This window comes from Sinohyriopsis cumingii, chromosome 4 (assembly GCF_028554795.1).
Source record: "Sinohyriopsis cumingii isolate HCF-2022 chromosome 4, ASM2855479v2, whole genome shotgun sequence".
NCBI classification, from domain to species: Eukaryota; Metazoa; Mollusca; class Bivalvia; order Unionida; family Unionidae; genus Sinohyriopsis; species Sinohyriopsis cumingii.
In genome coordinates, this window is record NC_142964.1 from 103,727,007 (window position 1) to 103,871,185 (window position 144,179).

General features: G+C 35.3%; 2 protein-coding genes across 2 annotated transcripts; both read left to right on the forward strand.

Annotated features, from left to right (window-relative positions):
* The first annotated feature begins 25,635 nt into the window (after positions 1–25,635).
* Positions 25,636–101,316, forward strand: LOC149801816 (limbic system-associated membrane protein-like). The gene is made up of 8 exons (XM_089954353.1): positions 25,636–25,961; positions 51,054–51,160; positions 81,620–81,824; positions 83,804–83,962; positions 95,462–95,590; positions 96,122–96,418; positions 98,266–98,439; positions 100,110–101,316. The coding sequence occupies exons 1-8, from the start codon at positions 25,892–25,894 to the stop codon at positions 100,226–100,228; spliced, it is 1,260 nt and encodes a 419-aa protein (XP_089810479.1). The 5' UTR covers positions 25,636–25,891; the 3' UTR covers positions 100,229–101,316.
* A 27,784-nt stretch (positions 101,317–129,100) lies between these two features.
* Positions 129,101–136,242, forward strand: LOC149801817 (uncharacterized). The gene is made up of 4 exons (XM_089956173.1): positions 129,101–129,254; positions 129,920–130,120; positions 132,351–132,608; positions 135,542–136,242. Exons 1-4 carry the CDS (start codon positions 129,144–129,146, stop codon positions 135,725–135,727), a joined length of 756 nt encoding a protein of 251 aa, XP_089812299.1. The 5' UTR covers positions 129,101–129,143; the 3' UTR covers positions 135,728–136,242.
* The last annotated feature ends 7,937 nt before the right edge of the window (positions 136,243–144,179 follow it).

Sequence of the window (144,179 nt, forward strand, 5' to 3'; positions counted from 1 at the left end):
GTAGCTTGTGTGATGATATCATACGATGAAAAGGTCCTTAAAATGCATTCATATAAGTGTCATTTAATTCCGGGAGAATTCAGGGATTTCACCTCTCGTGAACTTCTTAAGTATGACCATATGGGACGAGGCAATTTTTTAAATGCGTTTTTATTGATGTTGCCAAACTCCATTTACTGAGAGGGTTATTGGTTTCTTGGAAAACATTTAATGGTACAACTATTTATCAACGTTGAAGACGCTTATTTAGTTCTATATTCTTAGATACCTAGTGCTGACTTCAAATTTTCTCATGAATTGACATATACAACCCAATCGTTTCTATAACACCAAAGGTCTAAACTGTATACTTCCTGGAGAAATTAAAGTTTCTTTGTCAATCTTCTAGCATGCGTGCATCTGTTTTAAGTACAACGTTTGAAAAGTGTCCGGTGATGTATTCTGAGGAGACCTAACGATTCGGGTACGGAATTGTATATGTGTACTTTGAGGAGATCTAAAGATACAGTTACAGAAAAGTTATATAGCTTTATTTCAAGTCGTTACTTGAAACATTACACAATAGTTCTCAGCTAAAGCTATAGGACATTTGTCGCAAATTATTTTAACATTCCTCTTAACTATTTTAGGCGAAAAATAGTAGGGTATATACAGTAAAATGAAACATACCAATATTGATTGAAATTTCAAATTTCAAATTTCAAACAGTTTCTCTTAAAGCTCATAATTTTTCCTTGCATCATTGATGTATTTTGCATGTAGAATAAAAGATCTAACATGTTAAGGACCAAAAGTAATCAACCTAATATGTTTAGATGTAAATAAAAAGTAATTCACAGCAGATCTAATTACCTGTAAAAGGACGTGATCCCATTTCGTTTCAAATCTTCTCTGCACAGTCAATACCGTATTATATAAAATTAAGTTACATTGAATAAAGTTAAATCTCATAAAAATGTCAAAGATTGTTACTGATATCATTACTTTACAAAACAATCATGTCAAAGATTGTTACTGATATCATTATGACCATGCACTCATTAACTTCATCTTAAAATTGGTCTGAGGCATATTTGTTCTACTCCGTTTTTCTAAGGTAGCATGGTCCCTGTGATTCTGTACTTAATACTTTCTTTATGTTAATGTCTGCATGTTTTAAGGTCTTTAAACGAGATATTTATTTATCTTTACCTTCAAGTCCTGACTCTTTTCTTTAAGCAGTCGATGGGAGTTGGAAAAGAGGAGCTTGGAGAAACGAACGAGTGTCAATAGCCATACGATTTGCAGCATCGTGTTTTATTTCTATTAGACAATTACAAATGCATTCAACATATTAAAAAATATTCCAGTTATTGGCAGTAGTAAACATCTGATTATTCAAAACTTCCAGCGAAATTCGCGAAATACATACAAAGTAGCGACAGAATTTAATTCATTACATCTGAAATTCATGTTCATTTACGCACAAAGCAGTTTGGTTCAATAATTTTCCAAAGCATGTGTTGACTCACTGATCGAATACAAGTTTATAAGGCCATAAAACCAGAGATCTTTCACATTTCCTTGACAGTCTATATAATTCCTTGACAGTCTATAGAATTCCTTGACATTCTATAGAATTCCTTGACAGTCTATAGAATACAAGTGAATCTAAGAAGGTTATTCCTACAAGATGGGTATATCAGTATTTGTATATACAATCGGTAAAATACATTTCTTTCAATATTCCTAAAAAATCAACGCCGTAAAAATGTATGTGCCGGAAAATACCCCCCTTATTTCTTCGAAAGCTTAATATCTGATAGCCATGAACTATCTTTTGTCAGCAAAAGACACACGGTAATCACTGAAAACTAATTAACCCCAATCTGCCTTTTAACTGTAGCTTTTGTAGTAGTGTAGCGGTCCATTTTTGCATTGTCTAACAATATCAATAACGAGTTAATAGCCACTACTACGCTATATTAGAGACATGCTTTGTATCACTTTCATTCTTCTTCGTTCTTAATTCATCAATTCTTTCAAACAAACAAACAGTTTTGTTTAAACAAGATAGTATTTCTCCTTAAATAAGGTCATATAATATTTCAGTTTAACAAGATATTAGTTTGTTTATGCGAAATAACATTCTGTTGAAAAACAATATTTGTACCTTTTGTAGTCGTGTAGCGGTCCATTTTTACATGGCTTAACCAAATATATCACTGCTACTGACACAGAAATATGAAGAGCAGTCCTGTGTCTATAAATTTTCTTACAGTGGAAAATACATGATAAATTAAAAAAGTTTAAAAACCACACTTATATTTAACTTCCACAGTAAAGAGACAATTAAATGCATATCTTCTAGTTATATTTCTGGATTCAGTTAAATACAGGAATTGAAAAACAAAAGATCAGTCCCCATGCATATTTATCAGCAGAGATCAGATCAGAACAAGGTTTTCATAACAGTTCAACACGGAATGTACTGTAATTGAGAGAAAAATTACGATATTTATATCCAATTTTATATCTTAAACACTTTTTAGTCGGACGATGACAACAATTTTGCAAAGCCAGCTTTTGGGAAGGGATTGTAATAAAGCTAATACAGAAAATCGTAATTAGTAACTTCTGCATAATTTCATAATGCATTGTAACCGGTAGCAATTAGTGAGACTAAAACCTTACATTTTAGCGTTTTCAATATTCCTCCTTTCAGTCATGTGTACATTGCCTACGCGGTTTTGTGTGTAAGCATTACTAATCCATGAACTGAAAGAAACATTATTATTTTTCTTTGTAATTAAGTTCCTTTTTATAACACACAATATATGGGTTAGAAAAGAATAAGAATGTATAATTCTTAGTTCAAAATTGAATTTCTGGCTTTTTGACTGCAAGTTCTCTCTAAGGCCTAACCCATCGTACAAATCCCTTTGGGCCGTGACTTCTTAGACGATGTGTGATTCTATATCGCCTTCTTAGAACTGACACTAATCATGATTTCTGTATGTTATTCGGGGTATTCAGCTTAGAAATATAAAAGACTACTAATGTAATGCTGAATGGATCCTTCTCTGTTTGCCACGATATTACTTTTGGACAGCATGTACCTGCTGTAGCTTTAGTTCAGTTTGTTATTTCAGTGTTTATTCTTTATTCTATTTCAACATTGCTTGATCTTATTCCTATTGCACAAAAATACTTTATCACAGAATCCTGCTAACATTTCTGAGACAAAATATACGCATTCATCAAGATTTTAACAATACCAAATGTTGTTATCCTGACATTCCATTATGCTTGTTTTACCTTCTTTTAATATCGAATTGGGCAATCTGAACATAAAACATTGATGTCATTTGTGGAAATGTCCTCTGCCAAGAGTATACAAAGTACCTCTCTTCCTTGTCATTTTATTTGATATCTGGTTGTTTATCAGCTTGTATTCGCTAAGGAAACGTTTGGGTGGCGGATAATACAATATGGTGATCTTTATTTCTTTATGAATTCTACAATGTTCATTAAACTCTAATAGTTTAAATACAGATCATTAATGTGGAAGTGTAAAGCTTGCTAACGATAATCATTAAGGTTTCACTGGGGCCTGCATAGAGAAAACAATACCCTTGACGTTATTTATCTTATATGGTATAACCGATATCCTGAATAAAAAATGTATAAGCGTCGCTCACGACAAACTTCCAAATAACAGAAAATCAAGCATGGCAAATATTGGTAAAGTCGGGCCTATATTGACAAAGCAATTAAAAACCAACATCATTGTTTCGTCTTCATTTAACAGTATCTATACACTTTATTGGCTCTGATCAGCCTGAAAAGGAGGGTTAAGATTGCGTGATTCAAAGGAAATTTAATACTTTTCTAATTCACAGTTGTTAAGCATTTTGGCATAGTCTGATCCTTTGTCAGGAAAATCGACACAGTTTTATAGAAAGTAATTTGCATCCCATATATTGGGGCAATTTAAGATTCTTAGATCGAGCTAATTGTTTTATCGTTTTCGTATCACCCTCCATGAGCTTCTTGTCATTAATCCGACCACATCTTAATGAATGGGTGCATCACATGTATCTACTGTATGCATAAGTCATTAATGTATAATTGTACAAGTTCACATTAAACATTTGTCTTTACTTGCATACATTTACTTAAAATTTCCAAATTAATTTTTATAAAAAGTAAATCTTTGGTACTTAATAGTTGCAACACAACCCAACCCCAACTTCCAAAGCCACACATTAGTCTCCTTATTGATCTAGTCCAGCCTCATTATGTACAGACGAATAATTGACCCTTTATGGTATAAATAAATATGTTTTAACAATGTTCCACTAATCTAGCTCATAGGCTGGCCATAGCATATGTTTCGAATGGTTATCTGTCGCCCACTCTTCTGTTTAGAATGTAATGTAAAGGTCTGATGACGGGATTGTATAATTAGACATATCATCTCTTTCTTCATTCTCATCAAAGTTTCATTCGTTAATTTCAATGCATTTCCAAGGTACACATGTTTGTTAGAATATTTCTTTGTAGGCACAATATGTTTCAGCGTATGTATTTTGACATAGTATCACAAGTTATGTTGGTTTATGATATTAACGTTGATTTTATTTCTGATATTCTTTCATTTTCCTTCACGTCTTGAACCGCTCCGGTGGCCTAATGGTTACAGAGTCCACCCCGGATGAGGCAGGTCGTGGGTTCGAACCCCGGCCGCGTCATACCAAAGACTTATAAAAATGGTACTAACATCTACCTCACTATGAGCTCAGCATTAAGAAGTTAGTGTTAGGACTGGTCGGCCTGGTGTCTGGATAATGTGACTGGGTGGGACATCATGATACATGCCTGCGGCATGATGGCCCAGTGCTAGACATCACATTAAACTACCAAACTGCAGACATCGTAGTGATATGACTGGAAAATTGTTAAAGCTAAGTTAAAAATCCAAATCACACACACACACACACGCACTGTCCTTCACGTCTTCTTCGCTCTTCTGAGGTTTAGAGTCGGTTGTTAAAGGTAAACAAAGGGTATTATTTGTTTTAAAGTTCTTCCTGTAGTAAAATTTTATATTTACACACAAACTCATGTCCTCCTTTATACAAACCAAAAATAATATTCTAGCTCATTAGTTACGTACAAATCTAATAGCAATTTTTATATGAATATTGCAGTAAGGAAACCGATGCTAACTTTGGATAACATCCTATTTGACACACTTTTAATGGCAAGACATTTATGTAGTAACAACCAGAAAAGACCTGATTAAACTGAATTTTTGTCGATGGCTGATTCAAACATTTGAAATGGCATTTTTTCGTAAGAGAAGTCGAAAAGTTACATAAGAATCTCACTAATGACAATTGTGGGTACTGTTGAGATCTCGGACGGTCTCTCACGATCCTTAACAATAGTCTAGATACAAATATAAAAAGGCACGATGTTTCCCAAGAGTCGTCATCATTTCATGTTATCGCTGTTTGCAGTGTTAGAAATATAATTTTATCATGGCAAGGTTAGACAGCTTATTCCTTCTTATATGTGATACTGACCGACAGCACGAAATTCAATACATTCTTTGTAAGGAGGCATTTCTTTTTAATCCGAGCTATACTTCTTCTAAAAGTGATTAATATGGTATCCTTTGTCCTGCGAAGCATGAAAGTATGTGCCTGTACGATTTTCCGGAAGAATAGCTGCTTTCTTTGATTGGATCTTTGAGGGAAACGAAAATATAAAGGAGCTAAATAATCATTTTATTTTGCAGTCTTGAACTAATTCACTATCTTTGTGCGGATCCTAGTTATTTTCTGTGGAAAGCACTACAGTATTTGAGTAACTAATTCATTTTCATTTCAAATTTATGACAGTGTATTGTTATGTTAAACTTACACTGAAACCTGTGTACTTATATTTTTTTAAAATAATTGACGAAAGAGTGTCGACTCCTTTGGTCACATACGATCAACAAATAAGTACTGAAGCACTACTAGAGTGTTTTTGCGTTTACACTTCCTTAATAGGTTTGTTAACCTTTAGTTAGTATTTTCTTTCAATGTGATGTATAAGTGCTGGAAACATATTTTTAAAACTGAGTAATTAACCTAATATTAAGTACAGGCGTCTTTCATCCGTAACCGTGTTTGCGGGACTTTATGGTAGCTTGGATAAGTTTCGTAAAATGGCCCTGCCAAGTTCTTTAATGGTATAACGGTACCAATTGCGCAAGTCCATGTGGGCAGAGCTTAAGATGTAGGAATATTGCATTCAGAAATAAAGAACAACACTATCTATGATTGGTGCATTATGTAAAAGTTGTACTTTCTGTTAGGCTTAAAACAAAGTAGTGCCTCTTGGCAACATGTGAGATTATGTTAATTCATATCTAGATCATATTTTGTATTTTTTTATGATCTTTTTAAAATGTGGTACACATGGCTGAAACTGTGTCTGTAGTGACTAGATAACTCTTACCCCTGTCTAGTTCCAGCAGAGTTTTCTCTCTTAAATGCAATGGAGTACCTGGTTTTGTCCTTGTCAAACTGACAATCTAGCATTGTTCTCTGTGACAGTGCGTGACATGAATGCTGATTTGAAAAGTATATGTCAGATATGCTTTGAAATCTTCCGTGGTTTTCGCCGAAATAGAACTGAGCATGACTATATTGTAAGAAGCTGAGACAAGATGACGATATCAATTTATAATAAATTTGATAAATAAAGAGGCGATTCAGATAATTTTTGGGATCTGTAGAATATCACTAATATTCCAGAGAAACATCGTTCCCTGCAAATTTAAACACCACTGCGCGGTGTCTGCTGTTCATGAGATTGCAAAACGTTTGCTGTTCTTGGGATTGAATGACGCCTGCTCTTCATTGAACTAAAATTTGTACGCCCAGCAGTATCTTTCATTGGACACTATATGATCGCAGACGATTGCAATATATGTTCGTTACAGCACTAACTGGGTATGGGTTTTTTTTGTCCATATATTACCATTTAGTAAAATATCATAACAAGAAATTCGTACATTGATAGTGCGAAAGATCTAAAACATAACTCTATATTCTATTGCTGTTAATATTAAAATCTTAAAATACTGCGCTTTTTTTATTCCTGAGTTATTCTCCTGATGAGACATATATAAACATCAGAATGTTTGTGTAATCTCAGAACCGTTTGATACAATCTTTCAGACTCTAAATCAATTTTAAATTATTTACTTTGGTAGAAACGCAGTTTAAAAACTGACAGGGATATAAAAATAGCTATCTTGTCCATTTTCACAGTTTATAAATCCATTTGATTGAACTGGTGCCAGTGAGTTGGGTTTTTTTTTGTTTGTTGTTTTTTCATTTACACAGATTCATTCGTATCATAAGCAACGAGCCTAAATGTATATTTGCGGTTAATTTTGAGACCTAGAAAATCGCACAGCATATAAAACTGCCTAATACCACCGTTGATAAAGATCAGATATTAATAAACGTTCTCTCCTCACGCATCTCCTGTACATATTTGAATGTAGTAAATATACTGAAGGTCCCATTAACTCATATTACTGAGTCAGTTTAATGCCGATATTATTTTGCTATCATTACAACACTTGAAAATGTCTATATGTCCATTTCACTAGTATTCGGAAAAGCTGTTCGAATTTGGCCATTTCAGCGCTAATCTCGGAGTTCGTCATCACGTCACGCCTTCACTAGATGATTCGGTCAATCATTTTTGAGATATAGCGCACGTTGACGTGGACAGAACATTCAATTACCAGCAACATTTATACCCAGTGGGGCCAATTTCACCTCTTGCATGAATTCAGTCCAGCAACAATATTGTCTCGCAATTTTGGAATATAAAATAATGGCGAAACACGAGGTGATTTTTTTCTACATCACTTGAGAGTTTCAGTCTCGATTGCAATAATCCAGATTTGAATATCAGAATTCAAGATTACACCAGGGATATTAGGAGCGAAAAGCGATCATCTATTGGCCGGTAATTGAATAGAATACATTCGGGTATAAAGGAAAAAATCAATAGACAACTATCTAAAATAAACAATGACTTTTGAAACTGGAGAAATGATATACGAAAAGAATATAACGACCAAGTTTATCATATTGATATAATATTAAAGAATTTTTGATGCTCTTTAAAAATGTATTTTAGAAGATGGCAAAAAATATTTTAAACGTTTAGCTATTAGATGGTAATGCTAATTGCTGAAAAATGTATAACAAAAAATAGTAATAATGTTCTAAATTAATTAGTCCTGTCTCCGTGGTATGAAATCAATTAACAAAAGTTTGAAATCTGGAAATAAAATATTCTAAATTTTGTTTTTACCGATGGCCTATAAAATATGATTTACATAACCAGAAAAATATCTTTGTGAATAAAATTTTCAAATTTCCATCCTTTACAAAATCAAATATCATGTAATGGAATTGGAAAGAAACACATTTTCTTGGCAAATGAACTCAGTATGTAATATCCAGTCAAATATGCAAATTAATTTTTGCACTTTAGGAAAAGAATGGTTTGATATTTTAAAGTATGGATCGATTTAATCATTCTGAGCTAAATGTAATAGTCCTATGTAATTAGCTTCCTAACAAGATGGCTAACGACTCATTATTACTGGATCAAAATCAGGCTGTAATCGTATGTTCCTTCGGTACTTCATCGAAGCATTCTGGTCCTTACAGCCTCAATAAAGAGCCCCAAACCAGTGTTCTTCAATACAATACAATACAATACAATACAATACGATACGATACGATACGATACGATACGATGCAATGCAATGCAATGCAATGCAATACAATACAATGCAATGCAATGCAATACAATACAATACAATACAATACAATACAACAAAACGGGTTATACAATCTGTTCTGACTTTGGTGGCAATAGAACTGTAGTCAGTAACACAAAGCATAACGCCGCATGTGGAACTTTATCTAATCACTTTACAGTTTAGCCGAGCATGATGTTGCATCAGTTGCAAATGTGGGGTCAATATTCAAATTATGAGCCTCTAGTAAAACATTTTTTCTAAGCTGGAATCTAATTAATTGAGCTGTGTAACTTTAACATGTGTACTTGTATGAGTTCATTCTTATTTTACGCCGGCTGTCTTTCCGTTCCAATTGCAAAAGATTGTTGTTTTTTTTTCCGTTCGATACGTACAGGTGTGCCTTTAGCATGTATACACGTTAGAAGCCGTAGTCTCAATCAGCCACGTGCCTAAGACGACGTATCCTTTGGTCGGAAAACTGATGTATATATTACTACGTCCTGGTAGGATTTAAACTGGGTTAAATATGATATTTAGTGTGACACATGAAATGTATCTCTAGTATTTGATCCAGAAATATTGCTTAGGGAGGACGATATTACGCTGGCATGGGGTTATGACTGTCTGTGGGATCAAACCCCTGGTAGGTCCCTGCATTTTAAGCCTGTTCATGACATAATTTTAACCATGTAGCAGTAACAAAGACTTGCTCCATGGGAGCTAAAATATACTTAAAGCATTAGCCCACTGCTTAACTTTTTGGATCTCTATGTATAATGCAAGGAATTACCTAACATACATACATTCATGCATACATACATACATACATACATACAGTCATACATACATTACATACATACTCTCGGTGGTTCTTCCCTGGGTTTTCCAGGGTTCTTCCTCCACCAGTTATACTGGCCGCCATGTATAACCTATCTTGTGCTGAAAAATGGCGTTAAACCCTAGAACAACAACAACAACATACATACTCGTAAAACATTATTTTAAAGTCAAATAGAATTAAATGTTCCGTACTAATTTCAGATCCTCGATTATACTGGTCCGCCAACATTCCTAACGTGTCACAATGGCATTGTCCAGAACTCCTTTAAACTGGTCACAATAGTCTAATAATAATTAGCACTTTCTATTTGCCACTGAATAATCTAAACAAATGTATATATCAAGTAATATCGAAATACAATATAAAATACGTCTGCAGACTTGATATTACAACAAGAGCACAAGAAAAAAGAATGAGTCAATTGTCCAGCCTTAGTTATTTATACACAGGCATAAGAGATAAACAAGCACTTTTCACCTACTCTCACGTGACAATTTGCAAATCTCCAACATCGTAAGAATTCTATTCAATTTCTCTAAGAACACACCTCACCGACCTGTCTAACGGGGAAACAATCCCAAACTTGTCAACAGGTTTACTATTAATATTATTGTTAGTGACCACAAACATGTACGTACGAATCTATATATAGATCCTACACTCTTAATATCTTATATTAAATCCTTTGCATGTACACAAAATTTAGCTATAGACAATCAGTATAGTTTTCAGTCATTAATATAAATTACAAAAATTATACATACAACATACATACATATGTACATACATACATAGATACATTCATACATACATACATACATACATACGTACATACATACATACATGCATACATAACTACATACATACACATTCACACACATGCATGCATGCATGCACTCGCTCACACACATACACATACATATGTGTGTACTCTTGTCATATTATACAGCCCAGGCTAGAGCATTTAAGTTCTAATTGTAGTTTCTCTACTCACGATAGTTGAAATACCCGTTATTTGGTCAATATGAAGATATTCTCATAAGAAGTGTACATTTTTAGCAACACAATAACATGTCCTAGCATGTACATTCTTATCATCGCAATAACATGTCCTAGGATGTTCATTCTTCGCAACACAATAACATGTCCTAGCATGTACATTCTTAGCAACACAATAACATGTCCTAGCATATACATTCTTAGTAACACAATAACCTGTCCATGCATGTACATTTTTAGAAACACGATAACATGTCCTAGCATGTACATTTCTGGCATCACAATAACATGTCATATCATGTACATTCTTATCAACACAATAACATGTCCTAGCATGTACATTCTTAGTAACACAATAACATGTCCTAGCATATACATTCTTAGCAACAGAAATAACATATCCATGCATGTACATTTTTAGCAAGACAATAACATGTCCTAGCATGTACATTTCTGGCAACACAATAACATGTTCTAGCATGTACATTCTTAGCAACATATTAACATGCCCATGCATGCACATGTTTAGCAACACAATGACATGTCCTAGCATGTACATTTTTAGCAACACAATAACATGTCATAGCATGTACATTCTTAGCAACACAATAACATGTCCATGCATGTATATTTTAGCAACACAATAACATGTCCTAGCATGTACATTAATGGCAACACAGTAACATGTCATAGCATGTATTTTCTTACCAACACAACTGCATGTCCTAGCATGTACATTTTTAGCAACACAATAACATGTCCTAGCATGTTCATTCTTAGCAACACAATAACATGTCCATGCATGTATATTTTAGCAACACAATAACATGTCCTAGCATGTACATTAATGGCAACACAGTAACATGTCCTAACATGTATTTTCTTACCAACACAACTGCATGCCCTAGCATGTACATTCTTAACAACACAATAACATGTCCTAGCATATACATTTCTGGCAACACAATAACATGTCCTAACATGTACATTCTTAGCAACACAATACCATGTCCATTCCTGTACATTCTTAACAACACAATAACATGTCCATGCATGTACATTCTTAGCAACACAATAATATATCCATGCATGTACATTCTTAGCAGCACAATAACATATCCTAGCATGTACATTTCTGGCAACACAATAACATGTTCATGCATGTACATTCTTAGCAACACAATAACATGTCTTAGCATGTACATTTCTGGCAACACAATAACATGTCCATGCATGTACATTTCTGGCAACACAATAACATGTCCATGCATGTACATTCTTAACAACACAATAACATGTACTAGCATGTACATTCTTAGCAACACAATAACATGTCCATGCATGTACATTCTTAACAACACAATAACACGTCCATGCATGTACATTCTTAGCAACACAATAACATGTCTATGCATGCACATTCTTAGCAACACAATAACATGTCCTAGCATGTACATTTCTGGCAACACATTAACATGTCCATGCATGTTGTTCACAGTAATTAGATCGTCATATTGTGTATCGACAAAATGTAATCGACAGCTATTAGAACTTAATTTTCGTTACGCAAGTCACATTTAAGAAGTTAATATTTGAGACTGAATTTCGATATTTAGCAAATGGTGAAGAGCAAAAGCAAAAATGAACCATATACATCTAAAAGACAGTATGTCCCAAGCTCTACTTTTTAGTGTGGCGCTTATAATAAACCATAGACATATATAGGACAAAATGTCCCAAGATCTACTCTTTAGTGTCACTTTTATAATACACCATAGACATATATAGAATAGAATGTTTCAAGTTCTACTCTCCAGAGTGACTGTTATAGTATACCATAGACATGTATAAGACAAAATGTCCTAAGTTCTCTTCTTTAGTGTGATTCTAATAATAAACATTGGAATGCATAAGACAAAATGTTATAAATTCTACCCTTCAGTGTGACTCTTATAATAACAATTTACATGTATAAGACAAATGATCTAAGCAGTACTTTTAGTGTCTCTTAATAAATCGTTAAAACTTAATCCTCTATGTCGTTATTCTTTATTAATTTTCAGTCAAGAGAAAAATATTTTAAGATTAGTGACAGCAACAAAAAAGTTAGAAATACTTTGTTATGCATTATGTCAACCATCTTGATATATCAGTAAGTTTAACAGAAAGCTTTACAAACCACACATATTTACACTATTTGCAAACACAATAGTCGATAAAACCGTGATCATAACTAACGAAATAGGCATAACTAACTAAATAACCAAATCTACGAATTATTCTTAGCAGAGCTAGACATTATAAATGGTAACTTATTTTAGGATTATTTTGTTTCTCAAATAAATTTGCTTATTCTATTGCCCCCGATTACCACCATGGTTACAGGAGATGACGCAGAGACACGTGATTGTTCAATGGGTGAATCCATGTGAATATGTTATAAGTCATGAGCTTTTGTTGGATCTTATAATGATTTTTCTCCATTGACCAATCGTGTTCTTTGAAAATCACAATATCTTTGAATTGCACATGTTTTGCACGTAATTTTCGTACCAGTTTTATGGTTGGATGACTTAAGGTCATCCACTATGAGCCATGATAAGTTCACCTTCTGGAGCAATACAAATTCTGCAAATAGTCCAAATGACACTGCCAAAAAGGAAAACTGAGAAGCCCAAATTTAGGATGCACAAATCTGTGGTGAATAAATATATTGCATTGCCAAATTCCACAAGGTAGTGGACTTAACGAACGTGTTTCCACCTGAAAATTAGAACTGGGTCACTGTTGCCATTGCCCATCTCGTATGTACATGAGTATATGACGTCTGGTTTCTCGAGACGCGTCAACAGCAACATGACAGCCTCCAGTGTTTTCGTCGTCAACTGCCACTTCTTCACGTGAAGGACATTTTAATGATGGTTTCCAGTAGCAATGGAAGCAATATCATACATTTATGCAGCAACAGGCCGAGACAATGCACAAGTCAGAGGCGTCTATTGTAGAGTTAAAGAAAAAACTCTCCGATAAAGAGACTGTTGAGAGTAACTGTGGGCCAAAGGTTTCAACCCCAGTGTGACATTATTTTTATATCTGTGACGAAGAATTCGATCCAAACAATATATGTTGTGAATCGTAGCATCAAATTTAATCAGATTCTGGTGCTGACATTTCTGACACATTTTCCAGTGCGTCAGAGGTAGGCAGTTTGCGTTCTTGTTTGTGCTATCGCAGACGCATCGAGATCTTCAACAAGTACCTCTGGGTTGACAGCAACGAAATCCTCTTCTTCAAACAAGCTAGGAATTTCCTCTTTACTATACCTGCACCGAGTCCGCCTCAAGATCTTGATGAAATGGCGACTACTTTGGGATCGGACGTGAAAGATTGCCCACCCGTTTTAGCTTCGCTGGCTGACATTGTAAATGCTGGCATTCGATCTCATTTATATGCTGATACGGTCAAAGTGCTGTCGGATAAGTAAATTGGACCAATTAACTGTACCAGTATCGTTGTGCCAAGATGTAACCCGGAAATTTGGAACACATTTCAGTACATTCAAAACCATGTTATGTCTGCAATGGCACCTGTTGTTAGTACAGTGAACTCTTTGTTGACAGGACCTTCGGATGACACGACTCGTACCAAGTGTTCAGGATGTATTACAGATGCAATTTGTCTCCTGACCATCATTCAAAACGATTTTATTCATAGACGTTGTTTCTTCATTAGACCAGATTTGAACACTCCAAAATCGAATATTCACGTCAAGAGGTTCTGAAGATGGGTGGCAGGAAACGACTATTGAATAATCTCAGGTGTGATATCTGGTTGTGTTGTGTACAAAGAAGCACTTTCCTTAGTGTTTTCCATGTGCCAGCAAGCTTAATATAGAAGCAGATAAGCTATATACAGAACATAAATATTGACATGGAATGGATGTTACATGGGCATATTTTTCAGAATATTGTCCAATTCATGGGTCCAGTTGACATTGATTTGTTTCTAGATCAAATCATCAAACTGAACGGTATGTTTCATTCGTTCCAGATTCAAATGCTGACGCAGTTGATGCCTTTTCGTTGCTATGGATCAGTTTTAATTGCAGTTATCTTTCCCCCTTTCATGATATTGGGGAGAGTTCTACAGATGATAGAAGAAGAGCAAGGTACAGTCATTCTAGATGCCGCCATCTGCCCAACCCATCCTTAGTTTCCCTAACTGTTGAGTCAGGGTTACACTGTCAATAAAGGGATGCATTTACCGCGGGGCCCAGACAAGAAACACCCATCGACCAAAATGCATCTGGCTGTTTTTCCTTTGTGTGGAATTGTTTCACCAGTAAAGGCATTTGAAAGGAAGCAACCCGCCTCATATTTGCATTCTGGAGGGATTCAACGAGAAAAATAGTTGACATATAGAAAAAAATTAATGTTTTTTGTCACGAATGGCATTATGATCCAGTTGCAACATCTGCCAACATATTTCTGGATTTCCTGGCGGTACTTTATCAGTCTAGACTTCGATCTAGCGCCCTCAACATCGCTAGGTCTTCGCTTTCATCGGTGGTCACGTGTGATAATGTGACTCTTGTTGGTACTCACCCATTAATTCATAGATTCTTAAAGGTGCTTTTCATTCCCGTCCTTCACTGCCAAGATATGCCACGACATCGGATCTTACTGTAGTTTTGAAGTATTTTATACGTTTTTGTACGTCATTGTCTTTGAAACAACTTTCTTGTAAGTTGGTGGTGCTTTTAGCTCTTCTGACTGGTACTAGACGGCAAACTTCTCACATTATAGATATTAGAAATTTTGAAATTTGTGAATTGTATGTAAAGATTCTCATTCGCGATTTACTTGAACAATACAGACCCAGGTGTTCATCTTTCAGAATTATATATCAGTTCATACCTCATAGATCAAAGTTTACATTACAAGGATATTTGCACGGAACTTATGATATAAGTGGGAATTAAACATCACTGTTTAATCGTGTCCTTGCACCACACAAGCGAGTCACAGCATGATTACTAGATGGAAAATAAATCAGGCAGGCAGGCAGGCAGCATGAATTGGCATTTCTTGTTTTTCGCCACATAGTGCCAGGTCGGCATCTTGCTCTGCTGCTGATGCCTGTTATGTGCCGAATAATATAATTTTAAAAACTTCAGGTAAGGAAATATTATCCGAAACAAATGAATATTAACACTATCTACACTGACTCCTTTCTCACTAGTGATTTCACTGAACCTGAACTTGATCATTATTTTCCACGACTGTCTTCACATCTTTTCTTTTTCTATAGTTGCATCCTTAGTTTCATAAATATCATTTGCGATTTCCTTTTGGTTTTTGGTATTGGTAATTAAACGAGACTTACCTGTACGTTGAAGTATTATGATAATTTCACTGCACCTGGGTACCAGAAGGATTACAGGCCTGCTCTGGTAACTCCCCAACCTAGAGTTTCTTTTTCTACATTCTCCGCTGCATTCTGTTGTATGGAGAGTATTTTTTTCTTCTGACGTGAATTCGATGTATCCGTATCTCAGGCTCTGAAGACTGACCAATAACGTGACTCTACATGACTCTACGTCATCTCCATAATCCATCAGGTACTCAGGTGCAGTGGAATCATCATTAAACTTCAAATTACAGGTAGTTCTCTTTTAATTGCCAGTTTAAGTGAAACATGTAAACCCATTGGCATGGCAGTATTTTTATCTGATTTGATCGAAGTACCTTAACCTGTCATATTTTAATTTATTGTATTTCATATACATCTAGTTTTTGTATTGCTTCCTGTTATTGCATATCTGGGTTATGTCCTCTGGCATTTTAGCAAAATTCATTCTGTACAGAAACGACACCAATTTCAATAACTTTTAATCCCGCGTTTACATTTGGTTCATTCTTCACTGAATATCGCAGTTAAATTGATTTGCTGATTGAACTCGAAATCATAGGTTGATATACAAGTGTAGAATGAATATCATTATAGGAATTAAGGTATAATTCCAGTCTGATAGTGGAATGAAGAAAAATAACTTTTAACATATATATATATATATATATATATATATATATATATATATATATATATATATATATATATATATATATATATATATATATATATATGGGACTCTTGTTAAGTTTTTGACAGATTTGTATAATTTATGTGACAGCTGCTCTGCATAATTAAATAAGAGAGTAATCTAATTTTCTTTGCTGGATCTATCAGCGACTTAGCTCCACTAACGAAAAACTTAGCTAAACAGATAAAACATTTACATTGCTAATCTGGTGAGACAAACGGACTGGTAAAGAAGAATAAACTTAAGTTTTAGAAATGATGACAACTGTCTTGTTTAGGTAATTATTTTTTCTTTGTTTTACTAAGAGTAATACTTCAGAGACTGAGTGGTAAGATAACGATACATAGGAGACATTCAGGGAACTGAAATCAAGAGCATGGCAAAAGTAAGCTCAGTCACATTCTGTGATGTTATTAATATCCATCATAGCCGTACGCCACTCTTTAATGACAAATACTTTATTACACTCAGGTTGCAATACGCAACCTATGAGGTGAAATAGTAGTATCTCACTCTGCATGGACACTCTAATGTCTGCGTTCGTGTCCATCAGGCATGGACACTCTAATGTCTGCATTCGTGTCCATCAGGCATGGACACTCTAATGTCTGCATTCGTGTCCATCAGGCATGGACACTCTAATGTCTGCATTCATGTCCATCAGGCATGGACACTCTAATGTCTGCATTCGTGTCCATCAGGCATGGACACTCTAATGTTTTCGCACCAATTGCAATTTTTGCTCTGGTTGACGGCATACATCACAATTAATACTCCAATGGAAACTTACTACACCGATGTTGGTATAATTAGAAAGAAAGCATATAAATTACGATACATTGAGCATACATTAATCTGTAGCAACCTTATTCTTCACAATGATGAACCCATGGTGCTTGAATGGCTTGACTAGTGTTGACAATATTGATCGGCGGCACACACAACAAACAAGATTTAAGTCAAATGGGGTTTTCGACTTGGATACAAAACTGTGATTAAATTACGACTCCAGTTTCGCTTAGAATTATTCGAAACGGTCAGTAAAATGTGACTCAGGTTTGGCTTAGAAATATGTCAAACTTTGATTAAAGTATGACCACCATTTGATTTAGAAAATGTCAAACTTTGATTAAAATATGACTCCCGTTTGATTTCGAAATATGTCAAACTTTGACTGAAATATGGTCTAAAGCGCTCTCCGTTACGGATCACTGCCATCTCACCTCTGTCTGCGTAGGTTCGAGTCTCGGATTCGGCCAATGTGGGTATGTGAGAAAGCTTGCCAGTAGCTTCTCGAGGGTCGGTGGTTCTTTCCGGGGATTTCCCGGGTTCTTCCTCTACCATTAATACTTGCCGCCATGTATAGCCTATCGTGTGCTGAAAAATGGCGTTAAACCCTACAACAACGACTAAAATATGACTCCCGTTTGATTTAGAAATATGTCGAACTTTGATTAAAATATGATTCCCATTTGACTTAGAATTATCCAAAGCATTGACTACATTATGATTTTCGTTTGATTTAGAATTTTGTCGAACTTTGATTAAATTATTACGCATGCTTGACTTACAAGGATGCCATTATATCATAACGTTTGTTTCCGCCTTCTACAGTTAGAACACACGTTGGTATTTGACTTGATTTTACAAATATGTCAGTTAGGTTTTATTTTAATAGTTAACATTGAAAGTAGAAAGATCTATGACCTCTGTTTGACTTTAAAAGTTGTTTTGTATCATGCACTTTGTTATTTCTCAAATACTTTAGAAGCATTTTTTAAGTTTCTCTTATTCTATGAAATCATATATGTCTTCTGTCCCTTGTGAATCTGAGCAGTTTGCAATTGCACCATTAGTTTGCTTGCATTCAATAACTTTAAAAGAACTGCAAGAAGTGAAATGAAATTTACGCCTTTAAGTTAATAAATGAAGGTAGAGGGTTTATTGTTTTCAACCAAAGTTTGACTAAACAGTGAACCCTCGCATATTAAACCAAGGTTGTTTTCATACAGTGTATTTGTGTATAATCTGGTTTCTTTGGAACACGTTCCTAAATCATTTTGTTCCTAACGCTTGAAGTAAAATGCACCATACTCAAAGCGAAATTATATAATATTCTTTTTGCTTCTAGTTGTTCAAATTAATTTTGGGATAGATATATTTCATGTAACAAACTTAGTTTTCATAAGATATGATTCCAGGAAAAAACAAATAAAACAAAATGAATTTGCATTTGAAAAATATAAACCTAAATATATCAACTACAATGTTAAGGAAATTGATTGTGTTTATGTATATCAGAGAACAGTGGTTTGGGTGTGAACAGTGAAGGAACTGATTGGTTAGCGCAGTTTTAACGGCACTTTCAGCATTGTATTTGACTTCATCAAACAGAGGAATAGGATTTCAAGTACAATTTAAGAGACGTTTGACATTCTTATAATAATAATAATAATGCTGTATTTCACTTCTTTAGCGACAAGAGGTACAACTAAATCATTAGGAGCATTTAGTTATAAAGTTGAAGGTTGGATAAGAAAGTGTTAAATGCTGTTTTAATATATAAGTTTCTAATTTCTATAAAGACGTCCCGAGTACAAACAATTACTCCACTGAAATGTGAGATTTTACTAGTTGCTAAACCAAGAAGCATTTCTGGAGAGGAAAAAAAAAAACAACAACACGCAAAACAACATCGTGTTCATCATTTATATAACGAATCGCCGAATGTCACTAAAACTCAAACAAGTCTCGATACCTATAAAGCTGGCAAAGGTATGAACTTCACTTGGTTTGCATGCACATTCACATCTTCAATCGTTTTCGGATTAATAACCGTCATCTATCCGATTGATACTGTATATCATATACAAATTCAAATCGTTATTGCTTACACATTTTCCAACCATTTTTCATCAAAATTTTAGTATGCTCTGAAAATATAACACTATTTCACATGCGGTACGTTTCAATATAACACAGTTTGACTTTATATGATGATCTATTTTAATGAGAAGTGAGTGGTTATCTCTACTCGGGCGAAATGTCAAATTCTCTATGGGCACGTTGACTATCGTATAGCATAATGAAGGTAATGTCTTAACCATTTTCATACCACCAAAATAATCTTTCCTGCAGAAATATAAAGGAAACGCTAGTTGGCATGACGTGATAATCAGTTTTTCTAAGCGCGTCAAAGAGATGCAACAGAATATATTATTTTATCTATCTTGCTCTCATTTGTGTAAATAATTAAATAATGATTCATGAAATAAACAGGATTTAGGCAAACAAATCTAGACATGCAAGTACAGGCATGCCTATGGGGAATACGTGGCAGAAAGTAGATAATGGCATCAGTTCACGGCCAATTGCAGATAATTCAGACATTGGGCTGATATGTCAGATCTGCAGAATGTCATTGATATTCGATTGTGGCATCCGTCCCCTACTGGATGAAGTATACTTCATTGTTATTACAATACAATATATATTATACGATATGTTGCTGGTTCAAACGGGTTTATCTTTTTTCAAAGATAAGTTGTCCTCCTTAAGGTCTTTTCAAAAGATGATCAGTAGTCTAGAGTGTGTCATTTTCTCATAAGCATTTCCATAGAATGGTTTGAAACCACTGACAACCTTGCTTAATTATTGTAAAATTACTCATCAACATCCTGTATCACCAATAGCATTTCAAATTACCTAGAAAGATTTTACAGTAAATTCTCGATAGTTCCATAAATATCAGCAAATTTATATTCCTTTAAAAATGTATTCATCAACATAAAAATATATGTGAAAAAGTTTGTTCCACAACTTAAAGAACAAAGTGTTCATACACTGAAAGCATCGAGGAACCTGGCCAGTGGTCAAATATGCCCATTGGCAAATCGGCGTTTCATTTTAGCAGTGTGTGACAAAATCTTGTTTTTGAGAGACCAGGAATGTTAGAATGGTATCCTCCTTAAAACAGCACATTACGGTTTCAAATTTATCAACAGGCAATGAAAGTTTCGGATCTCCCATTTCTTGGTGTGAAAACACACCCGAACCAAGGGGCAAGGCGAATTAGGCAACCGCCTTGGGCCCCGGGCCTGTGTGAAATGATAATAGATTTAAATATAACCGTCTGCGGATATCATTACATGTAGGTGTCGGATTCAATTACCACGTCTGATCATACTTTTCAGCAATAATATCGATTTCAGCCCATCATGCATTTGATAAGATGATTGGAGGTCGTTTTTCTGTGTATGTTTCTACTAGTTCTCGCAGACGTATGTATACATAGGCCGCGTCAGCTTTTTTTCATAGAATTCGTCTTCATTTAAAGCAATCTCATTACGGTTTCAAATTTGTTAACAGGCAAGGAAATTTTCGGATTTCCCATTTATGTGAACGACATGGTGTGAAATCAGGCTCGGCCGTAAGGCAAGGCGAACGAGGCAACCGCCTTGGGCCCCGCGCTTTCAGGAAATCAGCTCCTCAATGCAAGATTTTGCTTGGGGCCCCGCTCATCGCTTTTAGTGTCTTGGGCCCCGCATGCTGCCTTGGGTCCCTCACATCCTAGGGCCGGGCTTGTGTGAAATGAGAAGAGATTTAAAAACAACGGTCTGTGGATATCATTACATGTCGAATTGAATTACCACCTCTGATCACATGTTTCAGCAATCATATCCATTTCAACTCATCATACATTTGATAAGACGAGAACAGGAGGTCGTGTTTTGCGTCCTTTTCGACAAGTTCTCGCAGACGTATATATATATTGGCCGCGTCAGATTTTTTCATGGAATTCGTCCTTAAGTAAAGCAATCACTAGACAATTTTGCACATCATTCGCGATACAAGGTGCGTGGTGAAGAGGAAATAGCTTTCAATTACCAACGAGATTTGCATCAAACATGGGGCCAATAAGACCCATTGCGTGAGAATGACCCGTAATTGATATCTTTTAACTGTGATGAATTTTAAATAACGGTAGAAAAAATCCAAAGGCAGGGTCCTTTATATGTAACATGAGAGCCCCAGTCGAGACCGTGATAATTATCATTTGAATATCAGAGTGCAAGATTGCACAAGGGATATTAGGAGCGTAAGGTGATCAACTGTTAGGGTTGGATCTTCAAGCATTTCGAGTTAGAGACTCTCGACAGCAAAAAATGATACCTTGCTTTTTATCATGGGGATTTTGGACTTCGAAAACAAAATCAATCACAAGCCACTTTTAAACATATTGAAATCCCAATAGAAGTATTTAGTCAAACAGTTTATTATTCTATATACAAATTCGTTGTTTGGGTCATCTCGACTAACCTTAATCTCACTCCAAAGTTGTCTCTCGAATAACATTATTGCAGCACTAAATATTAAAATATTGCGATAATTTAAAAAATTTTCATTTTGTTACATTAGTATCACAGACGGACAGAAAGAGGTTTACTTGTATTATTGTTTTAAGTGTTCATCCTGTTCTTGTTACCGATTCTCATTTCAGAAACGTTATGTACCCATATAAGTTGTTGGGCTGTTATATATAAATATAGAAATATACTCCATGTCAAAATATAAATGAAAGGGGTGTATTCTAAATTACACAAGTAGTGTATGCGAAAAAAATTAGAGTTTATATCGATTAATTAATCTTTATTCTGCTGATAAAAGAAATTGTGTCACATTTCTAACACTACTGACAATCCTTGTTTTAATTACAACCGAATGAATGTTATGTTCTTGTGGTGTTGAATTTTTACTGATCGGATGCACGTATTAAGAACCTAAACGACCCAAGCATTAATCGACGAAAACAACATATTCAGTCACAATCTTTCCTGCCTAATTAATTTGTTTTTTGGCATAGCGTCTGTAATCTCAGTCTTTATATTGGTATCTGGCCCTGGTAATTACAATGTAATCATTATGACAACGGATTCAATTTTATCTTCGTTTTTCTAGTTTTACTAAATCTGTAATATTAGGTGTTTAATTGTACCTCACAGATGTATCTATCAGGTGGAAGACTATATATATATATATATATATATATATATATATATATATATATATATATATATATATATATATATATATATATATATATATATATATATATATATATATATATATATATATATATATATATATATATATATATATATGTGTGTGTGTGTATGTGTGTGTGTGTGTGTGTGTGTATGTATATAATAGATCTAAAATGTCATTTATTCCACACATCAATTGAAAATTTCTCCAATGTCAGACGGATCCATGGACACTGGATACTGTGGGGTCATAGGCTAGAGCCAACACCTACCTCCCCTTTTTAAGCGTTTCCTAGAGTAACTTTTTTTTTACAATTAAATGGTTAAAACTATGTACTGTACTGGAACCGCTTAAAATTCCAGAGCTTCTGGGAGCTTTGACCCCTAGAGCCCCACTGAGCGTTTCCGTCCCAAAGATCCCTCGTCTACCTGTTTAGCCCCTCCCCCATCTTTGATGTAAATTGGGATAGAAATGCATTATACACAGTGGAGAGTTAACCAAAATTATTTAAGTACAAAACTCTGCATGTTTTCTTCATTTAAATGTCCAAATTTCTTCTGAACGGAGATTGTTCTACCCCAAATGACCTCTGACTTTTTGAATTCTTCATAAGATGCAGTGAGATGAGTCGAGATGAGATGAGATTTATTTAACGTCGGCGTGATTTAAAAACAAAAATTAAACACAAGCTCTAATGATCATTTTACAGACATTGATACATTGTTTGCAATAAAGGCAACGTGCCCATTCATACATTGTTTATAATAGTGGGCAAAGTGTACATTCGTGCATTGATTGTAATAGAGGTCAAAGTGTATATTCATACTATTCATACTTTGCTTGTAATAGAGAATAAGTGTCCATTCGTACATTGCTTGCAATAGACGGCAAAGTGTATATTCATATATTCTTTGTTATAGAGGATAAGTGTCCATTCATACATTGTTTGCAATAGAGGTCAAGGTGTGTATTCATACATTCTTTGTAATAGAGGTCAAAGTGTCCATTCATACATTGCTTGCAACAGAGGGCAAAGTGTGCATGCATACATTCTTTGTAACAGAGCTCAAAGTGTCCGTTCATACATTACTTGCCATAGAGGGCTAAGCGTATATTCATACATTCTTTGTAACAGAGAATAAGTTTCCATTCATACATTGCTTATAATAGAGGGCAAAGTGTATATTCATACATTCTTTGTAATAGAGTGTAAAGTGAATATTCAAACATTCTTTGTAATAGAGGGCAAAGTGTATATTCATACATTCTTTGTAATTGAGTGTAAAGTGTATATTCATACATTCTTTGTAATAGAGCATAAGTGTCCATTCATACATTGCTGGCAATAGAGGGCAAAGTGTATATTCATACATTCTTTGTAATAGAGTGTAAAGTGAATATTCAAACATTCTTTGTAATTCAATGTAAAGTGTATATTCATACATTCTTTGTAATAAAGGGAAAAGTGAATATTCATACATTTTTGTAACAGAGGATACAGGGTACTAATATTCTTTGCTTTACAGAAACTCGTGATGTTGATGTCTTTTACATTGTATATAGTTACTGTCTGTACTCATTTATAAGTCGAGTCCAACTGTAAACTGCGCAGACCTAGATATGCAGTCGAATAATGCACCGGCAGATCGGGATATATGTTGTTTATTCCACTGATTACTCCTAAGAGACTATATAGACTTAGGTATGTTGGCATCATGATGCGATGGCATGTCTTTGTGCAGTTTGACTTGACATGTACTCAAATACATACGGTACTAATGGATGTAAAATTCCGTCGAGGTTTGTGGGAAAATAAAGCGTAGAATGCGCATTTATAGTATAACACTACAAATGAGTATGTATAAATAACAGAGTTTGTCACTAAGACTAGTCCCTCTAAATCATTATCTTTTAAAAGGAGAATGATGCAATTTTGGTAACTCTGGTATTAAAATTAGATGTAAAAGTAAATGAGATCCTGTTCAGATTAGAAGTTTATCCGGTATATGAACCTATCTGCTTATCGTTCTTGTAAAGTATTTATCTTTTGTGAACTGAAAACAACAAGTATAGTATAGTATAGTATAGTATAGTATAGTATAGTATAGCAAAGCGTAACATAGTATAGCATAGCATAGCATAGCACAGCACAGTACAGTGCAGTGCAGTTCAGTAAAGCTTAGCGCGGCATAGTGTAGTATATATATATATATATATATATATATATATATATATATATATATATATATATATATATATATATATATATATATATATATATATGATTGTCTGTATGTCTCTCTGTTTAGATTGTATATTAATCAATGGTAATCTTTGTTTACAAAAAATGAAAAAGAGAAACAAAACAGCTAAACGTTCAAGTGCCAATTAAACACAGTACATTGCAAATCAACACAATACAATACGACGGAGCAATAAACTACACAACAGGTGTGTTGTAGAAAGGGTTTCATAGGGTCAGCAATAAAACGGCCAACATGTTTTCCGTTGAATCACGTAATCGTTGTTCCGTTTCCTTAAGCATACTTGGGCGTCAGCCGTATTATGGGTGTCAGAAGTTAAATTGAGAACTCCTTCCTGAATACTTGTTCTCTGCTGGGATCTAATTAATTGATCTATCGAACTGCACTATGTCCTTCGACAATTCGTATTAATTTTCGCTTGTATTCTTCTCGTTCCAATGGCAATAGATTGTTTTCCGTTCGATCCGCGAGGGGTACTCTTAAAGCTCCTCTGCGAGAGGGAAACTGCATTTTCAATCTGCCACGTGCCGAGTCAGACTGAGAGAGGAAGCAGACGACTATTTCGTAGCAGTAATTATTTACTTATTTTCATGTCCATCATAGATTAACACGCCATGAATCCAGGATACATGTGATCATTAACATCTTTGAAAGGAATCGATTTGTTTTAGGTATATACGGTATATGAGCTGTAGGAAAACTGTTTTTCAAAGGAATTAGAAACTGAAATGAGGTGATATTAAAGACGGTATGAAGAATCTGATAAAGTCAGGATCAGGAATCAATGCCGTGATCGGACAGAGTAAGCGATGAGTACCCGAAATAATGTGAAACTGATAATTCCTTTCTTTGTTGTCGGTGTGTCTTTGCAAATCGCTGGTAAGTTTACTTTCGCACATCTAAATGTATTTTCATACACACATACATACACATGCATCTGCGTCCAGTTACATGAATTTGCATGCTGATGGACATGTTCAAATTTTCACATGGAGGTATAGACACAAGTTTTAAATAGTATATTGTATTGTTAATAAAACGGACAACTTCATTTTCATTGACGGACTGACACATTCGACTTTCAGTCTCATCATAAATATTTTTCTAAATGTTGAATATAATATTATGTGATGGCTGGGTGTGTTCAGATTAAGTTTATGTTCTGCCTAAAGAGGTAAATGTATAGAAAGATAGTGAAACCAAAAAATAGTTGTTTTATTAATTCCTTCACCGAAATGAGATTTCCTACAAGTAAACAGTTGTATATAATGATAGAGGAACTTTTCCTCAAAAGATAATATTGGTATGAGCTACTCAGGTTTAAACGGCAGTCTGTTAAGTAAAACTTGAGATAAATCCATTTTTCCTATAAAACCAGTCTGTTGAGTAAAATCCATGTTTCCTATTAAACCAGTCTGTTGAGTAAAATCCATGTTTCCTATTAAACCAGTCTGTTGAGTAAAATCCATGTTTCCTATAAAACATGTTTTGACTCAATACTTCTTATTACTCATCATTCACATCATTACCAAGCTGACATACTATTAGGAGGCCTACCGAATATGAATGGAATATTTTCATTGACATATAACTCGACTTGAAACCACATGTACGCAGTTGATACAACCGAGCGGCAATGAGCTCTCTTGGATAATTGTAAATTATCTGACAATTATTTGGCTGTGTTGCATTATGGTAACCAATGTAAGATGACCCCTATTATATTATAAAACATTACTTCTGACTGTATTCACCGCCCCAGTGGTCTAGTAGTTAGAGCGTCCGCCTCATATACGGGAGGTCGTGTGTTTGAACCCCGTCAGAGTCATATCAAAGACTTACAAAATTTGTACTAGCACCTGCCTCGCTAGACGCTCAGCATTACGAGGTTAGTGTTAGGACTGGTCGACCTGGTGTCAGGATAATGTGACTAGGTGGGACATCGTGCTACCTGTCTGCGGCATGATGCCCCACTGCTAGACGAAACTAAAAACTGCCACACTGCAGACATCGTAGCTATATGATTTAAAACTGTTAAAGCTACGTTAAAAATCCAAATTTTTTTTTTCTCTCTCTCTCTCTCTCACACACACACACACACACACACACACACTTTACTTAAATACCAGTTGAAGCTAAAGTGCCATGATAATATTATTTCAGCTCAGTACTTGAGCTTATTGTCTGCTGAATGTAATCTATATTGTCTCATAGAAACTAGTATTTGTTTGATCGGTTCTCAAGAATGATAACATTTTCAAATCTAACGTAGGTCAGAGTTCTTTCAAATATATCTTTTTTTTGCAAAGTTTCTTATAGAACTGGCTCTGTAATATGATTGCTTAACAGTTATAAAGCATGCGTGATCCGCATGAAATCGTTTGCAATATTGAATACGACAAACTTATATGGCTTTAAAACTGTGCAGGCTGGTGCATTAAAAAACCGGATGTAAATATTAGCCTCGCGTGGAGATGCATTGCAGCGCGTTTCCTAGTTGTTTTTAATGTCATGCCCTTTGACGATCGTGTAATGATCTTATCGTGATTCGTTATAATTAATCTTTTTGCACTGTTTTCTGTTGTTCCACCACAAAAATGTGAACCTTCCTAAAAGAAAGGCATCACAGATGAGGATTAGGACGAGGACGAAATGTCTGATTTTCAGGCTATTTGTGTAATAAAGCTGTCTCCTCATCTTGATAATATAAATCGATACATAAATAATTAGCTTTAGTCACCAGCTAGATGTGTGACGTCTGTCCAATCATTTGTTGCAGTTAATGGCTTCTCCTATCATCATATTCATGCATATATGATTATGTCATCCACTTTACATGTGATTGCGGAACATTTACTCCATTCACCCATCAGCAACAACATCTTCAAAACCGTTCTCTTTAATATATACCTTTATAGTGGGACTATTATTTTGCAAACTCTTTAGAGCAGCATCAGTGAAATTGAAAAGGTAATCCAAGTAAGGAAAAGTCTTTTTTTAGGAGAGCTTGAATGAAGCAGTTTTTGCTTTTGATAATTCCTCATCATGTGATGACTGTTCAGTCTGTTTTAATCTCAATGTCTGGAGAGGAATCGTTTAATTTTCCTGAAAAGGAGTAAACGTGGTATACAAGTTCGAACTAATGACTTCAATATGGGAAGATATAATTACTGCAGAGACACTGTCTGAAAAATCAGAAATCTTTAAGCGTATTGTGGGAATTCCTTAATAATATCAGCACTTACGTATTCCAACCATCTTCCGGTTTTGATTAGAACTGAAAATAGTAAATGGCGGCTCTTCTTCATTGAATTTAGTACCGTTTTGGAGACATCTGATGAATTCAAAGATGGTAGGTGGAGCCAAACGAAGCCTATTATAGTACCAGAAATTTTTAAAATCATCAACTTTATATTACCCAAATCATACAGAGTTTTGACCTATTTTAGAAAAAATCCGTATTGGATTTAATTCTTTTGTTACCTTCATTTTATTTCACCAACAGCATAACTATACTATAATTATGCTAACTCGTGTTATATTTTAAATCATATTGGCATTGTTTGAATGTCTTGGATTAATACTTGCACTACTTTTCTAAATACTTCATTACTGATTTCCGTGATCCTAATTCCATTACCAGCTCATGTTACTATAAACGCCTTCTTGCTTGCGACAGCTTTAGCAACTCTGTGCCGTAAATTTCGCTTCTGACAAATTTAGCAACTCTATGCTGTAAATCTCGCTCACTTATTGTGTGCATTGCAAAACAGGTGTGTGAACATATGTTTTGTGATCAATGTGAACAGTGTTTCCTTTAACTGTATGTTTACATGGTATGTTAAATTATCAAACAATTGTTTGTGCCTCGCTCTTTATCAATCTGAGGCTCGTGATTCTGCCCTGTGTACATATTGGTGTACGTGTGTAATGTCTCTGTACATCCAAAATTGTATTGATTTGTATGAATTTATTTTCTTTGACATATTTCACGATCTTCTTCTCAAGGTAAAAACTACAGAACTGTTTTTTATTAACGACTTTTGTTCGACTGCAGATTGTTCTTGGGAAGTTATTTCCTAAATCAAAATATGCACCACTTTTGTACTCAGCCAAACTATGAAGGGTTCCTTCCATATAAGTTATTCTCTAAAATATCTTTCTCGAGATAGATTTTCCGAATTCGCATTTACTTGGAATCAATCTGCCTGTACACGCAATATCTAATAAAAATGCTATGGAAACTTATAAACAGTGTGTTTGGCAACGGGCTTCCAGATGTCATAACGCCAAAAATCCGGTTTTTAACAATGCTATCACACTATTAATCTCATTAGATGTTAAACTATTCTACAAGTTTTAAAACGTATGGCTAATCAGATAATCAGAATAAAGGTCAAAATTTAATTATCGTGGCTCTTTCAAGATATATTGGGGTGAAATAAATCATTTCTGGCAACGTCTTACCGGCACATGTCCCTGGTGATTATGGTATATATATATATATATATATATATATATATATATATATATATATATATATATATATATATATATATATATATATATATATATATATATATATATATATATATATATATATATATATATATATATATATATATATATATATATATATATATGTATATATATATATATATATATATATATATATATATATATATATATATATATATATATATATATATATATATATATATATATATATATATATATATATATATATATATATATATATATATACTATTGTTTTATACGGATCTATAGTCGTCATACTGATTCCGTAGTGTTGTATTTGCTAAATGTAAGCACATTATTGTTATTAAGACAGACAGTAAATAGGACAAAGATGTATGCATAAGAAGTCTGCATTTGTATAAGCGACAATCATTTCCTCTTCACATATAGTTTATAAAAATATCCAAATAATATCCGTTGTTCTGAACCTCAATCGCCCGAATATCATCGAATGTTTAAAGAAAACAATATTTCATAAATAGATAAGTTTATTTGTCTATAAAAAAATAAAAAAAATAGAAATGCTATTTTTATGTTCTTTGCTTGATTCATTAGTGGGGTAGATTTGTGGTCTAAAATGTTGGGTCTTTTATACCCAGTAAACAGGAAAGAATATATCATTTTAACTATGTTAAAATTGCTCTCGAAATTTCTACCTCCACAATCACTTGAAATTTATTTTTCGGGTTATATACTACCACTGATAGATTACGGCTGTACCATATGGGAAAACACATCAAATTATAATCTGTCCAGAATTGATAGACTCCAGAAAAGGGCTGCCCGAATAATACTGAAACTTCCTCTTATGACTCCCTCAAATGTTTTGTTTTCACGTCTGCAATGGCTACCTATACAAAAACGTATTCTTTATTTTAAAGGAATCATGACATACAAGTCTTTAAACGGTCTTTCTCCAGATTATATCTCTAACCTAACAGAATTAAGATACATCAGATACTGAGCGTAATCTCCGATTGACGACTAACAACGATCTCCAGATTCCTTGGTCGAAAACCAATCATTACAAAAGCTCATTTACTGTATCAGCACCTACTCTATGGAATTCCTTACCACTGACGATACGTAATTCAACCTCCCATGCTTGTTTTAAAATATCATGAAAGAGATTCCTTCTAGACCAGCTGGAATGACATATTAAAAGTTCTGAATAGAAAACTTTATAATCACATCCATAATTGATATATCCAGATCTTATATATATATATATATATATATATATATATATATATATATATATATATATATATATATATATATATATATATATATATATATATATATATATATATATATATATATATATATATATATATATATATATATATATAGTAAGACTTATGCTGAAATGTATGTACCTGTGTATGTGTATTGAATATTGTTCATATTTGTCTGTTTCCCAGTATAGTCACACATGGTCATTCATGTTAAATATGTGCGAATGAGTGTGCGACGATACCTGGTTATGTGCATGGTCTTCTATTATCATTTTGTGTATTTGTTAAAAAAAATTTCTTTCTTATTTTGTTTTTAAAAAAAATTATTTTTAACATAGCCGATTACATAAACTGAGGACCACATGGCAGATGGGTCAGCCATGACCAAATGTGTTATCCTCGTTAAAGATAGTTTATTATTATTATTATTATTATTATTATTATTATTTGACATGGTTAACTGGGCCTGTCATAAGTCATCCACAGCAAGTCATAGACTCATATTTTAATAATCGTTGGCATAGTGAAATAAATGAAACTGTGAATAACAGATGCTAGTTCTTTATCTCATTTTTGTTCTTTAATAAAACGATATATCCGATAAGTTTGCAACTGAATATGTTGCGAAATCACTTGGTCGTATTGTTAGTCTAGTATACACATGCGTTATTCATTCTCTCTCTCTCTCTCTCTCTCTCTCTCTCTCTCTCTCTCACGCACACACACACACACACAGAGGCACACACACACACACGCAAAAACACAAAAGTACGCTCGCGACGACGATCGGGTCGAGTTCAATGTACCGGACAGGTCTAACACGGCAATAAATGAAAGTACCAGTTGCACATCACATATGCAGCGAACTGTATTATAAAATGGCGAATATTTTGTTTTGAAAGAAGTTATAAATGAAAGACTGATTTGTCTTACACAAAGGGGCTTAATTTGCTCACATTTTTACATATGTAATGAATTCAATAACCTACATGGATTAAGTATATAATACGCCTTATCACGAATTTTCCCATTAAGCCCAAAACCGACATTAATCGGTAACACTTCGAACAAGAATGACTGAGTTAAATAAAATGCAGTTATTCAAACTCAACATTGCAATTAAACATATTGACATGCAAAGGGTGTTTACTGCACATACTATTAAGCAAAACTATTTAACTATTTATTTAACGCATGGTCTTTTATCAAATTAAATGAGGTGCCTAATTATTATTTTTTAAATTTATATTTCAGTAGCTTAATTTCTATGGTTTCTAAAATAATAATAATAATAATAATAATAATAATAATAATAATAATAATAATATGTTATTAGATCGTTATAAAATTTGTTATCGGTATCATCATCCATTGTAATGCAATGACGTCTCGTTTTTTATCGAATGTGTTTAAACATGTAGTCTTCTATGAATATGTTTCCACCTACAAAACATGTACGCAGTCACTTTAGATAATTAACTATTTCTCGGATTTGGTTTCTAGTTTTATGATCTGTTTATTTTCAAGATTCTAGGTATCACCTGCTCAGTTCTCTTGCAGACATATTTATGGCGGAGTATGGAGATTGTATTGTTACAACGGTTTAATAGCATACAACAACTTTGTGTTCAATAGGGAAGTAATTCGTCTATATTCTTTGTTCGTGTCTGGCATACTATTATATTTTCCCACAATCCTTATTATTTTTAGGAGTGTGTATTCTTGTTTTTCATATTGAACGTCGTCGTTATATCCAAAGAACATGCAGTATGACACACAAAATGATAAAAATGTATTATATCATGTATGTAAGTCACTTTAGCGTTTTGTCTGCGTTTTTGTTTTTTTGTTGTTTTTTTTGGGAGGGGTTTGCGTGGGAGGGTCTTGTTTGTTTGTTTTCTCGGTGGTCATGGGGTTGGGTTTGTTGTGGTTAAAAAACAACACTGTTTTAACACAAAGTACGTACTTTGGCAGTATTTGTATGGGTGCATTTTTATTTAATGCTGATTGCAGGTTTATTTGATAAGTATGTCTCGTGACACGAGAATAACGTTTCAGCACGAGCAGTAAGCTTCAATTTGATGAGCAAATCAGAATGCAAAAACCAAAAACTCAGGATTAAAGTTGTATGTTTTCTTCCCCAATATGTAGCCATTTGCGTGATCTGAGTAAGTTTAGTTACGCATTCGTACACCAAAGGTATTGTTCATTCACGCTGAATCAGCACATATTTGCGATTTAATTCTTAAACAGATATAGATAGTCAAAATGATTAGAGGAAAGCTAAGTAACTTTTCCAACAGTAATCTTTCTGGAACACTCTTACACTCGTGTTTGTAAGGACTATACATTCTACACTCGAGGTAGTAAGGACTATACACTCTACACTCGTGTTTGTAAGGACTATACATTCTACACTCGTGGTAGTAAGGACTATACACTCTACAATCGTGTTATTAAGGACTATACATTCTACGCTCGTGTCGAATTCTTAGCGTTGGTTTTCCGTGTTCGATATTTGCGACATGCGTGTAGCGTATAACGTTGATTACTTATTCAAACTCATGCAAAGTTTCGTACGCTGTAACAGTTGACTTCTTACAGTTTACTATGGTAGTCGTTGAGCAATGCCATTTTACAGGACTCGTATTAAATGAAACAATAACAAAATTAAGTTTTAGAATGATTTTAGGTTTTAAATCTGGACAAGGCTTCTAAGAAACTAAAACTATTTAAAGACCAACTGATGCCTCAGATTTCTAGCATATGTGTATTTCATCCAATGGCATGGAATAAAGCATGAGCAAAAAATTGCAAAGGTATTTATGCGGAAGCTTTCCTCAGAACTGTCAGCTACAGTTACATAACTAATGTAAATTTTGGAGAAGGCAACAATAACACCATCATGATAATAACAACAACATCAATAATAATAATAATAATAATAATAATAATAATAATAATAATAATAATAATAATAATTATTATTATTATTATTATTATTATTATTATTATTATTATTATTATTATTATTATTATTATAATTACATAACTAGTGTAAATTTTGGAGAAGGAAACAGTAACCTGATGATGATGATGATGATGATGATGATGATAATAATAATAATAATAATAATAATAATAATAATAATAATAATAAATAAATAAATAAATAAATAAATAAATAATAGATAAATAAATAAATAAGTAAAGAAATAAATAAAGAAAGAAATAATGAAATACCCATATGCTATGTTGTCTTCAATTTTTGTAACAGGTTGTGTTATTTATTTTTTAAAAGTCACTTACACACACTCAGGTATAAACGAACACATACCTCGAACACATACTCACATTTGAAACGGATTAATACAGATAGTTATCGTAATACAAACTTATATATATGAACAATATACTATACACAGGTATACACATTTCAGCGTGTCAGAACTGTTACGGATCACTGTCGTGGGTCGGTGGTTCTTTCTGAGGGTTTTCCGGGTTCTTCCTCCACCATTGATACTGGACGACATGTATAGCCTATCTTATGCTGAAAATGGCGTTAAACCCTTCAACAACAAAATATATATAATAAAATATGCACAGATTATATGTTGATGCGATAAAATTCATAAATTTTAATACTGCGAGGTTTTAATATATCTAGCTAGTCAAGAAAGATTTTGTTTAATAAGGTTTTAGACTAAGCAGGGGAATTTGAATTATAGATCCACAGGGGTAAGGAATTTAAAAGGATATGTGCCGATACAGTACAAGAGATTTTTAAATATTTTATATTTGACCACTGAATTTGAGTTCGTTGTTGTTGATATGAGATTGCTCTCAGTATTTGATGATCTAAATTCAGTTATGTTAGAGACACAAACTGGAGAAAGATCGTATAGAAAATCATATGCCTTGATTCCTGTAAAATAAAAATTACTTTTTTGGTTAGGTAGCCATTGTAGACTTGAAAACAAAGACATTTGAGAGAGTCGTAATAGACAATTCAGGTTTTATTAGTGCGGCCTTTTTCTGGAACTTCTACATTCTGGATAGATTATAATTGGAGGTTTCTCGACATATGGCACAACCGTGTCCTATCGTTAGGAGCATATATCTCGAAAAATAAGGTTCAAGCTACCTGGACTGAAAATTCGACAGTAATTTTAAGAGTTCTTTTGATGACCATTGCACATTATACGTGCGTATGTCAGTGTGTGTGTGTGTGTGTGTGTATCTGAGATTTTGATTTTTAATCTAGTTTTAACAGGTTTTCAGTCATATCGCTACGATGTCTGCATTGTGAGTTTATATGGATGTTTAACACTGGGGCATCATGCCACAGACATGTAGCATGATGTCCCACCAAGTCACGTTGTTCTAATACCAGGCCGACCAGCCCTAACACAAACCTCTTAATGCTGAGCGCCCAGCGAGGCAGCTGCTAGTAGCATTTTTACAAATCTTTGGTATGACTCAGCCAGGATTCGAACCCGCGACCTCCCACATCCGAGCCAGACTCTCTGACCACTAGGCCACTTGAGTGGTTTCAGAGATCTATCATTGCAAGTCCGCGTGCATTTTTGAAGGAAAATGTTGGAATAGGTCAATTTTTACATTGCCATCTACATTCAAGGTGATTAAGCTACAGTAACGGTAATTTGGTTATTATCGATGTCTTCTTTATTGCTCGCATAGAATTAACCGATGTTTTCACAGTTATGTGGTCGCGTGACTAAAATTAGATAAATTAAAAATTTCAATATTTAATGACATTTTATAAAATTTTGTAGTAAAATACCTTTGAAAAAATAAATTTAATATATTTAAGATTGTAGTATGACCAGTAGAAACTAGAGCATTCACTCGTTATAGAGCCATTTATTATAACACGTTTATTTTACAAGGCATGTATGATAATGGTTCCCATTTTATATCACTTTATGCATAATTTGATTCGTTTTAACGCGGTCAAACTATAAGGCTTAATGATGTGTGGATCCAATATAACAGCGTTATCATGAGTTACTGTATCAAGAATCTTGGTGCATAAATCTGGGGTTTCAAGGTTACTACTCACATTTTAATATGTATCTTAGCTAACATTATATTTTCTACATATTTAAACTTTCGTTCGTTGTAGGCTTGCTCTTTTGTTTCTGTAATTGAAGGACGTTCGCAAACAGAACAAGATTTGCTGATAAACGCGTGCAGATACGGTAATTTATCATGGCTCATATCCTTTTTGTGTCTCATACAGTTCTCCAAGAAAGGACTCTTATTTTCTCTGCTAATACTTTACGCGTTGTGCCATGGACACAGCATTCTTGAAATTACACTTCTTTATGGTTGTTTGATTTATCTCTGCAAACGAAATGTGTTTTGAACTATATTTAGTCGAGACCTGTCGTGGCAAATTGACCATTATAATAGAAAATGAACAAGTCGCTCTCCGTATCAATTTAACTCACGGCCAATGTGTTATGTGGTTCTTTTTCTAGTACTTATTATTTAATGTAGTTTGGTATAATATTAATTGTCTCTTTTAAAAGTGTCTTATTAACATTTATTATTTACGACAATCTGTTCTTTAGCAGTCAGCTCATCATGAAGATGTTGAATATTCTTTGGATGGGAATACCTATAAAAAAATCCAAAACAAGGACAAAAATCTCATTTTAGTCGAAATACTTTATAAGATTAAAAGATACAATACAAACTGCATATACGAAACTTCTTATAAGATTATCTAAGCTGCATATACGGAACTTATTATAAGATTATTCTCTCTTTATGTTTCCTTTTATTGCGTCTTACTTTGTGAAAGAGAATCAAAGATTAAAACAAGCAATGGGGACGTTTTTTCAGTAAATATCTGGAAATAATTTACGAGTAACATCACGAAGTGTTTACACCAGTGACAGTACGAAACATTTCCACCTCATCCGTAAAATATTCCCTAATAGCTACCAATATTTTTTTAATGGGATATATTTGAAGGCGGTAAACGTCGCTTTGCATTTTTTTTTTGTTTCCTTGCTCATTCAGTGCCTATGCGTTTAACACTTTATATAAGTAGGTCAGATTACTACGTCAATAAAAAGAAATTGTGAAACATTTTTAGACATGAGCGTTAACAATTTTTAAAACATTTTTCGGTTTGCAATCACCAATCATAATTGCTCGATTTTTACAGCGATTACAAGCATAGTTTTGATTACGATGAGGGTTCCAACCGAGAAGTATCCATCCCCTACTATTATATTCAGTAGATAGTTTCGCCTGAAAACTTTGTATCCTGTATTTTAGGGCTTATGACGTATTTTGGCAATAAGGTTTTCTTATTTTAAACGTATCCGATTGCCATATATATTTACAAATGGGGTCGGGCTCACAACAATTATAAGAAAATATACATGATTCAGGCAAGAGATGTGTCTGTGTGTTTGTGTGTGTGTGTGTGTGAGAGAGAGAGAGAGAGAGAGAGAGATATTAATCAATTATCAATTAATGATCATGGCAAAAGCTGAACGTTAGTACAAATGTCTAGATGAAATCAGTCACTAAAAAGTAAGAAAATCATGTCTTTCTTGATTAAAATTGAATTAGTTATAATAAATTGAGTAGAGAAATTAAATCGTGAATGCTCTGTGATTATGTAAAGCGTTTCGTGTATTTAACAAATGATTAGGAAAAAAAAATCAAATAAGGTGTTATTAATGTTCGCTGTAATGATCCCGATAATAAAATATTTGTAATCGCTGGTACATGGAGATGATTTGGATTCTGAATCAATTTCCTACGCCGTTCAATATAGTATTTGCAAATTAAATATATAATGGTATGCATTGTCTATATCATCACCTCCAACACATACTGGACAATCTCTCAAATGATTAGAATATAAATAATTATGTAAATCACATGTATGCATATGGATACGTTCATGTTTCCAATGAAAAAGAATGGGAAGACACTTGTATCGTTTTAGTCTCTTTTTTACTTGTGAAGACTAAATAGTTACTTCATGCGACAAAAATTATTTTTATTCTTAAGGTAATACCCTTTTGTCTCACCAATCAGTGGTGTTAATATGTCAGTAAAATAAGACGGGAAACTCCGTATACCGGTTTGATATTTAAAGATAATATAGTTTAAGTGTAGATGGTTACAGCTGTGCTTAAAATAGTTCTTTCCATAGTTTTCCCGACACAACTTAATAATGAAATAGGCCTGTAATTTGAAGGATCAGTGGTACATCCCTTTTTATACACTGGTATTACTTTCACGGTTTTCCATAAAGGTGGGAATACCTTTGTAACAATGGACATACCGTATCGGACATGGGGTGGTTTAACTATTGATGCGATGGTTCCGTTGAACAGATGGTGACTTAATTTATCCACGTGTTTTGTGTAAGATGTTGATTACATCATAAATATCTTGTTATGTTACTAATATATTTGTTGGATTGTTATTAGTTTTCGAGGGTTATTAGTTTTCAAGGGTAGCTCCGGATGATTGACATTGGTGTCACAAACTTTCGCTGTAGCAGCAAAACTAAAATCAAGACATTCCACTTTTGGGATATCTGACAACGCTACATCTAGCTAACCATTCACATTAATGCTCCATATTGGATATATTGATATTGAAAACCTTTCTTTGACAAAATGACGCAAAAGTTTCTAATAGTCTACACCAAACTAGTTTACACCAAAAGAATTAATATTCTTCAAGTTAGGAATAAATGTTTCATTTTCTCTTTTTATCTGGTTACTGGCTTTGTTAGGTCACTTTTATATAACCCCAATTATATTGATTATTACTATTTATAGCAATTTTTTCATGCGGTCGCGCCTCCTGCTTGTTCTGCAAATTGTGCTGTCATACCAGCATTTGTCCTTCCGCCTAACGGTTACTCTGCGAAATGGTATACATTCTTTAGCAAACTGAATATCCGACGATGTAAATGCCGCAACGGCATCATTTACATCCCCACATGCTCCTAACTTAGTTGTCCAGTCTACACCTGACATACGGTTATTAAATGTTTGGAAATCCGCTTTATCATCAAGCCCTATTTCATTCTCACTACTGGTGGTATGTTCATAATGCAGTCGAGTGATTTCCATTTACATCGACAAATGTACTTCTAGAATAAAGAACATATATGGCTGGAGATATAATAATGGGATCTAACAGAATTGCAGAGTTTCAGAGGCATCTGTTACTCCAGAAGTGTGACGACGCAGATTTGGGTGTTGGGGGTGGGAGGGGGCAGGGCAGTAGATTGAAAGTAATAGGTATTTCACATCTTTTAGAAACATTTATATCCCTAACCCTTCCTGGTTACTCATCTTAGATCCGATACATGGTTTGAAAATCAGATGTTCTTGAATATTAACCATACACCTCCCCCACGATTTGTCATTTCACACCTAATTGGTTTAAGATAACCATCCAACGTTTCCACCTCTTCAGTAATGATGTTGTACAGATGGCAATAGGTGATAGCTGAATATCAAAGAAAAACAGTTTAGTCCTTGCCAGGTCGCATGATAAGACAATTCGTGTGGAAAATTGTTTTCGATAAGCAAAAATGGACTTGTTGTTCGAAGTTTGTTGTAGACGGGGTGGGGGTGGGGGGCTGGCACCTCCTAATTGCTTCGCAACGCACTAACAGAAATTGAAAGCATATTTTTGATGACCTGGTCAAGCCTTGGATTTGAGAGAAAGAGAGAGAGAGAGAGAGGAAGAAGAAGAAGAAGCACAAAAGTAACTAAAGCTGTGATAACGCTACCTGGCGATATCAATTCTTGCTGCACGGTTAATTTCAATAACCTATGATCAAAACATTCAATAAAGTTTTGTATCTGTAGATGCCATGATTTTAAGAGAGCAGAAAACAATTGTTGTTCAACTGAGTTCTATTGATTCATCGATGAGTCATAATTAATTACGTGTTTTCATTTTCACATTAATCCAAAGAAATTTATCGTTTGTTCTATTTGCATCTTATTTCATAATTTTGGAAAAATACAGTTGTTTTAATGTTTCCAGAGAAACTTTTATCTTTGATGTAAATTGAATGTTTTCTGAAACACTGGGTGCAAAATAATGGCTTCTAAAGATCGGCAGAGTCTATAATGATAGAGCAAATACGATAGCATTAATTTACATAAATTTAGATTTTACAAAAGTATTGTCAATAGCAGTTTAATGACATGAAAATTCTTGCCAGTAATACTATTTTGGTAAAGTATCGCTTTGAGCAACATTTGCTTTTCAATAGAATATCGAATTACTTAGTTAGAATTCGCCAGAAAAATCTCCTTTACAATTCGAAATGTTTTTAAAATGCAAATGAGGCTACACTGTTATATTTTCTGCATATAATAAAACGGACTTTAAAAGCTGTATGAAATTCAAGTCAGTGAGCCAGTTTTTAACCGAGAAGGTACGTTTTACCATTAAAAGCTTCACTGGTTTTAGCCCGATTAAGTCCAACTTCAACCGATCAACATTTCTCTATTGATTCGTTTGCAATGTCGTAACATATCATGTTAGTGCCGAGTTAAATTCTAATTAAAACGTGATAATAAAATGAGGAAAGTGGGGATATGAGTTTTCAGTGATTAAAGAGGTCAACAGTATCCATACTTTGTACTATCATCGGCATTTAACCAATGAGATACCGCTGTTTGGATTAGCTTGCTCATTTGAAGAGGTGATTGACTCTGTTTTTATCCCTTAAGTATAACTGACTTTGATGAATAAAATCCAAACAACCAGGAATTTTATTAAAGTACATCAAAAGTACTGCTAAGAGCATGTTAATATATATACAGAATAAAATTTGGGAAATTCTACGATTTAAAAATAATTCACCACGAGACCTAAGTAAACAGAAGATTCTCATATCCGGCCAATATGATTGAATTATGCATGTAGAAGGAATATGGGGCTAAAATAGAGTCATCAGAAAAGCATATCAATGTGATCATAGCAACAACATGGATGGAGGACACTTTCAGTGTAAAATAGGACCGAATATTTTACGTAGCTGTTCGACAAAGACAGCCATTGATGTGATTTTCCAATGAGGTCTGAAAATCAGATCCCTGATCTGAATTTTCTTTTTTTTATCGGAATCTTTGCAGTAATATAAATATTTATTGCAGTCTTCTGATTGTGTCTGGTGCTATCTAGTTTACTTCCTTTAGTATTTCAAGTCAAAATGAAAAGTACATCGGTGAACTTAACAAGAAGTGTACGTTACTTATCCTCCCATATGTTTAAAAATTTCTTTAAATTTCTTTAAACAATCAGAACACGGAGTTGTTTTTGACCGCAACATGATCTTAACCTTTCGGCGCAATCGATAACAATAGAAGCCCTCCTTCATTGACGACAAATGTTTCTGCAGTTGCTGCATCCTTATTAAACAATACTAAAACTTCAATCAGAAACACGGTGTGCCGAAGGAATTAATCATTGTAGCTTTGTAATAGTTTGTGCTCTGTTGCCATATTAGCAGAATGGTTTGATGGGAAATTACTTTGCCTTGAAGAAAAACTTTTTATTTCTATCTTTTATAAATAGCAAAATGCGTAGTTGCAGGTTAGGGACAACAGCCTGAGTTGAAGTAACAAGTCAATCATTGCAGGAAATCATGCACTAGTACTTTGGGGGAAAAAATGTTTTTCGGCTGACGCATTAAGTAATATTCCTTGTACTGTCAAAACAAACGGAATTAGAAATGAATTAGAATTAATTACTATTAATAGGCGCCTGTTCTACGCAACTAAGCCAATGGTCGCCATTAGAAAAATAGAATCATCATTGCAGAGCAGAAGTGCAAATATTTCCGGTCTATCGACAACGCATTGATTTCTCTTCTGCATCCTGCTAAGGCTGATGTGACAAGGAATCAGGGCTCATACAAAATGTGAATCAGAAAGGATTCGGACAGTGGTTCTGTGACTTGTTGAACGACGTCAAGACCCATATATATTTGACCTACACCATTGGCTCATATCAAATAGTCCCAAAAAGAAACATTTCTGCTAACCAGTGGTGGACAGAACCTTTCCACCGAAAATGTCCACTATTTTGAAAGGCTATATGGGAAATAAACATTCTTCTCCAAGTAGTACAGACAGACGATCATCACTCCTTTAAAATGCCCCATCTAAAACTCGATAACTTATTCCTTTGCTTTATCGAGGATAAGTTAGACCATAACACGATTAGGGACAGATGATTGAATAGCGTGGTGCCAGTCTACGATTCATTCGTCGGTCCGATACCCAACAGCGTTGGAAGGTCAACAAAATTTGGAGCCAGATGTTCTGCCAATCTGTGACAATACAGGAGATGGAAGTGGCGTGTCCAGGTGCTGGATGTCTTTTACTTCAAATATCCGGGACCGGGTCTTTCGGAAACGGGGATCACCGTACCCATAGTCGGTTAGATTGGGTATAAGTATTTATAATGACTAAGCTAGACTGGATGATATAAGGATCCCGCTAATATTAGGTCAAATGGTCCGGTATGTCTAAGGACATGACATCAAAACCGGTATCATGCTTTAAGAGTACACATTATAAAATTAGAATGTAAAATTGCACTTGCTGTTGACAAATACATTTTTCCCAATTACGAAAATCTGTGCAGACGGAGGAATGTATGGTTTGAGAATTGCATGGCGTGAAGAGGGATTAAAAAGATCCTGAGCTTGATTATTGTTTTTCCAGGTAACTGTTTCCTAGATTCAAAATGGAGTACGATTTAGACTGGGTCTGGAGCTGATTATAATATATTTGAGGAACAAATCATATTCTGGAACGTAATATCGATAGTCGTTCATATTCCAATGAATTTCATCCAAGGTGTTATTTTGCATACCTAGAAACTTTATCTCTATATATGAGACGATTCAACGCATCGATTTCATGTAACCAGTTGTGGTTTCATTATATTTACCTTAAATGATGTAGCTTTTGCTACGACTTGAAGACCTGTACTTGTTTCTTCAGCTTGTATCAGACTGACAGAGAACTTCGTTATGACACGCCTCATATGGACTATCTAGCTAGGATATATTGATCAAATGTGAATGTATATATTAGAGAAACGCTTTACAAAATTGTGTTGAGTATGTACTCGTACTTGTGACTGTTTAGAAAACCCTGGTCTGCTGTTGCTTTCCACGTATAATGAAACCTTTTCATTGATACTGCAGTTTCGTTACGTTGCACGTCGAGAAACCTTACCCCGAACGATACATTTCGTGTACTAAAAACAAACTAGACGTTCTGTAACTTTAATTATAATCAAGTTTTAATCCTGGACCGTTGAAGATCATCTTAACGTTTGCTAATCTCTTTAACTACTTCGTTTCCTTTACATACATGTATTCAAAGAAACATGTCTTTCTTATGGGTACATTTAATGATTTAGAGAATACTAGGCCAGACGTGACACCTGACTATTTCCCGTGACAACTTAACCATGCACGTATACTTTGTAACATGCTCTTCATTCTTAGTCGCAAAATGTTTCAGAAAATTTGATTTTGTTCAAATCTACAAAGAATTAAAGTTTTTCTAAAGGTGTGCTAGAAAAGACTTATGAGTAATGTTGATTTGAAGCAAGTGAATAAGGGGAAGACACAGAAGACAATGATAACTATCCCTACAACGGCGAAGATGTCAACTATGAAAACTCAATCGCACTTTTCATTATAATGCCAACAAGATGAACAATTATGACATGAAAACAGCTTTGTATAAGGATTATATATATATATTGCGACTCTAAAACGATGCATTTGGTTTATCTAGAACTTATTGCTGTATCTTTCAAAATTTAGTACTTAATAAATACATTCAGAACTGGAAAACGTGTTATGCTTAGATAAATCCCTCAGCTGCAAACTTATGATATACTGAAGTCAATAAATAAGCTCGAACCGTTGTCAAATTTTCTGAGTCATGATATAAGTAGTATTGACAAACATCGATCAGAAAGACCATTTGTTGCAAGAATCAACTCAGAAAAAGTCTCGAAATAGATTAGTTTTTCCTCGATTTACTTTCATTTGTTTCAGCTCGTTTTTTTCTGGCCGTCGGAATGAGATAGCTGAGAATGCTTGAACTCAAAGTGATTAATCATTGTTCTGCAGACATGTTAATTTAACATTCTGGCAGGAGCTGAGTCGGTACGGGTATAAAATAATCATGACAACTGGCACATTTTTAAAGAAAGTAATTTGGTGCTCATATTATAACTGATTTCGTCAAAACCATGGCATTGATTTTTTAGGCATGTTCTCTACATTCTTTGACCTTTAAAGTTTCCATCTTGGCGTGTCATACGACAAATGTTTACTAAGTTATCTATAAAGCTGTAAATATATTCGTCTACCAATTCATTCATATTTTTGTCTTACATCAAAGGGTATGTATATTACTCGACGTCTACATTTTCTTACTGTATGACCGCTCCGGTGGCCTAAGTGGTTAGAGCGTCCGTCTCGGATTGGAACACCGGCCAAGTCACACCAAAGACTTATGTTACGAGCAGCTGACTCGCTTGGCGCTAAGCATTAAGAGGTTAGTGTTAGGACTGGTCGTCTTGGTGTCAGGATAATGTGACTGGGTGGGACATGATGCTACATGTCTGCGGCATGATGCTCATTGCAAGACATCACTATAAATTGTCATACTGCAGACATCGTAGTGATATGACCTAAAACATTTTAAAGCTACGCCAAAAATCCAAGTCATACACACACTGTATGTATGTATGTATGTATGTATGTATGTATGTATGTATGTATGAATGTATGTGTGTGTGTGTGTGTGGGTGGGTGTGGGTGTGGGTGTGTGTGTGGGTGTGTATGTATGTATGTATGTATGTATGTATGTATGTATGTTTGCATATATGTATGCGTGTATTCGGGCATGCATGTATGGAACAAGCTAGCCAATTAGTTGGTTATATCTGTGATTTAACTAGTTATTCCAGCATAAACAATATAACCGGTTTCAGTGAGAACGCGTTCAGTTGAGGTACCGTATAACCATCGGAATCATGAAGGTAATATAAAGATTGATTAAAAGTTGGTTTGCAGCATAAAATTTATTTATATCCCACTCAGTGTCACATGTAAAATACCCAGGTATTATACAACTAAAGAAAAAAATATTTACTCACTTGTCTATCTTTAAAAAAGGGAGTATTCCTGCTTTGCTTTAGATTAAACATACGAATTAAATTTACATTTAAATGCAGTTTTCTTGTTATTTTTGTTGTTATTTCTTTTCACGGCTGGTTATTAAAGTAAGCAACTATATTAATATATCTGTATATGTTATATGCAGAACAGTTCCTACATAAATATATATCCTAAGAAGGACTTATTATAAAAATTAGGAATTTCTTGATCAAGAGCTATTCACTCAACTCTTCACGACGGAAACAGATAAAATTATCCAGGAGATATTGAGATATGCATTTGACTATACAAAATTGGAGCCATGTTGAACACATATTTGTGGTGAGACAGTTGTGCAATCTTTATTTGATTATACAACTCTAGAGCCATGCTGGGCAAATATTTTGGTCAAAGCGTTGTTCTGTTGACGATATTATATTTGAACATACTTGTATTCAACATAACGATTTACATGTACTCCGTTTTGTAAACTATACCAGTGTTTGATGTACCTATTACATTGAATCGTTGCGTTTCTTGATAATATTAATATTACCTTAGCCTCCGCACTTTTTTTGGAATACATCTTTCTTTTATATTCGTTCATGAATCCACATATTCTGACCAAAACTAAACATTGTTTTGGACGATTCATTTATTTTACCGAAAATAATGTGTTATAAACACTTCCTGCCGGTATTGCCCTTGTATCTCTTAATATCCGAAGAAAAATATATAACAGAAAGACTTGTGAATTATTATAAATATTTTATTCCATTATTTTGATTTTATTTTAGCGCGAAGTTTCAATATGGTTTAGACTTTGGAAGAATGTTGTCTTTATTCTTTTGAGTCAATATACAAAGGAAACTCGTATTGATTTTGGGTTTTCTGGGTTTTAAGGTCGCTTTTTGGCCATTTCATGCCTAGGAAATAGAGAGCCTTTCGCAAGAACACACCATTACTCAACCTGCACTGACCTAAGCAGGTATCGGTCCCGCGGCCATTGGATGAGTTCCAAGCTCGGCCAATTGAGCTCTCTGGTTCATGCAAGGAGGGTCATTCAATAACTTGATGAACTCTGTCTGCCAGAGAATCCCAAAAGAAACGACAACCTGATTTAACTTGTCATGGCACGATGACTACAGTTAAATATGAGAAAATGCTAACTTTGACATAAAAGTACGTGATTTGTGACAGATAAACCTCGAAATACCAATCCCCTTATTCTTTAGAGGGATTCCGCAATCTGTCTCGTTCCTATCATTCTAACGCATGGGTTGGATCCAAAACGCCTCATTTACGATACCACTGAATACACAGTGTCAAAATGTATATGATTAAAAACATTGTAACATGATCCTGAAAAACTTTAAATTAGAATTCCAAATTGTTAATGTATTAAAACGTTGCCCTAGCACGAGGATGATGAAAATTTCTGTCTCCTGAATGAACAGATATAACACCCACCCAACCATACCACCCACCCCATTATGGTAAATCTTTAAAAAAAAAAAAAGAAGACTAAATCCATAAATAATACATTATTAATATTCGTCTAATAATCTAAATTTGAATCAGGTGGAAATACCTCAGATCGAGAGTAAATCACTGCACAATAGAACAATGGGCTCGCTCTACCTGGTTCTCCAAGAAAAGTCCAAGAAAAGTCACCTTACTCCAAGTGGGATGGTGGAAGAAAGGATAGTAAATAAGTCAATCTGAAAATTAGCTATTAAAAGGTCGACTTTTTAACAAACGATTATAGTATAGGTATTAAGTTGTGCGAATGAGCAATGGCGATATAATGAAGAGATCAAGATATAAAGGCCGCGATCGAGCTGCATGTGTTTGAAACATGTGCTTTCAATTCCGCACCAAAGAGTCAGGTGCTAATTTTAGAAATGAGTGTTCCAAACTCAAGATTGTTACATGACTGAAATTCCGTCAAGAGAAGTAATGTCTCTAATTTTTTCACTTACAACTAGAATAAGCTCTCAAAAGATTCTTTTTTTTTCTAAAATATGACCTGCATTATTAACCAATCCTGGCCAGCCAAACCCATATATACTCTATTTTATGTTCACCTATTTCCAGGCTGGTTCCCATTTTTCTTTACAATTAGTATTGTGTGTCATATACTGAGGTTGGCCGTCGTCGAGTAAATTTCCTCTTTATCGTGGTCCGATTGGCAGTTAGACATTTGCAACAACCAGAAACATGGATTGACATAAAAATGCATACACCTAACTGACCACCTGCCAGTGTTAATTGGCTACAGAGATAAGTTAAATGGCTTGCTATTCAGTGCACTACGAGAGTGACCAATGGGTGTTTTCTTACAACTGCTTGTTTGATACGTTTAGGTAATTAAGTTCAATTTACTCAGTCGGTCATACTGCAGCTGTATAATACATTTTAAAAAGGTAAAACAAAAAACATTTTTGGACTAGGCACCTGGAAAAAAAACTATATATAACCTCGTAAAATTTCATTCTATATCTCCGTGACATTGCCGTCCGCCATCATCATCTATTAAGACACGAATGAGAGAAGCCGATTCGATGAATAATATAGCATCATCCAGAAGGCGACATATTGTGAAATAATAATTAATAATTATACCAGTATAGCCAAATATACGAATGAGGCATTTTCCTGTGGTCCGATCTTGTAATTCGTGACGTTATTTCCACCAATAATAATACTCTAAGTGGCTGTCCCGAAGGACGGAGCTCATGTTTTCCAGAGCAAGTCAATCTGGATGATACTATCTACATCTACGATGAAACCAAGAGATCATTTTTCCATTTGGACGATTAAACCAAATTGTCCACACAATAAACGTCAGGATAATCGCTATATTCCCGTAATGGCAAATAATGTCAATTTTGTTTACCTTTGTTTGCTCGTGGGCAGCAATTCCCCTATGGAAATAATCGCAAATAAATAACTAATAATAAAGTAAATGTCACAAGGAAATGCCCTAACTGTTAGAATTTTCAGTTATTGTTATTGTTATTTTCTTTGATACCTCTATATTTTGGTACTAATAATGCCCGTGTAACATTTGGCCTCGCACAAAACCCGAACATTTAATTCAACTTTTAAGACAGAAAGAGAATGGATTCCAAACTGTATTACCCGTCATACTCAGTGGTTATTTATGTTATGTCAGCATGAAATATTCAACTACAGCTAAGTTTTTACTTAAGTCCACGTTCTTTTGCCAAAGAAGAACTAACGCTTATTTCAAAAGAATTTGTGTCAAATTTAGAAAGTCGTGTGATACATTACTATTAGTAAAGCTGAGGCAGAGACTGACGTGGATGTTGCAGTCCGTATTTGTACAAGCTTGATTGGGAATACCAAAGATAATTTTGTTCATGTTGAGATTCGAACCTCAATGAAATACTTATAAGCAGATTTCAGCATACTCTGAAACTTTCCCATCATGGTACACACACACACACACACACACACACACACACACACACACACACATCACATTATTATGTAATTTCTGGAGTTTGAAAATCTTTACTAAAGTGTACATTAAACAATGCTTTGGCAACTGTCTTCGTCTCTGTTGTATTTGTATAATTGTGTCCGTCCGACCCTTCGTCTTTATGTCCATTAAACAATCTTGTGAGCGTAACACATCAGGCAATCTTTGATGGATTGCTGTGAAACGTATAGCTACTACTAAGAGCTACTGCATTTAAATACAATGTATAACACAATGTTGTGAATGCAACTAATCTCAGTTTTTAATGGTATCGCCATGAAACATAGGTCTTCACTTCACGATACGTATATATGCTAAATGTTTTCCTGCAGTTATGTTTAGATTTAGTGCCGTTTTGTCTGGTATACGAATACAGCATATGGCAGAATCTTATAAACTCAAACAGTCCCACAATGATTTACTATCGAAGTTGACACATATACTGTCCATCATCCAAAGATGCACTGTGATCCTCCGATTTGTTTTAGAGTTATTGTTCATTTTACTTTGACTTGTTGTTTTCGTTGCATTTCTGTGAAATATTATGCTCATAATCAGAAGGTCAACATGGTGACCAATCAGAATCAGAAGGTCAACATGGTGACCAATCAGAATCAAACGATTTACTGGTGACCAACCAGAATCAGAAGGTTTACTAGTGACCAACCATCGTACTCGTTTTTCATTTTGCTAATCTAACCATTCATCGTCGGGTCATTTGAGCGCATCAGAGATGTACCGCCTATACCTTGGTATTTGCAATGTTGATTCCGCTTTGGCATGTTGCCTAAATAGCGCAATACCCTGGTTAGGTTGTGCAGAGCCTACTTGGAATATGCATGCTGCAAATTCATGCCTAGGTGCTGAATAATACATGAAGGCAACGAGTGATGCTATCGGGTAAATGTGACATTTTAACTTAATCATGTTTGGATTGAGAATATATTTGGGCAGATGCATTTAAGAGGACCCTCTTGCTGGTGAGCGTAAGGATGAAATAAAATTGTATTTTCTTTACAAACATGATTATAACAATGATCGTATTGATATCTGGGTTCCTACTTAGGAATCACAAGGGTTGAATACATTTCACTGTTTTCTAGATGAAGGAGTTGATAAAGATGAAATCATTTCGCATAATCTGCATTACAGTGAGAGGTTTTTTGATGAACGAAGTGATATATCTAGAACAGACAAGGAAAACAAATGTTTAAGAGTTATCGGTACATATATTCTATCTGAAACTATTTGATTTCCATGCAATGAGATTTATCAACTTAATCAGAACCAATTGTAATCATCAAATGTTTTACTAAGAGATAGAGATCGCTAAAACTTATTAAACGACATATTTTAATGTTTCTGATTTAGAATTTAATGGTATTACCATTTCTACATGATCGCTACCAGCATTAATTCGTATTAACATATTAACTGAAATTGTATCAAACGTTTTAGGAATGTTGCATTACTTAGAATGTAACGCATTGAAACTCCTAGAAAATATACAATTAAAATCACACCTGAAATGGACACGGTCACACGGAGAAGAAACGCTATATAATGGTGTTTTTTGTGGGGTAAAATAGAAGACTACACAATACTATCTAAAAATGGAACATACATGCATTCATTCGGTTCCGTTAAGATTTTGACAGCACAAAGATTAATAATTTACTTCTGTAAATAGTGAGTAGCAAAGAAACATAAACAAAATGTTAATTGTTAGACGCCTTTTTTCGAACTGTCTCAAAAAATGTCTGACTAATGGTTTTGACAAGACAAAGATCAACGAGTAACATGTCTGTGATTGATTGTCACAGAGTCATCCTAAGAATACAATAGAAAAGGAACTATGATATGTAACACCATTATCGATATTAATTATCTGCCAATTAGAAACAAACAGTACTGAAAAGTTTTTCTATTTTTTAAACTTTATTTTCGGCATATTATTCCCCATCTTTGGTGCAACTGCCTTGCCATAACATGAAGGAAATTAATTTTAACAGTTTCACGGTAGGTCTGAGTTAGTTCCTCGTGTACTATCAATATTGGCTTATGAATTAATATGTGCGTGTTTGTGTTTGGCCTACATGTCGTCTGGTTTTGCCAATGAGAACCTTTCTCCGTTGTTGCACAGCCATTTCTTTATTCGAACAACAGTTAAATACTTTTTTTTTAAAAACAGCTTTAGTTCCAATTACATCAATGAGTTCAATGAACACGTTTAACTGTATATTTTAACTATATTAGATGGGGTAATCATAATTCGTTAAATATTTATCCAATTAGTTACCTACAACCCTCTCCACTTCGGTTGTTTTCATTTTTATACATATACAACACACATACATACACACACACACAAACAAAACACAAATATATCAACCAATCAAGCCTGTGTATACAAAATAAATTTGTATCCAGTTAAAACGTGTTTGTAAATCTCATTACAGTTGTTGCAGTTGAACCAAGCTTTCGGGTCCCAGAAATTAACGTTACAGTGGTAGAGGGAGAAACAGCCGTCCTACCCTGCTCAGTTCTCTCTCTCAGCAACTATAAGGTATCCACTTCGTTATGTCATCACATTACGTTCTGCTCCACTCCACTCCAATCCACTTCATTCCACTCCATACTACTCAACTCCATTCCAGTCTGTCAGTATTTTACAAGTAAAAGCAGCTCTCGTCATGTGTGCGTATCCCGAAAATAAGAGCACATGTAAAGATCTATATATTTATGAATCTAATATCAAAACATTATACTGCTATACGTATTGGTGAGGTCCAAAGTCGCATGTAGGAGTCTGTTGTTGACATGTATACAAATGTATGCATGACGTAGTTCCCGGACTACCTATTGCGTACAGCGAATCTGTACCTAGAAAAATGTGCATGAACAATTATTTACCTTTATCTTTTATCTCCAGACTGTTAACGTTATTTTTCGGCTGAATTGTATTTGGCGTATACTAGCTACGATCAGGTGTTAAAAAAGCATGCAGATAAATGATTTTCATTAATCTAAATGTATATGTAATAATTGAATACTTGCTCTCAGTAAAATGTTGCTGGTAAAAGATTTAGATGAAGATCCGTTTCGTCACATGGCTGCGAAGCTACCAAATTTAGATGCAAATTGTAACGGTTGTTTATACGTGTTGGCTTCCTGCTCTCGTGCACAGCCGCGTACACAATGTGCAACTGTTTTTGAAAACGTACACAATGGGCAAGTGTTTATGAAAACTGAATTACCGTCCAGATAACAGCTATCAAACTGTATATATAATGAGACTTCCATAATACCTACATGCAAGAGACAGAGAGATGGATGGATGGATGGATGGATGGATGGATGGATTGATTGATTGATTGATTGATCGATTGATTGATTGATTTTGTTTTTTGGGAAGAGTATAATCAGCAATATAAAAATACAGGCAAGTAACAGTATGGAAGCAACAATGTTTAATAGAGAAAAATACCATACATAAAGAAAATGGTCATTCAGAAATAAATTTATATACAATGAAAATTTACCATGAGGACTGAGTAAATATAACTTGATATATCGTCGGGGCGTATTTCGTTTTCATTTTGTTTTCTACACATTTATTACAGTGTGATTACCATTTGAGTGATTACAACTGGCAAGGACTGTTAAGTGACTGTTAATATTTTCTCGTATAATTTCAAAACTTTATGAAATTATTCGACTGGCATTACTAAACCCCTTAAAGTTAGCACACAAGTTAGTAATAGCAAACATCAATAGAATTCGAGTTAAAATACAACATACTTATTTCAAACTTCTTTACCAAAAGCAGCCATTGCTTCTTTCATATAAAAATATTGCGGCATTTATCCATGAGATAGATAATACAAGTAATGAACCACACCGTACATATGATGGTAATAAACTAAAGTAGAGGGTTACATGCAAATATTGTATTAAGATCACATTTATTCATCAGCAATGATACAAACGAAAATTTCTTTTGTATATTCTACACATAGAAGGAACAGTCATATTGCATATAAAATCGAAATACTTACAAGAAATAACAAAAGAGTATTTACAAAAACCAATATTGGACATTGAATCTAAGTACGCGTAAACATGCACCCGAAATTTATCAATTCTATGATACCGAAACGTTTCATGGTCTTGTGTAAAAAAACTAGATAAAAAATTACCAATGACTGTGTGAAAAGACATACGCAAAGCGTGTTCCAGAGATGACAGACTTTTAGTCACAATACTGGCAACGAGCCGACATGACCAAAAGATCCTGGAATTTGTTTTCCTACTTTCAATATTACAGAGGAAATCAAACTGCCATCAAGCAATAACTTCCGGAATCAACTAAGAGAAATATCTTCATAAATTCTACATTTCATAACAGTTTCTTATAACAAACGAAATTAGGATGTAAGAATACTTTTGAGGTCAGATATTTTAACCAGGAATTGAACTTGTCGAGTGAACGATTCAAAAATGTTATTAAGATCAAATATATCGGTTGGTTTATACATTTCTGGAATAAAGCGTTTATTTTTAGTTGTAATTGTGAGATCTGATAACTGTAAAAGTGGATTAAAATACTTGTTTGCAAGATAAACTGCAGAAAGCTTCAAAAATTGTTTAGATATTTTTTTATATAATAAAAATCAATGTGAGCTACAACTGCTACAATGTCTGATAAGCTTAACACAACGTCAGCTCGTGTGTATCTAGAGATACCTTGTATATACTTAGAGCAAAAATTATGATTTCTCTCTAGTAAAAGTGAGTGCTGAGAGTTTTTGTTAAATCAGGTTTCACCACTACACAGTCTAATTCATTTCAGTCGCTCATTATCATAAGCATTTACAAGCTTGTAGAGTAGTTAATACAAACTTTGTGTCATTATCATATGCTTTATTCATAGCTGTAAAACAGAAACTGCAAACGGTAATCATCAAGAACTGACATTATACACAATCTTTATAGCAAATTATTCTAGAAATAATGATATGTCTTATTTTAAACGCTTGTATTCAATCAACGTATTGTTGTCTTAGTACTAGAAGTTAACAATTCACTTTCCTGGTACATGGATGATTTGTTCAAAAAAGAAAACTTTTGAATTAGATTTACACGCAAGCTAGTATACACAGGGCATACTAAAAGAAAATGGCATTAATCTGAAATATCATGGTTGTCACAGAGCATGCAATATATTTCACTTCTGTAAATTCTATTCCTTCCATATCTCAAAGATTTAATTTTGTCAAAACTAATTGATGTTTATGGTTAAACAAGAATTTGAAATAACCTTCAGGGCTAAGTCCATGTACATAAAACTCTTTGCTTAAAAACTGGAATAAACTGGAAGCATTTTAGAGAAACAGGAAACTGCCACATTTCACCAAACCAAAATATCGTTAAAGTATCATGTAGAAGTGTATATCATTTTATACTATTATTTGATTGATTTACAATACATAACTGTCTATTTCCAGAATTCAGTACAATATTCCAATTATGACAGTGGTCGTGCAAATTATCTATGAACATTTGTAGACCGACAATGTTTCCTGAAAATAAAACTAAATCGTCAGCCAAAAGCGTAAAAAATAAAGACAACAACTCAAAAACTATACAGATATCTCCCATAGATTGTAATGATATTTCCAGATCTTCAAAATGTGACGAAAATGGAATTACTGATGACAATTCACCTTGTATCAAATGCGTAACAAGATCTAGCTATATAACTGAGAACATATAACATTTTGTCATGTACTGTGGGGGTAGAAGGTGCTGGTTGGGTTGATTGGCGCTATGTGCTTTCTTACAAGGTGACCGTTTTATTTTCTCATCGTTATCTAGAGGGTGATCGTCCTCGGTGTTGTTGCCTGCATCGAGTAAATATTAATATAAAGTGTGAAACTTATAGCTGCAATAGTGATCTGAGCAGATATATAGAACAGAAGGACAAGAGCCCCCGTACATGAAATAAAACAATTTAGTCAATTACATAAACAACCTTGATAATACGTTACATTAGGAAGATACACTTCCCTTTTGAAGTAAATCATTCACCGAATTCCAAACACAAATATATTTATATCAATATCCGTTCTGTTTTAAAATGTAGAATTAGTTCATCATAAAATCGATTGAACAATCGAAGTCATTGCATTTTACCACTTCATAACCTGCTTAGTTCCGGCTCACTTCAACTTCACTGTGCCCGTTCTTGGTCCTTTCGCTTTATTCTTCTCCATACTCTGTCTTGTCTCGCCTCTATTGGCCCTCAAACTTTGTGTGGATAGGTGGATACGAAACTAAGTAGATACGTATATATTTGGATAAGTAGGTACGTGGATACGTCAGCTGAGTTATTTCCCCTTTCAAAATAAACACAGAAGCAACCTAAATCATCTGTCAGATATCCTACTGGGAATAGATCATTACTCCCCTCTCGTTATGTCAGATATATCGGAATTCAAACATATACCAAAGGTTAAACTGGTCAAGCGAAACATTCCAGACCATGTACTTCCTAAGGCTATTTCATCACAGACACACATTAACATCACACGAGACATAACAGTTCCGTTCTCGTCTCAATTACACAAATGAATGCATGAAATTCATTAAATCGTTTAACTACGTTATTTTCAGCGAAGACATACATTCAAGTTTTTAGCATACATGAAATCTCATTTCTTTGCTTACAATGTCAGTTTCAGTCAATACGCAATCAAGTCTTTATCATACGCGAAATCATCTAAGATCGGAGAATTCACACGGATTCTCGTAGCTCATATCAACTAAAGAGATGCATGAAATTCTTCCTATAACAATCAAGACGACAAATTCAAACAATTCGTCAAACTTATATAAAGAAGTTCATTGTTCGAATTCAGACACATGAACTCAAACACATTTATACTCATATCTAGAAAATTGATCTACGGATTTAAACAAATAAATTCATGCAAATATAAGCAAATGAATTCAAACAAATCATTATATTGGTATCAACGATTTACATGAGATTGACGCAAATACCTTGTGCTTTCAAGCATTGCTCGCTTCTACCGCCAGAATTGTGTTCGTCGACTTTCCAGACTTCAGGACTCTAGGATAAATGTTTTACGAGAGAATTTTTTCTAAATTAAATCTCGTAGTCTCCTATATTTTTTTCCTCTTGCAGGAAAACGTAGACTGACTACATTTTTGCAATGGGGCATATAAAACCCAAGAAGTTTCATCTGGGGAAACACGCTCCTTATTTAGCGTAACCAATCAGGATTAAATATATCTACCACCTTTTATGTATAGGCGCCAAATACGGTCAGCCTGACTTGTAGATTTCCAAAGAACTAATCTTGGACAATTTCAACTCTGACATATTCGATACAAAGATCGAAGTTAACCCTTTCATTCGAGTCTGTCTGACGGTTAAATAAACAGAGGCTTAATTAAAAATCACTTCCTCTCACGACACATACATTAGAAATCTAATTAATTAATATCTTGCACAAATTAATGTGCTCTTTATAGATCGACTGAAATTTGCACCCTTACATATGCCCCTACCCACTTGAAGAGTAAAATCAGGGACTTTTACTGTCAAATTTTGGAGATATAATCTGATTCATTTACATGACATCAGGCGAAACCTTCACTTCAGACGTCCCTAGTCTACTTAAGCAGTCAACCCCTACATTCTCGTCGCCCTTAATATACCGTTCCTGGACTTGGTACTGCTGTAGAAATAATGACCATCTCATTAATTGTCCATTTGTCAGTTTAGCTTGAGCTAAATAGACGAGTGGTTGGTGGTCAGTTTCTAAAATACATTTTCGCCCATACAGGTAACGTTGGAATTTAGATATCCCAAAGATAATTGCCAAGCATTCTTTCTCAGAGACGGAATAATTGCTTTCTGCAGTTGACAATTTCCTGCTACTGTATACAACTGGGAATAAGTTTCCGTCATGCTCTTGTAATAGCACTGCCCCTAAACCTCTATCACAAGCGTCAATACGTAAGACAAAATATGGTGTCACATCAGGCAATTTCAGTACTGTATCTGACGTCAGTCTGTCTTTCAGTGTCTGAAATGCTCGTTCACATGCGTCTGTCCATATAACTTTCGTCGGACACTTTACCGAGTCAAATCAATGGGCTAGCAATGGCACTGAAGTTAGCAACATATCGACCATAATACCCGGCCAGTCCAAAGAAAGATCGAACTTCCGTTTGGTGGTCGGTCGTAATGCGTCCCAAAGTTGGTCGACCTTTGACATATCTGGGGTTAACGTGCCTTCGCTGAGGGTATGATCTAGGTAGGTTAGTTTCCTAAACCCTACATGGCACTTAGATGGTCCTGTGGTCAGTCCTGGTTGTCGAAGGACAACAAGGAAGTACTTCCGCCTCTCCTCCGTTGTCGTCGAGTTCTTCAGTCACAAGTGTAGCAACCACGAACTATGTGGGTATCTCTCTTTCACGGTAACGTTTCAGGAGGTTTATGTGGTACAGCTTCTCCTTGTCTCCTACCCGGATACGCTAGTTCTGCCCACCCTTTTTCTAGGTTACCAAGAATGGTCCCCTCTATGAGACTTGAAGTTTGTGGTGCTCTAACGGCAGCAAAAATAACACCTTGTCACCCACCTCAAAGTGACGTTCCTTCGTCCTTTTATTCTAATATTTGACTTAACGCCCCCTTGCGTCGCGGAGATTCTCCTGTACCAATTTAGAAACCTCTTCCAGCTTGTTACGGAGATCAACAACATATTGGTATGTCGTTAGCACTTCCTCGGATGCTTGTTCATCCGTCCATAACTGCTTTAATACAGCCATGGGTCCACTGACTGTCCTTCCAAATACTAATTCAAAAGGCGAAAAAACCAAACTAGCCTGTAGTACTTCTCGATACGCAAAACGTATCGCATGAAGGTATCGATCCCAAAACCAGGGGCAACCTTCGCACAGCTTCTTCAGAGCCTTTTTCAATATTCCATTGAAACGCTCCACCAAACAATTTCACTGCGGGTGATACGGGGTAGCTGTCAAGTGTTTAATGGACAGTAATCTGTTTACCTCTTCCATCACCTGGTTCACAAACTGCGTGCCCTGGTCAGTTAGTATTTCCTCAGGGACACCAACTCTCGACCAAACTCCTAAGAAAGCTTCGGTCACCGTGACTGAGTCAATGTTTAACAATCCACGGCCTGCGGGTACCGGGTGGCGTAATCGACTATCGTTAGTATATAACTGATTACAGCTTTCTGACGCCGGCTTTATCGGACCTACTAGGTCCATCTCCACCCTCGAGAAAGGATTTTCAATCAGTGGGGTGGTTCCTTATGGCACTGGACGATGGGAGGTCTCAGGTGCAACTCGCTGACACTTGCCACACAACAAACAATACCTCAGAACGTCCCCATACACACCTTGCCAGTAGAATTTCCTCACTAACCAAACTCTGGTCTTCGCCACGCACATGTGGCTTCCAAGTAGACACTTATGTGCCAACCTAATCATTTCTATTCGCTTCGCTATCGGCACAAAAACTTGTTGAAACGTATCCGTTCCTTTACTGGCTTACCGGTACAAAATGCCGTGTTTCGTCTCGAACATACTTCGCTGTCTGGCTATGGAATTGCGGGTGCGTTTCGGAAGCTCGCTTCGACGATTCGCTGAAGAGTTTTCGAAACTTTTCCGCCGACAGTTCATAGTGCCGTAGTAGCGCTTCCTTCAGATCATCGTAGTCGTCTACCTCGTTCATTGTCATATTATAGTACACGTCTTTCGTTGCTCCCGGTAAAAATGCCAAAACAATGATAGCCCACTGGTATTTGGATAGCTGATAAACCAGTGGGAACTTTTCGAACTGCGTCAAAAAGTTGTCAATGATTTTGTCCTTGTCGCTGAACATGGACATGGTGATCTGTATTGTGGGTACTGAACGTTCATTCAGGTCTTCACCCCTTCTGGACTCTGCTTCGATCCTCAGCTTTTCCGTGGCTAACATATGTTCGCGTTCTCTAGATATTTCTTCGGCCTGCCATCTGGCTAGTTATAGCTCTCGTTCGCGCTCAGTACCTATCTTTCTCTCGTTCCGTGGCTAGTTGCTCCTTGTGTTCTCTAACTCTCCGCTCAGCAAATTAAGGTAAGTTGGCCCCTCGTCAACCTATTTGTCCTTGCCAATCGACTTCAGTTTCCTAACTAATTGTCTGTCTGTCGCCAGCTAGTCTACTTTTACGGTAACACAAGAAATAAGTTCTTTACCTACACCCAAGTTTTACTGCCCTTCTTGAACATAGCTCCACACGTATTTATCCTACTTCTAGTATGGTCCTACTCAGATAACCAGACTTTTCCTTGCACCAACAATCAATAAAGGGGCAGTGCACAGCTGGAATGTCTCCCCTAATTCAGCGTAACGCGTACAATCTAAGAAGGCGTAATTATTACGGCCAGTTTGACCTAAATATCTCCTCCCCCAAGAGAATACAAAGGTAATTCTTCACTTTCACTTCACAAATTTAGAATACGACCAGAACAGCAGGGAATGTGCCTCAGTCTCTTACAATATTTGCATTACAATACGAACAGAAATGGCAAGAAAACTGCATGCACAGCATATTAAAAATTAGACAATGATTCGATTCACTCTGATCGCTATTTCTCGACAGGTACGTTAGAAATTATAAATTTTTGGATACTTATTCTATTCTATATTTGCTCAGACTCTATACTCGAATAAAATTTTCTGATCCATAGACGAGCGCCCACTTTGTGGGAGCTGAAAGATGTTGGTGGGGTTGATTGGCGTATTATACATTTTTACAAGGTGTCCGCTTTATTTGGTCATCGTTATCAAGAGGATGATCGCCCTCGGTGTTGTTGCCCAGATCGAGTAAATATTAATATAAAATGTTAAACTTACAGATAGATAAATTGAACAGATCTGAGCAGATATAAAGAACAGAATGACACGAGCTCCCGTACATGAAATAGAACCATTCAGTCAATTACATAAACAACTGTCATAATTTGTTACATTAGAAAGATACACTTCTCTTTTAAAATAAATAATTCACCGAATTTTGGACATAATATATATATATCTGTTTTGAAAGATAGAAGTCATTGCATATTACAACTTCATAACCTGCTTAGTTCCGGTTCACTCCAACTTCACTGTTCATGTTCTTCTTGGTCCTTTCGCTTTTTTCTTCTTCAAACTCTCTATTGTCTCCCCTCTTTCGGCTCTCAACCTTTGTGTGGGAAGGTGGATACGTAAGTGCATAGTTACTAGGATAAGTAGGTACACGAAAACGTCAGTGGAGCTATTTCCCTTTCAAACTAAATAGAGAAACAACCTATATCTACTGCCAGTTGTCCGACTGGGAATATATCGTTACTCCACTCTCGCTATGTCAGACATCGTTCTATCGGAATTGAAACAGATACCAAAGACTATCTGGTCAAGCCAAATATGGCAGACCATGAACAAACCTAGTTTCATAAGGTCAATGTACTTCCTAACGGCTATTTCATCACTAACACACATTAACATGACACGATACATAACAGTTCCGTTCTCGTCTCAATTGCACAAATGAATGAGTGGACTTTATTACATAGTTTGATTACGTTATTTTCAGCGAATACACACATTCAAGTCTTTAGGATACATGAAATCTCACTACGTGGCTTATAACGTTAATTTCAATCAATACGCACTCAAGTCTTTATCATACGTGACATCATCTAAGATCGGAGAATTTACACGGATTCTCGTAACTTATATCAACTAAAATAATGCATGAAATTCTTCCTATAACAATCAAGACGACAAAATTCAAACAATTCGTCAAACTTGTATAAAGAAAATCATTGGATGAATTCAGAGAGATGAACTCAAACACAGTTATACTCATATCAAGAATATTGATCTACGGATTCAAACAAATAAATTCATTCAAATATAAGCAAATAAATTCAAGCAAATCATTATATTGGTATCAACGAATTACATGCGATTGTGCTTTCAAGCTTTGCTTGCTTCTACCGCCAGAATTGTGTCCGTCGACTTTCCAGACATCCGGTCACTCGACATTAAAAATCATTGTAGTATAGCGATTTAACACGATCCTGTCCCCATACTTCTAATTAATTGTTCTCTTGCCCAAATTATCGTGCTCTTTATAGATATACAGAAATTTGCACTCTTACATGTAGACCTTGTCTGAAATCCTTCAACCGAAAACCGTTTTCTGTAAACACTATCAAATGCATTTTTAAAATCAATAAAAGCTCCATGAAACCGTTTACCTTGACTTAAATACTTATTCATCAAACGATGTAAAACAAACATACCGTCAGTAGTTCTCAATCATTTCTTGAAACTAAATTGTGCATCCGATAGTCTGTCCTTTTCCTCCGCCGAATTCAAGTCTTTCATATAATATACTGGTAAGTGATGTGAAAAGCAGCTAGGTAAAGTAATACCTCTTCAATTTCCTGTATTAAGAGTGTCACTAGACTTGAAAATAGGTACAATTTCTCCCTCACTCCATTACTTAGGAATATCATCATTATCCAATATTGCATTCAATATGTAATTCATATATGGCTTAACCATCTCCGCTTCGTTTCTGAAATACTAATTGAATAGGCAATCATTGCCGTTTTGTTTCGAAGTTGTTTTGAGATTTTGTATCGCTTTTGTAATTTCATTCCCTTTTATTTTTTTGTCCAGTTCTTCAAAGATTGTTCATTGATCCAAAAAATCATTTTTATATGTCTCTCGCAAAACGCTCGTGGTATTGCAGTAGTTTCATACTAAACTCTCAGCTATGAGCGGATTAAATCAATTCTTAATTATCCTAATATCAATAAAACCGAATAATGTACTTACAAGTTTATCTTTAGCCTCTTTGAACCTGGTATCTATACTGCTATGTCTAGACTTGTTTACACATTAATCTTCAATAATAATAAAATAAAACAAAACCATGCGAACATAGTAAGAAAGCCTTAGAAACATAATGTAAGTCCAAGGAGTTAGTATCCCGCCTTGAAGTGTTCCTCTTAAAACAGGAAATATTCGAGAAGTTATTTTAGAAAGTCAGTTATACATATATAAGTATACTTTGACAATCACTTTTCATATTCTGGAATTGTTACCAGTATTGTCATTTGTTAAATAAGCCGCCATGCCATACATTATCAAAAGTTGTGTGTCAAGAGAAGCTGCATAAACTTGCGTTGTATTTCTAAAGCCCCAAAGCCCCTCCCACCCCACCCCACCCCACCCCCGGCATTCAGGTCATTAATCGTCATATTTTAATGAAATCTTTACAAAAACTTAAAACATAACTGGAATAAGAGTTATTACGAGACAATTATTCCTCTCAAGGAGAATTACTATCACACCTTTTTAATTCACTTGATCAGGATTATGCACAAATGTCAACAGACAATAAAAAAAGTAACCAAAGCTAACCTAAGTTTAACTCCACCATTCTTAAGATATTCATCATTTATGTTTTCAACTCCATTTGAGTTTCATTTCAAAAGATATTTAACATTTTTTCGTAAATGTATAGGTCTCCAAAACTGGTTTTGATCTACTTCTGCAGACTTAATCTGCTAATTAAAATAATATGATGCATGTTTCCTTTGGAGTTTTTGAATGACATTTTTTACATTTTCATATCTCCTTTCTGAACCCACACTTTTCTTTTCTAATCATGGCATCAGACAATGTCATCAAAATGTTATTCAATCTGAACCAACTATTTTCTTTCTAATCATGGCATAAGACAATGTCATCAAAATGTTATTTAAGCAGGACCTTAAGCAGGGTCTGAATTTTAAAGTGGGGAGGGTGTTTCTGTTCGCAAGAGCTATATCATAAACTATTTTACTATGCAATAAATCAATTTGCTTCTTGTGGATTGGAAACAATGTCTTACAGCGCTCTAATTATTGCACTTTTTCCTATATTTTTCTCTAGCCAGCATTTTTTTTATTATCCAAGTATACTTCAAACAATAGATGTTTGATCGCACGTCTTTTAAGAAAGAAATTCAAAAGAGTCATGCATAGTTCTGAGATTTGAAAACTTTAAACTATTATGACCAATCGTCATTGACTCTTTGACTATATCGATCTTAGAGGTGTAAACAATTATGTGATCAGTTAGAGATCATATCAATCTTAGGCCTGTCAAAAATGATGTGATCAGTTAGAGACCATATTGATCGTAGATTTGTTAAAAATTGATGTAATCAGTTAGACACCATTACGATCTTAGACGTGTCGATAATGATGTGATGAGTTAGAGAACATATCGATCTTAAGCTTGACACCACAATTTCAACTGACTCGTCGTCGCCATACAGTTGGGATACAGAATTTGAGCGGCAACCATTAGCAGCATTTGAACCTGTCTCTATGGATTTCGTACGTACAATCCTGATGAAGAGTTCACCAAAGTCATGTGAACTTGATCCAATTCCAACATCACTGATGCTTGAGTGCTTAGATCCAGTATTGCCTTCAGTAACTGAAGTTATTAATACCTCTCTCATCAGGAGAATTCCCATCATTTTTCAAAACTGCCTTTGTAAAGCCTCTGCTGAAGAAACCAACACTAGACCATAACGATTTAAAGAACTACCTCCCAGTTTCTAATCTCCAATTCATATAAAAAATCTTAGAAAAGGTTGTTCTATCCCAGCTTGTATCTCATCTGAATTCAAACAGTCTTTTTAGCAATGTACAATCTGCATGTCGCCCTTGCCACAGTACTGAAACTACTCTTCTAAAAGTAGTTAATGACATTCTCTCTGCGTTGGATAGCGGAAAGATTACAGTCCTCACCCTCTTTGATTTGTCTGCAGCATTTGACACAATAGACCATGATATATTACTTCACCGTCTTCAGCATGTATTTGGCATTCATGATACAGCCTTACTGTGGTTCAAGTCCTACTCGGTCAACAGGACACAAATTGTATCTGCAAATGGAATACACTCCAGCCCAGTTGATCTATGTTTTGGTGTCCCACAGGAGTCTGTTCTTGAACCTGTTCTCTTCATTCTATACACTTACCAGCTCTCAAGTGTCATAGATCATCATCCAGTGTCTCACCAACTGTATGCTGATGACACCCAAATATACAAATCTAGCCACCCAACTGAAGTTGATGCTACCATCCAGGGTGTAGAGAGGTGCATTTCTGATGTGAAATCATGGATGACATGAAACAAGCTGCAGATGAATGATGATAAAACTGAGGCCATTCTGATCACAACACAAAGACTTTCTCATTCACATCCTTTACCTCTCTAACAATAAATGTCAGCAACACCAACATTAAGTTCACACCATCAGTACGAAACCTAGGTGTTACTCTGGACAGTACTCTCACATTGCACCAACATGTCATGAACATATGCAAGGTTGCATATCTTGAGCTGAGACACATCAGCTCAATTCGCAAATATCTTTCAGTTGATGCCACTAAAACACTTGTGTGTTCATTAGTACTTTCAAGACTGGACTATTGTAACTCAATTCTGTCTGGTTCATCTCAATATCTACTCCAAAAACTTCATTAAGTTCAAAACACAGCTGCTCGGATCATACTCAGAGTGCCACGATCAGAGCACACCTCTCCGCTGCTCTGTACCCTACACTGGCTATCCCTTCGATCCAGAATCAAACACAGACTTTGTTCTCTGTGCTACGTTTCACTGACGGACTCTAGTTCAACATACCTATCCGACCTCACCCATGTGTATACATCAGCAAGATACTTACGCTCCTCTTTTGACAATCGTATACTCATTATTTCCACTATGAAAACAAAGTCATATGAACAGCGTTCTTTTGCATACCAGGGCCCAGCAACGTGGAATGAAACGCCCACTGAACTTAGACACAAAGACACAGTGTTCACATTCAAGAGTGCTCTCAAAACTCACTTATTTCGACTGCAAGAACAAACTTAAAGACCTAATAATGTTTCCTACCTTAAATATTCACAGCATATTTTTTTTCTTCTATGTTTTCTAATTTCATTGTGTTTGTGTTTGTAATTATATCATTATATATTTTTTTTATCTTATAGGTGTTATCTAATGTTGTAAAGCCCTCAGAGCTTCCAACGATTAGGCGCTATACAAAGTCCTCATTATTATTATTATTATTATTATTATTATCTTAGACGTGTCAAAATAATATGATCAGTTAGAGACTATATTGATCTTAGACGTGTCGATAATGGTGTGATCAGTTAGAGACCATATCGATCTTAGACGTGTTAAAATGATATGATCAGTTAGAGACTATATTAATCTTAGACGTGTCGATAATGATGTGATCAGTTAGAAACCATATCGATCTTAGACGTGTCATAAAGATGTGATCAGTTAAAGACCATATTGATCTTAGACGTGTCGAAATGGTATGATCAGTAATAGACCTAATTCATATTAGAGGTGTTAAAAATGGAGTGACTAGTTCGAGACTCTCTAGTACCAGATTAAGTAATGTTAGAGTAGCAGGGAACTTTTCAAAAATCAACAGGACCCAAAGAAAATAAACTGTTGTGAGCCAAAAACGGAATACAGCATTTTTACTTCTCGTGTCCATTGTCTACAAACATGGATTTATATTCAAAATCTCCCATAATAATACCATACTGTGAATAAATAATGTAATGACCGTTCAGTTTAGTTATATAATCTGACTAGACCTAAATGAAAATTACAGACGTACTACAAGCTAATCGTAGTCTAAGGTCATATTATATATTTAATATATTTTATTATATTAGATGGTAACACCGCCCCTTCCATGGATTCAGCAAATTCGGAGCAATGTCGGCCGGGTCTATAAATCTAACATGGAGAGAGAGAGAGAGAGACAGAGAGAGAGACAGAGAGAGAGACAGAGAGAAGGAGGGAGGGAGGGTGCAAAAGAATAGCTAAAATCTAACTGGCGTGACCGTTGAAAACTAATCCAAGCAACAGCTTAGAAACTTAACATGTAAAGTAGTTTAAAGAAGAAATGATATATTTTCACACGTGAAAGAATGATTAAAACTCAGAGAGCAAACTAAAGACAAGTGTGATTATTGAAGGATAATCTGTTACAAAGGTTAGATAGTAGTAAAACAGCAAGGTTTGAATGAAGGGAAGATGGTTAGTCTGAGAATCACCATTTTGGGACGATGAAGATCATAGTTGATTTAAAATAAAAGAACAATGCAGCAGTTTTGGGAACGTTCTCTGGTTCAAGCGAAGATTGACAGTTCTAATCTAATTGATGTATAGCTTTTTAAATCAGGTAATCGAATTCATACGAACATAAATGATGAAAATATTGAAGGTAGCAATTAACACCTCTCATTTCATAAAATGAAGTTTTTTTCTGGTACGATTTAAATTATTTGAAATGTGTCATGTTATCTCATAGTAATCTTTACAGCATCAATAATTATGTATATATATATATATATATATATATATATATATATATATATATATATATATATATATATATATATATATATATATATATATATATATATATATATATATAAGTTTAAATAATTGAAATTCATTCTGCATATTGCCTTCTTTTGTGTAGTATGGCTCTCACCCATACATGTAAATAATAAACTAGTATGCAAGTTACATACTGGAAGAATGCATCAAATTCATCAAGTCATTTAGTTTAACTAGTATTGTGCATTCTGTAAGGAGTAATCAGTAGAACAAAAACATGTACTCTGATCTGTAGGCGCATTATCTTATGGCAGATCTGGATCTTTGTCGTTTGCAGTTTGACTCGTATGTAGATCTGCAAGAACGCTCGCTGCATACAGATGTTAGTACAGATATGCCTAAAACGTTTTGTTAACGTTGTCAGAAGGTGGGAGATAATGTTCCCACTCTATATGGTTTTTTTGGTTACTGTTATCTAGGAGATGATTGGCCACGGTGTCATTGCCCAGATCCAGCAATCAATAACATAAAATATTAAATTAATGGGTGGAATAACAGAGATCTGAGCACAGATTAGAATAACACGAGCCCCCGTATGTATGGTGTTGTTGTTATGGAGTTAAAAGCCATTTTTCAACACAAGATAGGCTATACATGGCATCCAGTATAAATGGTGGAGGAAAAATCTGGAAATATCCCAGAAAGAACCACCAACCCACGAGAAGCTACTGGCAAGCTTTCTCACGTACCCACATTGGCCGAGCCCGAGACCCGAACCAACGCAGACAGGTGAAATGGAGTGATCCATAACGGTGAGCGCTTAAGACCATTAAGTCACCCTCCCCCCCCCCCCAAAAAAAAAAAAAAAAAGTTTAAAAAAAATAAAACAGTTTAATTACATAAACAAAATGAAATTGAATTATTCATTTGAATGATTCACTTTCTCTTAGAAATAGAGTTACAAAATATATGCGAAATTCCATTAAGCATATTGTTATACTGAAAGAACAAATTTCATCATATAATCTCAGTTCCCCCCTCCACCACCACCCTCTTTCTCTCTCTCTCTCTCTCTCTCTCTCTCTCTCTCTCTCTCTCTCTCTTTGTTTGTTTGTTTTTTCCTGGGATCAACAATATTCCCACTCGTTACGTCAGATATGTCTTATCGCAAATCAGCAGAACTAAGCTAGTATGGTCGGTACGCCACCTAATACACATTCACGGCCCTATTATCATACATTAATGTATTTTTAGCTTTCCGAACCGAGAACCAGGACATAACTAAACCTCTCAGATAACTATCACTCCGCCGCTGTGGGCTGTAAATCACTAGCTGAACTCTGTCTACACACGTCCCTACTGCTAAAATCCTCGATTCTCGGTAGAAAGAATTCACACCTAAATTATACAAATGAATTAATGTACTTCAGTTCTCGTCATAACTACGTTACTTTGCTAATTAGTGAATAATTGAAACACGTTTCCAGACATAGAAAATCGACAACTCATTCAAGACAGACAGTTTACTTCTCAAAATTAGTATCAGAATAAACGCATTGAATCTTTATGACACATGAATTTTATTACATACAAGAAAACTAAATCCGAACTCATTCGTATAATACATGCGTTATATAACATTTGAGACAAAATGCATGCAAACAATTACTTATTATCTCAGGAAAAATTTATGTATTAATTTAAAATGAATAAATGGAACAAATAATTACAAACTTACATCAATGAACATTTCCAGACATGCAACTGAGACTACCCTTTTGCTTTATTAGAGTCTATTAGCATTCTATTAAATCTCTCTCTCTCTCTCTCTCTCTCTCTCTCTTTAGTGTCTCTCACACCCGAAAATCATCCCTTTAAAAGTACTTTGTACTAAATCTTGAGCTAAATTATTGCTTGTATCAGAAACTATGACTGTCTATTTTCGCGAGGAGATTACATTACTACCTTGAATTTGGACTGGGAAATAAACCCCTCGTTAAGCTTAGCCAGTCAGAAGTACTTCCTCTAACGCATATTAATAACTATTCTGGAAAATATCATTTTATGACACCTGTTTCAAATGGCCTAATTTTTCCCAAAAATTTCTCTGGTTTGTCTCAGCTCTTGTTATTTTACGCTATTGACCTTACGTTAACACTGGTCTCTTCCATATGCCTGGCCATTATCGAACAGACTTTAATTTGAATTCAAATCAAGCCCGAAATAGGGCAGATACCATCAACTTATTGCGAGCCCAGCCCAGATGTCAAACTTTATGGTTACGTGGAAGTTAGTCGGTTGGAAAATGTCTGTATTGTCCTGAAATTTAAGCAGCAATAACTTAAAAACTATTCAGCACACGAATAAGAGGTGGTCATAAATGAGACATTATCTACAGTTCCAGATTAAATTCGACGATGTATCGTCGATTCAATGCTTGTGTGGAGAGTTTTATGGCGATATTTGTAACTGTAGATGTACAGTTTAGTGATATTGGAGAAGGGAACAAAATGTATATTTCTTAACTTTGCCACTACGTTGAAGAAATATAATGTCATATATTTGCTCAAAAGAATGCATGTCCAGAATCGAAAATTATTTGTTAGCTTACAAATGTGTCACATCCTTCCTTTCACTACCTGCTTAGCTATTGATTAGGCCATTCAATCAATAAATAAATTAATCATTTAGCAATTAAATTTGTCAATAATAAACCTTTGAGTGGATAGCACTTGAGATTTTAATTTTTAGTTCAAGTTCTTTTTCCCCTAGATATTGTCGAAAGCAGTTTTTTGGTTCACATCTCACCCAGTATTCTAGGAGTAATGTAGCATGAAATAGCAAGCAAAGCATACTGTTTCACCCATCACACACCGTGTCATATATGTGAGGCCACCCACCAATCACTACATTACAGATAGGAGGCTACCAACCAGTCACTGTATTCCAGATAGATGGCTACCCACCAATCACTACGTTCCAGATAGGAGGCTACCTATCAGTCACAACATTCCAGATAGGAGGCTACCCACTAATCACTACATTCCAGATATGAGGATACCCACCAGTCACTACATTACAGATAGGTGGCTACCCACCTGTCACTACAATCCATATAGGAGCCTACCTTCCAGTCACTACAGTCCAGATAGGAGGCTACCTACCATTCACTACATTCCAGATAGGAGGCTACCTACCAGTCACTACAGACCTACCATTCACTACATTCCAGATAGGAGGCTACCTACCAGTCACTGCATTACAGATAGGTGGCTACCCACCTGTCACTACATTCCCGATAGGAGGCTACCTACCAGTCACTACATTCCAGATAGGAGGCTACCTACCAGTCACTACAGTCCAGATATTAGGCTCCTTACCAATCACTACAGTCCAGATAGGAGGCTACCCACCAGTCACTACAGTCCAGATACGAGGCTACCTACCAGTCACTACAGTTCAGATAGGAGGCAGATTCCACATATAATGCAGACTGGCCATTATTTGAAAGAAATCATTTTTATGACAATGGGGTCACTAAGTGACCACACGGGATAATTAACAAACGATGTGACGCCATTGGGTGGTGTACCAAGTAAACATTATTGCTCATATGTTTCCAAAAGCCCAGTTTCATCGTCAGAAAAAAAAAGCTATGTTACTTTTTTAAAAAAAAACATAGGGCAACGAGTAATAATAGCATTGCAAATTATATTAAGTTAATTTGTCAATTACCGCCTGATATAAAAGCAATAAATAGACCTCTTAAAGACGAATGTTTTTCCTCGTGCTTATAGTACTTTATTTTCCCGTTGTTTTCGTAATTTAAGTTATATCTTCTTTCTAGAGTGCCTTTTTGTGTTTCAAAGCTCTCACCCGTGCCTGGCTATATCCAATGACAACTGTAATTCTCTTGGGCTTGGGATCGCTTGCGATCGTTTGGTTCAATTTCGTTTCGATAATTATTCTCGATAGCTTATGTTTTTCATCGATCAATAAAGAAATCCCGTTCAAACTGCCAAAGCTTTTTATCACTCCCCCACTGAGAAATGTACGGGAACACGCTATTGAAATGCCAGAATAAATGCATTTTCTCCACACTGACTCGTACAAAATAAATCATAGGCTAAAACTGTCTTTTCCCAAGACACCACCTGTTTACAACGCTTCACATCTCATCCATATACATTTAGATGACTCTAAACCTGATTTGTCGACACATTCGTCGTGTGACTAATTTGGTAGCTGACTGTCATTTGAACAGGCAAAGGACACGGTACATTTTTAACAGAAATGCAAAAAAGTTTTGATTTTGCACCATTTGTTGTTGACAACTGGTAGGTCACAAATGGCGCCTATAGGTTACTCTGAACTTCTAGAACGCAGGCTGAATCATCTACAGATGTCAAACAAAAAACGTAGAAAGCACGCTCAGCAAATGCCATAATTTGTGGAGCTCTTTAAATGTCAAAAGTCTCAAATGCGATAATGGTCCGGATCATGTTAAAATTCTATGCCCAGGGAAAAGCGATAGGTTCTTGTCAAAACTGCCTATTAATATGTCAGCCCTACGTCTGCATAGTCCACTTTTTGGTGTCCCTCGATGGACTATAAATATTATCGTTTTTTTCATGTTATATTGCGAGTCATCTCTGTTGTTAAGTTATCCTTAGATGAACTCTTGAAAAATGTTTTAGATTTTGTAAAAGTATGAGTTACACTTTTGATAATACTATAATTAGGAACTTTAGGCGTTAAGGCTTATGCACCCTTCTTGGTCGTGACACCGTATAATTTATCCATATGATTTAAAAAAAAAAAAAAACAAAGCAGAAACTCTGCATTGTAATTAATGTTAACTCATATGAGCATCTAGCTTATATTATTGTAATTACAAATAAGAATTAAAAAAAAGATTTAATCAACTGCCATTTAAACAAGCAATTTACCTGTTGTGTGTATTTTGACAGTTCTATAAATTCATCAGCAAATGACATTGTCGTAAAAACGTGTAAAAATTAGTTTAAAAACATCCCCTATATAGTTTACACTTGCACTGATGTCTTCAACCCATGGTATTAATCTTATACTCCCCACAGTGGTCAATGACCCAACTGATTAGTAACCTTCACTTTACAACTACATGTTTAGGGGTTAACTCACAATTGTAAATGTCAATCTTTTGGACTTCGTCAATTTTTATAAAGTTTTGAAAACTAAAACAAATGATTTTATTCTAGTGGCAGCTGATTAAATATTTATACCTATAGGTACATTCACAAATGCAAGTTATGCAATTTGTATCTATTGGTACATAAAGCATGTCATATTATTTATACCTGTCGGTACATGCAATAATATATGTCATACCAATTATACCTATTGGTACCAATAATAATGCATGTCATACTATTTATATCTATTGGTACATAATGCATGTCATACTATTTATATCTATTGGTACATAACGCATGTCATACTATTTATACCTACTGATACATACCGTAAAGCAAATCATACTATTTATACATGTTGGTGCATACAATAATGAATGTCATACTATTTATGCATGTTGGTACCTACAATAATGAATGTCATACTATTTATACTTGTTGGTGCATACAATGATATATTTCATACTAGTTATACCCATTGGTACCTACAGTAATGCATGTCATGCTATGTATACCTATTGGTTCATACAATGATGCTTATCATACTATTTATACTTATTGGTACATTCAATAACGTATATCATATAAGTATTCAAATCAGTCAGAATTAATTGCAATATATAGTTTCTGCTTTGGTTATTTGAAATCCTACGGCCATCATTATGTGCTTTTTTGATGTCCTGTGGCCTGAAGTTAATGTATAATAACCGGGAAGGGCACATAAACCTTAATGAATTACCACACGAGTGCTAAAAGTTTAGCAGTATAAGGTCATAATATGAGATGTTATTACCTTGGGTACACCTATTATGATGAGTATGAAATTATTGCACTGATGCTAATCATGGTACTGATTTACCTACTCTCATCACGTGGTTTTTATTAAAGGACACAGTAACCGTTGTTTTAGGCTGTTCTTCGTGAATGGGCACCCCGTTTTACTGATGCACGTAAGAACAAATAATAACAACAACAAAAAACCCACAAAATAAATCCAACCCAAAACACATATTCTAATCTTGCTATTTAAAAATTGCAAGACACCTATGTCAGATGTTGTTATTATGTATATTTAGATGTATATACCCTTCTTGGTCAGTGCACGAAGTTTTTATTTATTTTTTTGGGGGGAGGGGGTTGCGATATGACTTCATATGAGTACAGCAGAAAACATTAAATTGTCCAAGTGACAAGAGTACTTAAATTACATTATTTTAATTACAAATAGCTATAAATAGTTAATCAACTGCCACTAGAACAAAGAATTTATTTATTTTTCGTTTTCAAAACTTCACCTAGTATTTACGAGAGAAAAAAGAAACACATTTTGTTCAGAATTACTTCTTAAACGTCTAGCTGTAAAGTTGAAGCTGAACACATTCGGACTACATCGGACAAAAACATGTCTCTGATATATTCCCCATAAAATCTCCGCATTTGTTGTTAATGTGGAACTTTCCATCGAGTCCACATCTTAATAAATCATGTGTTACTTTAAAGCATCTTCAAAGAAGAACTTACAATTAAGTTATTTTCATAGTTAACTGCTATTTTTGTTGAAGATGAAAGGAAAACAAAAGCAATGTGCCTAGGGTAAGTGATTTCATATCTGGTCAAGTGTCAGTGCCAAATTACTCACTGGACACTGTCACCAAATTATATACAATCAAACCATAATGTTCTTATTCCAAAGAATACATAAATTTCCTTTAAAACATCACCAAGAATGTTTCAATCTTTGCCCAGGATCACCACTAAAGTAAAAGGAAAAAATGCTATGATAATAGCTCAGTCTTGGGTACAGACCCGGAAGTAATAATTGTTACCTTAGAAGGCACACTAATTTAAAGAGAAATCATTTAGTTCCACAGAAATATCTTCGTAAAAAAAAGAAACCGCAATCTGCTTGGACTACTTAGAGGCTTACACTCTTCCTAGGATTGGACTGACCGCAGAATTGACGAGAAGTTGCGATTAAAAAAATAGCTCGATGCATTCGCAACATTTTGGCCAATCGATGTTTCATAAATAACAGAGGTGATCCGAACGGTTGGTAATGGCAGCTAGCGGCATACATTCGATGTGTGATCCGTAACATTGGCCTCAAGGATGTGAGCGAAATGTATGGAAGGGGATTACCGCCATAATTCTATGCGTGTATTTTCTAATCTTCCTTCATGCGTTATTGTAAATGGATGCTTGCAAGTCCTACTTTCATGAATCTGTCCATGTATATTGTATTCTTCATTGATGCAAATTGTATGTGGCAGTTTGCAAGGGCTACTTTCCTTCTACATTTTTGTCAATTGCTGCTTGCAACTGCTACATTCATAATTCTAGTCATGAGTTTTCTATTTTTCATTGATACAAGCTGTAAATGGGTGCTTGCAAGTGTTTAATCTACTTTCCATCTGCATCATTGTATCTTACAGTTTGCCAACTACTGAACTGATTAAGTAGTTAGTCGTATGGCAACCGCTATGTCAGTTATTACAAGTTTTGTATATTGTGCTTAAAAACACGCCATATTACAATTACAAGTTTTGGATATTCTGTTTATAAACACGCCTTATTACAATTGTATCATTCCAACTGCTGCTTTCATACAGATTTGTCTTTGCAACAATGTAAATACTAAGTTTTATCATTATCGTCTTTGTTGTCCAACTCGTGTCGCCATCTGTTGTCAGAATGGCATACTAGAGATTAGCATGACATTATGACAACAGACGGCGCTCAAGTTTAAAAGTTCTAACGTTTTTCCTTTACCAGAAATAATTAATGCTCCCCACGGAACTTTATGGGATTCAGTTTTTATCGTTTTCTAAAACCGTGTGCTTTCTCGAAGATCAAACACCTTACGAAACAAAAATGCATACACTACAGCAGGATAGTCCATCTTCTTCAACCCCAGTTTTGACGCATTTAAGTATTTAGTTTCACCGTTTAAAAAATCTAATTTTAGTGATATCTCTATTACTTTGGAAACCTTATTTTAACACAGTGGGGAACAGAAACCACAATGGTATATTCCATCGTACTCTTCTTAACGAGCTTTATCAGACGACCCTGGTTGTAAGGATCGTATTGTACGTCACCCATTTTGACGCACCTCACAGACGTCTATCTTTTCCTGTGATACTGTTGCACAGAAGCTCCGACGAAAACATTATTTTTCAAAGCAGCATTAATAGCACATTTTAAAAAAAGTTTATAGGTAAAATGACATTTAAAAAATATTAAGTATTCCTAAAAGTTTTCTTATTCTTATCACAATCTTCTTTTTGGAAGCCGAAATAATCAAAGTGTGGAAAATCATGTTTGTATCAAGATAAAAATGTTTACTTGCGATTATAAGTATTATATTTAGTGTACGATTGTTTTCCAATACTTAATTTGCATTGTTAATGTACAGAACCTCAACCTTTCAATGTATTTATAAAACAAAATAATAAATAAATAAAAACAACCAGCTTTAAAACTGGTTTGCAATCAGAGACAAAAGACAAAATGTTACAGGAGATTTTACTTGTATTTATTGTAATTCTTACCATTATCAAACCAATTTAAAAAAATAAGTTCGTTCAAGAATTTTAAAATTATAAATATAGCACCTCTAATTATTCAGCTGCCGTCTGTCACATTAAAGATTTTTTATATAAAAATAACCTTTAAAATAATTTTTGAAATATGAATGTATGACACATGATTCATACTTATTAAGTATAAAAGTAGTTTTGTGACTTACCCTGTGATCAAAGAGAGAGAGAGAGAGAGAGAGAGAGAGAGAGAGAGAATGCACCATAACTGCATATTTTATTAAGTTATTGTAATTGTATACATGGATCCTGGGTCGATGAGGGTGTTGTGGGTCAGTCTTAGGGTGTTTCCTTCAACAAGAGAAAAGACTCCACTTATCTTACTGAATAATTATACAGGGTAGAATTTTACTGATCACTGTGTTTTTATTAGGTTTGATTTTATTTAATTAACTATAGATATCACGATTAGTTGAGGCTGTTTTGGGACAGCCTTTTAGTGTTTTAGGGTAGTTATCGGGTCTTTCTTTGGTGGTAATTACCAGCATGGGGAAACAATTCTCCTGATCTTACTCGATAGTTATACAATGCAGGATTTTACTGATCAATGTCTTTATTAAGGTTTGATTCAATATATATAGAATCTATGTTGGGGTTTGGACCCAGACAAGGAAATCCCAGTCAAGGGTTTATATTATTTTCTCCCCACGAGGCTTGCCCGAGTGGGGAGATATATAATATAAACCCACGACTGGGATTTCCTTGTCTCGGTCCAAACTCCAACGTAGATTACTTTTCTCACCCAATATTTTCCTTTAAAGTAAAAAGAATTATTGACTAGTGTTCACGTCCAATGTTTACATGCGGCGCATGAATATAAATTTGTTAATGAGGGATATGGACTTGTGGTGTGACCGTTGCGTCCGAAGTACACAGTTTATACGCGTGAGCAAAGAAAAATAACAACAAAAAACGGCGCATAATAATGAGGTATTATCATATTTAATATATGGATGTTATATGAAATTGACAATAAATGATTAATATTTATTACAAGAAACGGTTTTATTTTCATCAGTTCCAATTTTGAAAAGTTATATTGTAAATAATAAAACGATATTGGCTACACAGCTCTACTGTAGTTATACTTAGTACAAGCTCTAACGAAGAGTAACATCTTTCTTTAGATTATTCATGGGTAATTAGAGATCTGTGTCACTATCGTATATAACTATTCCTTTCTGTGGAGGAGGTGAAACTGTGTGTGACATAATTGTGTTGTCCTTAATAGTAATTGTAAAATTACCCCCGTGTATAATAGACCCTCCAAAAACAAACTCTAACGGATAACCATGTACTAAACTTTCAAGTTCACGGATTCTTTGAACATTTATTTTTCTGTCCTGGAAATATGGCAAGTGCTACAGTGAAATTTGCTTATGGATTAATGTGCTGACGGATAAATGATTCCTTTTGGCTTGTAAGTGTATTATTTGTCATTAAATATTGTAGGTATATTTTTGATTCAACCGGGGCACAATGGAGATGCTTAACAAAATTAGAAAAAAGCATGTTTTATATAACACGTTTATGGCTGTTCCTAAGTTTTCCGTAGTTGTTAAGAGAGTTAGGAGGCTATGAAGTGTATAGGTCTATAGTCTATATGCATGGATCGGTGTTTTCTGTTATACTGGTCATTTCACACAGCATTGAGAATTTTATCCTATCTGTAGCACAGTCATTTTCAGGTCAGCGTCATTAAATGTAGCTAACAGTATATAATTTGTTTCACACGAAGTATTTAAAACTAGTTATGAAGCTTTAGCTACATCTAATGACGCTGATTTAAAAATGTACTGAGCTAGGGCTGCATATAGGATACAACTGACCATGCTGTGTGGAACGAACAAGCATAATACCAAAAAGCTCGACATCATATGTGTTTGTCTTTGTCTCTCTCGAAATGTTTTTGTATGGTGTGTTCTCAAAGATGGATTTAACTTAAGTTATATATTTGTTGCTGTTGTTGTTGTTGTTTGATTTTAGTACAACTACGTCAGGCACAGCAGAAGACAACAAGGGTTTCTTTTTTTTAAAAAATAGTTCTGAGCGCGTGGACACCTTGACTGAGACGGTTGGTCTGCGATGACTAGACTAAGACAAGAAAAGTAAGGTTAGCAAAACAAGTAGATATCTCTGTCGCATGGGTGAGAAAACAGTATACATGTATCCTGGGTAGGTGAGAGTGCTTTCTGACAGTCGTGTGCTGTCCCTATGATTTTCAGGGTGATGTTGAATTAAACATGTTGGATGTTTAATTCATGCATTAGGTGTTGATAAAATCCGACATAAAATTGCTGGACAGATTTTTGGGGAGGCAAACAATTGTTAAAAAAACATTGCTAAACTTTTAGAACAGTTTTTGCTTTAATATTCTTCAAAGGAATAGGCTATGGAGATATTGAAGACGCACACATTATGGTCAACAAATATTCGTTGAGTAACCTGATATTAGGTAAGGACCGACAGTCTACCATTTATCTGCTACATGGCTTGTCAAATGGTCAAATGAAGGAATAGGTTCCAGATGTGCCTTAGATATATTCTGATTGGGATTTCCTACCATTTGACAAGTGTGACACGATCTTTGGTACCTATAAACATCACATTTAATTTTAGGCCAGTAAAAATGATTCAGGATCTTGTGATAAGTCTTATTGACACCAAAATGACCAGCTTAAAGAATTGTACGATCTAAACTATGCATTTCCTGTCTATACGACTCAGGAACAACAATTTTATTGCTCACTGACCACTCATCATCAGCAGGTGATCAGGTGTTTTTTATTTTCTCATAATGACATCATTTTTCACTAAGTAACAAACTCGTACTTGTGTGGCTTCGATTTCTGAAATGCAGTCTTGTGTCTTCGATTCCCCATAATACTTGGAGGCCTATAACCCACATTAAAATGTCTTGCATGCTTATAAGGTAGCTTTTACTTTCTGCGCAAACAACTTACAACCGCAGTCAGAAATCGGCTACTGGTTTCTATTATTCCGTGAAGACACTAACTTATGAGTCTCTCTCTCTCTCTCTCTCTCTCTCTCTCTCTCTCTCTCTGTTGAGTGATTAAGTCATTTAAATTATGGAATTTACCTTATTCAATGTTCCGAGGAACATATATTACGAATAACGGGCCAAATTTAAATTTTCATTTCAAGTTCATAAATTTAATAGTTTTTTGAAGATCAAAGCAGAAGAAATAACAAATTTGCAAATAAAATATAATCCTTCTCATGGCTTTTTTTTTTTTGCTCATAGCAAGTGCAAACAACTTATTTTATTGCCAGCAACAACAAAAAAATCTCCCAAAAATGATAATTTTTGTACAGTCTACATATTGAATAAAAATCCAATGTATGAGGTACACAAAAGGAAATGAGTTTCGGCCAATCCAGAATTTACCGTTTGAATTCCTCAGAACTTGTAATTATGAGTGTATGTCCAATCCAGACGCAAACTGTGTGAAAAGTTTTTCTTTAGTCATGTTTTATTCATGTGAAAGTGAAAAACAAAACGGATTGCCAAATACATCTATAAAAACAATTTAACAAGACAATCCAGTATTTGTTCCTTATAATTTCTACCTGCATGATAAGTTTTGTTTTAGACTAATTTATCTAACAATATTGTTTTTATGAATGTCTGTTTACATTAAATATTTATTTTTCTCTAATATTACCTGTGAAAGTTAAACACAGGACTATATATAGTTTTAATTTATTTATTTTGCTTTATTGCATTGTTGTATTGTACTGATAGTTTTTGTATCATGACAGTATTAATTTATATTATAAAGAGGATAAAATAATGATAAAATCACTGATGATTGAAGTTATTATGCGTGGCGGGGGAGGATGGATGCTACAACAGCTTGAGCCATGAATAGCCTTAAAAACTTGTAAAGTTTTTTTTTAATTGTGTGTGTGTGTGTGTGGAGGGAGTTTCTTGCTCATCTAACAGAAAACAATCACATCTGTGGAAGATACATGTAAAAGTTTGTATTAATCTTTTTAAAACTGCTCCATTAATTTCATATCCAAATGTATCAAGTACTTTTAGTACTGTACTGTAACAGTAATAATGCAAACAAATTGAGCTGGTTACTGGTTGCGGTAGCAACGTTATTTATGTCCAGTATATTATATTTTTATAATTGCTACCAAAGGAGTCTGATGTTTTATCAGTGAGGTACCTTATAATCAATCATCTTTTATATACTATAAATATCGCTTCATAAATGGATGAATACGATTTTAAATAATAAAAAACGTAGATTTCAGTTTGATATATGTGAAAACAAAGCAGCTCATAATTGTAAGGAAATGTTCTTTATGTTTAAATATAAAAATATATTTCATACTGTTAGAATTTATTTTCTTACATAAGAAAATAAGTTCATATTTTTGTAGCATATAGCTATGCTACAGTATACGCTTAGTGTGTGATATCCTTGTTGCAAGTCATTAGCCTCTTGCTACTGTATTGGGATTGGAGACTTAAAATGAAATTGGGGATACGACATACTTGTCACTGACAACTAGTGACAATACTTCCTGGCTATTGCATAATACTTTATGTCATACAAATATAAGAATTCTATTTCATTTGAATATCTCTCTCTCTCTCTCTCTCTCTCTCACACACACACACACACACACACACACACACACACCTCTCTCTCTCTCTCTCTCTCTCTCTCGTGAATAAACAAGCAAGAGAAAGTATGGCCTTGAGGTGCAGTTATCAGCAATTTGCTCAAACCATATGAGGTCTTTACTGATACAAAAAGCAGAATTTGCATTGCACTCTAAAAAAAATAAATATGCTCTAAATTGATAACATTGTGAATGAGAATACATAAACAAATAAGGTCCTTAACCCTTTCTTGGAAGCGGCTACCCTATTCTGCCACCGTGCGGTTAAAGTACAGTATTACATGCTACACCCACAAAATGTCCAAATAAAAATCGGGTGGGAAGGGTCAGCTGAATATTAACATTGTGTAAATACATCTAATTATGTACAATTTGATACATTTAATTTATTTTGTACTTCCTGCAGGCCACCTCTCTTCTGAATGGTAATACTCTTAGAACAGCTGACTGACATGCGGTAACCTAATTCGAATGATATTTGAAATAAGACGCCCAAACAAACTTAAAGTGTTATAACCTCTTGTTGCTAGGATCAGGGGAGTGGTCAGATTGAAAGACTACTGACGTGCCACAGCGCCATCTGTTGTCATAATAGTCATTATTTTATGTTACTTTCATGATGCTAACTTGCAACGTGCTTGATACTACATTATAATCATGATTTTAGAAGTTGCAATCTGTGTAACTTGTGATATAGCAAGTTTATAAATAGAACATTAAAACTTGTAATAACTGACAGCATTTGCAATACGACAAACTACAGAATCAATTCAGTAACTGGCAATTTGCAAGATACAATGACGCAGAACGAAAGTAGATCTAAGTACTTGCAGGCAGCCATTAACAGCTTGCATCAATGAAGAATAGAAAATTGACGACTAGAATTATGAAAGTAGCACCTGAAAGCAGCCATTTTCAATAACGCAGAACGAAAGTAGCACTTGCGAACTGCCACATACAATTTGCATCAATGGAGAATACAATATACCATGATAGATTTATGACAGTAGGACTTGCATGCAGCCATTTACAATAATGCATCAAGGAAGATTAGAAAATACACGCATATAATCATGGCAGTAACCCCCTCCATAGAAATGAACACTGATGTGTAAAGGCACCTGTTTATGTGCTCTCAAAAAAAATGTATCGGGATGTTTGAAAATAGTTTTGATACGTTGTCAACTGTCATTTTTAGCGAAGATTTAGAAACTAAAACAGTTTATTTGCTTATTTGCTTGTTTAAGTGGCAGTTTATTAAATGTTTATACTTATTTATAATTATTGCAATAATATCATCTAGGTATTCTAACAGTTAAAATGAATTACAATGTATAGTTTCTGCTGTGTTCACTTGAAGTCATATGTCCCAAATACATGGCGCAATGACCTACATGGGCATACAAGCCATTAAACTCAAATCTGCGTAAAACGTTGCTGATCTGTCTTGTAATGTTCATGCTAATTCACTTTGATGGCCAATCAAGGTGTATTAAACAGGCTATGTATGTTGTCACGCAAATCGTTATCGATTTCATTGCTTAAATCTAATCGACACTTGATGAACAATGCTCTCTCTCTCTCTCTCTCTCTCTCTCTCATACACACACACACACACACACACACACTATATCGACATGTGAGATGCATAAACAAGTCGCATTTCTCCTGGAGAGTCAAGAACGAAAAAGACAAACACAGTTTTACTTTGAGATAAATGTTTAATATAAACAGTCTAAGTGGCACCGGGTAGGCATACAACCATAGTATAGACGATAATCACGGAGATGAGTCCTCTCCCTCGACGTTCTTGTATTCTAGCATTGGGGAAGATGTATGACAAAATAGATGCCAAACGTAGCATTTTAAAAATATTTTATAAGTTCGTAATGTTTGTGATGATGTAAAATGAGGATTACAATGAGGAGAAGGAAAAGAAAGATGACGATGGCTGCGATAATTATTGTTAATAATAATTACAGTGACGATGATGTAAATTATGATGATGACGACGATGATGATGTAATATAACTTCTGCGTCCACTTTTGATGTAGGTCTTGTGGACAACAGCCGACACCTTCATTCTGACACTGGAGGACAGACGAATTATAGACGATGATCGCTTCAGTGTTGAGAGGCCCTTCATCAAGGACTGGAACCTACATATCAGGAAGGTCACCTACAATGATACCGGAAAATACATTTGTCAAATCAACACAACACCAGTCAAGACGAAAGTCGTCTCTTTAACTGTACATGGTAAATAAAATTCATCTTTCTCAATATTTCACTTTCTACATAAAAAGAAGAGTTCATATGGCTTTATATATTATTTATATCTCTGGACACAAAATGTGGAATTCAGTAATAAGCCGGTTCTTCTCCCTTTGGCACATACATTCTAATTTCTAAATAAAACTGAATGAATATTTCACGCTTTGATAAAGTGTTGATAGCTGCATATAAATAAGTGTTAAATTCGGCTTGCCTTGCAAGTGGCTTCTCGTGTACCCTTGATCCCTTCTATTATTGGGGATGAGCTTATGACCTAGTGGATTAGGGCTTTGGTGCATTAAGGCTAGGCGATAGGTCCCGTTATTCCCAACTCTTACCGAATTATAGCTGCCTAACTCGCTTGATGATGATTATTTATATATATATATATATATATATATATATATATATATATATATATATATATATATATATATATATATATATATATATATATATATATATATATATATATATATATATAATAACAGGAAATACTATAACTATAAATATATTGAAATGAAAATAACTTTAATAAAATATTCTGATAAACAGTAATTCATTTTTTAAATGCATATTACCTGTTGGGTCCTTCCATGTAGATGACAAATGTGTGACATCAGCCTTTTCGGTTTAAATGCCCACACCTCCAAATATTTGTTATCCTCAAACCAGGAAAGAAAAGGAATCTTACTGGATACGCCACCTTAGAACATTGAAACCAAGCGGTTTAAACCAAGAAGACTAGAAAAAGACGGCGATGCGCAAATAAAATTATCTTTTGCAGCCGATACATTTTTAAAAGAATTAATTTTCTAAATTTGCTTAATAGCCTATAATGACTACTATAACAATGACATATCCGGCACATAATTTGCGCTTGCATCAATTTACATAAAATAACAGATGTTGTTATGGCTTATCGATTTCTAGGTCAATAAAAATATTTTTCAGTATCAGCAACAAGTTGAAATAAACTAGTTGAAACATAATAAATTTAAAGGTTTATTTCCTGTAGAAACAGCCATGTAAAGTTTTGCAAACATAACCGTTTTTCTGTTCTATTTGTTTGTCTTGTCTAAGTTTTGTATTTCCCTTTGAATAAAACCCATTAAAGAGTCGAAAGCGCTCAGGCTAGTTAGATACTTGTTTCGCACTGTTCGTTGTCCGTTTATTGCATTTATCTGAATCAATTATTATATGTATAAGTCGCTGCTTCATCATTTTACATCATCCAATCTCTCTCATGATTCATAAGGATAAGCTATCATACATTTTATCAACCGCAGTGGCACATCTGTGAAAGAAAATTATTAAGTCAACGAAATGTATATGAAACCGAAGGAAATCCTTAGCGATTGCGACCTGACGTAAATCGGCTTCCTTTCCTTCCTTTTACGGAAAACCGATGTGATCTCAGTAATTATGTGGTGCTGATGCAACTGTTCAGACTAACATACCTTTGTTGTGCATTTGATAGGAGATCGCATCTGACCAACATACCTCTGTTGTGCATTTGATAAGAGAAGTCTGTGACCTTCAATATTTGAAAACTTGATGACTTTGTAAATAGTCATTCAGCTGTTGTTATTACAGTTAGTGTCAGCATGCTTGTTCCCCAATCTCTTTGTTGAAAGATTTACCAGGAATAGCGAAATATAATGCAAACCAACCAGATATATGTTTGAGAATATCTGGATCACCTGAACCCTCAACTATACTATCATTTCTTTTAAAGTTAAGTACTCCGTAATTTCATATTTAAAGACAATCGTTTTTGACGCCCTTTTCCAGTAAGTATCATCAGTGTGCCTTCCCAGATTGTTTTGTGTTTGCTTCCATTTTGGTACCCATCAGTTCAATGACTCCAGTCTCCTTTACAACATCTTACTTAGGTGCAAAGACCTTGCGATCCTTTTACATTTTTTATTTCTACATCGGTTTTTATATCTTCACTTTCACAGTGCCACCAAGAATAATAGAGGAATGTTCTAGTGGGGATGTCAGTGTTCGAGAGAACGAGAAGGTGACATTGACCTGCAATGCAACTGGAGTACCGCCCCCTGAAATCACGTGGTACAAGATTTTAAACAACTTGTCAAATCAAAATAGGGCAAGACAGCGTAAGTATATATGCATATATGTATGGATGAGGGATGTTGAGGAAGTCGTCATTTATATGTTGTTTTTTTTATTTGACGTAACACGTGCTATATTTGATGGTGGATCATCATCATTTACAGAAACGTAGAGGATTGTGATGCTGGATTGAGTTTAAATTGGCGAAATGGCCCAGAACAAGAAGTCGTTTAAATGGCTTTCTTTTATAGTACAAGTCACACTCGTCATGTAGGCACTCAACACCGACTCTTTTAATAATGGGTGTCATTTTTTAGAATTTGATTATATATACCTTTAAGTGGCAAGTATTCACTTCATTTGGATTCGTATACATTCATATTTCTTTGCAAGGTCATTATTTGGACGCCCCGATACAGCAAAATCGATGTTAAAGTACGTACATAGTTTGGGACGAAATGAACCTAAAGGTGTGATCAAGTACAATCCGAATATCGGGGTCGTGATGTCACAATGAAAGCTACGGATATTGATAAACAAATTCGTACTAAACTCGATTGTGACGATTCTACTCGACGCGCTCGTATTTTGACCCAAGTTTAGTACATGGCCACCATAGCGATAGATAATTTTGTCCGGAAGTTTCTTAGTGACAGTTCAGGTGAAGAGCATTCAATAATTAAGACTGAACAGACTTTCGTTAAGGAAATTTAGTGTTAGAGTTTAAAATAACAATTTATATTTGATTTAAAATAAGTAAATGCACATACATGACCTATGTGGCTTGTACTGTAATCCGCGGTGGACATATATCACTTAAGATCCACATGATCTGAAACAAATTGAAAGGTTTTGACTTTAGAAAGCTTCGCGTTAAAATAAGGTTCAATATGGTATCATGCGTTAGGAAAAGACTTCATTTCAAATACTGTTTTTACTTTTCCAAAGTCTTGCAAGACCGGTCATATTTGAGAGCGATCGGCATTAATTGCAGTTTCAAACGTCAGGATGCTGTATCATAAATGTTATGTTACTGATCGCGCAGTTCTAAGAAAGAAGTTATGTTAAAGGTTGATTTTTTTAATAAAAAAATATATAGTAAAAGCTGTAGTTTTATTTTATGGCAGCGGGGTATCATTTGAACAAAGTTAAAAGCAGTGATGCCAAAATGCTACCTGCATAATTTAGATTAACTTTGAAAAGTCAGTTTTAAGAAAATTCTGATAATAGCAAATTTTGGCAGACGGAACGTAATATGAATGATGATCGATACCATTAGATAGCTTGTCTTTGCAATCGGGTAAACTAAGCATTGTGGTAGGCTGCCATTTTTTGTATACCCATCTCTGAACAAAGTTGGTTCATATATACATACATACATGTATACATACATACATACATACATACATACATACATACATACATACATACATACATTTTTTTACAGTAAGTTTCCCAATGCTTACATTTTTTGTATATATCACCAATCTGGAAGTTTTCAAAGCAAAATAAGACAATAGGTAGAAAAGTAAAGCTGACCTTTTCTCACATTCCGATTATGTGTATACTTGTGTTTTCAGGGCAGGATAGCTCTAAATTACCTCCAGTGGACTATTTTTAACCTTCTGCTCAGAGCATAGTGAACACAAATTAGCAAAAGCTACCCGAATTCCATCCTCACTTATCATTCATTCACAATAATTAAGATAAACATTAAATATAACACATTTACGCTCTAAAACTAGAAGTGATTGAAATCTCCGATTCGCATACATCAGCCTAGCTAAAGACCGTTACCACTTTAGTCCATTTTCGAGTTTTGAAAGAGAAACGCCGTTGTTGTAATTGTTGTTTTGTTAAATTATTACTAACCGTTTATGCTACATCTTAAGGTAAGGAAATTTTCAGTGGATATTTTCTGTTGAAACTTTAATCAGTATTCACGAAATGCCATTTTGACTTCGACCATCATTTTTTTTTTTTTCAGAAATGAGAGAAAAGGGATCATTCATTATGCTTCAGTATCGGACAGGAACATTTCACATCAAGAATCCAAATTCTACTCTCTGGCGGAATGTTCCTATCCCACACTGATACATAAGATGGATTATATTCACCCCACCCCCACCCACAGCTCATAATACATGTAGCTAGAAAAACCTGATATCAAAGCATCTGTCAGACCTTGTGGTCAACATTACCCAGACGATACATAGGAGACACATAACACATCTATAGTTTTCCATTTCATAATATAGTTTATATTGGCATTTATACAACTCTGATTCTCAGAGGACATTGCTCTCGACATCTTAATTGGATCAACAAACACGTATCATGTCAAGATCTTTTCCATATGAAGACAAGTGCAGCGTTTCGACTCGTGTTGTCTGAAATGATGTATTATGAAACGCATTTTTCGCCTAGTAGAACATATTATTTCTTTACATGGAACGATACTTTTCCGCCAAGAGATTAGAAATCATTATAGCAGTTAGAGCGAGCGAGCGAGCAAGCGAGCGAGCGAGCGAGCGAGAGAGAGAGAGAGAGAGAGAGAGAGAGAGTTGGTTGGTTTTCAAATTTTAACCAAACTCGTGAATGGCCATCATCATAATAGTATGGTAGATCGTTTTGTGTGCCACTGTATGATTACATCAAATGACTAAGGGTTTGTATTTACCACTCAAATATTATCCGCAATGAAGACGTACACTAAATTCACAGAACAGTACATTTGTATAACTTATTTTTTTTAATTGCTTGCATTTTTCAAATAGGTTTGCTTTTTTTAAGTCCAGAGAAAACATCAACAGAATCTCACGTAAGAATAGGAACAACGGATTTTCCTCCATTCATATGTAAGGACAAAGAGGTGCCTCTAGTTAGAAGAAATTAAAAAACATTTCACAGCATAGATGTCAATAGTCTTTGGAATTTATGCGTACATATATATATATATATATATATATATATATATATATATATATATATATATATATATATATATATATATATATATATATATATATATATATCGCAATGAAATGCACTATCAGTATTACATCTATTTTGTGATTTTGCTGCTTGATTTCGCCGTGGACATTACTTGTAATAATAATGATGAAATGGCAGGATATGTTTGTTCTTGAGATGGTAATTTAGATTTTTTCTTTTTGAAAATTTTTAGAATGCGCCTTTATTCCCTGTTACCGATTCATATTATTTACATTTCTTGTGTCTTATTTTCACGCAGCAGAAATGTCTGCACATACCCGGTAATTATTTATGTGGATAATTTGGGATTTGATTATTTTTCTAAACACATCTATTGAAAGCACTGTTCAGCTTTAAGTTTTCACACGCGTTAGTGTGTGTGTGTGTGTGTGTGTGTGTGTGTGTGTGTGTGTGTGTCAATTACCGCTGATAGTCTAGTCTGCGGTGAGATCATTCTTTCTTTTTGTCTTTTGCAAAAAACGTCACAGTGTAGCTATATAAATAATGTTCGAAAATATATCGAATAAAATTGAAGACCATATACACCAGATTCAAATTTTGTACAATTTAATTTATAGCATTTAAAGCTTCGTTTCCTCATAAGACGTTGTTGTTGTTTTTTTCGTGAGTGGGGGCTTTTTTTGCTAAAGATTAAGACCTCACAGTCGATAGCAATTTCAATTTCATATAATGTATTACTTAGCAATTTACCAGTTTTGGGAATACACCAGATCTCATTGAATGATATAAAATACGTGTTTCTCTGCTCCAAAAAGGGCCAGAAATATCTCGGATGCGTTCCACTTGTCGCCATATTTCTATATAAGTAGAGCTACTATGATAACGGGAATAAATATATCTCTTTTCCATAGATAGTATATGTTCTGGAAAATATTCGCTAAACGGAATTGTGTTGTTTAATTGGAACACGCTTGAAGTTTTTTTCTGTTTAAAGACCGGAATGAATTAAACTGATCATGAGCTCTACTCGTTAACAAAGCAACATTTTATAATGTGTTCAAAACCAGTCAAAGTATGGAATAAGCAGAAAATTATTATGTTAGGTAGAAAAAAAAATGGGTAAGAACTGGAAAACAAGAAAACTGCAACAAGAATATACCTAAAAGAGCGTGTACTATTTCATATCCGTTTAAATAAAACTTTAGTTTAAATTTGTAATAACAGTTGAGAATTAGTTTAAATTTGGCGGGGCCTGTATCTAATAGTCTATACAAGCTAGACGCTTACTTATGCTTACGTCTGCAGCAAAGTTGAAAGTTACACTGAAATGTATGTAATAAGAGAACATTGACTTCTCAAACTCATAATGTTCGTCTCAAACTGTTATGACTGGGACAAAGTGAGGAAAATCAATGGTAGAGTTGTTACAGTGCATACTGTATATTCTCACATTATCTCCTAGACATAGATAATTCAAAACATAAATGGATTTAAACCTTGATGATAAAAACTGCTGGATAAATGACGTTCAATAGAATTTGAAATTTTCTTCACTTAATGGCAGATAACCTCGGAACAAACCATGTTGTTGACATGATGAACAATTTCATCTTTCTTGTTGGCCAATTTATTGATATCACAAATATCAATAAGTAGTTATGCAGAGCACCTGACTAGTAGGATTTTGACTAAGCTGTCAAAAAGCATAACTTCATATTGCAAGGATTTTAATTTTCTCGCTACTTTTCTGGCAGTGCAATGTACTGTAACAGTTATCTCCCTTGGACTAACACCTATCGTATCAAGCGAGTTTCTCCTCAATATGTTAAACCTTTTCTCAAGAGTTACCCGTTTTAACCATACACAATTTTTTCAGTCCATTTGGTGGCGCTTTAGAAAGGTTACATTGTAGTGTACTGCCTCATTAACTACACTGCAGTACCGCAACTGTGTTTTTCCCTTCACGCTGATTTTTTTTTTAATTGCGGAGCTTATACAGGAATAATTCAACAAAAAATTTGGATTCTGCAAAATATACATAGATTAGAACATAAAAGGAAGCATATTTTACCTGAAAAACATTGCTAAACAAAGTCCCCGAATATTCAACCAACCAAATCCCACTGTGGGAAGTTGTATCTCCTCATGACCCTATTGGTATCGCTTTGAAGGCTCAACCCTTTGATTTGAACTTCGCCCATCCCCCGTCCCCGAAAAGTTTCTGTCAACGTCAACGTCCACTGTGTGCATTCACGTGTGCATAACACGCAGTTGTTAGACGTTACCAAAATAGAAACGGGGATTATAACATCGTAATTACAGGGGAAAGAAAGGTCACCAAGAAACAAATGAGAACGAAAAAAATTTGGTAAAGCTGTGTAAATTTTACTGTGGTATATTTTTTTCTATACAGAACTGACTATCACTAGGCGTGATGCTATCACGGAATTTTAGAAATGTTAAAGCCAACTTTTCAAATATAAATTTAATTAATAGTAATTAATTTAATTCTTTTTAGGTTCAGCTCTGTACAAGCATTTAGTACAAAAACGTGTCATTAACGAACAATGAAGATCGAGAATATGGCCCATTTTATGGATCTCAATGGAAGTGTGCCGAGCACCACGGATCAAAAACGCTTTGGAAGATAAAATATCATAATTGTTTCAAATCGGTACCAGTGGGCAGATGAGATCTGCGATGTGAGCCTTTGAAACAGTGAAGCGATTAGGAGCTATTAAAGAACAAAGTTGGATAAGGTCCGATTCTATCCACCAAATTAGCTATAAATTAATGTGTAAGAGTATTTTTAGACCGTAATCAATACATGCCTACTGCAACATAAGTACATATGATAGATAATGAAACACTGAGGTATGAATAGTTAATTTTGTTCCTAATAATAATAATAATAATAATAATAACAATAATGAGGACTTTGTATAGCGCCTAATCTTTAGAAGCTCTAAGCGCTTTACTACATTAGACAACACCAATAAGATAAAAAATATATAATGATATGATTACAAAAACAAACACCATGAAATTAGAAAACATAAAAAACATGCTGAGAATATTTAAGGTAGGAATCATTATTAGGTCTTTAAGTTTGTTCTTGCAGTCGAAATAAGTGAGTTTTGAGAGCACTCTTGAATGGGATCACTGTGTCTTTGTGTCTAAGTTCAGTGGGCAATTCATTCCACGTTGCTGGGCCCTAGTATGCAAAAGAACGCTGTTCATATGACTTTGTTTTCATAGTGGGAATAATAAGGATACGATTGTCAGAAGAGGAGCGTAAGTATCTTGCTGGTGTGTACACATGGGTGAGGTCGGATAGGTATGTTGGACTCGAGTCCGACAGTGAAACGTAGCACAGAGAACAAATTTTGTGTTTGATTCTGGATCGAAGGGATAGCCAGTGTAGGGTACAGAGCAGCGGGGAGGTGTGCTCTGATCGTGGTACTCTAAATATGATCCGAGCAGCTGTGAATTTTTTGAAGTTCCTGGAGCAGATACTGAGATGAACCAGACAGAATTGAGTTACAATAGTCCAGTCTTGAAAGTACTAATGAACACACAAGTGTTTTAGTGGCATCAGCTGAAAGATATTTGCGAATTGAGCTGATGTGTCTCAGCTCAAGATATGCAGCCTTACATATGTTCATGACATGTTGGTGCAATGTGAGAGTACTGTACAGAGTAACATCTAGGTTTCGTACTGATTGTGTGAATTTAATGTTGGTGTTGCTGATATTTATTGTGTGAGGTAAAGGATGTGAATGAGAAAGTCTTTGTGTTGTGATCAGAATGGCCTCAGTTTTATCATCATTCATCTGCAGCTTGTTTCACGTCATCCATGATTTCAGATCAGAAATGCACCTCTCTACACCTTGGATGGTAGCATCAACTTCAGTTGGGTGGCTAGATTTGTATATTTGGGTGTCATCAGCGTAAAATTGGTGAGACACTGGATGATGATCTGTGACAATTGAGAGCGACTGAGTGTACAGAATGAAGAGAACAGGTCCAAGAACAGCCCCTGTGGAACACCAAAACATAGATCAACTGGGCTGGAGTGTATTCCATTTGCAGATACAATTTGTGTCCTGTCGACCAAGTAGGACTTGAACCACAGTAAGGCTGTACCATGAACGCCAAATACATGCTGGAGACGGTGAAGTAATACATCATGGTCTATTGTGTCAAATGCTGCAGACAAATCAAGGAGGGTGAGGACTGTAATCTTTCCGCTATCCAACGCAGAAAGAATGTCATTAATTACTTTTAGAAGAGTAGTTTCAGTACTGTGGCAAGGGCGATATGCAGATTGTACATTGCTAAAGAGACTGTTTGAATTTAGATGAGATACACGCTGGGATAGAACAACCTTTTCTAAGATTTTTTATATGAATGGGAGATTAGAAACTGGGCGGTAGTTCTTTAAATCGTTTAAATCGTTATGGTCTAGTGTTGGTTTCTTCAGCAGAGGCTTTACAATGGCAGTTTTGAAAAATGATGGGAATTCCCCTGATGAGAGAGAGGTATTAATAACATCAGTTAGTGAAGGCAATACTGGATCTAAGCACTCAAGCATCAGTGATGTTGGAACTGGATCAAGTTCACATGACTTTGGTGCACTCATCATCACGATTGTACGTACGAAATCCATAGAAACGGGTTCAAATGCTGCTAATGGTTGCCGCTCAAATTCTGTATCCCAACTGTATGGTGACGACGAGTCAATTGAAATTGTGGTGTCAAGCTTATCTCTAATGGTTTGTACTTTGTCACGGATGAAATTTGCAAACATGTCCGGAAGGTCGACTGGAGGGAAGGTAGTTGGAAGTGGTGTAGATTTGTTCCTTGACATTAACTTGTTAGTAATCTCGAAAAGCTCTTTGCGTTCTTACAATATATCAAATTACACTAGACTTCCGCATCTGAAAATTCCTCAAAGCCACCACCACTCACCCACCCACCAAAACCACCAGCGCATTGGAGAACGTGTTTGATTTTTCCCGAAGATACTTGATACTTTTCGTAACCATGTAACACATATGCAGATTTCTTAAGTGTTCTCGTTTGTAACCATCTGACATATATATATATATATATATATATATATATATATATATATATATATATATATATATATATATATATATATTGATTTTTATACTCGTTCTTGTTTGTAACCATCTAAAACGTATATATATTTCATGCATGTTTTTGTATGTAACCATCTGACACATGTAACAATTTCGTACCTGTTTTCTTTGGCGCTCATACATAACGAGCGTAAAATATGAAGGAAGTGTTCTCAGTTTATCCCTTAAAATCTTTGTCGCCAAATGCCTCTGGAAAGTCTACGTCACACTATCACAAAAATGTCATTTTTCTTTTTCTTTAAAGCTAACTGATATTTTCATGGCATTTGTCATTTGTATTGAAGTTTGTTCATCTCACTGTTTAATAATTTAATCTAGCATTATTAAAAGACGTGTAGTTCTTTTCGAGTCTTAGTTCTGTGTTTGAACATTTACTAGAAGACAAATATCATCGTGTCAGACAAATGTCAGCAGTCAATTTTTATTTGGACGCCATTTCACCTTGTTTAAGTTTGAAGTACAAAGATTTGGTAATATAAAATACGTGCTACGATATTTATGGTGGACAGTCTTTAATTTGCATGTCATTTTATAGGTAGTCAAAAATCGGGGAAAAAATATAAAAATTAAGTACGAATTTCTCCTAAAAGCAGCATCTAGCATAGTTTCATGAATATATATATATATATATATATATATATATATATATATATATATATATATATATATATATATACGTGCTTCATGGATAGGTACCCTGTTACCCTGTATTTTACGCTCCCCTCGTTCTGGAGATCCGGTTGTCATAAAAAAAAAAAATCAGCGCCGGCCTAGTCACCGTCTTGACAATGTTGACAATGAATAAATAAAAATCAATATCCTCAATCTATACAGTAAAAAAAAAATAAAACTCGTATTAGATAAAAATTTGGGATCTGTCAAATACATGAGGAATAATGTTTTCGAATTGTTAATAGATAAAGTCAGGTGTTCTCGCCGGTTAAATTAACAAAACAGCTTTGATCGTCTTCGTCCTTAACATTTTTATTTCTTCACTTCGCAATGCATCTAGGCCGACAAACCAGCCCCTCCCCCATGATGATATTGATTTTTGGTTTAGGGGCTGATATCGCCTATTCATTAAAAGCTGCAAAAATATGCAATAAATTTTGGCTGCACACATCGGTGTACATTGTATACACTTACCGGTATTTCTCGAGGCTGTGGAGCTACCGTCAGCTGAAAGGTTCTATTGGTGATATGTGCATTATATTTCCGGAGCAAATCTTATTTTTTGGTGACTTGTAAATCCATGTGGAATAGCACAACCATTGGTCCTATGGCCAATTTAAATTTCGCTGTTACTAATTACCCTGTTCCGGAAAGATTTGCATGCAAAATTGCACATTTTAATTAACAGCGGACATCAGGTCCACATATTGTCCATAAGATTCAATGCAGATTTGGGTGGTGGGTGGTCGTAATTTATCGGACTATACTGTATCAAGTTAGCAAATTCCAGCTGTTACTAATATACAACAAAGTGCTGTTAGTGAATAGTACATCGTTGCATCCCCTCAAAGTACGCATCTACACACTTTCTCAGTCTGTTAAACCAATTATTAAACGTCGCTTTGTATTCACTTTTGGGTGTGGTGATTATACACTGGAATATTGTACTTCCAACGACATCACGGCTTTCAAATCATCTACGACTTAACTAATTTTGGGACGCTTGACGGCTCATTGAGTTTAAACCAAAGGACATTTAATGTAATTTAATAATGAAAACGACGCTTGTCAATACACACTTCCAAGGTAAGTGCAACTAACGTATATGTCAGTCAGAAAGAATGCTTTAATGCCAATCTAGTTGCGTAACTGCCTTGTGCCATTTCTGGCATCATTATAATAATGTGATAAAATCTAAACGTATCCCCATGATGTAAACAAGGGCGGGCAGATTTACCGTGTTTTATCCAGACTGATATGAGCAATTTCGTTATGCACCTGCAGTCTGGGCACAGCAGGCCAAGACTGAAACAGACTGGGGTTAATTGTAATGATATTTCAGAAATTGATAAGTTTTTGGCGGACGAACATCCGCTACATGTTGAAAATAGCATGGATATCAATCATTTATCAGTATTAACAACTTCTGGATTGAAAGCAGTTTAAAATTGGCCACTATTTACATCCAAGGTCATACACCTGCATGCGTCAAAGCCCGAGTTCGTTGTCCCTGTTGATAAGTACACGGGAAGCTAGCCTCGTCTTTATTTTGTTTTTCCCAATACAGCCACTGAAGTATATCAAGGAACCAGACTCAATGTTGCGGTTCAGACTTGTTACATTGTGACGTGTTTGATATATCACGAGGACTGGTCAAGTGCAACCTTATAAGGTATCGGCCTTCTATTTCATCATGGAAAGTAATAAATCAAATGAATTTTTGCTCCAACTTGTTATACAAAAGCTTCAGATTCTGCACCAAAGATGTAAAAGAACATAAAAGACAGTAAATACAATCTGAATTAAGTGTCGTCAAGTTAACAGATAAGTATACGTTTCTTCCTGTGATATTTTACCACCGTATGTACAGTATTGTGCGGTGGCATTATCGTACCAAGGTGAGATAACCCATAGTAAGGAGTATGACCCTTGACCTGTGTTCGCTTGTGTAACAGTTTTTACTTTATAACAACAGAGACAGGGAAGCAGTCTAGTCGTCGCCCAATGTAAATATGTGATTTCCTTTTGGTTTTCCTGTTTCCGCTACCTCAGTGATCACCTCATATTTCTTCTGATCTGCTGATTGCTAGAGTAAGCTGTGTTAGTTGCACGAACTTGCAGGATCAAACTATACCACCAGGAAACCGGAAGATTTCCAGGCCGGTGGTGCAGACTACCATTCTCATCCTGTGAATTTATGACCGACTTAAAATGAACATAGTTTAAACCTTCTCAATATACGCTTCCATTTTGCCGGGTAAATGACTCGTTTAAATTATGCTTCAATCACACCACACTTCAGTGTTTACTGGGGAATGGTAGAGCATGAAAACACGTCTGTGGCTCTACTTCTAGTAATGTAGACTTTTAGTAAACATTATTATATGTCTGAAATTACGGTTACACTGTGTGGAAGATCAACTGAAAATTAATCATCAGCGAGCCAGTTAAACTGGATTTTTTTTTTTTTTTTTTTTTTTCGTTTTGAACCAGAACTCTCGTTCAAAATGACGATTTGTTCTGCTCAAGTCAACAAATTTTGTAGTTTATCGACAGCGGAAGAAATTCTCTTTGTTGTAAAATAGTTTCTATCCTCGATTGATGATTGAGTTTATATATATTTCTTCCGCACGATCTTTTGCAAACACCAAAACCAATTTTTAAAATGCTAGTTTCAGAGTTTTTATCCTGTTGATTTAGAAAGTACAAGTATGACAGAGCTGATCATTTATTTTATTTATTCTTCAGAAATCGGTACACCGGGAGAGGTTTTGTTAATCCATAATATTACTCGTGAATGCGGTGGAATATACGAATGTGAGGCATACAACGGTATAGAACCAGCAGTTGCCCGCCATATGAAGGTTGAAGTCTTATGTAAGACTGTCTTTCTGTCTCACACTCACGACATTTTCTTTAGTCTCGTGGTTCTTGTGTAGATTCTTTTTTGTTTGTAGATATTCAATATTGTATGAACACAAATTTGTAATATCTTCAAATTCATTACGAGGAAAAGGCATTCAAAGTATAATATTGTGTTGTATCCAAACAAGTAAAATAATAAGGCACACCTTAGAAAGTAATAAATGGAAAGTTATAAATCAAATGAATTAAAATTTATAATAATAATTTATAGTAATTATAATTTACTTTCCATTTATTATATTATAATAATACCATGTACGAGATAATATACCTGCCAATCACCGGGGAGGATGCAATATGCATGCCCCAAAATTACCATTGGAAAATGCAACTTGTGAATGCTAACAAACTTAATCTCTAACTCTCTCTCTCTCTCTCTCTCTCTCAACTAATATTCTTTTATCCGAAGCACCTTTCATCATCGAAGAAGTTTTTGTTTATTATGCCATTGTTTCTCTATTGAAAATACATTGTATGTTGTAGTTGCCCCGGAGGTACGCGTGTCTTCAAAACGACTGGGCCAATACCCGGGACGGGAGACATTCTTAGAGTGCGACATTACAGCCAATCCTCATGGCGTTATGTATTGGGAAAAAGACGGTATCCAACTGACCATGAAGAATCAGGACAAGTACTTTCTGGAATTGTACACGGCTGACATTCCGGACACCAAGATCCTAAGTCTACGCATCAAAGAACTCACAGCCGATGACTTTGGGACATATACGTGTGTCTCGAAAAATTCCCACGGTGACGATCGGGAGAGCATGGTTTTGTACGGTTGGTTGACGAGTATATTTTTGAAAATAAAAAAAGAATATTTAAAACTTTATTATCTCCTTTTGAATTTATGAGTCAAGTTTCATTGAATAAATGATCATTTCCCTTGTGCCATCGTTTTCTTAAAATGCTACACGTGATTCGAAGCTTTAATAGTATTTTACTTTTTCATCTGTTCTCGTCTGGTTGCTCTTACTTTTATCAATTTCTAATTTGGCCAGTTAGAGCGACAGGGTGGAGATCTTCCTACCACATTCTCAGTTTCCTAATACTATTAAGTATACTTGCACATTCCCATTTTGCTTATACTGTTTATCAACAAATGTTAATCAATTCCACTTAGACTTTAATCAAAGGTATATTGACATGTGTATCATGGAATTGTCCATGCTGAAAGGGAATCAACACAGAAATTCATTGCTTTTAACTTTTACATGACAAAAAGGAAAGAAAAATATGTGCATCAACATTCCATTTAGACACCCTTCTCCATCCCTCCCTCCAAAAGGATGTATGACATGACAGAACGTTGGTAATTGTTTCTTGATCATTGATATATAACAAAATCAGAAAAGAACGAAGGAAATAACTTCGACTATGGCAGCCAAAAAGAAAGTGTAGGAAAAAAAGGAGATTCATTTTAAACGAATGAATCATTCAAAACTTAAGCTCGAAAGCAATTTTAAGTTCAAAGTAGGTAAAGAAAATGGTGAATTTCTTTTTTCAATCAAGTTTAAATTTAGCGTGAGGATTTTGTGTGTGGTACATAATTATGTTACTAAATGTGCTCACAAGTAAACTCGGTTTAAATATTACGGCATGGTAACTTGAATCCTATTAGTGGGATAGTAGAATTGCACGTGCGACTATACTATGTATACAAAAATGTTTCGAGGAGACATTAGTGCCCTTGTATTAATGACTAACGCTTGTTTTCAACATTTCTATTGACAGTAACAACAGCTGGTGCTTACATCAACAGTGAGGCCAGGGTCCTCCATCAGGAATGGAGACGCATTTTTGTTTAATATTTAGGGTAGCTACAAAATAATACTGAGAATGAATGTGACACAGAGGGGTCTGTGCAGTAGATTAGATTTAAGTTTACTTAGACTTCTTCAGAGAAGTGACGTCGACAAAGTCACTTGAGCATATCAAATAATTTGCCGTCGATTCAAGACATGTCTCTTGGCGCAATCTCAGGAACTTGTCAGTCTCTTCCACCTTACCTTTACACCTCGCGATCGTTTGAAAGGAAAACTGCTTTTCTAATAGACTCGCCCCAATCACCCCACATGTCTAAATACATTAAAGCATGTTAACAATTACCCTGCATTCCCTAGATAAATTAAAACATGTCGAAATCAATTCAGATACTATCAAGGCAATTTGACGTCAAAAGCTGACAGAACATTTTCAAGCCAGTATGTTATACATTTTTACGCTGATGCTCTGGCTCGAGTTCTGACATCTGATTGGCCAGTGCATAAACATCAGCCAAACAGATTAGTCAGTTCTTAAACATCAGCCGAACAGATTGGTCAGTATTTATACGATTAGCCAAGCAGATGTCACATTTTGCAGATAATACTGATTTGGAGCATTTTATATTTTTTTTAAAAAAAATAATTACTGTGCCAGCGTAATGTATTCACAATATATTCAACAAGGACACCGGCAAGTACACTTAAATATAGCATACAAATTTGTATTGTGGTGAAACTTAACAACTCCGGTGCATTTTTGAAAGCTCACGTTTGTCTGTGTATTTTTTAAATTGAAAAGAAACGGTCAAATAAATGATTCAAAAGGAGCATATTATCTCCATGTATGTTTATTTGTTTTAGATTACTCGAACAAAGAGCCCATATTCACTACACGATCTTTGGAAGTCCAAATGATACCTACGAGACCACCAAGCAGCAAAGTTAATGTTGATATTTCCGGTCCAAACAGTATTCCTATCAACAAAAACAAAATGCGCCCTCTGCAACCAAACGGGCACAATAACATATTACCAGGTAAGTAAGTAAGTAAGTAAGATAGATAGATAGATAGATAGATAGATAGATAGATAGATAGATAGATAGATAGGTAGGTAGGTATATAGATAGGTAGGTAGATAGACAGATAGATAGATAGATAGTATTTTTATTTTTATTTTTGTAATATTTTTTTATGTTTTCTAATTCATGGTGTTTGTTTTTTTGTAATCATATCATTATATGTTTTTTATGTTATAGGTCTTGTCTAATGTTGTAAAGCGCTTAGAGCTTCTAAAGATTAGGCGCTATACAAAGTCCTAATTATTATTATTAGTATTATTATTATTATTATTATTATTATTATTATTGTTGTTATTATTATAGATAGATATATGTGTGTCTGTGTGTGTATTTGTGTGTGTGTGTGTGTGTGTGTGTGTGTGTGTGTGTGTGTGTGTGTGTGAGAGAGAGAGAGAGAGAGAAGCTACAGTTACAAAGTGATGATATGTTATTTTGAAACAGTCATCTACGAAATTATTACGCGAATTAACTTTCTGTATTTACATCGACCTTCTACAGTGAACCAAGTTGTTACGAGTTTATAATAGAGCTCTCGATGGCTCATTTGGAGCTAGTAAGTGCCCAATGAGTTTTAAATTCACATGGCAACTTGAAGCACATTATATAATATTTACAATTTATTTGGCTTACTTGTCAGATGTCAAATGTAATAGATAAAGTCTACGAGTGGGCGAAGCATTATGCAAATGTGGCAAATTGTACGGTGTGTTTGTTGTCAGCATCTGCAAAGGATTATACAAGTTTACACTTTCGCCTTGATCATGCCTTACATCATCACCAACCTTTATTTCCATTTTTCATAGATAAAAGAGTTATGGAAAGGAAATATAAATGAAGAATGCATTACTTATATACAATTAACGAAATTCTACAATTCTTTCTTCACTTGCATCATGAGACTGTCTCTTTTTCGAATGTCATAGATCATCGTTCAGAGTATGCACAATTGAGAATTGTAAACTGGTCTATTATTCCTAATAATAATTTACCGACGCCATTGCTGAAAAATGTTTTCAGTGTATTTCCTTGACCAAACGAAAATAAATTAATTTGCGAACGTTTTTCTCGGTATGATATCTCACCACAACAACGTTACGGGATAGGAGAATAAAGATGTCAGAGCTAAAAGAACATTACAGAATTGCAGAAAATTTGTTTGGTACTTACCGCAGCACGGGTAATTCCAACTTTAACATCCACTGTTTTCAAACTGCTTTGGTTATAACTTTCAAATAAATTTCGTTACATAAACACATTATCTTGACATAAAAAAGCAAATTATGGTTACTTAATATAAGGGTTTGCTACCGTCTTTTTTGCTACCTTGTCTTTTTGACAACTATTGTCGTAGTCGTGAAAAGATAACATATACCAAATGCTCTAATTGTACCGTTTAAGGTATACATATTCTTTCTTATAGTTTTCAAAATGTGAAGAAAATTTTACTTCTTGAACTGCACGTTAAAATGTGATTCTCATATACATATTTTCGGTAATATCTACATAATTTAACATTATTAAAGAGTATTGACCTACTTTTATTTTATTTTTAATCTGCTCTGCTCTATATATCATTTCATTAACAATCATTTAAATAAATAAACGTTACATTTTGACATTTTCAGATCGTCAGAATGTGGGTGCCCTGGGATCTGATTCTGCCGCTTCTGTGGATCGCTTGTCACTATGTTTGACAATCTGCTCGTTTCTGTTCCATATTTATTATGAAAGCTCTGTGATCTAGTCTAGATACCCTAAGATGCACCATTTCAAAATAGGAAAATGCCACATGAGGGAAATTCCAAAAGGACGCTCAACATATATCTGTCGCTTTACGCCATCACAGTGGTTTGCAGCCCTTCAGCTTCGGGAATGTCATTTGGGTTCCTTTTTTTTTTCCTTCTTTTTTTTGGTGAGAATTTTTTACTATCTTGGAAATGGTGCATTTGTTTGGTGTTCACAGATCAGTAGACTTGTGCAGCGTGGTTTATCTGGTATGAGTCGGTGGTGGAAAATATATTGGCGCTGCTAATAAGTTCTTTTGGGTTATGAATATGTGTGCTTTTGTAGCACTTGAGTGTATCTTCCCGTACATTCATACCAATGATGATCTAATAATGTAAAGGTGTAATCGCATTAACTGTAACGTATATTACGTTTATCAGTCCATGCTCGAGAGTGTGCGTGCGTACATGGGTTTGGATGTGTTCTTTGTTTTAGTGCAAAATGATACTTCATCACGAAACGATTGGTTAAAGGTCATATTGAAAGATTCATTATGTTGATTAAAGTAAATATTTACATAATTTGACGACGAATGTTCAGACATTACATCAGATGTCTTAGTTTGTTTAAATGCTCAAGTGCTTGTAACTTGGAAGTGATGTGTCTGACCTTGACTTTCATACCAGTGCATTAGTTCAAGAATGAACAAATTCTTTACCTACTTGAATTCAGACAGTACACTCATTCACTTCACTCTATCGCGATTTTTGTTGGATAGGATAGTACATCAGTTTATAAATTCTTTAATATGAACAATGTTTATATTATGTATATCACGCTCTTTTAATGTAATTTGTTGATTGTTACATACAAGTATTAGTTTATTGGTACGTTATGTTGACTGCTATATATTTTGATTATGTATTTACTAATCTAACTTAAAACATTCGGGTCATGACACTATTGAAGATAACCTAGGGCTACACAAAAAATAATACATAAAAAACATTCGAAAGGAAGTTTCACATTAGTGAATATAAATGGAAACATGATTCGCTTTTATATGGAACATTTCAGGAATAAAATGAATAAAATAATTCCAAAATGTATTTTTGTCAACAATATTTTTTTAACAATACTAAATACCAAAGATGAAGTTTTATATCAGAACTGTTCATGTTTATTTTCGTTGTACTCCACGGTCATGTTTTGCTTTTAGAGATATATGATGAAAACCGAGTTCCACTTAGCAATATGTAGATCTGATAGGCAATGCTAAGAGTTAATGTTATGTTGACCTTTCGTTTCACCAACCAGATTACAGCTTCTATACTGCTAAAAGAGAAAAATATCATTCGGAACATGTGGTTGCCAACGATAACTCTCATACGTGAAATGCAATGCTTTATGTGATAGGCTGCAAAAAGGTGGATAGGGAATTTCAAAACGTCAGCAAACCATACAATTGAACCGATGTTTGTCGGATCTTCTGAGATATCGATTTGATTAAATTGGATGATATCTTTTAAGACCATTGCCTTTTGCGTTGCACTTGGCTAGGCCTTGAGAACCACCTACATCTATGGTGGAAGTTCAAAAACTTTATGTTCATAAACAAAGAATATTTAGGAAATACCCACAATAGTCTTTTTTTTAATTAAAAAAAAATCCTTATTTTCATATTCTCTTTATTTCTATATTAACTATTAAATACAAGGGTGGATCTAAGAAGGGTGGGAGGGGTGGGGTGGATTCGAAACTGATTTCACCCTGACCTAATCCAATGAACGTTAAGCAAATAAAACGTATCCTAGAGTATCTTTTTCTAAATTCATTGTTAAAAGTATGCCTTGTAAACGCTTAAAACGAAGAAGCTTCCGATGCTTTCACTCCTTCGACGGTCACCTAGTTCCACATCTGAAATATACGAAAACAGAAGTATTTTGAACCACTCTGAAGTTAATACTCCTAAATGTATTTTGTACAGTAAATATATTACTCTTAAGAGCCGAGTAGGTAGCTGGGTGGGTACTATGGTAACATTTGTCATGCGCTTTTGTTGTAACTAAAACATTTACGAAAACCGTTGCTCTGTCATTAAACCTACCGCAAGGATGGAGAATGCTTCACCTACTCGTTAGATTTTTTGACAAGCATCAAATGCAATAACTGACCACAGCGCTATAAATCCCAAGCTATACAGGTGGTGAGGGACACAGAGCCATTGTCAAATGTATATACATTTTCAGCAGAGTTGCACGATTCCGGCTATTAGGTATTTGGGACTAGCTATATGGTATTTCTCCGTCGATTTTAACCAAGTAAAAAGTAATGTATTCCACAATGACACTTATATTTGCTTTGGCCAAATTTAGGTCAAACAAGGCCAGAATCTACCATATTGACCCTTGCGTTTGCGATGACCGTGATCGGTACATAAGCCGATGGTAATCGAAATGAAATGCTTGATATGGTCAGTTTGTCAGCTCCTTGCATTCATATGCACACCCACACCCACCCACACACACATATCCTTGCATAGAAGAAATCACATTTTACATAACTCACATCAGTCCGACAAATGAAACGAGCAAGTTCTATCTGACTACAGTTAACATACCTCCACAAATTAAATTGCTTCTTTTCGTATTAGTTATTTATTCACACTTAAAGAATTATGCTACTTGAAAATTAAGTATAGGTGGGATTATCCAGCTGCCGGATCACAACCCCAACATTTAATGATGCAGTCGCTACACCTTATTTACTTACCTTTCCGATGCACTGGCTATCAAGGTAGAGCTAAAACTATAGTCAGTCACTTTTGGCCATCAAGAGTCCTAAAATAAGATCTTTCCTCCATTAAATTACATGTAACAAATTATAATAGACGAAGCATCTGAGAAGAGAGCTGGACTATGGTTTAATGTTTGCACCACAATAAAATAAAAATGATCTACTGACGGATTCAAGTGCCAGCTATTTCATTACTGCTCTACATTGCTCTCCAATGTTTTTCAACCAAAGTGGCATTTAGAGCTGCAACAATTTTAGTACTATTGCGTGAAAACAAAACAAATACTCGCGAGTTCCTTGACCATGGAGCTGTCGATCATCAGTACCATCGTGCTAATATCAATACTACTGGGCTACTGGGGGACAGAGAGAGAGAGAGAGAGAGAGAGAGAGAGTCTGGCAGTTTTCTGGGGTTGTCAATGTTTTGTCTTGGTGAAATATTGCATATTGCATACAGTTAGAGGCGTTCGCCTAGCGTGCATTGCGGACAGGGCCTCGGTGGTCACAACGAGCCGAACAGGTCACATGTAATAGTTCGTGCACACTTACGACAGAGTGAGACGCGTGTATTAGGATGTTCTTTATCTGTTATCTGCTCAGAAACTTTTTTTAAGCTGGACCAAACACCCATAGCCTAGGGTTTTACTACAAATTTATCAAATAAGTAAAATAATATAATTATTTCGTTCCAACACCTATTTAAGATAAATATTAAAATTTCGCTTCTTAAATAAATCAGCGACGAAGAAAATGATTCTTGATTTATCTCTTTCACAACAATTTAAAAAAATGAAAATTCCGTTAATAGTCTTCACATTAGGAAAGTGCTGAGACGTTTAAATAAGCTAATGAGAATGATCACTAAAGGATTTTGAGATTTATTTAAGAGGAAAGTAGAATGAGTACATATATACCCGTAACCGTCAAGGTTTGTATCTATGACATGGAAACATTGTTTTACAAAATCGTTCGATAATTTGGTTCAGTTTTTTGTGCAGCTCGACTTAACGATCAGACTTACAAAGAGACACAGGAAATAGAGAAAGCTGGGTACAGAACATTTAATCCAAATGTAATACTACTAATCATTATGATCAGAGATGACATGGAATTTATCATTAAATGTTTATTTGATAATTTACATATCAAACCTGAACAGTAGGTATGCGAAAGCACTAGATGGCTGCTTGGCAGGATTGAATATTTAACACTGCACGTATATAAGCTTCAATCACTAAAAGGAAACTCGTGTAGATTTGCCTGAACCGTTTGAACACAAAATTGCTTCAGTCAATGTAAAAAAAACAAAACAACGGATAGCACATGTTTTTTTTTTATTTTCTTCTATGCGTTTGAGACTATCTATACTAAATGCACCAAGTGTTTACGTAGATAGACCATGAAATATAGTTTGGTTAGATACAATGAAATACGGTTTGGCTTGATACAACCACAGGTTTGACAGGTGTCCTATACAAATAAACTATATCCCAAACTTTATGATGTATTGTGTAGCATCTCTACCGGAAAAGTTCATGTCTTGGTAAATCTGATTGAAAAAAGCGAAGACAAATAAATTGGACCATTTAGACTGGCAGAAAAAATAGCAAGACAGGCATATTAAAATGCCGATTCGTTTTTATGGCATGGAAACACATTATGCTGGCAAAGGTCAGGTGCAAAATATATATCTGCAACAAATACTTGAATTTTATTAATACATCAGACATGCTATCAGATGACACAAGACTGTAACAGTGTAGACAAGCCAATATAGATAATGCACGAAGACGGATCAGTTGTCAAATTTGCAAATTATCGGTTAGAAGTACCATATCTCATTTATAGTGACTTTGAAAGTGTACTGGTAAAAACAGATGAAGCATGAACATCATCACAATCCAGGACTTTATCTTTGTCCGATGACGGCCTTTACAAATAATTCTGATAAGCATATTTCATGAGTTTTTATATAACTCAGTTCGACTCGTCCTGTTGCGACGATGACAGTTTTAACCAATAGTACAATGCCAGTCAAAACAGATAACATATTCTTTAAGTTTGTTTCTGCTTTTTACCTCAAAAGTCAACTCATGCATGCCTGAGGTCAATAGCTACCAGAGGTAATAATTACATTCACGTGTTTTATTACTGTTTGGATAAGAGAGCGAGACTACGTACAAGAACTGATTAATGTGAGACCTACTGTATTCAGAGATGAAGTCAAACGTGTCCAGTTATGACAGCCATCCGTTCATCAAAACGCTTGTGAAAAATGACCAGATAATGAGTCGCCGATAGATTATAAAATGTGGTAAGGAAATAACTGTAAAGAGAACCATTACATTCGTCAATAGCTTTCGATTTCTGACCACTCTAAAGATCAGCTGGCTAAATATTTAAACGATGCAATTCTTTGAGACAATGAAACATTTTTAAAACATGCAAGGCTGAATATCCTACAATGGATATCTGTCCGTACAAATATATGGAGAAAATTTAACAACTTCACAAAATACTGTAACACCAAACGTTTCAGAGATGTCTGAGTAATTCTACCATATCAAATGATGATCGTCAATATGTATACGGTGTCTACGTTCAATTTAAATTGAATACACTCGACGACGTTCACGACAACTAAGTCAAAAAGGAAACAGTAACGATATGTGACATACATAGCAGTTAAATATTTCAGATTAGCGAGGGGGCACATTAGATTACTAGAAGCGAATCGTCAATTTACTTTCATGGTTGAAGAAAACCTACTCGAACTATCAGATATTCGTGATAAAGGGTGGATTTTATAAGTGGAGATATCAACAATTCTTCGCGAATATTTCTAGGACTGTCCGCTTGAACCTTAAACATGGAAATGATTTGGATCTAAAACTGAAAACAATACACAAAATTATCTTGTCTAAAACATATATGGATCTGAATACCAAGAGAGACACAAGATACAATAAATTTTATTTAACGTAGGTGGTCTGAGTAAAATGCACTGAACACTAGCTTTGGGCGAGCTATTTTACCATCATGATATAACAAAAATATTCCTTAATGTATCAGACATGTACAGAGATAGTACATACTTACAATAAAACTATATACATCTAAACATTTCAATGCCAAAGGGGATCGTCAGTTAAAATGTATGAACATATTTAACACGTTTAATTTAACACATGTTCATTTAATAATTTAGGTAAGATATACGTATGAAGTTAATGAACGCGTCACAGAATGGAATACATTAAAAAATTCATGTACAATATATGAAAATTGAATTGTTTAAAAAATGGACAATGCCAGCTTTAACACTAAATTACACTACAAGTGTTTATTTTGAAAAAGACATATGTAGCATGTCACAGTTAAAAGTGATACCAATACGTATGAACATATCAGTGCTATGACCATATCAGTGGTATGAACATATCATTGGTATGAACATTTCAGTGGTATGTATATATCAGTGGTATGAATATATCAGTGGTATGAACATATCAGTGGTATGAACATATGATTGGTATGAACATATCAGTGGTATGAACATATCAATGGTATGAAAATATCAGTGGTATGAACATATCATTGGTATGAACATATCAGTGGTATGAACATATCAGTGGTATGAACATATCAGTGGTATGTATATATCAGTGGTATGTATATATCAGTGGTATGAACATATCAGTGGTATGAACATATCATTGGTATGAATATATCAGTGGTATGAAAATATCAGTGGTATGAACATATCATTGGTATGAATATATCAGTGGTATGAACATATCATTGGTATGAACGTATCAGTGGTATGTATAAAAAGGTCTTTAATGTTGCCCGATTGATGTATCTATAGTTGAATGTGACCAAATTAGTGTAACAATTAGGTGTTTCCTTGTGCAGTGTCTTATACACTTCATTAGCCATATATCTTAAACTTGAAAGTTTCCTTTTCTTAAAAGTGAGTCACATTAATTAATAAAGTAATCAAGCACCACATTTATTGCCCTGTGCTGTATTTTTCCCATTTTATCAGAATTAGTGTTAGAGCTATCCAGATGGTTTCTGTATGAATTCTATTACAGCAAGTTTGAGAAGGAAAAAAAAGAATACGGTGGTAGAATAAGTCTACTCGTGACTGAGACAGATTCATTGTGTATCCATATTATGAAGGAAGCCATTTACAGCGACATGAAGGATTACATCAAGGTCTATGACAATAGTTAATATACCGAAGACAATGGGATTTGAACTAAAGAGTTTCCGGACTTTTCAAGGATGAATTAAATGTCACGTCATTCAGAGAGTAGTGTGAGTTAAGGGCAAAACTTAACTTAATATCAATGACAAATAAAGCTTGCAAATGCAGATTTCAAATTCGGAAGGTACCGAAATTGTCTTTCTGAGCATAAAGAATATTACCTGGAAATGCATTTGCAAGAATCTTCAGATTTACGTAATCATAGTAAACACATAACAGTGTGTAAGCATGACGGTAAAACGTATTGGTGTCTAGGCATTATAGCACAACCTATTTGTGTTTAGGCATGATGGTAAAATGTATTTATGTCTAGACATGATGGTACAACGTATTTGTGTCTATGCATTATGGTAAAATGTATTTGTGTCTAGGCATGATGGTACAACGTATTTGTGTCTAGGCATGATGGTAAAATATATTTGTGTCTAGGCATGATGGTACAACATAATTGTGTCTATGCATGATGGTAAAACGTATTGGTGTCTAGGGATGATGGTACAACGTACTGGTGTCTAGGCATGATGGTAAAATGTAGTTCTGTCTAGGCATGATGGTACAAAGTATTTGTGTCTAGGCATGATGGTAAAACATTTTTGTTTGACAAAGTTAACACGTTTCCTTACGGTCATTTTAGTACCTTAAACAGAAAAAGAAGAATTGAGTTTGATCAAAAGTTTGTTCTTTTATTTTGTTTGAAAGCAATTATAATTTCACTTTTCATTTCGTCTTTCTAAACGATTCCCTTTAAGCACCGTTTCCATCGTTTAATTGCTTTTGCTAAATAAGACTTCCATCAGCCATGCATTCTCGTGAGTCCTAAGATTACAGAACTGTACGTCTGAATTTCACCAATGCTGATATTTCACAATGTCTACCACTAAAAGCTAGTTTCGTTAATGGTGTTTCCTTATTTTTTTATGTCCTAAAGATTTCCCGAGTCATCAATCATAAGCCAAAATATTCATTACTTTCTACACGTCAACTAGTAGTTCTAACCGCTTATCCAATTTAATGTCTGGGGGTAGGGATGTATCATGATAACCGATTAATCTATGGATGACCACTTACTGCTGTATGTTTTGTTCTATAAAGAGTTTGCGCAGATGATAACGATGTAATGTAATTAAAAAGTATTTGTATTCAGTTTGTAGCAGACTTAGTACAAACCATGTTTTCCGAAATTAGTTACTCTACAAATGATCATGTAATTCTTTCAAATAGATTTATGCACGTCTAAAACAAATGTTCAGGACTGATTGTTTCAATGCTGACCTGATCATCACGAAATAAATATGCATTTTGTAATCATGTACATTTTCTTTTCTGTTGACGCTAATATGACTACCTTGTTGTATGTTAACAAGTTGATACTCACTACCATGGAATCTGTTATCATGCATACTTCTTAAACAAGATGCGATGAATGTCAGGGAAGAAGTTGAGACTCGTGCTTCTAGTATCTGTGTGATTGTAATGCTAGTCGACTCTAGTGTCTGTGTGATTGTAATGCTAGTCGAAAACATATCTAGCGACTTCTGTAAAATGTTGTATCAGTTACAAACATCTTTGAATAAATTGTCTGAACGAACTATCGTCACCGAGATCTTTTCTATTGCTAAACTGTCAAACTTTTCAGGATCGCTTATTTCTATCTTTTTATCTTTAAGCTCACTTTCAGAAAGTCAAGAACGAGGTTTCTGAAACATATTACGTTGATTAATCTCCGCTGTGATGTAGTCATAAAATAAATCGAGTTCATCGCTGTACTTGTCATACAGTTATTGGGCGATTGTTATGGAAGTAATATCATCGTACTGTTGGCAAATGTTTTCAAGTTCACATTCATAATTTTCTCCTTCTGTCGCTTCAGCTTCTTTAACAAGTGTAATGTTGAATTTGAGACACATAGTGAGATCACAGGAATGCAATGGACACTGTTCTGTTAATAACTGGAAGTTGAGTGGTATTCTAAACTTGTACCAAAACCTGTACAGTATCAGTACCTGTGTTCTGAGCATTAGCAGCTCCTGATTTCAACGTTGTTAATTTATCATTCGCAATCGTCTGTTCAATCCTACTTGCTCTAACAGAAATAAGTAACTACAAATCTTTTGTATTCCATGAATATATTGAAGCCAAGTAACTTAAAACGATCATAGCTTCTCTATGACACAATGCTATTATTCACGAACAATCTACCTAACTTGTTTTCAACGTCATTGTTAGCATACACTTTCACTTTCAGATTAAATGGCATGAAGAGACTACCGGGTACAATTTTGTGTCCCCTTTTCAGTATGTAATTAACTCAATACCTCGATGATACCCCTCAATATGTACAATGCAAATTATAGTCCTGCATCAGTTTAATCGTTTCATCAAACAACGTTTAGTTTTATCTATTTGATCTATTATTTCTTTTTACAAGCAATCTAATACTTTGATGCAAAATTTCCGTGCTCAATTCAGTTTCGTTTATTTCCTTATTTCATGCTCGAGATTGTTTTGTTTGGGACTTAGCGTTTCTAAATCGAATTTCCAGTACAATGATACTGCGGTAGCATAAAATATAATTATCACTAAAAGCATAGTACATTTTCACATTTTACAGTTTTTGTGTATTACTGAAGTTTCGTAATGTTTTCTTCTGTATCATATCATTGCTGTCCTTAAATTAATGAATCGATTAACTTTCTGATACCGTGCAAACTAACTGTTTATTAGATCTTCTGTTTTGAAACTCAGCACCAAAAATACGTATTACAAATGATCTAATGCTTTCTTTCAATCTGGAAATACCTGTTAGAGCATTACTATCTTGCAGAAAGTAGTATATCCTACCAGTCCATTCCTCCTTGTCTGTTGGCATCCCTATGAGGTGGCATTTGCCACTAAGCGGCAAAGTCATACATTTCCTTTCAGCACTACAATAGTTTGAAGTGTACTTTTGACAAGTGTTTCATGGCTTCTTCTTCTAAAAAAATGTTTTCGTGTAATAATTGTTATCTCGCTAAATTCATTTGACATACTTTATTATGGTGAGTCAACCACTTTAATGCGATAAACCGAGTTGGGGATTGCTGGTAAAGTGCTGTACTGGCTTGATTTTATTTTCCGATAGTGAGTCCATTTATCTACCATACAAACGTTCACTTTGTTAATCCAATATTAGCTTTAAAATTGGCTTTTATTATGCAGATAGAGTGGAATATCCCTTTACTGTCTTCCCCCACTGCAATACCAAGTTAATCTTGTTATTGTCACTGAATCATTTCATCCCTTGTATTTTGTATCTTGTGTATCCATTTCCTGCTTATGTATTTTCCATTTTACAGATGTTCCCTGCCGACAGGGTTTACTGCAACTGCAACTGACTGAACCATTTATCTGAATAATTGAATTCAATTACTGCATGTCTGTGACAAAACAATCTTCAAAATTAGTATATCCACATACTGTTACAGTTGTTGTATTGGTTGTTACTTTATCAAAAAGGCACATAATTTATTTTACATATCAACTGATTTTGGATGATCTTTTGGGTAATTTTTCATGACTGAATGTTTTATGGATGTGTGAAAATGGAAATTGGCACATACTTTGGCCAGGAAAAAGGCATATTTGCTATAGCACTGGTGTGAATCGCTGTGTTATTCGAAGGAAATTGGAAAGAAATATAAATGTTTTAATGCTTGAATCAACGTATGTGTGATTCTCTTTGCTCATTATTTTGTTCAAGATCATGGAGGACAGACTGCGGTCTTAGACATGGCATTATTTTTATAGCTTTATTTGCAAGCATATTGTAAATCGACATCATATTTTTAACTTACCTCTTCTCATTTTTTATGTGATGTTATTTACTATCAAGCTGAACGCTGCTTACACTTCAGTCGCCTTATTATCACGTTTTTCATTTTAATCATTTTATTGTTGGAGGGGTGTGGATGTGGAGGTAATTTCATTTCCCTTTTTAGCGGTTTTATCAGTGCACATTCGCACGTACGTTTTAACGCCCTCTTTTTCTAATGCACTGTTTTTACCACATGTGTCACGTTCCAGAAATTAACTGTATTTTAAACACTTAGAATCTTCTCTCTTTGATACTGGTATATATGTATTGTGATTCCACCATTTAGTTTTACTTGTAAATATGTATGGTGATTCCACTATTTAATTTAGCTTAATGCTTTTTTACTGCTGTTTTCGGCGTATCCTCTCCATTTTACTTGCATACTCATCTGTTGTAAAGTAGCCTTTATTTTATGATACAAATTTATCAGATCATAGCTTGTGCCAAGAAATATGGGGCTATTTCTGCGAGTGTGACTACTTTTTTCCTTTTAAAATATAATACCTTTTAGGGTTGGTATAAACGTTTGTAGATTGATTGAAACCACGAAAAGAAAGAAAGAAATGTATTCAGTTGACACCAATGTGAGCTATACTCTCTTTAGAAAACACAATGGTCGTAGCTTCATAGGAACATTGTTTTAATTATAAAGTGTATATTAATTACATCTTTGACAATCTCTGTCTCTTGCTCTCTCTCTCTCCATATATATATATATATATATATATATATATATATATATATATATATATATATATATATATATATATATATAATGAAAAGAAGATATTGAAGGCAAACAACGGAGCGTGAATGTACGGTGTAATAAGCGAGTGCAGTAAAGTAAGCAGGCTGCATGGACAAGTTCTCAACAAAAGTCAGTCTTTTAACAGGCAGGTCATAATGATTAGAATATTCAGTGGTTTATTTCCTCGTGAATATTTTCACAATGATCTTAGAGACCGACCATTTAGGATTGGGGGGGGGGAGCGTAAGTGGTTAGTGTGTCCGCTTCTGATGCGGGAGGTCACGGCAGTGTCATACCAAAGACATACAAATTGTACTAATAGTTGAACCCTACCCTGGTACAACCAGCTGAAAGATTTTTTGCGGGTCATCTATCCCGCTTTTTTGCCATTTCCGGTTCACCAACCAGCCATTGTTCTAGTCAACCCCACTTTTCCCGCCCGCGGGCAATCAGTATCCAGCCAGCCAACCACAACTGCAAGAACTCCATCTGCAAGACAATTGGACATAGAACACGATTAATTTTACTATATGTTCTCTACATTTATTTCTCAATATTGACTTCTCCACTGTGTGACGATCAATACAAATCATATGTGAATCTAAAATACCTTCAAAGGTGACTTCACTGTGAAGTTCTTGTCAAAGGTTGACCTGCATTGTTTTGCGAGGCTGGACTGTCAACAGAGCAGCATGTAAACAGAACACAGATTTCACTTCCGGATCATCACCAAGACCTTATTACTCACTGTGCACTGTCGCCGTAATACACATGGAAAACCACACCCTGAGCTCATATTCTCAAGAATAAACAATTACCTTTAAATCCCTACAAAAACAATGCATAAATATAACTCTTCTATCACCACCAAAATGAGAGAGGAAAAAATGTTCTAAAAATAGACTGGAACTACATATGAACTGAACTGGAAGTACTAATTGTGATCCGATTCCAATTAGGAGCTTCAAACGAAGATCGATAACATACAAAGAGGTACGAGATTTAGGATTAAACCTTCTGGTAGTAAAGTTAAAAACTCTGTGCACATTAAAAATAGGAATTTTTCGCTGAAAAATCGCTACAACTCATTTTCATGTTTGCTAAGCACACTTTAAACAACTAACCATCTCAATGATCAACGTTGAATTATTGTTTTGTAAATCAATGCATTTATCTTCATGAACCAAATTTCCTTATTATGTTTTAGACGCCATCTTTCTTGTTAGCGTACCTGGACGCCATTTGATTTTCCAATATAATTCCTTTTTTTCGACTAACTTGGACCTGGCGTATCGTGAGATTTTCTGCCACGCTTAGAAATACGTGCTAGGACTCACACTAGAGTACACCTGAACAGAATCCTTACATATATTCTAGCTCGTAGAAATGACTGTAAGATTTTCTGTTTTACTGAGTACTGGGGTCTGGCACACACAGACTAACCAGGGCAGAATCCTTGCAAGTGCAACACAAGTTCAATTAGAATAACAAGGCCTCGGGATAGATAGCTATAAATCCTACAATTAAGAAAAGATCAAGAAAACCGTTGATCAATTGTTTACACTAATCCCATCATAAAAGCAACATAAACACTCAACATTTTAATCCGCAATCGCTACAAAATGCAGAAGATTAAAATAGTTAAGCAGAAAAAAAGCCCCCTCACCAAAAAAACCCAAACAAATATTTAGGACAATCCACAATCCCGTCAAACCGCTGATAGTCGAAACTAATGAATCAGGGAAAGTTAAATTAGTGCAAATAAACAGTCAAAGACTTGATTCACCAACCTCATTATCGGATTCAAGCAACTCAGAAGTAACTTTTCGTAGGAATCACTCACTTAGCGACATCACTCCAAATGTAGACGATACATTACCCATAACGTCCACACCATATTACACAGGCAGGGTCAACAACTCTGACACCTAAGTAATATTCAGAAATCTCAAACCAAACCACAGGGGGAATTGTTATCTAACATGAGCGACACCCTCCCAATGTCATCACCATCCACAGAACCCACAAAAAAGGATCAAAAGACCGAGTAGCTTTAAAACATTCAAATTAGAGAACTTCAAAAATTATATGTGTGCATAGACAAACCCGGGAAACCCCATCCCACACTTCCTAACGAATGAATGTCAAAAGACCCACCCCTCCCCACCCAACTTATGCAGTCATTACCGGGGGGGGGGGGGGAAGGAGGGCCCAAGCAACACCAAGCAAACGATCAATAGACCCAAGACTATAACAAAACGCACTCAAGGTCAAACACAAGCTCAAAATCACATAACCACAAGAACAACAAAAAACCCACATCAATCCATAGCAGTCAGGAAGCAAGGCCACTGAAAATAACTCTACCCAACCTATGGAGGGGTATTACAGCTATAATTCTATGCGTGTATTTTCTAATCTTCCTTGATGCATTATTGTAAATGGCTGCTTGCAAGTGCTACTTTCATAAGTCTATCCATGTATTGTATTCTTCATTGATGCAAACTGTACGTGGCAGTTTGCAAGTGCTATTTTGCTTCTGCATTATTGTCAATGGCTGCTTGCAAGTGCTACATTCATAATTTTAGTCATGAATATTCTATTCTTCATTGATACAAGCTGTAAATGGCTGCTTGCAAGTGCTTAGATCTACTTTCCTTCTGCATCATTGTATCTTGTAATTTGCCAACTAATGAATTGACTCTGAAATTTATCGTACTGCAAATGCTATGTCAGTTATTAAACGTTTTAATATTCTATTTATAAACGTGCTATATCACAAGTTACACAGATTGTACTGTCTAAAATCATGAATATAATGTAGCATCAAACACGTTGCAAGTTAGCATCACGGAAGTTAGCATACTATAATGCCCCATTATGACAAAAGATGGCGCTGTGACACAATTTCTTACAATACGACTACTCCCCTGACCCTAGCAACAGGATGTTATACCACTTTAAAGCACGTTTCGAGCCTCTTTTTTAAAATATCTTTCGAATTATATTACCGCATTTCTCAGAGATTTAACACTCGGAAGAGAGGTATCATGCAAGAAACACAAAACAAATGTATCAAATACAATTAGATTTATGTACACAATGTTTTATTTCAGCTGACCCTTCCCACCCATTGTTATTTGGACAGTGTGTGTGTGAGTAATTTACCCCTGCCGCACGGTGGCAGAATGGGGTAGCCGCGTACAAGTCCTAATTTGGTTATATATTCTCATTCACAATGTTAACAATTAGAGCATGTTTATTCTAGAGTGCGGTGCAACTTCTGCTTTTTGTATCAGTAAAGACCTCATAAGGTTTGAGCAAATTGCAGATAATTGCACCTCAAGGCTATACTTTCTTTTTCTTATTTATGAGAGAGAGAGAGAGAGAGAGAGAGAGAGAGAGAGAGTGTGCATTATAGAGATGAGGTTTTTGTTTATTCTCTCATCCCTATGAAATTAAATTTTACTGGTAATCTGCAGTTTACAGTGGTAGTTATATATATATATATATATATATATATATATATATATATATATATATATATATATATATATATATATATATATATATATATAATAGAAATTATTTAAGGAAGTAAGGTAAATACTCAAATTATACAGAATCCTTATACTTGTATGGCATGGATTATAATGCTATAGCCAGCAAGTATTGTCACTAGTTGTATGTGACAAGTATCCTCATATATCCAGTTTCATTTTAAATTTCCAGTTCCAATACAATAGCAAGCGGCAAATGACTTGAAACAAGGTCATCACATACACAGTATATTTGTAGCATGGCTACATGCTACAAAAATATGAACTTATTTCGTTATATAAGAAAATAAATTCGAACAGTATGAACTATATTTTCTATATGTAAACATAAAGAACATTTCCATTCAAATATGAGATGCTTTATTTCCACAGATATCAAACTGGAAACTACTTTTTTATTATTTAAAATCGTATTCATCGATATCTGTAGTACAGATAAGCTGATTGATTGTAAGGAACTTCACTGATAAAACATCAGACTCCTTTGGTAGCAATTATAAAAATATAATATACTGGATATAAATAACGTTGCTACCGCTACCAGTAACCAACACAATTTGTTTTTATTATTACTAATACTATATAGTACCAAACTTGCCTGATACACTTGGATATAAAATTAATGTAGTAGGTAAAAAGATTAATACAGATTTTTACATATAACTTCTACAGATGTGATTGTTTTCTGTTAGAAGAGTAAGACCCACACCACCCCTGTTTTAGAATCCATCCCCCACCCCACATAAACATATTCATTTGTCTGTGAGTTTTCCTTATTTTATCCTGTTTAAAATATAAGTTAATATTGTCATGACACAAAAAATATCAGCACAACACAACTATGCAATACAACGAAATAAATAAATAAAAACTATGTACAATCCTGTGTTGAACTTTTCATAGGAAATAATAGAGCAAATTAAGTATTTAATGGAGACCGGCATTCATAAAATCAATATTAGTCGATGAATTAGTCTAAAACAAAAATTATCATATAGGTAGGCAGTTGTGAGGAACAAATACCTGGATTGTCTTGTTACATTGTTCTTATAGATTTATTTGCCAATCCCTTTTGTTTTTCACTTTGACATGAATAAGATATGAATAAAGACAAACTTTTCACACAGTTTGGCTTTTGGATTGGACATACACTCATACTTGCAAATTCTGAGGAATTAAAACTGTAAATTCTTGAATGGCCGAGACACATTTCCTTTTGGATGCCACATACATTTGTAAATTATGCCTCATGAACAGTCAGGGGTAATATTCCCTAGTGACTGTTTCAATAATTAATCTCCCAAAACATTCCATTACTGGATCTGTATTCAATGGATACACAGTACACAAATACTCACCTTTTGTAGATTTGTTTGCGGGCAATAAAATATGTTGTTTGCACTTGCTATGAGCAAACGAAAAGGATTATACCTTATTTGCTAATTTTTTTTATATCTAATGTCTTGACCTTTACAAAACTATTATATTTATGAACCTGAGATGAAATTTTAAATCTGGCCTGTTATCCTTAATATATGTGCCCTGGAACAAGAGATAAGGTGAATTCCATTATTTAAATGACTTAATCACTCAGGAGAGAGAGAGAGAGAGACAGAGAGAGACAGAGAGAGATTCATAAGTAAGTTTGTATCTTCACAGAATAATAGAAACCACTAGCCAAAATCTGTGTACAGTTGTAAGATATCTGAGCAGAAAGTAACAGCTACTTTATAAGCATGCAAAACATTTTAATGTTAAATATAGACCTCCAAGTATTATTCTTTAGAGAAGACACAATACTGGGTTTCAGAAATTGAAGCCACACAAGTATCAGTTTGTTACTTTGTGAAAAATGGGGTCATTATGAGAAAATGAAAACCACCTGAGGTGTCTGCTGGTGATGAGTGGTCAGTGAGCAATCAAATTGTTGTTCCTAAGTCGTACAGACAGGAAATTCATAGTCTAGCCCATAAAACGTCTTAAGCTGGTTATTTTGGGGTCAATAAGACTTATCACAAGATCCCGAATCATTTTTATTTACCGAAAATTAAAAGTGATGTTTATAAGTACCATAGATCTTGTTACACTTGTCAAATGGTAGAAAATCCAAATCAGAAAGATATCTAAGGCACATTTGCAACCTATTCCTGCATTTGACCATTTGACAAGCCATTTAGTAGAAAAATGGAAGACTGTCGGTTCCTTACCTAATACCAAGTCAAGCAACCAATACTTGCTAACCATAATTTATGTGCGTCCTCAAGATTTCCATAGGCTATTCCTTTGAAGAATATTAAAGCAAAAACTGTTCTAAAAGTTTAGGCAATGCATTTGAACACTTGTTTGCCTCTCTAAATCTGTCCAGCTATTTTATGTTTGATTATTTCCAGCAATTTATGCATGAATCAGACATCCAGCAGTTTAGTTTTTCTGCCTATCACCCTGAAAGTCATGGGGCTAGCATAAGACTCTCCGAAAACACTCTCACCTGCCCATGATAAATGTATACAGTTATATTGAATCAAACCTTAAAAAGACAGAGATCAGTAGTATCCTGCGTTGTATAATTATCGTGTAAAATCGGGAGAGTTTTTTTCAATGTTGGTAATTATCGCCAAATGAAAGACTTCCTGACTACCCTAAAATAGCAAAAGACTGTCCCAAAACAACCTCAACTACCCAGGATACATGTAGGCATTTAAATAAAATTAAACCAAATAAAAAGACAGTGATCAGTAAAATTCTACCCTGTATAATTATCGAGTAAGATCAGAATAGTTTTTTTTTTCTCTTGTTGATACTTGCTGAAGGAAAGACCCTAAGACTGTCCCAAAACAAGCTCATCGACCCAGGATACATGTATACAATTACAAAGACTTAGTGAAATGTGCAGTTTAGGTGCATTCTCTGTCTCTCTCTGATCATATATAATTCACTAAACTACTTTAATTTTGCAAAGAGCAGCACGCTTAATAAGTCAGAATCATGCGTCACTACATTCATATTTTAAAAAATTCTCAAGCTTTTACAAAATCTTTAATGTGACAAGAAAAGCTGAATAATTATAACCTAACAGTGATATATTTATATTTTATTTTTAATTAGTTCAATAATGTGAAGAATTACAATAAATAAAAGTAAAAGCTCCTGTAATATTAAGTCTTTTTTCTCTGATTATTTCCACGTTTAAGTTCAACAGGTTTGATGGTTGTAAACCAGTTTTAAAGCTGCTATTTGGTTTGTTTTTAAATACATTCCAAGGTTGCGGTTCTGTCTATGCAAATTACGTATTGGAAAACAATCCTACGCTAAGTCTAATGCTTCTAATTGCAAGTAAATATTTTTATAATGATACGATCATGATTTTCCACAGTTTCATTATTTCGACTTTTGCAACAAAATATGTTCCAAAATCAAGATTGAGAAGAAGAAAAAACTTGAGGAATGCTTAATTTTTTGAACCTCATTTTACCTATAAATATTTTTTATGTGATGTTGATGTTGATCTGAAATATCGGAGCTTATGTGCAATAGTATCACAGGAGGTAGACGTCTGTCAGGTACGTCTGTGAGGTGCGTCAAAATGGGGGACGTACAATACGATCCTTACAACCAGGGGTCGTCTGATGAAAGCTCGTTAAGAAGAGTACGAGGAAACATGTCATTGTCATTTCTGATTCTTACTTTGCTAAAATAATTAATGTTTCAAAGTAATGAGAGATATCACTAATAAGTAGATTTCTTAAACGGTGAAAGTAAATACATAAGTGCGTAAAAAGTGGGGTTTAAGAAGATGGACCAAACTGCTGCAGTGTATGTGTTTTTGTTTTCGTAAGTTGCTATGAATCACTTAGATCATCGAGAAAGCACGTAGTTTTAAAGAACGATTAAAAACTTCGTTGCTAAAGTACACCTTAAAAAGGAACTGAAAGAGTTACAATGTTTATCGACACAAAATGAATGCCGTAAAGGGAGATTTAATTATTTCTGGTAAAAGAAAAACTTTAGAAAGTAAGAACGCCGTCTGTTGTCATAATGTCATGATAATCTTTAGTATGCCATTATGACAACAGATGGCGACCCGAGTTGGACAACAAAGACGATACTGATAAAACTTAATATTTGCATTGTTGCAAGGCCAAATCTGTATGAAAACAGCAACTGGAATGATGTAATTGTAAAATGGCAAGTTTAGAAACTGAATATATAACACTTGGAATAGCTGACATAGCGTTTGCCATACACAAACTTCAAAATTAATTCAGTAGTTGGCAAACGGCAAGACACAATGACGCAGAATGAATGTAGATCTAAGCACTTGCAAGCAGCCATTCACAGTTTGTATCAATAAAGAATAGAAAACTCATGACTAAAATTATGAATGTAGCACTTGCCAGCAGCCACGGACAATAATGCAGAAGGAAAGTAGCACTTGTAAACTGTCACGTACAATTTGCATCAATGAAAAATACAATATACATGGATAGAATTATGAAAGTAGCACTTGCAAGCAGCCATGTACAATAATGCATCAAGGAAGAGTAGAACATACGCGGATATAATTATGGCGGTAATCCCCCTCCACACCAACAAGCACAAACATGCGCAAAGCAATCCAACCAAAAACCATTTCAAAACAAACCAGCTCCACCTTTTTACAAAGGAAAAGGAAAACAACCGCAATATGGCCCACCTAAAGGGATTAATAAATAAGACATTCTAGAGGGGAATTAACAAACTTAGAACCAGTGGGAAATCACTCTAAAGGCAAATTCAAACTAACACCCAGGGAAATCCAAGACCAATACAAACCGGGCATAAACACATGCAACAAACAAACGTACCCAAATCTACAACAACCACACCATAGCACGTCCCACCCTAAAGAACTCAGGGGTTGTCTATAAAGGACGTCCCCCTCCCCCTTCTCCGCATGTGGCTTATCCCTCCCCCGGCTGCGGACGTCCCCATCTATTATGTATGGAAAAATTTAAGAGTAAAGTCCGATCATTATAGCTGTGTAATTATTTTTCATTGAAGAATGTTATATGTGCTTTAAAATATTGAGAGAACTCGTTCACCGTCAAATCCGTGTACATCACTGAGTCATCTGAATTTGAGAATTTATAAAACCTAATTACTGCCTACATCAATATCAGAGAATTTACCTAAGTTATTGAAGCTTTCATAGTTGTGATTCTAATAGTGAAAACTTCGTAAGTACTGAACGAAATCCGCGACCTCCACTTTGGTGAGAGGAGAATCATCATCACGATCATTTCAATTATAGACGTTTTCGCCCATACTGGCATATACGTCTGGTTAATGTCCATAAGCGGACTATTTAATTGATCCCGGGGGAAGGAATTAGAGCATCATTCTCCAGGCATTATTGTGCATAAAAGGCACTATTTATATGAGCCGTCAAGTCATAGGTCAATATGCCTGGCTTTATAGACCCTAGCGACCTGAATGTTAGGCTATACTCGAGTGGGGATAGACCCAGCACACGCTATGTTGGTATGTGAGAAAGATTGCCAGTAGCTTCTCGTGGGTCGGTGGTTCTTTCTGAGGTTTTCCCGGGTTCTTTCTCCACCATTAATAATGGCCGCCATGTATAGCCTATCTTGTGCTGAACAATGGCGTTAAACCCTACAACAACAACAACAACAATCTATTGAGTCTGATTTGGGTGGGGTGGTTCTTGGTTTGGGTTCACCCTTTTGTGTATGGTTATTTAAACTTTCCTAGGCTTAATGGTGCCCCACCTTGTGCAGCTGGGCCTGATGGTCCTTGGGGTTTGGATCACCTCATATATTCTTAAGTTTAGGGTCCTAACTAGTTTCGCTAGGTATTTCGTTGCCGCATTGTGCAGCCGGGCCTGATGGTCCTTGGGGTTTGGACCAGCTTATAGGTATTACTTTTGGGGTTATAGTAAGTTTCCACATCTAAAGCACCCCACAAATACATTATTCACATCAACAAAGAATTAGACAATCGAACCTTAGAATAATAAAAAACGGTCTAAATGTAGCTAATGTCACTAGGTTTAAAAAAACAAAACAAAAGGGGAGATAAACTCAGTACTCTTAAAATTCAAGCAACGGCCAATCAAAACATTGATCAAACTAGAAAATGGAAAACGCATACGGTTGCAAGAATACAGGAACCTAACTCGCTTCTGTAACAAGTGCCAATCATGGGGGCATTTAAGAAATAAATGTAGATTAAAACCAAAAAGAAGTAAATGCGGGGATAACCACAACCAAGAATGTAAACTTAAAGGCTTTAAATGCTCAAACTGCCTGGGATCCCATCCGGCCTGGTCACGCTAACGCTCTAAAGCAAAGCTGGAACGAGAAATAATGGACCACATGGATAAAAATAACGTACCATACCCAACGGCCAAATCATCGGCTAAAACCCATATCACGATAGATTCCACCACTCCTTCAAATTATGCCATTACAGAACCCATCATAGAAAACACACAGGCAACCCAACACCACTCAGAAAAACCAGAGTCAATATCCAAACCCGAAATAAAAAGCCAAAGTAATAAGACCCACCAAATAAAACAAACTACCCAATTCACCCAATTAATATTAGATATCCGGGATGTAATATATGTGGTCATCAAACACAATACTCACAACTAGGGACCATTTACACCCTGACACACCTACTCAGTAAAATACTGGACAGATTACTCACCTCGAGGGACTTAGCAACCCTGAAATTACACAAGAACAGGGAAAACAAGTAACTTGGAAGCGCCTACGATGAGTAGGAAAACACGATAAGAATTCTCCAGTGGAACTGTAGGGTGTTAGTTATAAATGTCCCGAAACTAATCCTTAAAATGCTAAACAGTACTAATAAACCAGACCTTATATGCCTTCAAGAGACATACTTAAATAACAAGACTAAAGAAGTCCCGAAGATCCCTGGATACAGTACAATCGACGTTAAAAACAGGCCCCAGGGACAGACGGTAGGTGGACAGGCTATATATGTGAGTCGGTTGAGGGCATAGAACCCCATTATACACTAGAACTCTTACCAGAATTCCAGATAATTAAAATTAACTCGGGAATCCACCACCTTAAAATAGTAAATGTGTACGCACCTGACGGAAACAAAATAATCACACATAACACATACCAAACAATTATAAGGGACATGGGGAAACAATTTTTTGTGGAGATTGTAATGCTCACAGCCAACTCTGGAGAGGGACCCATACGGACAGCAGGGGGACGAATGTAGAGGGGTGGGTCGCAGCCACCAATTTATTTGTGCTAACAACGGTGCACCTACTAGACTTAATCCGGAAATTTGGACACTATCAATAATTGATCTCACGATAATCACCCCAAAGATTGCACAAATATCCGACTGGGAAGTAGATCAATCAAGCACCCTAGGCAAAGACTACTTCCCAATACTCACTACCATAAAATTAGAAAATACATAGGAACAACAACTTTCCACACCCAGGTGGAGGTCTGATAAAACAGACTGGGCGACAATTCGAACTCTCTTTGAGGGAGTGGACAGCGCTCGGATACAAGACGACACTATTGAAACATTTCACGATAACATTGTTAAAATCCTGTTCCCTGTAGCCAAGCAGCGCACACCCAAAACAGGAGAGAGGTCGGTCAAGCAGTCAGTACCATTGTGTAATGACAAATGTAAACAAGCCATTAGAGATAAAGAAGCCGCCATAAATCGATTCATGTATTTCAGCAATTTTACCGACTTTATAGCATACAAATAAACAGATAGGCTCACAAAGAACGTCATTTTCACCACCAAACAAAACTCAGAGGCAATACTGTTCATCCCGAAAATATAAAGCTAACTACTGACAAGTGGGTGACAAAATCAAGAAAATCAGGGGGAAAAGCAAATTTTCTAGCCCCGAAACAACAGGGGCAACTACCAACGAAGAAAAAGCCGACAAGCTGGCCTCTCACTTCGCTAATATGAGCAGCAATATCAACCACTCCATAAAATTCCCAAAAACATAGAAACTATCAGCAGCAACACACAACCTCAAGGATTCACTGACCTTGGCGACCAATCCAGCCCTTTAAATGCAAACTTCACTATCCATGAATGGAAAAAGGCACTAAACCTATATATATATATAAAAACACCTCTCCCGGAGAGAACACACAAGGATATGAGGAATACAATAATCTCCCAGAAAGCACAGAACTGACGATTTTAGGTCTGCTGAATAAAATCTGGCAATCGGGGGTCATCCCAAATGATTGGAATCCCTATCCTGCAACCCGGAAAAGAAGCAGCAGATATAAACTCGTACAGACCAATATCTTTAAAGAATAACATATGCAAGGTCATGGAAACAATGATCAATCACCGCCTTAAGCACCACCTATGATGCAGAAAAAATATGTCATCCCAAAATCAAAGCGGATTTCGCAACAGGCGATCCACATTAGATCAACTAATGCGATTTGAATCTAACATGAAATTAGCCTTTAATGCGAAACGAAAAAGCTCACATCTTACCGCAATTTTTCTCGATCTTGAAAAGGTTTATGATCTAATATGGACTAAAGGACTCATTGCGAAATTAAACCAGTACGGTTTAACAGGTCGCATCCACAAATGGATAGAAAATTTCTTAACAGATCGGCAAATTAAAACAAAAGTAGGGGATAAATACTCGGAAACATACACACTTGAAAACGGAACACCTCAGGGTAGTGTACTGAGCCCAACCCTATTTAACATAATGGTCAATGATCTAGAACAGTCAAGAGACTTATCGCACGTGGACCTATGGCAATTCGCGGACAACAGCGGAATCTGGAAAGCGGGCAACCCCACCAGTAAAGAGGTAGTGAACGGATTGCCGATGGAACTAAACGCGGTAGGAAAATGGGCCAATAGCTGGGGCTTTAAAATATCCCCAGGCAAAATAGTAGTCGTTATGTTCTCACCAGTAAACAAATGACACAAAAAACCCACCTAAACTTTACTTAAACAGCTCCGAAATCAAATTTGAAAAAGTAGCAAAATTCCTTAGGATGTATTTTGACGAGCACCTCACATGTGGCAAACATATAGCTGAGCTAGTAACTATATGTGAAAGGGACCTGAACCTCTTGAGGAACTTTATGGGAACCGATTGTGGGACAGATAAGTCCACTCTACTAATGCTTTATAGGACACTAATCCGATCCAAAATTGATTATGGGTACCAAGTATATGCCTAGGCTGGCGCCTATATGCTAAAGAAACTGGATCGGATTCAGAACCAAGCTTTAGCTCCCTGTACCGGGGCTCTCGAAAACAACTCTGGGGAGGAGCTAAAATACTAGGAGGGGAACTGCCCCTCGTGATTAGAAGGGACGAACTAATCCCGCGATCCGCAACTAGGTTATCAATACACGACGAATCGCTCCCCACAAGAGCTTTCATAGAAAAATGCAAGAAACCCTTTAGACACAAAGTGGCCCCATTTAAACCTGGGGAGGGGACACGACCTTCAAAGGGAACTCGAACTACTGGATCTCCAAGCAGATAGTATACAGTACCCGGACCCAGAACCGTGTAAGCGTAACATTCCGAAAATAAATTTTAATGCCCTCAAATATGGCAATAAACAGGACCAACCCCTAGAACTAAGGGCCAGAGTTCTCTCAGAAATTCATGAACATATTAGAAGGTTAACACCGCTAGCTAAACGAACATATCTAAAACCTGTAACCCCCAAAAAACTGCTTCAGCAGCGGTGATACCAGAGGATGGCATCACGCTGTGGGCTAGACCACCTGATAACTGTTCCATCTATACTGTAGAATTTTGGGAAATCAGTCTAGCTGTCCAATGGGTGAGACATTCCAACACCCAAAAAGCGGTTATCATTAGCGACTCCCTCAGCGTGATGCGATTCCTGGAATCAGGAAACTCCTCTAGTCGGTATAATATGCTTAAAAATATACGTCTCTACCTCATGACCATGGAAAAACAAAATATCGTTATAGAATTTATGTGGGTCCAATCACATATAAACATACCTCGTAACGAAAAGGCTGACCAAGAAGCAAAAGCCAGATTATGCGAACCCACAACCGAACAATTCGATTACAGCGTTCAAGAACTATACAGCGTAATCAGGAAAATAAATAATGACAAATGGCAGAGAGAATGGGATAACAGCCCCGAAGGCCGAAATCTATACCTAATGCGAAAAGAAGTCCGCAGAAACACACACACCCTCCAGTGTTACCAAATCCACATGTTTCTAGAGTCATTACCAGACTTAAAACGGGGAAAACACTATAAGCAAGTAGCTTTGGCAAATATCTGCCTGGGCAACAAACAGAGGGCATACACTAACCAAACTGCCCCACACTAGAAACTTTGCGACATGTAATTAATGGGTGCCCGAGTTAATCGAACAACGGCGCCAATTCCAGGGCAAATAAAAAAGCATACAAGGTCCCACTAAACTCCACATACAAAAGCATCATAAACTTTATTTCTGCCATAGGGGAAAAGATGAAAAATATAACCCCTACTACCAACATATAAAGTAACTGCAGCAGTTCACAATGCCCATTTCACCACCCTAACCACAACAAAACAATTAATGGGAGAGGTCGTAAGACCCTGCTTTATAGCTACGACAACAAATATAAATTGGCGAGGGTATGTAAATTATTAAACAAAAAGCTTTAGAAACGAAAAAAAAAAAAAAACGTAGTTGAATAGCACCGACTTAGTAGCTGGAGAAATTTAGCAATTTAATTAATACACCTCACAAACAATGTGATTTAGGAATAACCCACAACACACCCTCTCACTAACTACAACATTCCAGACTGGTGTAAACGCATTGAACCTAACACTGGCAAGGGAAAATCAGTCAATCCAAATGCAAAAATTTACACACAGAAACTAAACAGACGATCCTACTCTAACCAACAACTAGCATTTCCTTAACATCTTGCTCTTCTTCCTTCACCATCATATGAGAAAATGTATACAAACAAATATCCCAGCCTCAAGTGAAGTTAGATAATATAAGGTGGTCCTAAGCCCAAGCATCAGGCCCCGACATACAAAGTTTCAATGTTTGGTGCACCAAAAGCAACTAGCAATAGGATCTGAACCATCTGACTACCCAAATAACTTAAGCGTATAAGGTGGTCATAATCCCAGACCATCAGGGCCCACCACACAAGACGGTAACCAATTTGACTTAAAATATCATCCCACAATAACCGGAAGGAAACTAACAACAACCCTTCAACAACCTAGGCACTATAAGGTGGATAAAATCCTAAACCATTAGGCCCGGTCGCACAAGGTGACAATGATTATAATCCTAGAACTAGTAAAACCCTCATGTAGTTATTAATAGCACAGAGTTGTTGGTTTTTTTCTTCACATGAATTCAAAATTATTAAGAGCAAATCGATAAACTTGGATCTCCGGAATCCTTCACTACAGCAACTTCTTCCGCCCTTGCAACAACCAGACATAAAACCCAAGTATGCGGTGCATGCAGAAAAACACTGAGTGATGGCTCCTGTTTCCCACTCGATGAGTAAATAAGCAGTGTGCGGTGCGCACATACAAATCCCCCAAGTGAGTGCTCATACTCAGATTAAGGGTAAATCTTGTTGGATGGCGGCTCCTTTCCCATCCCTCATGTGGACCTACATGGTCAAATGGCCGCACACGTCTAAACTTTAAGATCATCATCACCATGCTTAGCTTGGCGTTCAACTTTAAGAGGTTAGTGTCAGGATTGGTCGCCATAGTATCATGATAATGTGACTGGGTGGGACAAGATGCTATATGTCTGCGGCATTATGTCCCGGTGCTAGACATACTTATAAGCTGGCACACTGCAGACATCGTACCAATATGACTTAAAAATGGTTAAAGCCGCAGATGTCCCACCCAGTCACATTATCCTTACACCAGGCCGACCAGTCCAAACACTAATTTCTTAATACTAAACGACTAGCGAGGCAGCTGCTAGTACCATTTTTATAAGTCTTTGATATGTCTAGGCCTGGATTCGAACCCACAACCTCCCGCATCCGAGGCGGACGCTCTAACCAATAGGCTAACGGAGCGGTTCCGCAAAGGAAAATAAGAAAGGATAAATATGTGAATTAACGAATTAAAAGTAGAATGGAGAAAACTGGAACTAAACCAAGCGTAAGTCAACTTGATAATAGTTTCATTTTTAATTTAAATTCACCACGCTACTCGTCATAATCTGGTAGACAGCCAAGGGTCTAAAAGAAGCGAATGACAGGGAAAGTGTACCCCATTACAGTTCCTAAATTCACATCGAGACTGAGTGGGACCCAGACACACCCACCCAATATGTCAACCATATTGCGTAAATTTGGCTTGAATTTGTTGTTTCTACTTTGTTTTCAAGTATATTATTGAGACGCTGTTACTGAAGAGTTCTAGAACGCGCTAACGCCACAAAAAAATGTGCCTACATTTAAAGTAAGGTCCACACGTTCAAAAGTCTCCAACTTCGTACTATACTTTGCCCTTTATATTGGTATGATTCATCGATACGCACTTCTAAGCCGTGAATCAGTATTTCACAGCAGCATACTGACAGGGCAGGAAAGACGGGGCAACAGCCCAGAAGAATTGGGGCGCAAAAAGCACGGGCGCCAGAGGTCTTGGAGCGCCAATACACCTGGGGCTTCATCTTCTCCCCGGGCCTTAGTATGCCAATGGTACTTTCATGGAATTTTACCACTAAACACTTAATATAGGAAGTCATTCCTTATCTAATTAATTCCTATCGCTGATTACTAAGCACATTTTGATGAGAATATCACAAGCTATCCTTATATTAAGAAATTAGGCAGAGGACATTTTATGAAGCTAATACATGGCACCATAAAGTCACGTGAATACAGTTTAATATGATATCTCTGTTTAAGGAATATCTACACAACGCTGATTTTCCATAATCAAACAAATAATCACTAAAAATCGATAACGGAAGACGTAAATAAAAAATAACACAAACCCTACTTTTGTTACAAATGCTAACTGTTCTCCCTCTTGCACATTATTACACATTTATCAAAATGTCTATAAATTAATTGTTGAAATTTTATATATAAAGCGTTTTCAGAATATTGTCAAGTTCATAACCGCCATTTGAAATTTCAACACAGCGTCAAGTGAAAAACGTGTTGAGATAGAAACTACAAAACACATATAAATAGGAGTTGACTAATTTGATAGAATGCATATTTAAGTTCTCAGTGTTTAATAACAGATACGCATAGCCTTGCAATGAATGTGTTTCTAACCACCAACAGTGCAACGTTTCCATCCATTTCAGTTATCTAGACAAGGAAGTTAACAACTTTTTTGCATGAAATTCCTTTTACACACATCGAAGATGGGATCCTATTTGGGTAACTCCTTGAAAAAAACCTCAATATCCGAAATTTAAAATAAATGGCGTTTTCTGACCTTTGGGCCGTTAAAGGGGTAATAATGTTTAAAGCATGGTCGATGTATTTTATAATCCTTAGTACGTGTCTCGGTTTGACTTAGGTTATTACCTGCAACCTGAGCAACACGTGACCCAATGGTATAAAACACCCCAACCGCAAACACAAGACAAATTCCTAAACGTGACGTGATCAGAGAAAACCTCCAATGGAGCATTTGCAGCTGTTAATTTTGGCCACAGCTTACCTAGCAAGTGCGACGTTTGGCCAGGAATGCACTTTCCAATTCCATGTTCCTTACAGTCGAGATAATTTCCAGGTACGATTTCTGATTTCCTATTAGTATTTGCTGTGTTTAACAGTGTCAGCCTTGTTGGTCAATGTTCCGAATATCTTTCTTGAAAAGTTTTATTTTATGAGAAAATGACTTGATTTAGTAGAAAAAACAAAACAACAAGAATAGAACAATACCTTCTGGATAAAGACCTATCACTGACATATGACCTCTGTCCGCGTGGGTTCGAACAATGTGGTTATGTGAAAAACTTGCCATTAGCTTCCCGTTGGTCAATGGTTCTTCCAAGGTTCTTTCTCCATCAGATATACTGGCTGCCATGTATAGTACATCATGTGCTGAACAAATGGTGTTAAACCATCAACAAAAACAACAATAACAGCTGTGTTAAAGGCCTCATCATGCAATTCATTTTATAAAAGAAAAGTGCAGAAAGGTTGTTTCTTTTTACCTTATAAATTTTATGGACCCCCCTCTCTCTCATCAAAAAGCTGAAAGATAAAGAAACGAAAAATGGTAGCAATCACCGACTTAATGTTCAGAATATCTGCGATGATTTTAATTAACATTATTTATAAAATTTGGTAAGGCTGCTTTTGCTACGTTCGGGTCTACGCAATTGAGATACAGATTCAAGTAATATTTTTTAGAATATCCTTTTGCAACACTTTACTTCCTGTATTTTTCAGTGTGGAAGCCAGCACGACTTACGACTGACCAATGACCTTGCTCGAGTCCAGTCTCAGTTGGAGCTGGAGGGATCAAGAAACATGGCAATGATGGAGTCCTTTAAGAACAAGATAACATCTCTCGACTCAGACGTGAAAAACACCGCAAGTGAACTGTCAGAGGTTGTGAGAAATATTGCCGTCGTGCAACATGATATTGAGGTATTTCTCTACGAAATCAAGTAATCAACTAATATGCTCCATATCGCAGTACAGATTTAAGTAATCGCTTCTATAACTTCATTTCACTCGGTCATTTTTCAAACAGTCAGCTGTTTCAACTATTTTCTAACGTAATCTGCATAAGCATTGTAGAACAAAGTTCAAAGTAGCGATATTTCTAACAGAAATGACAGCTAACTCAATTTTCACCATTCATTTCTTTCTTCTAGCTCTTACAAAGACAATAAACCATGGAAACATGTGCGGTTATACGATCCATCGATCCATACAAATTGACCAGGTGTGTTACACAAAGTAATCCTTTGCCTCGGAAAGCAAAACTAAGGGAAATTATTACAGTGGAATTAGAATTAATTATGGAAAACACAAATAACTCGCAATGCGTCCGAATTCAATCTGACACACCGTACTTGAACGTACGTGTCACTAGCACAGACTCCTGCAGTGCTGCATAACCTATTACATCTTATTAGGATTTCTTTAACGTATAAATACATAATCGCATAACTCTAACATATCTTCCACGAATTTCTTTAATGTACAAACACTAGTGTAGACTTCTACTTTGCCGCACAACCTATATCATATTTTATGTGGACGTTTTTTTTTTACTTATGGACTTCTTCAACGTATAAACACCAGTGTAGACTTCTACTTTGCCGCACAACCTATAATATATTGTATGTGGACGTTTTTTAACTTATGGACTTCTTCAATGTATAAACACTAGTGTAGACTTCTACTTTGCCGCACAACCTATAATATATTTTATGTGGACGCTTTTTTACTTATGGACTTTTTCAATGTATAAACACTAGTGTAGACTTCTACTTTGCCGCACAACCTATATCATATTTTATGTGGACGTTTTTTTTTTTACTTATGGACTTCTTCAATGTATAAACACCAGTGTAGACTTCTACTTTGCCGCACAACCTATAATATATTTTATGTGAACTTCTTTTATATATGGACTTCTTTAGTCTATAAACACTAGTGTAGACTTACTTTTCCGCGTAACCTATAATATATTTTATGTGGACTTCTTTAATATACAAGCACTAGTGTACACGTATATTGTGCTGCATAACTTACTGCATATCTTATATGGATCACTTCAATATATAAACACTAGTGTACACGTATACTGTGTCGCATAACTTAATACAAGTCTGACATGGATTTCTTTAATGTACAAACACTTGTGTAGACTTCTACTATGCCGTAAAACCAATAACATATCTTACATGGATTTCTTAACGTACAAATACTAGTACAGACCCCTACTGCGCCGCATAACCTTATCGTATTTTACATGCATTTCTTTAATGTGCAAATACATAATCGCGTAACCTATACCATATATAATATGGAATTCTTTAATGTGCAAACGCTGGAGTTCTACTGTGCCGCACAACCTATAACATATATCTTATATAGATTTCTTGTATGTACAAAACACTAGTGTAGACTTCTGCTGTGCGGTATAGCCTATCTTAACTTTAATGTACGTGACACTAACGTAGACTTCTACTGTGCCGCAGAACAAATGTCAAGCTGGCTGAATTTTAGCGACATTTTAATATTCAAGATTATATCTGAAATGTAGGAGACAATTGATTCTTAAATGCGAGATACGATTGACTTCAAAATGCGGGATACTATTTACTCTTAAATGCGGGATACGATTGACTTCTAAATGCTGTATATGATTGACTCCTAAATGCGGGATACGATTTACTCTTAAATGCAGGATTAAATTGATTCTTAAAAGTTAATTTGCAGACTCTTTTGATAATAAAATCCGTTACATACTGGCGTACGATCTGCTATCTCAAAACTATCGATGTCTTTGACATGCACGATCCACAAGATAGATTTATCGATTGGGATTGGAACAGGCTAATATATATCTACATTGGAATGCTTATAAACGGAAACATGCGTGGCTGTTTCCCTAAACACATCTCTAACTAAATCAGATATTTCGAAAACTTTTTCACGCAATGACTCGACTGTAAATGGAAACGTTGCAATTTAATTTTCGCGAATTAAGTCAAAACGTACATATTTAACTACTGTACCGTAATAAGACGAAATGTAGTTTTGAGAATTTAATATGCTTTGCTAAATGAGCGAAAATTGTGATCGTGAAATTTGTTTGATGTATGTAAGAACAAGATGTCAAATAGTAGTGTTTAATCTACAGGGCATCAAAAATGTAGAGAACGACGTTGATGCCGTGAAGTGGATGCTGATGAACGTATCGCAGAGCTTGCCACAACAGATGTTAAGCCTTCAGGCAAAAATGATGGACATCGTAAACAGCTTCCAAGAGGAGAATAAGCGGCAAACGTTAAGATTCACCAGCCTTGAAAATAGGATGGACAAAGTCAACGAGACTATAGAGAAAGTATCTGCCGAAACTACAAAACAAAGGAACACAGTCAAAGAACTCAGCGGAGAGGTGAGAAATTTTTTTTTAAACAAAATGCAAAGAAAAAATGTTTCTTATTGGTAAAGTTTACAATTTTATTTCTAGTGAAGATCAAATGAAAATGAAATAACGACCGTGAGCTATGTAGTTGATGCAAACCATTAGTGACAATCTTACCACCGATGCTAGTAAATTACTGGCGGTGACCTTGCTGTCGAAATTCGTCCAGGGCATACACTTGAACTCAACCTAGGACGTTCAAAAACTATTTAAAAATAATAAGAAATTATCGGTGCAACGTAGCTGTAAACCTGCATTGATGTAAAGAAATAGTATGTGAATATGAAAATATCGATTATTGGATCTTATTGTGAGGACACCATTGAAGGTGAACATATTTGAATTCTGAGATTGGACTAGATGTTTATGTTGACGAGATAAGAGGTTATTTTGGCGCTATACATTTGTAAACAGGAATTCAACGTACTCCATATTAACTGCAGTTTAAGAGTTAATGATGTCCTATTGAGACTTTGGACCAATAGAGAACAGTTCTCAACATAAATTATTCTTGACTTGGACACCTATCACTGGCAATATGTGAGTTTTCATTATGGTGGAGTACGCACGCGATATGATGAGAGAACAAAAAAAGTCTACCAATACTTTCAGTATATTCAGATTAGTTGATTTAAGCTCGACCCAGTCCTTTACCCTTGTGATTTACTCTAAAACCTCTAGCATAAGGGACAACATATATAAAATATGAAGTTCTGGATATTTTCAGTGCGTATGTCTTCCATTTTACTCTCATGCCTATTACAGTGAAATATAATATCTGATGCACAGCTCCGGTGACCTAAGTGAGCGTCCGCCTCGAATGAGGGAGGTCGCGGATTCGAACCGCCGCCAAGTCATACCAAAGAAATAAAATGGTACTATATATATATATATATATATATATATATATATATATATATATATATATATATATATATATATAAAATTCAATTTTTGGGCACTCGGTAACCTAGTGGTCTAAAGCGCTCGCCTTTACAGATCACTGCCATCTCATCTTTGTCCGCGTGGGTTCGAGTCTCGGGCTCGGCCAATGAGGGTATTTAAGTAAGTTTGTTCCTCCTTCTCCTATATTTTTAATCGCTGTCATTTACAAAGTTACGTCACACGCATATCGACAGGTACCTGTTTGATGTACGTGTCATTTACATATGCTACGTCACACGCATATCGGCAGGTAGGCCTACCTGTGTGCTGTACACGATCATTGTTAAGAACGTTATTTTGTAGATCTACATCCATTAAATTGTTTGACAAGTTCAAAGAAATAAAAAAAAGTTCCAAAATATTCTGAACTTTTCAAATATCCTTTGTATGTTTAATTGTAATTGTAGCAGAAACCATTAAAGTACAATTCAAGTATGATTCAATTTATTCATCCATGAATACAGCGTTAAGTTCAAGAACATAAAACAATATACAACAAAATGTTGAAAAGAAAAATAATATCAGATATTGAGGGGATGAATATTCAAATCACAATGATAAAACTATTGCCTGCTTCGATGGGCGTGAATTCGAATATTACATCAGCATACAAAGAAAATTTTTAATAAATCATCTATTTTTCTTTCGTAAAATTTACAAGTATGCTGAACACTTGCACACTTACAGAATTGTACTGTATCTTTCTTGCAATTTCGTCATATAAAAGGAATGATTATCTTGAACGAAAAGTATGTGCCAAACGTTCAAAAAAGATAGGTAAAATAAAACAATAATTGTAAAAATAAAGGATATGCTTTGCAAAATTTACACTTGAGATGAATGGAAGAAACAAGAGGGGATGCGAGGAAAAAAGAAAATTGAAGCATGAATGCCAATAAAGGGTGCAGAAGCAGATGAAAGTTCTTAAAAGAAAACAATTTTTTTTTTAGTGATGATAAAAAGAACAGGTACGATAAATTAAGTCCAGGTTATGTATCTACCTGCTTTTAATAGCTTTGTTTACTTTTACCAAGATCCATCCGTTTCTAGGATTTGTCCTAAGAGAAAACACTTTTAACAAACATCAAAACGTAAAGTCACATACCTTAATCACTATTTACTTAACTTTTTAAATCTGTTTTCCTTTGGACTGACTGCCTGAGAGTTGCAAGTAAATGTTTATAGTTTTTGCTTTTAACAGTTAACAAGTTTCGGAATTTTAATTGACAGTCTACTTCTCTTCCTCCATGGCTTAAAGTTTAGCTCCTTCTATCTCCTAACTAAAAAAAAAAAAATTTAAAAAATGGGCGAATTAAAATGCCAGTCTCTGAAATTCGTATCATTGAAACTAGTTTGTTGATATTGCATAACTCGGTGGTGCAGTGAAACCTATTTAGTTTCAAAATGAAAATGCATCTAAGGGTAAATAGCCATCAATCATTATCCACCTCTTGCGCTAATATCCATTTTTACTTTTGGGGAATCTACATTTTGAAGATAATGCACACATTGGGCTACTTTGATTTTGCATTCTCTAATGAACTGCAAATTTTTTGCCGGCCTGTATAGAGTTTTAAAGTTGATGGTGAAAGGAATGAAGAACCCGATATTTAAAAAGAAATTAGTGTGGGACGGCCAATAATGCCTGCATCTAAGGTCAATCTAGTAACGCAGACATACAAAACAAGTTGCTTAACCACTCTCCACCCTAAATTCATTATGCTAAGAAGACGCCGTTGTGCCATCCAGACGCGCATTTAAAAATAGTTCACAACAGTTGCAATGGCACAGTGGTTAGCGTGCTGGAATCGCGACCAGAAGGTTGCGATTTTCTGGCCAGATCAGTCGCCTTAGCGTCCAATTGCCACGGCACGATAAAACCTTTTAAACACGATCAGAATACTTCACATAATTTAGGAGAAAGAGACGTATCAGTCGATTTATTATTCGTATTGTAGGTTGCCGCTGTGCGAGGGGAATTACAGGAGGAACCCCCTGCTCCTGAGCGTGTACAGCGTCTCCAGACAGATCTCACTGAGTTGCAGATGAGTTACCAGAAGTCAAATGCAACTCTGCAGGCTCAGATGGAAAACTTGATGTTGCAAGTGAGGATGCTTCAGACCAGGATAAATGACCGAGTCTGAATGGCATCATCAAGAAGAATCGTCAGCTATCGGCAATCTCAAGTCAATTTAACTTGTTACAATATTTTAAAAAATCATAATCAATGAGAAAACAGCTATCTGAGATTCCAGTTCATTTGTGTAACGTGTCGCTTGCTCATTGCAGATTTTAAAATGTAGTAGATTTTAAGGAATAAGTCTTTATGTTACTGAATTCTGTTGGCAAATCTCTTCATGCACGAATTTGAGAGTTCTGATAAGTATTGTCTATGTGTACCATACTGAACATTTTTGCTCACTTTCAAAATTACTGCACACTTAAATTTTCATTTACGCTATTTACTCATCAGTACGGGCATACACTTTGAAACAAAAATGTCAGGGTTTGAACATTTTATGCGAGAAGAAAGAATTACAATTTGTGTTTAAAGAGAAATCTGTAACCTATTCTTTTCTGGAATCAAGGTCAATACAAGTTTATGCAGCTTACACATGTATTCGTATCATATTGCTAATAAATCAAACTTTTCACTGTTCTTTTTAATTGCTGATTACCTTCTATATCAGTTTTTGTATTAATCTTTCTTGCAAACACAGTTAAATACACAAGTAACAAACAGCTTGAACATTTTTTTAAGTCACTGTTTTAATGCCATACAAAGTTTTAATTGCGTTTGCTCTCCAGCAGTAAAGACAATATATGTAATGAAGACTTTTGCTTCTCATTCGTTATGATCAAGATTTTACTCATATGGTTTGTGTAACTTAACAATTTACCACTTAGCTAAGCAGGCTTCTGTGTTACTGTAAATTTGAATCCTATCTGAACTATCCTGCCTTTATATTATATCGATTGTTAAGTACTTTACAACAATCTGAAGAAATTTTTTTCGAAAAGATAAAGCCTTGTGTACTATGCATAGCTTTAAGCCACAACGCACAAAAGAGCTTGATGACGTATTTACCAAGTTTTATCGAAAACTGGATAAAACCTGATCTCCTAGGAACCAGCATGCTCAGCAAATCAGATGCAAGATCAATTCATTAATTTGGGCAGAACTCACTTGCTATAAAACCTAAGACCATCATGACATAAGCCTACATAATAAGTTTCAGCAAACTCCGGTACAAATTTGGTCTCAAGGATGTAACAAGCTCAGACCATCAAATGCAAAGTTACCTCATAAATACGTACATATCTGGTTCATAATCAAACTCATCTAACATGTTCATGATGCAATACTATTTAACAACTTTGATCAAAATATGTTCATAGTTTGGGTCACGAGAGTGCTGACAAACTCAGCGAATCAGACATAGTCACCTTAATAATATGTCTGGGTCTCGCTCATTATCTCTAAGCCGTCTGAAACTTGTTGCTGATTTAAGCCCATACATCAAATTTGATCACAATCGGAATAGAAATATGGTCTCTTGCACGACAACAAGCACAGCCAACTATATGCAATATAACTTTATTAGTAAACGTGGATCTCGATCATTCTCGAACTTGTTCGAGATCTTGATAATATAAGCACATATTCTGTAATATCACATGGTCTTAAGGCAGACACTTCATATGATCGAAGAAATTACTTGTTATAACACTGTCATAAATATGCTTCATTTTCAAATAAAAAATTACTGTCTTCCAATGCGGAAAGCCCAGGTAATATTTCGATAAATCAATCAATCAATCATGACGGACAGACTGATAAATAGATATATACACAATTAAACCCTAAAAACCTAACCCACAGTACAGCAGGCTCACCTTAAGATCAACATTTCTGCGGCTCCCGAATCTTTCCATTAATATTATCATATTTCTCCAGTTAGCAGAAACCCATCTACTCCGAAAACCTAAACAATAGTCGATCACAAATGTAAATTTTACGCTATAAAAATGAAAACATATTACAACCGAAACTCACTTCAAACTTGGAAATGTATTAAATTGCTAATTCTTGACGCAAGCCGGACCAGATTATTTACGGTTAGCAATACTGTAGTAGGCTTATAGGTGAGATAATGTCCTATGGATTCTCCAGGTTTACATAATATTTAAGACGTGCACCAAGACAGATTAGGGTCGCCAACAGGCTAATTCGATGTCCTTGTACTATAATAACAGCCATCTTTGCTTATTATCTAATTTTGATTTTTTTTTTAATTTGCATAAATGCTCAATGGAAAGTGTTTTTGTTATCATTTTGGTGCTTTCTTTAAAATACTAGGTCTTTATTAACCATATATATGGTCTCGCTTTGATGCTTTGCCGACAGAAATCGACTACACAGTATTCAAAAAGTTAAAATCACTCATTTGATTTTTGAAAGAGAAAATCGTTACATACATATATTTAATCAGCCATACTTGTCATTTGTCTTTATTCTCATGTCAAGCGACTGGCTAAGCGTCGTATAATTGAACCATTTTACAGGATAAAACTAGTCTGACCAAAGAATATGAATATGTACTGAAATCTCAACTGAAAAAGCTGAGAAGAGTCTAGCATTTATTATATGACAAAAATGCGCACAAGTTCTTATGAGAAAAAACCCCCAAACAAAAACAACACAATTTCTGCAACTATCGCTAGCCATCGTTCACTTACAGAAAAGAACCATAAGTTTGTAATAAAACGGTCAATATATAAAGAAAAGTCTGATTTCTGCATTTTGGTTACTTTGGTTTCCTGCACTGCAAGCAAAGTGAAGCAATGTTGATGTTAATTAAGACATATGTTTTCCTACTATGGCATACTAAATTATATTATTGTCCCCTATCCTATCGCCAGAGTAGAGATAACCATGTCTATTCATTAGCATGGCACAGTATATCATAGAGTATTTTATGACGTCATTTACTCCATATAAACTAGTATCCATATTTAAGATTCTACAAAATATTTCATTATTAATGTTGAAGTTAGTTGATTTGAATTTGTATACGATATTTATAGTGGCAGTCGGTTAGGTGCTGTAATTAGGTCTGGATGTCCGAAAAGCCTGCATACATAAAAATGGCAAACCTGTCTGTACATGTGGAAGTAAGTTCAACAAGGATGGGATACTTGCGTTCATATTAATACTGTTTGACAACTGCGAACTTTGAATGTCTATGGTAACATCAGAGTATAACCAGCGATTACATAGCTCACCACGACGAAACTTTAAAGTCTCCAGCAATCCATGTGAACTACAATTATCACGCAGAAAATATATTCAGACTAAACTACTACTACTGCTAATAATAATAATAATAATAATAATAATAATAAACTTTCTTTAACCAGGATAACACATTTGGCCATGACTGACCTATCTGCCATGTGGTCCTCAGTTATTGTAATAGGCTATATAAAAAAGTTTTTTTTAAAAAAAAAAAATTACAATGCACATAATCAGGTATCGTTGCACACTCATTCATACGTATTTAACATGAATGACTATGGGTGACTATACTAGGAAAAATATACACATGAACAATATTATCTACGTTTTCTATTCAGAGCCTTTAATATGTTATTCCAGCTGGTCAATACAGAATTGTTTTAATGATACTTTAATAATTTGAATTACGTATCCTCAGTTGGTAAGGAATTCCATACAGTAGGTGCTGATACAGTAAATGAGCTTTTGTAATGACTGGGTTTCGACCAAGGAATCTGGAGATCGTTGTTAGTCGTCGATCGGAGATTACGCTCAGTATCTGATGATCTTAGTTCAGATAGGTTAGATATATAATCTGGAGAAAGACCCTTTAAAGACTTATATGTCATGATTCCTTTAAAATAAAGAAAACGTTTTTGTGTAGGTAGCCATTTGTGAAAACGAAACATTCGACGGAGTCATAACAGAAAGTTTCAGTATTATTCGGGCTGCCCTTTTCTGGAGCTTATCAATTCTGGGCAAATTATAAATGGATATGATTGGGGAGGTAGAAATTTTGAAAGCAATTTTAACATTGTAATTCTTTTGACTACTACCACTACACAAAGGTGATCGACATGTGCATTCCAGCTGAGATCTTGATCAATGTAGATATCTATAATTTTTTTTATTTTTGACAATAGATACGTCAAAGCCATTATTTGTTAGAAGTGAGCGAGATACGACGTGAACCAGGCAACTGAGTTTGGAGAAAATTTATTGGCTGAAATTTTTTTTTTTTTTTAATGCGCACTGAATGGTCAACTAAATTGAATGCTTTTTTTAAAAAATCAATGGCATGAATGATTCTGTCGAAAACCTGATTGTGATTTATGGAGTAATTGGTAATTGTCAAGGTATCTGAAAATATGTTTGCTGACAGGTTTTTCAATAGTTTTTGAAAGTACAGATGGAACAAACATGGGTCGATAGTTGGATGGGTAATTATTTTCACTTCCCTTATAAACTGCGAATACTTTTGCTAACTTGAATGACTTCGGGAATTTACAGGAAGTATTACTACAGTTAATTTTTTTTCAACGACTCTGAGAGTGACAAAGCCGACATTTTCAGAGTTTTGGGGTGAATTCTATCTATACCAGCTGATTTGTTTGTGTCAAATTTATTGAGAATATCATTTATTTTTATTAAGGGAGTTTTGAAACTAACATGATCGGATACCCTTTCATTCACGAATTTAGTAAGTTTGTTTAAAATATGCTCTTAAAGATTAGACCTGTTAAGGGTTTGGGATATATTAGTAAAAAAGAGGTTCAGTTGGTTGCAATATCAAGCTCATCAGTATAATTAATGCCATCAACTATAATTTCACATGGAGCTCGAGGTTCAGGTTTCCTTGAAGTTAAGAGTTTGCAAGTGATTCCAGATGGATCTGTTATCGGAGTTTGAGGTGATGGCTTCTTTGAAAAAGGAGCGCTTTGCAACAAAGTTTTGGAAACAAGAACTTCAAACTTTGAAATCATAAGCAAATCGATACATGATAAAAACGTAATCAATGACAAGTTCATTTTCCATGTTCTCAAGCATAAAGAAATACAAAGAAGGAAATGGATGGCTCAAATAAAAGTCGAAATGATAACAAAAAATGGCAGATTATCCAATTCATTGCAGAGCAGATTTTGTTGCTGGGAATTATAAAATATTTGATGAAATAAAATATCTGTTACATCAATACAATGACTGTCTTAATCTCCACTGGTTATTATAACCTTGAAATCCACATTAAAAAGTTACACAGGGAATAACTTCAAATGGTGACCAAAAACAAAGTATTGGTGTTTCATAGATGGGGCCTCAATGAGAATGTCGCAAGTCCTCTCTGTGGTAAAAATAAATGCAGCCTAGAGCATATATCCTGTCAGCATGCCAGACTGCACTAGTACAAAGCTGCTACAGATGGTGGAATCACAGGGTTCTATGAGAGCATGCAGACATTTTGGGGAGGGCAGAGAAAGACCAGGACCAATCACCGGGTCAAGATTTATCAACTTTGTCAATGTGGGAGAAACCAGCAATACCTCACCACAGAAAAGGTGGCATCATATGTATATCAGAGAGATGACACATTCGTGTAATCATGAAGAAACTGGTCTTCCCACAAAACTGTCCAGATGTCTCTACGTCTGCCAGTAGTGATTTAGTCAGAGTCCCCGAAAAAGCTAGTGGCCATTGGCATTGGGCGCAGAGGTGTGATCAGGCTCGTGAAAGAATGTTGATTAAGTATGTGGCACTGATAGAGACATGCAAGAGCTGAGCTGGGAGTACTTGATTGTTCACAGTAGATATGAGACGAAAGAGTGATCATGTTCAATCAATCTGGATGATGCCCAATGATTTTGGGATAACAGGCAAAAACTGCAAAGTGGCAGTTTAAGCACTGGGCAAAACTGCTGTAAGAGTGTCAATCTGGTTATGGATGAAGCATAAGGACATGAGCTGGCTGCCTAGTGCCTACCACCAACAGGTAGTAACACTGCTGCTCCACCATCAGGAGGGTGTTCAGGGATAAGGGGTGAAATACCCAGTGAAATGATGGTCCCCGCTGATGAAGTTAGTGGTACAGCAGTGGATACACTGTACTACACTATAAATGCAACTCAAAAATCACACAACTATACAATATATTTTAACCAAAATACTAGATGGTCATGATTAAACTGCCAGAGATCCGCATACGAATCTAGCAAATTATAATTTGTGGGTATTTTAAACCCCAAAACATATACATGAATAGCATTTTCCATCTTCATCTCCCTTACTGATATTCAATATGTTAACTTTAATACCCGGTAACTGTTTTCACGAAACATATTGTTAACTGGTAAAGACTGGAGTAAACATTAATAGCCATCAGTAAAACTTTCAGCTCTACTTGACATAGGTAGAGCTGGGAATGTGTGTGTCTGTGTGATTTGGATTCTTAACATAGCTTTAACAATGTTTCAGTCATATGGCTACGATGTCTGCAGTGTGACAGTTTATAGTGATGTATAGCACTGGGGCATCATGCCGCAGACATGTAGCATCATGTCCCACCCAGTCACATTATCCTGACACCAGGCCAACCAGTCCTAACACTAACCTCTTAATGCTGAGCCCCAAGCGAGGCAGCTTTTAGTACCATTTTTTGTAAGTCTTTGTTATGACTCGGCCGGGGATCGAACCCACGACCTCCCGCATTCGAGGCGGACGCTCTAACCGGTAGAGCTGGGAAACCTGTTGTATGTTGTTCATCAGTCCATCACTCCTAAACTACTATAGGATCGCCATGAAACCTAACGCAGACATTCATCCCAAGGTCTAATTGGTCTTAAATAAAAATGGTGCTACTCCAACATCCAATATGGATGCCACATAATTCCAGAAATTCAAGATAAGCTCATTTCTTGTTTTTAACTCCACGTGTTGAAACCATCCATGATGTTCTTGAGTGACAATGTTTTCAAATCAACCACTCTGGTGGATGCACTAGAGATAAGATCAGCAAAATTTTCATTTAGGGCAAACTAGATATCATTAAACTATTTTCGACGAAAACATCATGCCAACAGTAAAATCCATTCAATGTAAGTAACAAGATTTTCTAAATCGCTTTTTGACAGCCATATTTAAAGAGTGCAGCTGAGGGTGAATTTTCTAGCAAAAATCTTGGGACATGTATATAATAATAATAATAATAATAATAATAATAATGAGGACTTTGTATAACGCCTAATCTTTAGAAGCTCTAAGCGCTTTACAACATTAGACAACAACTGTAAGATAAAAAATATATAATGACATGATTACAAAAGCAAACACCATGAAATTAGAAAACATTAAAAAAAAAACATGCTGAGAATATTTAAGGTAGAAAACATTATTAGGTCTTTAAGTTTGTTCTTGCAGTCGAAATAATTGAGTTTTGAGAGCCCTCTTGAATGTGATCACTGTGTCTTTGTGTCCAAGTTCAGTGGGCAATTCATTCCACGTTGCTGGGCCCTGGTATGCAAAAGAACGCTGTCCATATGACTTTGTTTTCATAGTGGGAATAATGAGTATACGATTGTCAGAAGAGGAGCGTAAGTATCTTGCTGGTGTGTGCACATGGGTGAGGTCGGATAGGTATGTTGGACTAGAGTCCGACAGTGAAACGTAGCACAGAGAACAAATTTTGTTTTTGATTTTGGATCGAATGGATAGCCAGTGTAGGGTACAAAGCAGCGGGGAGGTGTGCTCTGATCGTGGTACTCTAAGTATGATCCGAGCAGCTGCGTTTTGATCTTTTTGAAGTTTCTGGAGCAGATATCGAGATGAATACTGATTAAATACAATTTAAAAGGCAATTCTGGGGTAATGTCAAGTACGCAGAGGTTCTCATTATGAAATACGAGCTCTCTGAAATCTTCGTGCATAGAATATATGGTCTCGATATTGAAATCCCGCTCAGCAGTGATCGGCAGATCCTGAACGAATAACTCACTTAATTCCGGTGACCGAAATTTGCATAATTATAAGCCATATTGTAAACACTGAATATGATGACGTAAACCACAATCACGCTATGAGATCGCGCAAAATGTCAACAACGGCTGAGTGACGACCGTCAAGTATTCAATAACACATTACGCAGGTACAGAAAGGCAGCAGGGGGAGATCTTGTATACATTAGTGAAGATGTAAATGCAGAAAGGCAACCTGACTTGGAGTCACATGAAATTGAAAGTATTTGGGTGGAAATTTGTCAAAATAATGCAAAATCATTTGTAGTTGGTTTCATTTATACGCCACCTTCCTCCAAAGCAATTTGGAATGATAACTTTTTTTTAAATAAATAGAAAATTTTCATGCACTGGAGAGAGAAGCATATATACTCTGCAGTGTAAATAAGGACCTACTCAATACTCAAATAAGGAGTAACTGGATGGAATTTGTTGAATCATGAGGCCTAGTCCAGCTGGTAAATGAGCCCAAAAGGGTAACAGAAATATCAAGCACTCTTATTATCACATTTATACCAACCTACCAGACAATGTGGC

Coding starts and splice junctions, on each gene's coding strand:
- LOC149801816 (XM_089954353.1), top strand. CDS start 25,892: ATGAGTACCCGAAATAATGTGAAACTGATAATTCCTTTCTTTGTTGTC. Junction 81,825..83,803: donor CGTCTCTTTAACTGTACATG/GTAAATAAAATT, acceptor TCACTTTCACAG/TGCCACCAAGAATAATAGAG. Junction 95,591..96,121: donor TATGAAGGTTGAAGTCTTAT/GTAAGACTGTCT, acceptor TGTATGTTGTAG/TTGCCCCGGAGGTACGCGTG.
- LOC149801817 (XM_089956173.1), top strand. CDS start 129,144: ATGGAGCATTTGCAGCTGTTAATTTTGGCCACAGCTTACCTAGCAAGT. Junction 129,255..129,919: donor ACAGTCGAGATAATTTCCAG/GTACGATTTCTG, acceptor TGTATTTTTCAG/TGTGGAAGCCAGCACGACTT. Junction 132,609..135,541: donor TCAAAGAACTCAGCGGAGAG/GTGAGAAATTTT, acceptor TTCGTATTGTAG/GTTGCCGCTGTGCGAGGGGA.